This window comes from Tursiops truncatus, chromosome 4, assembly GCF_011762595.2.
Source record: "Tursiops truncatus isolate mTurTru1 chromosome 4, mTurTru1.mat.Y, whole genome shotgun sequence".
Taxonomy (NCBI): Eukaryota; Metazoa; Chordata; class Mammalia; order Artiodactyla; family Delphinidae; genus Tursiops; species Tursiops truncatus.
Genome location: NC_047037.1, coordinates 131,815,385 through 131,959,563, shown reverse-complemented (window position 1 = coordinate 131,959,563; position 144,179 = coordinate 131,815,385). Strand labels below are relative to the sequence as shown.

The 144,179-nt window shown below is 39.7% G+C and overlaps 3 protein-coding genes across 15 annotated transcripts in view; all 3 read left to right on the top strand.

The window, feature by feature from the left end:
- The first annotated feature begins 4,574 nt into the window (after nt 1-4,574).
- On the top strand, nt 4,575-38,528 carry PAXBP1 (PAX3 and PAX7 binding protein 1). 2 transcript variants are annotated; one of them, XM_004311674.4, is made up of 18 exons: nt 4,583-5,232; nt 6,669-6,797; nt 11,548-11,724; nt 13,285-13,506; nt 14,032-14,135; nt 15,046-15,263; nt 15,773-15,962; nt 19,532-19,655; nt 23,061-23,160; nt 23,248-23,363; nt 25,233-25,432; nt 26,900-27,044; nt 27,728-27,849; nt 28,681-28,757; nt 29,119-29,185; nt 32,664-32,810; nt 34,469-34,623; nt 37,338-38,528. In XM_004311674.4, exons 1-18 carry the CDS (start codon nt 4,890-4,892, stop codon nt 37,453-37,455), a joined length of 2,754 nt encoding a protein of 917 aa, XP_004311722.1. In that variant the 5' UTR covers nt 4,583-4,889; the 3' UTR covers nt 37,456-38,528. The 2 variants fall into 2 exon arrangements, with proteins under 2 accessions (XP_073660554.1, XP_004311722.1); XM_073804453.1 differs by lacking the exon at nt 32,664-32,810 and having other exon boundaries at nt 4,575-5,232.
- Nucleotides 38,529-47,193: 8,665 nt separating this feature from the next.
- On the top strand, nt 47,194-136,292 carry SYNJ1 (synaptojanin 1). 10 transcript variants are annotated; one of them, XM_019922931.3, is made up of 32 exons: nt 47,343-47,466; nt 47,967-48,192; nt 48,379-48,524; nt 70,734-70,820; nt 72,669-72,936; nt 75,938-76,163; nt 76,938-77,021; nt 81,814-81,875; nt 83,015-83,111; nt 84,480-84,649; nt 87,010-87,091; nt 89,531-89,683; nt 92,718-92,883; nt 97,662-97,853; nt 99,762-99,846; nt 104,162-104,302; nt 105,779-105,971; nt 106,220-106,378; nt 107,481-107,637; nt 108,243-108,360; nt 108,460-108,675; nt 111,536-111,614; nt 115,894-116,056; nt 119,648-119,857; nt 121,176-121,283; nt 121,834-121,872; nt 123,586-123,633; nt 124,926-124,964; nt 125,095-125,165; nt 126,813-126,921; nt 127,181-127,374; nt 133,250-136,292. In XM_019922931.3, the coding sequence occupies exons 3-32, from the start codon at nt 48,401-48,403 to the stop codon at nt 134,045-134,047; spliced, it is 4,638 nt and encodes a 1,545-aa protein (XP_019778490.1). In that variant the 5' UTR covers nt 47,343-47,466; nt 47,967-48,192; nt 48,379-48,400; the 3' UTR covers nt 134,048-136,292. The 10 variants fall into 10 exon arrangements, with proteins under 10 accessions (XP_073660546.1, XP_073660547.1, XP_073660548.1 ...); XM_073804445.1 differs by lacking the exons at nt 47,343-47,466; nt 47,967-48,192 and adding an exon at nt 47,194-47,318; XM_019922932.3 differs by lacking the exon at nt 47,967-48,192.
- Nucleotides 136,293-141,161: 4,869 nt separating this feature from the next.
- CFAP298 (cilia and flagella associated protein 298) overlaps nt 141,162-144,179 on the top strand; it is a 16,170-nt gene continuing 13,152 nt past the window's right edge. The window contains exons 1-2 of one of the 3 annotated variants that reach the window (XM_033856021.2): nt 141,162-141,571; nt 143,836-144,003. In XM_033856021.2, coding sequence (XP_033711912.1) covers nt 141,433-141,571; nt 143,836-144,003 — 307 coding nt within the window. In that variant the 5' untranslated portion in view covers nt 141,162-141,432. The remainder of the gene's footprint in view (nt 141,572-143,835; nt 144,004-144,179) is intronic. The other 2 variants (XM_033856019.2, XM_033856022.2) reach the window with 2 other exon arrangements.

Sequence of the window (144,179 nt, the reverse complement as noted above, 5' to 3'; positions counted from 1 at the left end):
AAGAAAAATAAAGGAAGAAAGAAAATCTCTCTGAACAAAAGCTATAACTGAAGAGTTATTAAGTTGGATAAAATTACCATTACTACAAAATTAAAATAACTCTTGTTTATTTCGTTAGAACTCTTTGGTCCTAGTGTTCTTAGCTTTTTTTTTTTTTTTTTTTTTTTTTTTTTGCGGTACGCGGGCCTCTGACTGTTGTAGCCTCTCCCGTTGCGGAGCACGGGCTTTGGCCGCGCAGGCTCAGCGGCCATAGCTCACGGGCCCAGCCGCTCCGCGGCATGTGGGATCCTCCCGGACCGGGGCACGAACCCGTATCCCTTAGCACTGGCAGGCGGACTCTCAACCACTGCGCCACCAGGGAAGCCCTGTCTTTTTGTTTTGTTTTGTTTTGTCGTTGATGATGTTTTGTTTGTGTGCATGTTTGCTTAAAGTAGTTCAAGTTTATTTCCATTAATTAAAAGCTAAGGGGTTTCCCTGGTGGCGCAGTGGTTGAGAGTCCGCCTGCCAATGCAAGGGATACGGGTTCGTGTCCCGGTCCGGGAAGATCCCATATGCCGCGGAGCGGCTGGGCCCGTGAGCCATGGCCGCTGAGCCTGCGCGTCTGGAGCCTGTGCTCTGTAACGGGAGAGGCCACAACAGTCAGAGGCCTGCGTACCGCAAAAAACAAAAAACATTTATTCTAAGGATTCTGGGGGTATCTAAGAGAACCCACAGACAGGAGTGCAGTCCTGCTTTAAGAAGAGTTGAGAATAGGAACCGGGAAACGCACAAGAATCCCATATGCTATTCTTTTTGTCCTCTTCTGCTTTCTAGCACATCTGCTTCACCCTTCTCTCCTTCTACACAGACTAGCTTTCTCAGCTCCTGAATTGACATGGTAATTGATGGCTTTCCTACAGCTTCTGAGTTTACTGCAAGTCCAGCCACAAGCAGGGACTCATTGTCTCTGTTTCAAGAGCAAAATCTTGGGAGAACCTGATTGGCCTACCTTGGATCAGGTCCCTATCCTTTGCCTAATCAGTACAATGTAACCAGTCTTCCAGCCTTCACTGGGTGGGGTGCCTTTCTCCCAAAGGAGGCAGTTCCCAAAGGCAGAAGGGGAGGTATCTATAACTACTTTAAGAACTAATCTACCCAGTAACTTATAACGAATGTCTTGTGATCTTGTTTTGAGAATAAAGAGATGTAAACTGTTGAAAATATTGATTTATATCAACATAGGGTAAAACATTTATCACTAATTAAATACACAGATAATGTCTAGTACCATTCCGTCAACAAATATTTATTGCCTACTGTGTGCCAGGCACTATGGTAGGTGCCCTAAAGCTAGCAGTGAACAAAACATAAAATCTCCTCCCCCATGAAACTTACATTTTACTTTAAGTTAATGCACAGCTGTCTGCGCCAAGGCAAGGGCTAACATAATTTAATTAAATAATTAAATGATTTCTTCAGCTTTTTTTTTTTCCAGAACAGAATTAGTGAGTTATAGTTTTAGGAAGAAAAGAAACATCTGTAGATCAGGGATTCATAGACTATTAGATTAGACTATTATTTAGACTACTTATTTGCCTGCCAAATAAAATTTTTAGATAAAATAAACGATTTGGGAGGACTCATAGCTTTCACTACCTTTTAGTTTGCCAAATAAGTGTATAAAAACAAACAAACAGGGCTTCCCTGGTGGCGCAGTGGTTAAGAGTCCGCCTGCCGATGCAGGGTACACGGGTTCATGCCCCGGTCCGGGAAGATCCCACATGCTGCGGAGCGGCTGGGCCCATGAGCCATGGTCGCTGAGCCTGCGCGTCCGAAGCCCGTGCTCCGCGGTGGGAGAGTCCACGGCAGTGAGAGGCCCGCGTACCGCAGAAAAACAAACAAACAAACACACTACCATATACTATCATCATTATTTCATATAAGGAAAGAGATTTCAGTACCTTAACATGGAAAGAGAAAGACAATCTCTGAATAAAGGACCATTTTTTCCCCCCAAGAAAGGACATCTGGCTACTCTACATGAACAGACTGTTCTTACTCTTCTCATCTGGCAGCTGCCTAGGGAAAACGTCACAGGTTCATAGACCTGCATTTGGTAACTATCGTTCCAGACTATAGAGTCTGAGTTGGCAAACAAAACAAACAAAAGTGGTTTGCCTTTTTTGTTTGAATTTATGGGCCAGTTAATCCATGTAAAGTCACAATTTGGTGGGAAAAAAATGAATCAGAATTATTGCTTGGAAAGATAACTTTAAAAAAGTACTGAACTGATTGATTCAAACAAAATGATGGATGTAAGAGTTCTTAGGAAGCAGTCTTTGTCTTCCCAGATACTAAAAGCACTCCAACATTAAATAGTGATGACACACTTGGGACTTCCCTAGAGGTCCAGTGGTTAAGACTCTGAGCTTCCACTGCAGGAGGCTCGGGTTCAACCCCTGGTGCAGGAACTAAGATCCCACGTGCCATGCAGCATGGCCAAAAAAAAAAAAAAAAAAAAGTGATGACATACTGTATTCAATAAACAAATTAGTCAGTTTAATACTCAAAGCACAGAGCATTTTATAAAATAATTAGTTTCAGATAATATACTGGATGACAGGCAATTAAAGCAGCTAGTCAGTTTCAGGAATTTAATTTCCACAGGGTCTATAACCTCTAGAAGGACCTCTGGCTTGCTTTGGCAGCAAGATAACTTCTAAGAGTTTAACTTTGCCCTTCAATTATCTGAATAGGTAGATTGTCAAAGTTATAAATACATGTTGTCTTTTCATTTGTTAGCTTGCTTTAAAACTACCAATGGTCTCCTCTCTACCCATATTCAATCGCCACTTGTACAGTGGAAGATCTTTTTGAGGTTTTAAGCCAAAATATTAACATAGTCCTTAAGTCCTCCGGACCTTGTCTTTGTTGCCTCTACCCTAATCAAGTTACTGCAAATCTGTCTCTTGGCTCTGGAGCTGCTGTCTAGAGGCTGACCAGGCACAATTTGAATCTTCGGTGATAGGAATTGGAGTTCAATTTCACCAATGAAACACTGTTGGAATCAGAACTTAAATCAATGCTGAATAGCCAGAATATAAGAACTTAGAGTAATTTGAGTAGAATGGAAGCTAGATGTTATTAACGTTCCCTATTAACTGGAAGAAAATGTTACAGAGGACGCTCTCAGCCTAGATCATCTTGCCAGTTTCCAAAAGTGAGTGATGGGTGGGCAGATCTCAATCCAATCAAAGAAAACCAGAGGCAGATGTGTATGATATAGAAATTCTTGAGCTTGGGATCTTTTTCAACTTGGAACTTAAATCTCAAGTGAAATTTTGACAGGATGGTGTAGGCAAGTAGGCACTTTGGTAGGAGTACAGACTGGCACAGCTGCTATAAAGAACTTAGAATTAGCCAAATTACAAACGCACATCTTTGGATCTAGCAATTCCACTACTAGTTCATCCTACTAGTGACCATTTTTCGAAGCTTTTCATTGCAGCATTGATTATTACAGCAAGACTGGAAATAACCGTAATACCAATTTTTTAATGGGACTGGTTAAATAGATTATGGTACAGTCTAACCGTGGATCACTATGCAGGTGGGTATTAGAAGAGACAACGTTTTATGAACAGATATGAACTGATCTCCAATTTATGTTAGACTAAAAATGCACTGTTTGCACATTGTGTAAAAAGGGTAATTCATAAAATATACATCTTTTCTTTTATGTTCATAGAATACCTCTGGAGGGTCATAAGAAACTTTTAACATTGCCGGCGAACTGGAAGGCTTCTAGAGATGGGTGGGCTTTTTTCACTATATGAATGAATGCCCCTTGTCACCTTTTGAATTTTGAGACAAGAAAATTCGCATATATGCACATAAGTGAAGGACAAGGCCCTACATTTGGTGGCACAATGAGAAAGCAGGTGAGTTCCACTTCAAAGTCAAATACCCGGTTCCGCCCTTGGCAGTTAAGATTGTTACTATGTGACACAAGTCTGAAATGTGTCACAACCATTTCCAACCCTCAAGTCGATTTTTCCTTCCGTTTGTTTCTGAAATCAGCCAGGTTTCGGAACTGCTAGCAAACCTGGCATTCTTTCGAAAACACCAAAAACACTTTTGCTTTCGTTGTAACAGAGGGAAGGTGGCTAAAATATCAGGCCAAGGAACATTTTATCCTAAATGAGATTCAGTGTTTTTGAAAGTGCTCGATAGCCATAAAGCTGTAGAAATACGAAGTGCTACTCAGTAGAGTTAGTTATAATTATCATACCACACCTCAATGCAGTCTCGAGAGTAACATCCTACCCGCTGGATTGCACTTTCCCTCGCCAAACCTGGCTCCGCCCCTCCTCCCTCCCCTCCTCCCTCCCCTCCTCCCTCCCCTCCTCCCTCCCCTCCTCCCTCCCCTCCTCCCTCCCCTCCTCCCTCCCCTCCTCCCTCCCCTCCTCCCTCCCCTCCTCCCTCCCCTCCTCCTCCTTCTCTATTTGCCCCTCCCTGCGCTTGGCGGGAGGTTTCCTCGCGTGACTACGTAAGTGCAGAAGGCGCACTGCAGCTCCCTGGGCTGAGGGACAGCAGGGTTTACTCTGTCCTCTAATCTCTATGATCCTCTTTGTGACCCGTCGGATAGCACCGAAGTCTCAGAGTTCCATGCCGATAATCCTCCACGCCGACAGAGGACAGTGCAAACAGCTGATGTTCTCGCGAGAGGCGCGGAGTTCTCCCCAAGTACTGAGAGCGGGAGCGCAAGCGCGCTCAGGGGTGCACTGTCGCTGGAGGGAAGACGCGACTCGGCTGAAGCTTGGGGGGAGCGCGCGTGCGCCTTCGCGAGTTCTGCGCTGCCGGGGCCGCGGTGTGAGTGCCGGTGGGAGACAGACGTGCGGGCCGCGGGAATGTTCCGAAAGGCCCGGCGAGTGAACGTGCGTAAGCGGAATGACTCGGAGGAGGAGGAGCGAGAACGCGATGAGGAGCAGGAGCCGCCGCCGTTGCTGCCGCCGCCGGGCACCGGCGAAGAGCCGGGCCCCGGCGGCGGCGACAGGGCCCCCGGGGGGGAGCCGCTGCTGGGCCCGGGGCTGCCTCCGCCTTCCGCGCTGACCTCGGGCCCCGGGATTGAAGCCGGGGGCTGCTTCCCGGGAGGCGCGGAGCCCGGCAACGGGCTGAAGCCGCGCAAGAGGCCACGAGAGAACAAAGAGGTGCCCCGGGCCAGCCTGCTCAGCTTCCAGGATGAGGACGAAGGTAACCTTCGCGCTTCGACCTCCCAGATCCCGACATCCCTACCCCGCGCATCCACCTCGAGTCCCCGCATTCTCTGGGCTCCCAGCCTCAGCCCCCGGCAACGGAGCCCCTTCTCGCCCGACCCGCTGCACACTGTCCCCGCCTCCGGCCTTCTGCTCTGGCTGGGGACGTGTTCCCGCGCCGCCACCAGCCTTTTCTTAACTACCGCCTCCTTCTCATCGTCCTCCCGTGCATCTCCTATTCCTGGATCTCAGATCAGTCATTCTGAGTTTTTCAAGTGGAAATTCAGTGTTCCCTGTCCTGCTTCTTTTAACTGGCGGGTGTGTTTTAGGGAGAACTCGAGTCAGGTCCCCATACTGCTCTTGGCACGTTCTCTGAGCCCTCTGTAGGTCACCGTGCCCACCCCTTTTGCCGTTCTCGTCCTGGTTAGACATCCTTGATCGGGAAGGCCGGGTGTGTAAGGAGTACTCGGTCTGGGAACAGACGCCCGGAGTTGAAGCTCTGGTTCTGAGTCACCTGGGGCCAGTCCCTTGCGATCGCGGAGCCTCAGTTTACCCATAAAAGTAAACAGGGGTACAGATGTGCGGCCTTCCTCGCATTGACATTTGGACAATGAAGAAAGACAGTGTAATGGTATTTCAGGGCAGTTTATCCAGTCTGGTGTGAGGGGCCAGGCTGCAGTGGATATAGATTTCTGATCGTAAATGAGCCTTAAATCTTAAACCGTTTTACCTCCCGAATTGTTGAGTGTGTGTTTATATAACCCAATTAAGTCCATGTTATGAAGCATCTCGGTGCGGGATGCTTTCTTGTTTCCAGTAATAGGCAGTTTCTCTTTGGCTTTCCTGTTGTTTTTTATCTTAAGTTTGAGAGGAGTACAGCCACATTTTTGTTTTTAATGATACAGGGACAATTTGGCAAAGTGCGTTTGACTTTTAAAGTTTTCAAATCAAGGATGATGGATACGTCATCAAAACTTATTTTTGAAAAGTGATTAGCTCTCAGCTTAGTCTTGAAATAACAGTATGTCAGTTTGTGATGAATATAGAGTTACTCGGATTTGACAGCTCTGTAAACTAGCACCTTTTGATTTTGGATGTTTTGTTTCGGATACCTTAATAATATGATAATCAGGTGCTTTTTCAATGACTTCTTCTTCCTCCTGCAATAGATGATTCAAGGAAGACAGTAGGACACAGGACAATTTTTTGCAGTTACATGTGTTTTGCCTTTTAAAAAGTCTCAAATTGGCATTATTCCAGATTAACCTATGAAGTTGACTCAGTTTTTGAGAACCTATTACAGATTTGAAATAATTTCAAGTTATGTAATGATTTGGCGTGTATGAGTATGTATTTGGAAGAATTTGCAAGTTAGAATGGAAAACACTGTCTGAAAATGGTTACTACAGACTTCGTTTAATTTCTTTTTTTAAGAAAGTGAAGAAGTTTTCAAAGTGAAGAAATCAAGTTATAGTAAAAAGATAGTAAAATTGCTTAAGAAAGAATATAAAGAAGATCTTGAAAAATCGAAGATTAAGACAGAAATCAACTCATCAGCTGACAGTAAGTACCAAACGAATATGATTCTTTTGAAATGACAAAATGAAACTGTTTCTCACAGGGTTTGAATGGATTTGGTATATATAGTGAACTTGTTCAGTTGACTTTGTCGTTGTCGGGTACAAATTGAGTAACGATACAGTTCTTTTGTTTAATTATAAGACAATTGCATTGTAAATGCATTTTTTAAAAAGACAGAACTGTTGCCACAGGAATGTTTCTGCTGCAATGACTAAATTGTCTCCCAATTTTCCTACTAGTGTTCCAATTGCTGTTGAACAGAGAAGGGAGGTTTCACACTTAAACCTGAGATACAGGTTTATTCCTATTTGAAGGAGTACTGTGCAAATTCCCGTACTTGTATTTTGTAGAGACAAGCTTTCGATTCCTTTGGTGTTATTTACACAGTTGGTTTAATTCTTAGAGAACTTTTAGGAATGCCCTAAGTCTAATGTTGACAATACTCCCATTCAGCAGCCTCATCAGCGACACAGATGAAGACTCCTCAGTGTGTGGCCCCTGCCTGCGTTGTACAGACATCTCTCATGTCCTCTCACAATCTAAGTTAACATTTTTAAGCAGTTATTTGTCCTTAGGAAAGTGGTTCCATTATCATATGCTAATATGAGTTATTCTCACTGCAAGTGCTTTAGGGAAATATTTTTATTTTATGGAATTAAAGGTAGAATTATTATTTCCCAGTTCTCCGCTATATGCTTAATGTGGAAAAGTATGTCCTTATATCTCAAATTTGCGATCTTATTTTGGAGACAGCATCACTTAAATGTATAACTGGACTCAGTATTTGGCAAAGTGTCCGGTGAAGTTTAACTACATTTTTTTTTAGAGGTGGGTGAAGGAATGCTTCCTAGATAAAGTGGAATTTGAAGCCGGCTTTTTGATAATTTAAATACCAAAGGCTAGGGGAGGTATGGGGATATTAAAGATTAATGAGACCTAGGCTGTTTTGGAAAAGAGCAAGTATGCCTGACAGGCCAAAGTAGACGATTTGTGGAGGAAGCGGAGGTTTAGGGTGAAAGGTACGTTGCTGACAGAATGTGAAGGATGTTTACTATCTAGTAAGGGATTTAGGGTTGCTGTTTCAGCGGCCTGCAAGATGCCGACATGATGAATGCCTTTTGAAATCTTAACCTGGTGTTAGCATGCAGCATGGATTGGCACAGGGAGAGATTGGAGGCTTAAAGCAGTTGAAATGCAAGGGCCAGCTTTAATCCATTAGTAGTGGGTTTAAAAAGGTCTCAGCTGAGCAAGACGGAGGCTTTTCCTGACTCAGTGGGAAATTGTGGATGAGTTAAAAATGTTTGCTGTGGGTGTGGGAAAAGAAATAGTAAAAGATGATTTGAGAAGTATTGCAAGGGAAGAATTGGTAGACCTAAGGTATGAGTCAGCTATTGGATTTGAAAGAAATAGTCAGATTTGAGCTTTTGTGCCAGGTGACTGAGATAATAATTATGTATGATATACAGAAATAGGGAATGCAGGTGGGAGGAGGAGGGTTTTTAGGGGAACTGATTATTTTTGACTCTAGGAAGCTGCTTCATATTTTCCAGATCTCTTGAGAACCAACTGTGTACGATGAAATCGAACAAGGAAGGTCAGGAAAAGTGAGAACTGAGAAAGGACCATTTACTGTTGGGTTAAGAAATTGAAGCAAGTACAAGGTTTTTGAAGCCACCTTCTGTGACCTCTTCTATCTTCTACTTTCATATAACGGATTTCCTACTCACCCAATAACTCAATTAATGTCCTCCCCAAAGGTGGAGCCTCTGTGTTATATAGGTCGTCATCTCTGAAGTGATGGCGCTCTGTAGCTCTTCTCATTCATCAAATCACAATCCCGGGCTTTTCCTACCCCAGCCCTCCCTAGACAGGCAGAGGTGCATTAACTTGAAAACAAGGGTCGTATCAGTCTACTTTTGTGATATTCCTAAAATAATGAGTTTACCTTTAAACTTGAATTTGAGTGGAAATGGCCAGTGAAGATTTGGAGATGTAGGTTTAGGTATGGTGCTCATTGAGGTGATCATTAAAACCAGAGTAAATGGAGTTGATGAGGGAGTAGCATAAAGGAAAAATTCCTGAGGACCAAAGACTTCTACCTGTAATAAGCATACACATAGAGAAGAGGGTTTACTGAAGAGATAAAAAGAATCATAAAGTCCAAAGGAGAAAAGATAGGAAAGTTTCAAGATGATGACTGTCAGTTGTGTGAAATAGTATCAGAAAGGTCAGGAAAAGTAAGGGCTGAGGAAGGGCTATTGGCAGGGTTGCTGTGTTCTTTTCCGGAGGAGGGCATCTGGCAAAAGAGGCTAGTTTACTTGCCAAGCTCTGTGCCTGTTTGGAGGAAGGAACATCTTTTACTAAATTGCTCAGTGATACTGTATGAATTAGCTGTGGCTGCAGCCTTTGGGTTAGTTGGTGAGCTTGGAATGGGAGAAATCAAAGGCTGTTTGCCAGGGTTGAGGCATGGAAATTGGTGAGGAAGGGGTGGGTAGCAGGTCTGCACTGCTGCTTTGGGAAGTTTGGCAGAGGGAGAAGGAAAGGACGGTAGAGAAACAATTGGGATCAAGTAGAAGTTCTTTTGCTAAAGAGAAGCCTGTGTGTCTTTGTAGACAGAAGAAAGGAGAGGGAGAGCCTGACCCCCACCTCCTTTCAGATTATGTTAAACTCTGACTCTGTCCAAATGAGTTCACTTCCATTTTCAAATTTGGAGCAATCATAATTTCAGTTTATATATTCTTAATAATATTATGACCAAGAATTTTATCGCATTAATTTTTCAGTGTAGTTTGTTGTTTAAAATCATGTAATCATCCAAATGATACATAGTTACACTACTATTAACTAGACTTCCATGCATCAGTGTTTATTTCCTTGTGTTAAATGTATACTTATAAATAAAACAGCTGCAAACCTAAAAAAATCAAAGTAGAGAGAATATTTGTGACAGCAAGTTTCTTAAAGTAGCAGTCAAAGAAATTGAGGCACAAGAGGAGCCTAGAAAAGGTTAGTTAGCATCTCTTTTTATAAAGCTGTCTGAAAGGATAATATATGACCAAGTCACAAAAATTCACCTGTCAGCCATGTTTTGGACTTGTATTTGCTCAGTCACAAGCAAATACTTATCAACTTATTGAAACACTGAATCTTTTGAAGTCTGCAGAAATCTTTATCTGGGCATATCTGATCTAGTAAACCTTCTTGTAGTTCTGTTTTGTCTATAAAAGCCATTGATGTAGTGTAGATTGAGAGCAGAAGGAAATGGGTAGTTCTTGACTATATCTATCTTTATACATCTGATTAAACTGAGTTTTAAAATCTCATAGCCTTAGAAGTCACTTCAGAGGGAGTCTGTGGCTAACGAGGTAGCATCCTCGTTAGCCACAATCCTAAATTTAAAAAACTAAAGAGCCTTAAAGCAGAATGACCTAAATCTTCTCAGTAAAGCTGGGGGGTGGGGGGAGTCATTATCCCCAGCACTCTTCTTTAGGGAAGTAGAATATGGTTTGAGAAGAACTAAGAACTTTTGAAGCAGTTTTGGGGAGGGAGGGGAGCATGCTAGGGAAACAACAGAAGTTTATCTTTCATATTTAGAATGAACTTCTGTTTTACTCTTCCATTATATTCATGGTGCCTCTTGTGTGCATTGCCAGGTTCAGTACTTCAAGGTGAAAAACACTGATTTTCTGAGCTTTGCCTGGGAAGGGTGTAATAGGACTATTTAGTTATAAGTAAAGTAAACCGTTTGGTGTGAAGTAAACCACTGTAACAGTCTTGAAACTGGCCTCGGGAATGGCCTGAGAACTAGAGAGCTCTCTCCTCTGTCCACGTGGCCAAGTACAGCTACTCCACAACTCCCTTCCTAGTTTGCATGTGGTTTTTAGTGCCACCTAGTCTCTGACTTGTCTCTGTGTCCCAATTCCAGATTGCCAGAAAAATCAAGTTTAGTCACACATCCACTCTTAAACGTTCATTCATGGGAACGGGGTGAGGGGCTTACACAGTGTAAATGTGACTTTTGGGTCTCGACCCTTCAGATGATGGGTGACAAATGGCTGTGAACTAAGATGATACCCCGTAAAGTGTTCATTACAGAGAGGTTTATCTGGTCTGTAATCTTTGTTCTTGATAGAAAGCTGCCTCAAGTGGGCTTAGAGTTTAACGAAATACTGACATGTAAAGTGAAATAATGCTTCCAAGAGGTTTGAACAGTTACCTATGAGAGTTTAGAGGGAGAAACAGTTAGTTGATAAACTAGTAAAATTTTGATAAAATTAAAGGTAGCGAGCTTCCCTGGTGGCGCAGTGGTTGAGAGTCTGCCTGCCGATACAGGGGACCCGGGTTCGTGCCCCGGTCCGGGAGGATCCCACGTGCCGCGGAGCGGCTGGGCCCGTGAGCCATGGCCGCTGAGCCTGCGCGTCTGGAGCCTGTGCTCCACAACGGGAGAGGCCACAACAGTGAGAGACCCGCGTACCGCAAAAAAAAAAAAAAAAAAAATTAAAGGTAGCGATTGGGCAGGCCTCATGCATCCCTGCGTCCCCTGTATTGTTGTTACCTCCCAATTGTGTTTATTGTGATTATTCATTTTCACACATCAGTGGTTTTAGTTTTTTTATAAACAATTAAAATAGTTCAAGCTTTAATGAATTGAGCCCATAATTGCATTAGAAGTGACTCCTTAATTTATGGATCTTGTTTTAGATATATTTTATTACTTTTTTCAAAAATGTAGGCGAACCTCCTTTGGACAAAACAGGTCATGTTAAGGACACCAGTCAAGAAGATGGAGTTATCATCAGTGAACACGGGGAAGATGAAATGGATATGGAAAGCGAGAAGGAGGAAGAAAAGCCAAAGGCTGCCGGAGCCTTTTCAAATGCTTTATCTTCTTTGAATGTTCTCCGTCCAGGTGTGTACTTGCAAATTCTCCTTAGAACTGAAGTAAGCCCTCAAGAATGAGCTGTCTGTAAAGATGGTCGTTAGGAAGGAGTTAGCAAAGTGGTGTTTCTTATGACATCCCTCTTTGAAGCCAGGTTGTTTCATTTTGCAAATACAGAAAGTAAGAAAACGAGAAACTTCCCAACTTCCCAAGTTCATTCTCAGACAGGCAGTTTTATTATCAAAGCAAATGTAGGGCTTCAAGTAAATGGTACTAAAGTCCTTTTTTTATGTATTTCAGATTAAGATTTTAACATTTTTAAGAACTGCTACCAAAGGCAAAATTGCTGCTAGTTTTATGTTCACACTTTTTTTTTCTTTAACTTTTTTATGGAAATAATTTGTAGATATATTCACTGGCTAATCAGCTTTTGAATAAATAAATTGCTTAGTAGCCAAATTTAAATTATGAAGAGTAACCATTTAATTCATTATAAAATCTAAAAATACTTATTCTGTGGGAATTCCCTAGCGCTTTCACTGCTGTGGGCCGGGGTTCAATCCCTGGTCGGGGAACTAATATCCCACAGGCTGCGCAGGGAGGCCAAAAAATAATAATAAATTAAAAAAAAATAAAATTCTTACTCTGGGTTTGTAAAGTTGTGAAAAGTCATGTATATAGTTCTAGTAGCATTCTAATTGGTACAGTCTATATGGGAAGCAGTTGGACAGTATGAATCAGTAGATTTCAAATGTTCTTAGTCTTTGACCCTGTAATTCCATAGCGAGAAATTTATCCAAGGAAATAATGTTTTTATTGCAACGTTATTTGCAATGAGCAACATTTAGAAAATGTCTAGCAGGAGAGGAATGGCTTAGTAAGTTAAGGTGCATTTACATGATGGGATATTATATAGTTGTTTAAATAACAATTTGAAGAGTAGCAAGGCATTAATTTTTACTGTAGGTGAAAATGTCAATTAATTTGATTATGTAGTAGATTATGCTTTATTGAGTGAATGTTGTAAACCACTAAAAATTATGTTTATGCAAAACAACATGGGAAAAAGCTTATGTTTTAATATGAAGAAAAAATTAGATACAGAATTATATATTCAGTGTGCTTACAGGTCAACTGAAAACTATTTGCAAGAGAAATATACTATAAATCTAATAGTGTTTTTTAGGGTGTAAGATTGTAGATACCTTTTTTGTTTTTATTTGTTTTCTGGTTTAGTAATAAATGTGATTTTATTGCTTTCGTTTACTTCTTAAAAATGAAAAAATATACCATTAAAATACAACTGCTTTGGTGGATTTTCCCTTCCCCCGCTTCCTGTACATATTGCCATTATACATATTTCTTAGTTTCCCTAGCGACTTTTACTTTCATTTACACTAAACTAAAAATGAATCGGTTGTTTTGCAGCCACAGTTTGGGAAGGGGGCCGGGGATGCCAGCAGATAACATTAGAACATCACTGTGACAAGGTTGTCTTGACGAGATTCACTTATCTTTCATATTTTCAAGAAAATAGAAACTTTATTCCCTAATATTGCATAGTTTATAATCCTCACCATTTGTTTCCAGGAGAAATTCCAGATGCAGCTTTTATACACGCTGCAAGGAAAAAGCGTCAGATGGCCCGGGAATTGGGAGATTTCACTCCTCACGATAGTGAGCCTGGTAAAGGCCGCCTTGTTAGAGAAGATGAGAATGATGCCAGTGACGACGAAGACGATGATGAGAAACGCCGTATAGTTTTTTCTGTGAAAGAAAAATCACAAAGGCAGAAAATTGCGGAGGAAATAGGTAACTTGATCTAATGGGACAGTAAGCCTGTTTCATTGCTATTAAATATAATTTGATACTACCATCAGATAAAAAGTACCTATACTTATTTAACTATGTTTAATGGTAGAGAACTGTTCTTGCTTGGGTGTAAGTGTCTTATTGGAAGTTTTTGAAAAGTGTAGCATGATTTTGGTAGCTAGTGTTTGTTGAGCACTGTGTGACCAGTATTGTGCTAAGCACGGAACATACATAAATATATGTAATTGGCTCTTCATTCTTAGGAGGCATTAGGTTTCCAGACGTTAGGAAACCCATCTGAGGCTTTAATTGTTACATTGATACTGCCTTTTGCTTAAGGTATGCTGTGTGTTAAAACAAGCAAAAGCAGAAGTATCAAATGCGGGAGAGATCATAATAGACATTTTAACTTTAGTAAGATTGAGTTAATGCCAATAGTTTTGCTCGATTTTTGTGAAATATCATGGTAGCATCTCTTCCCTCGCTGTTTTTCGGAATTATTTACTTTGCTGCTTATGGCTATAGGTATTGAGGGGAGTGATGATGATGCTTTAGTAACTGGAGAACAAGATGAAGAGCTCAGCCGATGGGAACAGGAGCAGATAAGAAAAGGAATTAATATCCCTCAGGTAAGAACCAAAGAATTAAGCTTCAAAAATTAAAAAAAAAGAAATTAAAAAAAATTTTAGCTTATTTTGTTAAAGTAAAAACATATTGCACATTGAACTGATCCTTTGTCATTCATTCAAGTAACATAATGAGGAAAATTATATAAAGTTATGTATCCAGTAAGCTGTTAGAAGAAACTATATTATATTTTGCCTTTTACCATCCAAATGATGGAAGAATTTCTGGTTTCTTAGGTAACTGTTTCTCTAACTGGTCCTTCAGCCGGCAGCATCAGCATCATATGGAAGCTTGTTAGAAATGCAAATTCTCACCCTCCCGAGTGAGACCTAGTGAATGAGAAACCCTGGGGGTGGGGCCCTGCCATCTTGTTTAACAAGTCCTCTGGGTGATTCTGTTGCTCCCAAAGTTTGGAAACCACTGTATAGAAAAGGTGTTTCTTTCCTATAGAGCTCATTTTTTTCTGACTTTAAAAATTATTTTGTAGAAGATGGATTTCTCAGGAATGCAAAAATCTTATTGTAGATGAAAAATATCTTCCTCGATAGTTGTAACAATTTATTTTATAGAAGTAAGTAGTACAGTGGAAATACCACATAAAATTTTTTTTGTTGCTCGTGTTTTGACACAATTTAATGTCCCTAACTCTAAACTTCTTTGTTATTGTTTTCCCGAAAGTTACTAGAAATGAATCCAGTAATCGCATAGGAATTAGAAATGAATCCAGCCCTACTTTTATCTGATTTTGAGGAGCTCTGCAATTACTTATTTTAGTTACATGCTATTTGGAAAATGGGTATAGTTTTTATTGTTAGTGGTTTTTTTGTTTGTTTGTTTAACACTAAAGGCATGGGATTTTTCTTTTCATAGTTTCAGCAACTAGTTTTAATATACATCCCATTTCTTTTCTAGGTTCAAGCAAGTCAGCCCACTGAAGTGAACATGTACTACCAGAACACTTACCAGACAATGCCTTACGGTTCATCCTATGGCATTCCTTATAGTTACACAGCCTACGGATCATCCGATGCCAAATCTCAAAAAACAGATAATACAGTCCCTTTCAAAACTCCCAGTAATGAGATGACTCCCGTTACTATTGATTTGGTAAAGAAACAGCTTAAAGACAGGTAGGGCAGATCAACTTCTTAAAGACCTGTCCTCTAGCTTTCCGTTCCCTCAGGCAACATGTAGTCTGGGGTAGCAGATGCAGAATATCGGCAAAGAAGATTCACTGGCCTGTCTTCAAAAGCTAAACAGAAGATGACTTCATACTTTGTTCTGCTACCTTCTTGGATTACTTCTGTGGAAGCCTCGAAAAGTTTTTAAAAATACCACTCCGTGATCTTGTTGAAGACAGTTCTGAATTTGCACCTCTTGGACTCTGAAAAAGTGTAGTCAAGATATGGGGGGAAAAACAAAACAGTGAGATTTTGGTTAGCCCACCAAATAACTTTATATGAAGTCTGTAAACTGCCGTTTTTTTGAGGAAAAGAGCAGTACAGATGAAAAGATCCACTCCAAGCATTTTTATATTCTAATAGTGGAACTAAATGCATTATTATAAATATTGCAAGAGTCCTGACAGCATAGACTTTCAGATGTAAATGTGTTATATTTATCCTTTTCTGTTCTTAAGGTTGGACTCCATGAAAGAACTGCACAAAACAAATCGACAGCAGCATGAGAAACATCTGCAAAGCCGAGTGGACTCCACCAGGGCTATTGAAAGATTAGAAGGGTCTTCTGGGGGTATTGGTGAACGGTATAAATTTTTGCAAGAAATGCGAGGGTATGTCCAAGACTTGCTTGAGTGTTTCAGTGAAAAGGTAAGAATGCAAAAATATTAATCTCTTTGAATAAGGCAAAATTAAGGAGGTCTAGATTTCTATATTTCTCAGAAAATATCCACTGAATTCAACTTTAGAAGTGATGAAAAGTCATGCTTCATTTTCTCCACTTCATTAACAACCTTCTATCTTGGGGTAATCTAGTGCCTTGTAGAAAACAAAAAAAGATAATTCAAAGCATATTTAAATAAGACTTTGGCAAATCCTGCCTTAATTTAATGGTAGATTATTGGCCTGTCCTGATTTATTAAAATATAAGGGACTCATGAAATTTTCTTTTTTATGGTTCAAATCTAAACTTGCCTTTAAACTGTTTCTACAAGTAATTCCAAATATGCATAAAGTTGCAATATTTTATTAGCTTTTTTTTACCCTAGATAAAGTTGATTGCCATTGCTGCTAATAGCTTTCATCTAAATAAGCCTGTGCTTTATCCATTTCAGAAACCATTCATTGGCCATAATTTCTGTTAAGGTCTCATTTCTTCCAAGTTCATTTTTTTTAGTATGACAGTCAGTTGGCACAATTCTTTGCATCCTATTGTACCACTTGTTTGCATTTTTTGTTAGCTGCCCGGGAATCCTTTTCTCAAACAGCCTTTTAATTGATTTTTCTTTAAGATAAATGTTACCGTTTGATGCATTGGTTTATAGGCATTTGTGGACTTCACAGCCTTTTCTTTAAGAAAAAGTAAAATCATGGTGCTTTTGAATATCCTGTTTCTATAAACTTGGAAGTGATACAGGATTAGAAGGCACATTTTCTGTTATTCTTGGCCATATGAATTAGCATAGAATCGGTAAGCATACAGTATTTTAACTTTTTATTATCTCCGTTGATTACTTCAGTATCTTAAGGCCAAAGGCTGGCTAAAGAACAGTGCCAAACTGTGTCTTCCAAATGGATCTTAATGGTTCCAGCCAGTCTGGTCAGATCCACCAAGTCTTCTCTGAAGGATTCATGTTCTTGTCCTTATCACCTGATTTCTGGAGAAGCAGCTACATTCTAAGCTGTGATATCCCTTGTGGCAGATCTGGGCCTTAGGGTGACAAATACAGGGGTGAGAAAGAAACATAAGTTTGACTGCAGAGGGGCTGGAGTCAAGAGGAGAAGTGGACATAAATGTCGGACCTGGCAGTTGTGTCCTTCCTACTAATAAAGCCCGTATGAGCCCGGGGGACATGGTGCCGAGAGCAGGTCTAATAACCTTTTGTGACTAGAGAAAGGATCTCTGTCTTAAACCATACTTTGTAAGTGAGATTTGTCCCCGTGGAGCTTTTTCTTGAAGTATCTGGGTCTTTGCTTTGGAACTTACTTGAGTAAACTTACACGCTTGTAATTGCAAACTGAACTCTTAAAAAATATCGACAGTAATATGATCAACTAGATTGTACCATTCTTGAGTTAAAGAGACTAGTAGAATATCTAGTTCATATAGTTGTCAATTGCTTACTATTTTAAAAACACTTAGTGTACTTTATCTCTCCTTGATTACCCTGTTCCTAGGGAAGTATCCCTCAGACTGTGCTGATACGTTTTTACAGAGTCACTTAGATAAATGTTTATGGAGCAGATCTTAAACCGTATCTATTATATAGTGGCTACAGTTTAATTAAAAGAGAAGTAGATAATTCCCTTTTAAAGATGAGTATTTCATTTTGACAGTTTCATATGCATTTGATTTTATTGAGTCTGCTGCTGAGTTAATAATACCATAAGTTGTCATTTTGGAAATACTGAGGAATAATTGGATAGATTTGAATATTCATTCCAGTTATACTATAAAAATATTGTTTCAGGGTAAGACCATCAAAATAGAAACATTCTTTTGTTTTTTTCTCTTTTGTTATAAAAGTTCAAGTGGTTTTGAACTTAGATTTTTAATTATTTTGCAGATTATTTTAACTTTACATTGTTTTGTTTTCCTGCAGTCATCTTCCTTCTGTGTTCTTTGTCTTAAATTTAGCCTTGAAATAATGATAGTCAATAACAATTTCCAGTTTGGAGAGGGTAAAGAAATTGTCACGGTGCACTCTTGAGATAAATTAGTATCGTTAAGAAACATGAATGAGAGCCGAAAATGTGTTTTAGGGCTTTTATTCTCAGTAGAATTTTCTCTGGGCTTTGTTAAAAGGCATTTTAATTACCTAAACAGGAAAAGAACGTTATCGGAATTTTAACTATAAATTGAGTAATTAAGGTTCTGTCTGATGCAACCTCAGGCGTGCAGCTCTTATAGTAGAGGAGTGTTAATAATCTCCAGGACTAAAGGAATGCATAGGTACATTTGTCTTTAGTCCTGCACAGTTTGAAAAAATGAGGGGGTAGGTAAGTGTAAGTCACAATAATATGACAGTAATTGCTTCAAAAATCGATTCTAGTTAATTTTAGAGTCTGTGGGCTCAGCTCATATCACCAAGATAAATCAGTGCAGATTTGGGGACATTGTTGCCCATGGTGTGGCATATTAAAGAATAAAACAACTCCATCAGTTTGACCTTTCTGTGAACATTGGCTGCTTTTGCAATGGGATCATGCAAGTGTATAAAATTGCTTTTATTACAGACATCTTTGTATTCCACCTGCCTTTTTTTATTTTCCATTTACAGTCTGTTCAGTTCAGGACGCTGCTATAACACTTGGTGCCAGTGTTCCCAAACTCTAATGTGTTTTTTCATTTGCACTAACAATCAGGAAACTAGAATTTCTGGTTTCCTCAGGTATGTGTAGTGGTTGTTAGCGTTTGTGAGAGTTTCATAGCATTTGGTTATAGCATAGGTATTTATAAAGAGAACATTTTCTGGTTTTTCCTTTTAAGTTAGGTCTCATTCCATAAGCTTTTTGTATTCCATATGAACCAAGTGAATGCTTAGCTGTGGCTATTAACCTGGAAAAATTTGTTGACTTTGTAAACTGACAATTTATGCAAAGAATTTTGTTATTTTACTTACAAATATGGAGAAATTTAAACATTTGACAGGAAGAGAAGAACTTTCTGAGTTTTAGATAGATTGATTTTAGACAGGTTAGTGGTAGCTAGAAATTTTATTCACCATATTAATTAATGTGAATGAATGCAGTTCACGTTTTAAATGTGTAATAAAGCCTTAAAGGTGCCATTGCATCTTTTGGTATTACACGGCAATAATGGTTTATTTTAAACTACAGAAATTGGCAAGGGAGATCATGCTGCTAGAAAGTTAAAAATGGACTTTTAAAAAGGACTTTCAAGTACTTTATTCTAAAAGAAGCACTAAAATTTCTGACAATTCTTTACTCGCTCTCTTTCCTAATGTTAAAGTGTTTAACCTAACCAAACTTTTGCTCCAATAACTAGGCACTGGACATTATAGCTCCATATACGGAATAAAAGAAGAAGTGGTGTTTCCCAGAAATCATAAAACTGAATTACTATTTGTGTTTCATTGAGAGTTCATGATTATTCTGTCCAGAGGGTACTTTTTCAGAAATCCGGAAATAATATGGAACCCTCAAATATATAAGCAGCTGAGGAGTTTGGTGTTACGGAGTGTGTTGTATTTTTACAGGTGCCACTGATTAATGAACTTGAATCAGCAATACATCAGCTGTACAAACAGCGAGCTTCCCGCCTTGTCCAAAGACGACAAGATGATATTAAAGATGAATCTTCGGAGTTTTCAAGCCATTCAAGTCAGTCCATCTTGAAGGTTTTTATTATTCATTAAACAACCTTGTTTACTTAGTGCATCCTAATTGAAAATTAGACGTCTCAGAGCATTTTTTCTTTTTAAAGAAACAAATTTCCTTGCTCTTGTGTCAGGTAGATCTAAAATTAGCATTGCTTGGATTGTGTTTAAGAAAATATAGCTTTGCGAAGGAACTCAAATCATGTACTAATATTCTATCGATCTTATTCTTCTTTGGGCATTCTTTCATTCTTTATAGTAAAGACATCATCAGTATTTTATCTTAAAACCAGTACCTATTTGGCCCTAACTGATTTTCCCCCCATTTTAACACCAATACAAACGCTGTTGTTGATCACAACAAAGGTTTTGAGTTAGGGGCTGGGAAATTCTGTATGGGAGAGGGGGCTTTATTACATAACAAATGGTACAACTCCAAGATGAGGGGAGTTTTGAGCTTCACCCCTTAGATAAAGCAAAATGTTTTGTATTTAAAATTTTTTTGTATTTTCTAGTTTGCCTCATATAGTGGGGTTTTTTTTTTTAGTAAGTCAGTTGGTGCCTACACTTTTTGAAATTTTAGTGTAAAAATTTGGAGATTTAATTTATATTCCTTTCATTATGATATGTGTTATGGAAAACCAAAATTAATTGGAAACCTCTTATTAAATAGTTGAGCTGAAATTCTTTAACCAGACGTTTTAAACATTTTGATTCTGCTTTTTCATTGCCCTCTTATATTCTTGGGTGCTGTAATAGGAATTTTCCTACGTTGGATTTCTCATGGCTTCTTTTGTCATCTCTTCGGTCCCTATGTCAGCAGTTCTTAAGTGGAAGTGTACATCAGAATTACCCATGATATTAATTTAAAATGCGGATTTCTTGGTCCTGTCCCCAGAGATTCTTGCCAGGTCTTGGATGGTGTCCAGTAATCTGCATATTAAACAACCACCCCAGGTGTTCCAAGTGCAGAGGGCCCTGTTATTCTTTCTGAAAACAATGCTTTGTCATATAGCGTGTCCTCTAAATTAGAGAGACCTTGAATCCCTGAGAAAGCATTCTCCTGTGTGCTGGATGGGTTTTGGAGCATCGTAAAGAGGTGGTAACATGGCCGTCAGATGAGTCAGACTCAGATGTAAGCCACATGAATGGCTTTGACCTTCTGTTTTTGCCGTACACGTTTAAATTGGATTAGTGCCATTTGGGGCACCTAAATAACTAATGCATCCCGCCCAAATCACTTTTGATCCAGACAGAACCAGATTTCTGGGGCAAATTACAGGTAATCATTGTACCTATGACGGGAAGTAATTTCCTTTTAAGTTAAACGGTTGGGTGAGCCATGCATTTCATCAAATGCTTTTTCCTGCCTATAATCTGTTCTTTACAATTTGGAGGTATTTACTTATATGGAATTTGAAGTAAGGGTTGAATGATGGATGTTAATTAGATTGATAGCTGCAAAGAAGTGAAAGGTAATGAGAAAGTGAAAAGTATTTTCCTAGAGGGAGTATTCATTAATTGCCAAACATTTGAGAAAAATTGCATGGGGTACTGAAGTATCGATTCTTTTTCTGATCTTTTTTTAAAGAAACAAAAATACAGCCAGAAATTCATTTGTTTAGATTTGTAAACACTTATCACAGTTACTGCATATAATTCTGACCGAAGTGAGGGAGGCTATCTCTCGAGTCATCTACTCTCTTATATCTCCCTCAATATATATTTTACAAAATCTGTAAATATAATAACATTTTAAGTATTTATTATAGTAGAGAATTTTCTTTAAAATATTTCTTTAATGAAGGGTAGCTCTTAAAGAGACAGGAATCATTTCTGTAGTTTGGGACTTTTTAGCCAATTCATCTATGGTGTGTAGTGGAGTTCCAGTTGAGGTAGAGCTGGGGCATTTTGTTTACTCATCTTTTTTTGTAATTTGAACTCTGGAACATACTTCCTAATATCCAAGCTATTTTGGAATATGAATGAAAAATTCAGTAAAAGAGTCAACTTTTAAAAATAGTAGGATCTAGGATAGTTAGGATACACCGAAGTGGATACCAGCTCATTTTTGGTTTTATTTTTCCTGTTGTTGCTATCAGTGAGACATCTTTGATATCAGGAAAAAAACTATGGAAAAGCCTTAAATTGACGTCTTTCATTTTGCACGTGATCTCCCCCTCCCCCGCCACCACCCTTTGGGTTTTGTGCTTCTCGTTACTATCCCACGTAATACAGAATATCTCCGTAGCATAGAACTTAAATGTAGACATGAGGAAGCGTCACAGACAGGTGTTTGCCCCACTCTTCCTTCTACCCTAGGCAAGAGATTCGAAGATTCTTCTCTGGAGAAAGAGAGTGGGTCCAGAGAAAAGACTATAACATCTGGGGGCCCCAACAGAAAGTTGACTTGTACCCGGGATCTGATGGAGATGCCCCTGCTAGACAGCTCCCACCTACATCCACGAAACTTCCAGTCTCATTCTTACGTAGGAGGTAGTTAGTGATCATGGTGATCAACACAAGCAGTTAGAACCAAAGGGACTGAGGAAACAAAGACAATGCAGGTGACGGGAGAAAATTTAAAACATAATTGCTGTCCTCAGGGAGATGTTGGAAGGGATCCTACGCGTAGCACAAGTAGAGGATGCTATAGAAAAGGAATGTTCTAAGAAGAATAGCTGTATCTCAGAAACTAAACATGTGGTAAGTGAAATATAAATTTAAATAGGAAGGTTGAAAGCTAAAGCTAGAAAATTGCCCTAGAAATTAAAAAAAGAGAGATGGGAAATAGGGGAAAAAAGAAATAAGGGAATTGTGCTTTGAAAGTAGGGTTTGAGAAAGCACAACTTGGTCCTATCAGATATGATTTTCAGTCTATATGTTGATTCTGCCCTTGTTCTTAAAATAGTAATAGAGAATAAATTTCTACAAAGAAAAATTAGAATGAAATAGAATAAATGATTAAACTCCTGCAACAAAGCTGTTTTTTCATCCTTCCTACTTGTGTCTCTGCTGTCATATCATTCAACATGTGATGCCTAAGTTCGTCCTTAAAAAAGTAATGTATTATTTTTCCCTTTACACAAGTAATTTAGATTTTTAATTTATTTGGTCATCATGATAGCATAAACTAGTTCTGTTACTTAGACATAAGAACAGGGATTAAGCCCATTTGCATTTGTGTAGTGTTGTTGAACTCTCCATTTATTTTTCTCTTCCTTTTCGTGGGAACACAGATTAATACTGAGATTTGCTCTAAACTAGAAAACTGTCCAGTTTATCGGTTACTGCAGAATCCTGCTGTTCAGATTAGAAAGCAGTCTATCATTATGGCTTATTCTGTGCAAACTCTTTCCTCAAGATTGCTGAAGGAAGGCTTTTAATTTTAACCATCGTTGTTTTACAGATAAAGCTCTGATGGCGCCAAATCTTGATTCCTTTGGACGAGATCGGGCACTGTATCAAGAGCACGCAAAACGTCGGATTGCAGAACGGGAGGCCAGAAGGTAATTCTACAGACGCTTGCTGTTGGTTTGTTTGTGAAGGGAGGAGTCTCTTTTATCTCGTTTGGGAACTTGATATTTGTTATTTAGGACTCGTCGTAGACAAGCCAGAGAGCAAACCGGTAAGATGGCAGATCACCTTGAAGGCCTGTCCAGTGATGACGAAGAAACATCTACAGATATTACAAATTTCAATCTGGAAAAAGGTTAGACATTTATTTGGAAATGAGATTCACTGTCAATGTGCTTTCTCCTTGGCTGTGGTTTCTACCATGAAATCATTTGAAGTTTTGTGGCCTCTGCTTTAGAACTAGGCACTCTGGTTTAATTATTAAAACTGGCACCCATTTTTATTGAGGAGTTCTCAAAATTAGGGGTAACACTTTGTTGTGGGGTTCATCTAGTACTTGCATTATAAATGATATCACTCTTTGAATCACAGAATTTTAAAAGTGACAAGAAAATGTTTCAGATCCCAGGGGCAGCCCTAATGCAGCCTGTCTGGTCTAGAAAGGTAAAGGTTGGCAGTAGGGCATTCAGCCCTGAAGGGAATTCCTGATTTGGGGAGCCCCGAATAATTCAGTCAAGAGGAATAGTTAGTTCTGTTACATGAAGACCTTTCCAGAAGGATCCCCTAGTAAAAGTCTTTATTTCCCACCACTGGCTGTGATTATTTGGAATTATAGTGACTGCGAGCCCTTTGGAACTTAGTTGGATAAGCTTATTTTTTTCTCCCACTCTTTTTACAGTGAACATTTCCAAACATACGGAAAACTGGAAGGAATAGCACAGTGATCACCCATATACACCTGTCACCCATATTCAGCAATTCTTACTGTCGTTTAGCCAAGTTTCCTTTGGATTTGTGTGTGTTTTGCTGAAACATTTGAAATTAACTTACGGACATCGTGGCACTTCCCTCTAAAAACTTTAACATCTTTAATGTCTTCTTTAAAAAAAAAAAAAAAAAAGGATGCTTTTCTACCTAACTGCCACACTGTTGTCACACCTGCGAAAATTACCTAGAAGTTTTAGTATCATGTCTGCATTCAGTTTTCCTCCGTAACAGCCCCCCGCCACCCCGCCCAGAATTCCTGGGACCGTTTCTGTTACTCTGTATCTTCTAAACCTGGATCCACACAAGGTTCCTGCATCGCACTTGGTTGTTACATCTTTTTATGTAGAATTAGTGAATATCATGATACCTTATACACATACACACACCCCTTTCTTTATTTGTTTAAGGCATTAACTTCCTGAAGAGACCAGGCCACTTATCTTGTAAAACGTCCTACATTCTAAATTTGTCTGTTTCCTCATGGTTTTAACTTGTTCTTCCAGTCGCTATATTTCTTGTAAACTGGAAGTTAAGTCTTGATTAGATTCAGGTTAAAGCTTTTTTGGCAAGAATACGTCACACCAGATGCTGTTACCAGCATGATACCAGACGGCAAGTGTTAGGTTGCCCACTATTAGTGGTGTTAAGATGGGTCTTGAGAAGCAGGTTGTCACGGCTTGGTCTCCTCGTTATAAAGAGTCTGCTGTTCCAAGTCATATGGAGCGTTAAATAACCTTTTACTTAAAGATCCTAGTATCCATTGCTGATTCCTGTCTATGTCAATTATTGCAATCACCAACAGAAGATGAGATGTGATTGGTCACTGATAATGATACTACACATCTGTTATTTACGTGGTGATTTGTGGGCTGAAGAGCTGGATAACAGAGTTTGTGCTTCTGCAGTTACTCACAGTTACTCTTCCATGGTGCTTGAAATTTGAACTGAGTTTTTGGGGACAGGTGTTATTTAGACTGTGGTGACAGATAATAGTACATATTGGAACTATGCAGAACGGAGACTACCTGCACTGTGGTTTGCATGATAGACGTTTGGAACCTAAACTTACCTCTGGTTCTTTTCTTTTAAGTTGCAGTTAACAATTATTCCTTTGCTAATGAGCCTATCTTATTGATACTCAAGCTACAAAGAAAACACTGAAAATATTTGAACTGTGTTTTTTGTACTGCATACTAAGTTTTGATTCTCTGTGGGGTTTTGTTGTTGTTGTTTTTAGATCGCATTTCAAAAGAGTCCAGCAAGGTATTTGAAGATGTCCTTGAAAGTTTCTGTTCAATCGATTGTATTAAATCCCAGTTTGAAGCATGGCGTTCAAAATACTACACATCCTACAAGGATGCTTACATCGGCCTTTGCTTGCCAAAGTTGTTCAACCCCCTCATAAGGCTGCAGCTTCTCACTTGGACTCCTCTTGAGGTGAGTGGCTTCTATCACTGTTGAAAAGCAATATACTGGACTTCCCTGGTGGCGCAGTGGTTAAGAATCCATCTGCCAATGCGGAGGACATGGGTTCAAGCCCTGGTCCGGGAAGATCCCACATGCCAGGGAGCTACTAAGCCCATGTGCCACAACTGCTGAGCCTGAGCTCTAGAGCTCGCAAGCCACAACTACTGAAGCCCGCGCACCTAGAGCTCATGCTTCGCTACAAGAGAAGCCACCACAATGAGAAACCCATGCACCACAATGAAGAGTAGCCCGCACTTGCTGCAACTAGAGAAAGCCCGCACACAGCAAGACCCAGTGCAGCCATAAATTTAATTAATTAATTTTAAAAAAACAAAAGCAACACTTTCTTCTAAAAGAAAAAAAAAAGCAATATACCATGATGCCTTGGGCAGTTGTAACCTCAAAGCTAGAGATGTAAGCCTCAGCAAAGTGTTTTTCAGGGGAGATAGGTCACCCACAGGGCTATAATTGACACATTATCACTGGGCATAATCTTACGATCTTTCCTTTTATGTTCTGTCCCTTCTCAAGAGAACTGCCTCTTGCTTTTCGATTTTTATACAGTGTCTTTCTCAGTCAACTAAAATTACATGTAGTGACTCTGAGATATGAACATGAATGAATAAGAACTTGGTTCTTTGATTCCAGAAAAACAGAACATCATGGGAAAGCTCAATGAGGAAGATGTGAAATGGGACCCTGAACTAAGTCAGTGGTGATGGAAATCAGGAGGATGAGATGAACTGATAGATTTAAGAGGTGGAATCAATAGGACCTCTTTGCCTGTTACATAAGGGAGGAAACTCAAATTGTCTGTTTACATGTAGTGGTCATGCTTATGATACGGTTTTGGAAGTTACCAACATATGGATGGAGCCGTGGGCATGAATGAGATGGGCTGGGTTGAATATGTGAACTGTAACGAAAAGAAGACTGAGGTTGAAGCCCTGAAAACAAAAGGAAAGAAATCTAAGCTCTGGGAACCATTCAGCTCCCAGCTCCTGATTGCTCTTTGCCAGACCTTGTGGAGTCCCACCCTGTGCATGTGTTTCTCAGTGTCCAGCAGAGACTCGGGGACACTCGTGTGCATCTGGGAGCTCTCCTTCTGTGTAGCTCCTTCCTCTGCCCCACAGCTTCTAGCGTTCCAGCCTTCCTGAGCTTAGATTGTCTACTAACTCAGCAGGACTGCTCTGCTTGCAGTTGCCTACCCTGATCTCCTCTTCTGACCAGGAGCTCACCTCATTTGATTCCGTTCTTTCAGGGGTCATAGTCCTATACTGCCTGTGGTCCATTGTCTGAAAATAGATGTTTCATATATTTGTCCAGTTTTTAGTTTATGACTGAAGGCTAAATCCAGTTCCTGTTACTCTTTTCATGACTGGAAGCAGAAATAGCCACTATTTTAAATGTTTGGGTAACCTTTTAACTATTTTCTAGGCAAAATGTCGTGACTTTGAGAATATGCTGTGGTTTGAATCTTTGCTGTTTTATGGTTGTGAAGAGCGAGAGCAAGAAAAAGATGATGTAGATGTTGCACTGTTACCTACCATTGTGGAAAAGGTGATTCTCCCTAAACTAACAGGTAGAGATTACTGAATTGAACATTCAAACACATTGGGTTTTTCAAATCTATTTTTAGGAGTTTTTAATCAGAACATATTTTCTCATAGAAATTATATTATTAATAATAAAGTTACCACCAGACCCAGAGATGGCTAAAGGGTACCTATCTTTTAACTTGGGACTTAAAGACCATCTTGAGGAGGGCCTGGAATTGGGGGCAGTAATTGATCCACAGGCAAATTTCAGGCTCTTAAGAACTGCCTGAAGCAGAACTGAGTACATAGTTTCAGGGGGGATATGCCTTTTTCTGGGGAGCAGTTTGATTACTTTCATCCATTTCTCACCAACAAATTAGGAATTGTTGACCTATTTAAAATATTGATATTAAAAATAAAGCTCAAGTTCAGGTGGAAATTCTTGTTGCTGGCACAGCATCTCCTAGGATACAGAAATCCTGCTTTCCCGAATCTTTATTTTCACCAAGAAGCAGAAAATCATAGGAATCTGTCCCCTCGCCACATGCGCCTAATCTTCAACATTCCCGCGGTTAAGAGGACAAAGAAGACTGAAGCTTACACTCTAGAGGAAGAAAAACGTCATGATTGGCGTTTCTAAGTTGGGGACTGCTTGACGTCAGATTCAAGTCAGCAGCAGTTTACTTCTGTATCTCAGTACATTCTGCTTTTTTTTTTCCCTTAATAGTGATAGCTGAAAATATGTGGGACCCCTTTTCTACAACACAGACTTCAAGAATGGTTGGAATTACTCTAAAATTAATAAATGGGTATCCTTCAGTAGTGAATGCAGAAAACAAAAATACACAGGTAATTTAATTATTATCTATGAAAGGTTTTTTAAATTTTTTTTAATTTATTATTTTGTCTTCTCCTTTCCCTTTGAAAATGAGCAAGAGTTGAGAGAATGAGTGGTTATATTCTGAGCCAGCAAGAAAATCTGATTCTCCCACTTAAGGCATCTGTCCTTTATAGCCTGAAATATACAAAATTTGAGATAGTAGTTTTTAGTTTCAGAATATCGATTGGGAAAGATGATGTAATTAGTCTAGATAGCCTCTCGTTTGTACTGTTTTCACCCTCCTCACCACCCCACCCCCATTCTCAATCGGACTAATCACACATCCCTTGAAGACCTGTATTTTTTTCGGGAAAAGAAAAACTACTGGAATGGGTAACAATTGATAATTTAAATGCTGAAACATTTAGATAGCATGTAAAATAATGAGGTATTGTTTTATAAAGTTTCAGAACTTCAGATTGCCACTGCCTGCACTGAACATTCTTATGAGCTATTTAGATATGAAAAAGTACTCCTTATCATTGTTTTATTTTCACTGACCTCATTTTGAGAGGAACCAGATTATAGGTCTGGTCTTAAATCTTTATATAGTAGATTAAGAGGTTGGAAGATTTCTAAATGGCTTCATTGCTTGGTAATTCATGAGGGCTGAACGAAGAGTAAGTAGTAAATATTAAAGACCTTAGAACCGTCAGTGGGGAAAGTTAAAAAATTTGAGATGCTGTTCACTCAAAATTGAATACTCTGTATGATTTGGAATATTGCTTATTTTTATTTACTAAAATTTAACTTTTATCATAACCCTTATTAAAATGCATGATCTGTTTTTAACTCCTTAGGTGTACCTAAAAGCACTTCTATTGAGAATGAGAAGAACTTTAGATGATGATGTATTCATGCCCTTGTATCCCAAAAAGTAAGTAACTCCTAAGAACATTAAAGATGATAATATTCTCCATTATTTTTCAGAGAAGACTTCTTAAACTCCGGAAAACTAAGCATAGCTTGAAATACAAGCTTTACCTACATAGTATAAACGTGTAGCCCAAAGAGAGTGGCTCAGTGGGGAAATTGCTCCCTTATGCAGCATAACCCTTAGTGTCTCACAGTAAATTGCCGTTACCTTTTAAAATTACCTTCTGGAATACAGTTGTTTGAAAATTTGAAGAATTAGTTAACTTCTTATGTTCACCCCTTTTACTTACAGAAATCTTCTAGGAATCAGATGGCATTTATCACACAACTTTGATCATGATGTGTTTCTCTTTTTTTCTTAGTGTCTTGGAAAATAAAAATTCTGGGCCTTACTTGTTTTTTCAACGACAGTTTTGGTCTTCAGTTAAGGTACGTGTCTGTAGGCTATCTAAAAGACTTCAGATTTTGTTTGACTTCATACAAACTAATTTTATTCCAAAAGTTTATTCAGGTTTGATGTTTGCAGAGGTGAAAATGTATTCTGAGTTCCAGTAAGGTCCAAACTAGCCAACAAGATGCCTTACTAAACCACAGCAAGGAGAGTACCAGATACTCTCTAAGTTGCGGAAATATAGCACTGAATTAAGATAGAAGTAGAGCCTTCATGGCGTTTATAACCACGCTCAATTGGCAGTAGCAAATAAGTAATCTCAGGTGTGATGAGTTTTGAAAAAAAATTCAAAGTTGTATGGGAGCATATGACAAGGGTCACAAATACCTTGACAGATGAGTCACAGAAGATTCCCTGCCACCCTGAGGAAGTGATATTTAGGTTATTAGTTGGCCCTGAGGTAAGGGAGAGCAGGGTATACTAGAACTGAGAAAAGGCCAGGATGACTAGAGTTAGGGAAGAGATGAGCAGTTCAGATGATAGGGGAGCTCTAATTTACATGTAGACATGTAACCACTCCCTAAATCAAGATGTATAATGCTTCCATCATCTCCCCCAGATTCCCCATGCCCTTTTGTAGTCAAGCCCACCCCTACAGCCTGGCCACCCCTTCTTATTGTCCTGTAGTTTTCTTTATAAGAATGTCTTAGGAATAGAATTACGTACTAACTAGCCTTTTGAGTCTGGCTTCATTCACTTAACAGAATGCATTCGTGATCTATCAGTGTTGTCTTGTGTTCACTCCTTTTTATTGCCAAGTAGTATTCCATCGTATGGTGGATATCCCACAGGTTTTTTTTGTTTTGTTTTTTATCCATTCCCCAATTGAGGGACACTGGATTGTTTCCAGTTTGGAGTAAGTATGAATAAACCTGTTTGCACACAGGTTTTTCTGGGTATATAAGTTTTCATCACTTGGATAAATACCTAGGCAAAGCTGTTTTCTAAACCAACAATATATTAGCGTTCTAGTTATTCTTCTTTCTCACCACTCACCACACTTGGTATCTTCAGGGTTTTTATTTTTTTTAAGTCATTCTCCTAGATGTATAGTTATGTCTTGTTATTATTTTAATTTGCATTTTCCTAACAACTGATGATGTTGAGCATGTTTCCTTTTTTTTCCTCTTTTTTATAAATAAATTTATTTATTTTATTTATTTATTTTTGGCTGTGTTAGGTCTTCGTTGCTGCTTGCGGCTAGCGGGGGCTACTCTTCATTGCAGTGCGCGGGCTTCTCATTGCAGTGGCTTCTCTTGTTGCAGAGCATGGGCTCTAGGCACGCGGGCTTCAGTAGTTGTGGCGCATGGGCTTAGTTGCTCCGCGGCATGTGAGATCTTCCCGGACCAGGGCTTGAACTCATGTCCCCTGCATTGACGGGCGGATTCTTAGCCACTGTGCCACCAGGGAAGCCCAGGCATGTTTTCATGTGCTTACTTGCCATTTGTATATGTTCTTCGATGAAGTATCTGTTCAAATCTTTTGCCCATTTTTAAAAATTGGTTCTTCTTATTATTGAGCTTTGAGTTTTGTATTCTTGAAACAAGTACTTTATCAGATATGTGATCTGCAAAGAGTTTTTCCCCCCCGTCTGTGTCTTAACAGTGCTTCAGAGTGCAGAAGTTCTTCATTTTGATGAAGTCCAACTTATTATCTTTTCCTGTTATGAGTTGTGCTTTAGGTGTTGCATCTAAGAAATCTTTGCCTAATACAAGGCCACAGAGTTTTCTTCCTATCCTTTCTCCTAGACATTTCATAGTTTTAGGTTTTACATTTAAGTCTGTGATCCATTTTGAGTTAATTTTTATATAGGGCATGAGGCCTTGACGTTCCTTTGTCCCAGCACAGTTTGTTGAAAAGACTATCCTTTTTAAAATTAAATTGCTTTTGTTCCTTTGCTGAGAATCATTTGCTCTTATATGGGTTGTGGAAGGGTTTTTGTAGGGAAGTGACATGAAAATATTGCCCTTTTTAACATATTCTGGCTTCTGTGTGGGGATAATGAAATGAAGTAGGTGAGGATAGTAATGATGACAATGGAAATTAGTACTTATTACGTATTTACTGTGTGCCAAGCACTGCAGCACACATTATCTCATTGAATCCTCACAGCAGCCCTATGAGCTTGACTCTGCTGATGGGACGGTGAGGCACAGAATAACCTGCCCAGGCTCATGCCTTTGTTAAGTGGCAGAGATGGGAGTCTAACTCAGGCCAGTCAAACTCTTGAGCAGCTCTTCTCAGCTGGGTTTCTGTGGAAGAATTAATACCTGATGCCCTAAGGCCTCCATTGCGTATGCAGCTAGAATGGTACTAGCTTGTACCATCCTTGGGAAAATTATGTAAGGAGTCACTCAGATCATTTTCTGTAGGTTTTAGTTCTCTCACAGAGCCCTGCTGGAGGAGAACTAGACCAGCGCTGTTGCTCGTTGTCAGTTGAATAACTGCAGGGCCCACAAAGAGATGACGGCAGCTTCGATCAGGGGCATGGCGGCAAGGACTGAGAGAGAGGCACAGAATGGGGAGAGGTGGGGTTCGACAGCTTGAGGGCGAGGTCGAGAATGATGAGGCTCATGTAGGCTCTGGCTCGATTGAATTGTTGGATAGCGTTGCCATTTCCTAAGATGAGAAATACTGGGAACTTAGAATTTTATGGTGGAATGGGCGGGGGCTTCCATTTTATATGTATTGAGCTTAAGTAGTTCCGATATCCAGGTTCATGAAGTCTGGTAAGCATGCAATGTGGTAGTCGAAAAAAGAATTTCCATCTTTTTGCAGGGTCACAGGACTGGTTTAGGCATGATTTTCAAGGGAGGACATTTATCTAAGAATCATCATTTGCCCACCAGTACTTTCTGTTATGATGGGAAATGGTCTGTATCTGCATTGTCCACTATAGTAAACGCTAGCTCCATGTGGCTATTTAAATTTTAGTTAACCTCAGTCATTATCAGAAATATTCAGACCCTTCAAAACTGCTTATTAGTGCTTTGGCAAGACATGGTCCAGGGTATTTCATAAGGTGTTTTATTGTGTAAGTAATTTACTTTGTACTTAACTGCTTTACATTGCCTCTCAATTTTTTTTTCTTCTCAAAAAACCAAACTTTTAGTAATAGAAATCAGATTTGTGGTTGCCACAGGTGGGGAGTTGTGGGGAGATTGGATAAAGGGGGATCAGAAGGTACAGACTTCCAGTTGTAAGATAAGATAAGTTCTGGGGATGTAATGTACAACATGGTGACTGTAATTAACAATAGTGTATTGTATATTTGAAAGTTGCTAAGAGAATAGAAAAAAGATTTGTAACTGCGTGAGGGGAAGGATGTTAACTTCTGGTGATTATTTCACAATATATATTTAAATCATTTTGTTGTATGCCTTAAACTTACACAATGTTACATGTCAATTATATCTCAATAAAACTGGGGGAAAATAATTTTCTTCTTCTTTCTAGCTCTTAGGGAATTTTCTTCAATGGTATGGCATTTTCTCAAACAAAACTCTTCAGGAATTATCAATAGACGGTTTATTAAATAGATACATTCTCATGGCTTTTCAGAATTCAGAATATGGCGATGACAGCATCAAAAAAGCCCAAAATGTGAGTTAAATGACACATATTGTAGTTTTTAAAGCATACGAGTTAAGATGGATTAAGTTTTCCTTGTTTGAAGAGATTTGAGAATTTCATGAAAACCCCTTTGATTATCGAAGTTGGTATAATGTTGACAATCTCCCCTTAGCATTTTTTACATAAAAAGTTGTACTGTTATATATGTGTATATTTGTCCTTCTATCCATCTATCTGTATCAATATTTTTATAGGTATTAATAAAAGTTTTAATTTGGGGATAATTTTTTAACAGTTGAATGAATGCTATTTTAAGTGTTACTAAAGAAATGGTCTCTTCTCTCATTTAAGAAATAATTTTAGTTAATTTTTTTTTACTTCATATACGTGAGTTATACAGTTTTGATAATTTTTTAAACTATTTTTTAAACAATCATATGATTAAAGAAAATGTGCAAGTACAGTACAGTTTTTCGACCTAACAATATCAGAGTAATTCTCTGACATGATACTCCCTCACCCTCAAATAGTTTTGTGTCTGTTTCCTATAAACATGGATTTTCTTGTACACGATTACAATATGACCATCAACATCAGGAAATTAACATTTATATATTACTGTCACCTAATCCTTAGGCCCCTTTTCACGTTTTATCAGCTATCTCAATAATATCCAAAGGAACTGGCAAAAGAAATTCCCAGATCATCCTTTGCATTTAATTGTCACGTCTCTTTAGTCTCCTTTAATCTGGAAGAGTGCTTGATTCCTTGACCTTCATACCTTCTGAAGATGATAAGCCAGTTATTTTGTAGAATGTCCCTCGATTTGGGTTTGTCTGATATTCTCTCATGAATAGATTCAGATTTTGCATCTTTGTCAGGAATTGTCCTAGACTTCATTAGTGTGAGTCCCTTCAAGTTGACCTCTGTGACCTTGTGGCATGTCCTCTAATTTGGGGGGAGCACTTTCTTGCTTTCTGGCACACGATGTTCCAGGCTTATCTTGCACCTGCTTGGCCCAGCTCTGGAATCCGTTGTTTCTCCAAGCATCCCTGGGTTCTTTGGTGGGGAGCTGTCTCTACCCACTGGCTGCTTTCTCCCGGGTGGGAAACAGCCTCCCCTTGCTCGGGTTTTGGTACCCCATGCCAGGTTGCCACCATGCCCTGTTCGCGTCCTGCTTGGGCTCTTGCCCTAGGCTGCCCCTCCGGTGTGATGCTCTCTTCACTTCTCTGGGCCAGCACGGCTCCTACTGCCAGCAAGGATGCCTGCTTACTGAACTGTTTGGCACGGGGAGAGGCTGCAGTTTGGTACTTATGCTATACATGTTTTTACATTAAAAGCTGCTGATCGAAGGACAGTTCAGTTCATTTAGGGCTTTCTGGAAGACTGGAAAATGAAGCAATTGGTTATCAATTTTATGTCCCTAATTTACTTAAATATTGGAGAAATTATTTATCTTTTACTTTGAGTGTCTATATATTGAAGTTTAAAATTAGGGTATATCTAGGTGTATTTGTATAGTTTATGTAGAAAATCAGTTTTAAAAGAATATCCCTTCTAAGTAATTAGCTATATGTTGCTCAATAGCAAGTCTTCTAGTTAAGTACATTATACGCATTATCTAGACTCAGCTTTTAGATGCTTTAATTTATTTTTGTTTTAACTGTTTACATCTTTCTTCTTCATAGGTGATCAGTTGTTTCCCCAAGCAGTGGTTCATGAATCTGAAAGGAGAAAGAACTATTTCTCAGTTAGAAAACTTCTGTCGATACCTTGTACACTTAGCAGATACAATTTACAGAAACAGTATCGGGTGCTCTGATGTGGAAAAAAGAAATGCAAGGTAATTATTTGTAATTATAGAATGAAACAGTGATCTAGAGTCTTTAGTTGTTAGGTTTAGTATTATTAAAATGTTTTCAGTAGAGACATGGTTATCTTTTACTTTAATTTTTATTTTATCTTGATTCTTTCCTTTCTTTTTTTTTAAATTAATTAATTTATTTAGTTTTGGCTGCTCTGGGTCTTTGTTGCTGCGCGCGGCCTTTCTCTAGTTGCAGAGAGCAGCAGCTACTCTTCGTTGCGGTGCGCAGGCTTCTCATTGTGGTGGCTTCCCTTGTTGCAGAGCACAGGCTCGAGGCACGTGGGCTTCAGTAGTTGTGGCGCGCAGGCTCAGTAGTTGCGGCGCACGCACAGCCTTAGTTGCTCTGCGGCCTGTGGGATCTTCCCGGACCAGGGCTTGAACCCATGTCCCCTGCGTTGGCAGGCAGACTCTTAATCACTGTGCCACCAGGGAAGCCCTATATTTTACTTTAAATTGTAAACATTGACTTAGTATTGATAAACCTACCAAAAATACACATTATTTTTTTCATTTTTGCAACTTTTACCTAATCTTTTTTCAATATTTTATTTATGAAAATATTAAGGGAAGATTTCTGGTAAGTGAATCATTGCTTTTTCTGTCTCCTCCCTTGAATAATTGGGGAAATCTCAGGCTCTTAGAATGTCATGGATCTTGGTCTTTGGAGGTTCGTTTTACAGATATAAACCCTAGAAAAGATAGCTACTGAAACCCAAAGTATATTGAAGGTTATATCTCAATTTTGAGATGTTTCTGCTCTATGTTGAGTTTTTCTATATCCGTATCATAGACTAAGTCATCACTCATGATTTATGGGGAGCAGCTTATACATATTTTTTATCAAGGTTTCAAGGAAGGAATGAACAAACCATTACCCCTTTTCCAGTACATTGTCTTGGGTGTTCATGGAATTTGGGGGTAGATCTCTAGCATAAAAAGTAAGTAGTAGTAATAATAACAACTAGTACCACCATTTGGAAGAATTTTTATTTTTGTTTTGTTTTTCGTGTTTTTTTTGGTTTTTTCTTTTGGCCACACTGCATGGCTTGTGGGATCTTAGTTCCCAGACCAGGGATTGAACCCAGGCCCACCACAGTGAAAGCGCCGAGTCCTAACCACTGGACCACCAAGGAATTCCCAAAGACGAATTTTATTTTTTAAAGTTTCATTTCATATATTCTTCCTAATGTCAGAGTTTCATTTTCATTTTGATCACACCATTAGTCATACCCCCTAACAAAATCCTTTTCTTTTCCCCTGTTCCCCTTCCAGGAAAAAGAACCTTATTTTCTTGAGAGAAAATTTGCTATCTTTTATAATAAAATTAAAGGCAAAGTAGATAGTAAATACTTCAGTGGTTAAAAAAAAATCTTTGCCAGGTGATTTTGGGGTTTTTTTTTTGGCCACACTGTGTGGCTTGTGGGGTTTTAGCTCCCCGACCAGTGATCGAACCCAGGCCCTTGGCAGTGAGAGCTTGGAGTGCTAACCTCTGGACCACCAGGAAATTCCCTGGTTTATATTTTTATTTCATCCTTACCATGTCATTTTGCTGTTGGTTGTTATTTATTGGCACTAATATTTCTTCTCAATGTGTTGTTTTTTACTAGATAAATCCTATTCACTTCACTTTTTTTTTAACTTTGATTTATATATGTAACTGTTTTTGTTTGGGAGTAAGTATCGACAAACACTATTTACTTTTTTATGGAAAAGAATTTCAGCAGCTGTTTAAGCACCTGCTGTGTGCAGTGCACATAAAGTAGGTTCTACTTTATGAGTGTGAGTCACAAAATCTTAAAAATTATAATCCTTCCCTAAAAGGTGCTTACTACAATTTTGTAGAGAAGAGACAGCCAATAATGTCACATTGTGTGTTGTTTCTCACAAGTGGTTCAAACTATTGTGAATGTTAAAAGTAGTTCCTGGCAGCATCACCTGGGAGCTTTGTTAGAAATGCAAATTCTCAGGCCCCGCTCCAGACCTACTGAACAGAAATCTGAAGGTGGGGCCTGGTGATCTGTGTTTTAGCACTCTTCTAGGTAATCCTGATGTATGCTAAAATTTGAGGATTACTGAGAATGACTTCTAGCTGGGTGATAAAAGAAGCCAGGTTGGGCTTCCCTGGTGGCGCAGTGGTTGAAAGTCCGCCTGCCGATGCAGGGAACACGGGTTCGTGCCCCGGTCCGGGAGGATCCCACATGCCACGGAGCGGCCGGGCCCGTGAGCCATGGCCGCTGAGCCTGAGCGTCCGGAGCCTGTGCTCCACAGCGGGAGAGGCCACAACAGTGAGAGGCCCGCGTACCGCAAAAAAAAAAAAAAGAAGCCAGGTTATACTTTATTAGTGAACTTTGGAGGAGTGGAAATTACTCTGGCTCTTGATGGGTTGGTCATGAATACCCACGAATATAATTTGTGTTCCAGGTGTACTCTAGGAGAGCTAGGACTCTGGTTTGGAAAGGAATGGAAGGCAGAGCTCTGAAGTAGTTAAGTTAGGCAATAGAGTGCTTTCTCTCCTTTCTCGGTGTTAATGAAAATCATGGATCTGAATGAGATTTTGGGGTGTTTTTAGTTTTGAAAATGGGTCCTCTGTTTCTGGGTATTTAAACATGGGCAGGTTTTTTTTTTTAATATGGACAATTTTTTTTTCCACATGCTGTAACCTGCTGATCCGTGTTTCCTTTTTTCTCCTTTAGGGAAAACATAAAGCAGATAGTAAAACTCCTTGCAAGTGTTCGAGCTCTGGATCACGCTATGTCTGTTGCAAGTGACCACAATGTGAAAGAATTTAAGTCTTTGATCGAAGGAAAATAGATCTATGAGACTGAAAAGAAGCCTATTTGTTCTAATACCATTCCCAATGTAAAAATTTTGTATATATGTAAAGTTTCTTAAACTGTAAAATATTGACTCTTGTTTTAATACAAATAACATTATTAATATTCAATACTGTGTCTTTAAATGCGATTTCTTCAGAATGAAATGAATTCAGATTATTTCTAGGAAGTCTGTGAATGGTTTCCTTAACTGCCTGTCATACTTTGTTTACAGAAGTATTTTATATGGTCATTTAAATTAACTCTCTCAGCTAATTGTTCTCTGTAAACAATGTGTGCAGTGTATATTGTATAATTATGCATATATATATATATTTATACCACCATGGAGTTACTTTCACACTGGAAATTTGTGGTGTTTTTCTACAGAGTAAGCCTTTTAACAGCAGAAAATCATTCAGTAGCAAATTGTCTTAGGGAAATTACTACACTGTTGCAACAAAAGGGCTGGCAAGTGACTAAGTATTCGTCACCTTTTGGTTAGCAGTTGCTATCACCGTAGCTGTGCTGCCTTAAAATTGAGAGTTGAGTGTGGACTTAGTCATTGGTGAATGGTGAACTTTTCTTCCTTGAATTAGCATTACAGTCAACTGTACGTTTAATGTGAGCTCTAAATAAATATATGCAACGTAGGTTTTTGAAAAGAACATAGAAGTTTCATTTTTGGAAATAATAGATCCACAACCTAATGCATGGTTTGGGGCTGACTCTCCTGTCTCATTCATGATTTTACTCCCTGACCAGCTTAAAAAAATACATGCATTTGGATTTTAGTAATCTAGCATTATATTTTAAATCTCACATATGTGAGTTATGATATGCAATAAAGAACACGCCTTGCTGATGAGCTACACCCAAGCAGTTTAATATCCATGGTCTTCTGTAATGTTTATACCATGTTGTAAATACTCAGAGAACTTGTTTTAAAGTTTATGCTTTCTGATTCTGTGATTTTCAAAAGAGGAACTTTTTGGAAATTAAGGACTATTGTTTGATAATTATATATGTAATTAAGCTTTAGCCAAGCATTAAATTAATTTTTAAATAGAACCTTTGTTATATTTGGCTGGCGACTAATTTTAGTTGGAGCATTTCAAATGACTAATATAGTGAGACTATTAGCATGTGTACCCTTGGTCAAGTCAAATAATATTTAGAACAGTGTCATGCACTCTAATTGCTCTGTCAATTTTATCTTTATTGTAGGATCATTGCTTATCCCTACAGATTCATTCTGGATGAATCATTCTGGAGAAAGTGGCCTACTAAATAGAATTAAAATAGAACACTTATTCTCAACTTAAATGGACTAAAACATATAAACTCGCATATATATATGACATGCACATCATTTGTTTCTTAAATTTGTGTTTCCAAATGCACTGAACCGATTACTTTTCCTATGTCTGCATTTAAGGACTCTTAAAGTAAACTCAGATTTTTCATCATGTGACATCCATCAGGCTGTTTTAGGAATGAGTTTGAACACCACGCTAGGACCTTGATGTCAGGTGAATTTAGCATAGACCTGTGCATAAAACAAGTGGTTTTCGTTTCACAACCCAAAGTTTTTTATTCCTGAAATAGCTAAAGGACATTCTTTCTTAGGAAGGAAATTGTCAAAAGATAAATTCAGAGAGTGACATTTTAATAAAGCTGAGGTTTTGTCTTTGCAGTTTTTTCTTTTGGCGCAGTCTTCCAAAATACTTCCAAAATAGATGAGGAAGATTTTTGAAAAGGAAAGTTACTTTATTGAGACAACGTAAACCATAGGCATAAGGAACTGTAACTGCTCTTCTACCAGGTGAGGATGGTGACCCATATCCTTATTGATGCCATGGTGTCCTGCATAGACCTGCAGCTCTGCCTGAGGGCTTTCTCTTGGCCTGTGCTACAGGCTGGAGTGTCCACTGCCTAATGTCCCTGGGAGCAACCCTCAGCCAAAGTAAGGAGGGGGGACGATAAATCCCCCAGTGCGTTAGTTCAGGTCATCTGGGGAGCAGTCTCTGAGATGGCGTTAGGTATATTGATACAAGAGATTTGGGGCAGGGAATAACAATGAGGGGCAAAGGAGAGGAGGCGGGAGGAGGCTGGGAGAGCCTTAGTGCTGAGAGGTCGTGAGGCAGGGAAGGAATTAAAGAAGGTGTCAGACATCAGTGCAGTTCGAAGAAAGTTCCAGCAAGGCTGACAGGGCCTTGCAGAATCGTACAAAGTTACGATTCTAAGGAGTTTCATGTCTCCAGGAGCTGGCCTGCCTTTGGACCCCACCATGCTCAGTAATTGGTGGAGAGCAGTTCTTGGGGAGCATGGCCTGTACAACCAGATTCTTGTAGAAAATCTAAGGCACAATTTCACGTCTACCACACCAGCTTCCTAATCTCATAGGAAAACAGTTAGGTTTCACATCATCTCCCAGAGGGCTTCATTTGATTTGAACCATGGTTGTCTGCAGTGATAACCTCATCACCCAGAACTGGCCAAGAATTTCACAAGTCTTCAAGCAAGTACCTTCCTCATGAGAATATACTAAAATGTAGAGTTCCCTAATTGTTTTAAAGACAGGTTTATTGAGGTATGAGTTATAAACTGTAAAGTTTACCCTCTGTAAACATGTATAGTTCAGTGAGTGTGGACGAATGCCTAATTCTGTTTTAAATGCTAATTTCCCTTGAAATCATGAAATCCTCCTAAAAATGGTCAAATGTTTTAGAGCTGCAAAATACAATATGAAAAGGTCAGTTGCTACATTGTAGTGGTTCTTTACGGTTACGGTAACTCTTCTCATTTCTAACATTGTAATATCCATATAGTAAAGGGAGTGTTGCCATTCCCTGACTATGGCAAAGAACACTTTGGTCTGTGGTGTCAAGTAAATGAAAATGAGAACAATTAAACTTATCTATGGGTGTTAGGTTCACAGCTGCTGAGTGTGACTACAGATTTCCCAGCAAAGGCAGACAGGCTAAAAATTGTTATATGGAATTGGTATTGATAGGCAGTGTTGACTGGCCCATGGTCTGCTTCTGGACCTCCGGGCCCCGGTAATTTGTACTGGCTTCCTCCCAGCCCTGTCGGTGCTAACTCTAGCAGAGGCTCAGAGGTTAGAGTCATCCTGTACAATGAGAATGCCAAGCACAGAGTCTCAGAATGTATATTGTGGTCCACCAGTTCACGGGCTCTTACTTTAAAAGATCTTTAGGAAAATGAGACTTAGATATAAGACATGACACCATCAAACTCCTAAAAGAGAACATAGACAAAACATTCTCTGACATAAATCATACAAATGTTTTCTTAGGTTCATCTCCCAAGGCAATAGAAATAAAAGCAAAAATAAACAAATGAAACCTAATCAAACTTACAAGTTTTTGTACAGCAAAGGAAGCCATAAAATGAAAAGACAACCTACGAACTGGGAGAAAATATTTGCAAATGATGCGACTGACAAGGGCTTAATTTCCAAAATATACAAACAGCTCATACAACTCAACAAAAATAACAACCCAATTGAAAAATGGGCAGAAGGCCTAAATAGACATTTCTCCTAAGAAGACATACAAATGGCCAACGGGCACATGAATAGATGCTTAACATCGCTAATTATTAGAGAAATGCAAATCAAAGCTACAATGAGGTACTACCTTAAACTGGTCAGAATGGCCATCATTAAAAAAAATCAACACATAACAAGAGCTGGAGAAAGTGTAGAGGGAAGGGAACCCATCTACACTGTTGGTGGGAATGTAAATTGGTGCAGCCATTATGGAAAACAGTATGGAGGTTCCTCAAAAAACTAAAAATAGTGTTGCCGTGTGATCCAGCAATCCCACTCCTGGGCATAGATCTGGACAAAACTCTAATTGAAAAAGATATATGCACCCCAATGTTCATAGCAGTGAAGTAAGTCAGAAAGAGAAAGACAAATGCCATATGATATCACATAGGTGGAGTCTAAAATACAACACAAATGAACTTATCTATGAAACAGAAACAGACTCACAGACATGGAGAACATAGACTTGTAGTTGCCAAGTTCGGGGGGATGGGGTGGATTGGAAGTTAGTGTTTAGCAGATGTAAACCTTTATTTATAGAGAAAGGATAAACAACAAGGTCCTACTATATAGCACAGGGAACTATACCCAATATCCTGTGATAAACCATAATGGAAAAAATACGAAAAAGAATGTATATATGTGTATAACTGAATCACTTTGCTGTACAGCAGAAATTAATACAACATTGTAAATAAACTATACTTCAATAAAATAAATTTTAAGAAGAAAGATCTTTAGGAAAATGTACCTTATACCCCATGCTTGATGATTCAAAATACATGGTAAATGATAAAAAGTTTGACAAATCCTGTAGAAACCATTTTAAGCTACTTTACAAAAGCACTTTGACCATGAAAGCTTACCTTTTACATGTACCTTTAGATGTTGAAATTCCAGAGGTGCCTGCTGCTTAGGGACCAAGAGCCATGTTGAAGAGTGAACATCCTGCAGCCCTGATCTCAGGAAGGCCAAGCCCTGTTATGGCTCTGGTCCTTTGATTTCCACAAGAATCCTTGTGTGTCACTAAAACCATCCTAGCTCTCTTGACTTGGTTTCTTTTTCCAAATGAAAACCATTTTTGTCACATACAAGTTCCTTGTTTGCTCCAGTTGCAATTTTCTTCACTCTGGTATGTGTGAGCAATTTTTCAGTCTTTGAAGTTTTTGTTTGTTTTATTCTCACAACGATTCTGCTCTCAAACTTACTATATTTTTGACTGACAAAATTTCTGTTTTTCCAGTTTAAAATCTTGTCCTTTACTATGAACTTATTCAAAGCAAACAGCTAACGCTATTTGTAACCTACTGTTGTGTTGCCTCTCAAGACCACCATTTTCTCTTTAACAAGGAGTCATCCCTGCCTGTATAATAGGTCTCTGCACATCCTGATATGAAGGTTAGCTCTAGGCTGTGTAACCTGAAAAAAAGCTATTAAAGATAACTGAATCAGGGCTTCCCTGGTGGCGCAGTGGTTGAGAGTCTGCCTGCCGATGCAGGGGACACGGGTTCGTGCCCCGGTCCGGGAGGATCCCACATGCCGCGGAGCGGCTGGGCCCGTGAGCCATGGCCGCTGAGCCTGTGTGTCCGGAGCCTGTGCTCTGCAACGGGAGAGACCACAACAGTGAGAGGCCCGCGTAACGCAAAAAAAAAAAAAAAAAGATAACTGAATCAGGCTGTAAACATTCCCCAAATTTGCCAAATGCTTTCTAGTATTTTTGATAAGGAAATCCAGGAAAAGTAGGCCCTATTACTAATTTACATGGTGAATCTGTCAAAATTCATAGCCTTGTAACATATGGTATATTTTTTGTCATTGGGATATTCATTTCTAAATTAATAAATCCCATCATTTACCGGTGACATAAGTGTTTTTGACCTAAAGAAACGGCAAATACATGTTTCAACCTGATACAGGGAATTGTCCGTAGGAGAAATAATTTGGTCAAAACCCAACATTTAAAAATCATGTTTTTGTTTCTTTGTTTTTTTGCAGCATGCGGGTTCTCAGTTTCCCCACTAGTGAGCAAACCCATGCCCCGTGCAGTGGAAGCACAGAGTCTTAACCACTGGGCCACCAGGGAAGTCCCTAAAAATCATGTTTGCCTTCAATTCATCGAAGCTATTGGAGCTGTTATCTGAAACACCTATTGGGCTGTTTTACTGATTGTCTGTGGATGCTGTAACAAATTACCACAAACTGGGTAGTTTAAAACAGCAGAAATTCATTCCTCACAGTTCTGGAGTCCAGAGATTCGAAATGAAGTTATTGGCAGCGCTATGCTCCCTTCTAAGGCTCTAGGGAAGAATCCTTCCTGCCCTCTTCCAGCTTTTGGTAGCTGCTGACATCACTTGGCTAGTGGCCACGTTGCTGCAGTCTCTACCTCTGTCTTCACACTGCCTCTGTGTGTGTGTGTGTGTGTGTGTGTGTGTAATCTCCCTCTGCTGTCTCATAAGTACATTTGTGATTGCATTTAGGGCCTACCCAGATAATCCAAAATGATTTCAAAATTCTTAACTCAATCGTATCTATAGACTTGTTTTCCCTGTAAATTAATATTCACATGTTCTAGGGATTAGGATGTGGATATCTTTTGGAGGTGGTATTTTTCATCCCACCACAGGCCTCATTGCTCATTTTTTTTTTTTTTTTTTTTTTTTTTTTTTTTGCGGTACGCGGGCCTCTCACTGCTGTGGCCTCTCCCGTTGCGGAGCACAGGCTCCGGACGCGCAGGCCCAGCGGCCACGGCTCACGGGCCCAGCTGCTCCGCGGCACGTGGGATCTTCCTGGACCGGGGCACGAACCCGCGTCCCCTTCATCGGCAGGCGGACTCCCAACCACTGCGCCACCAGGGAAGCCCCTCATGCTCATTTTCAAGGTTCAAGATGGTGTCAGCCCATCTCTGTAGGCCCTTAGGACCTCACTAAGAAGTTTGTGTATACCACTTAACTTGTATTTTAAGTCAGCCAAGCCCAAAGACACTCTTCAAATTTGGTGACAATTTGTCCAGCTATTTTCATGTGCTGTAATAAAGAAGTATAAATAAGAAAGAGAGACAAGAAAAAGAAGAAATAAAGTTTTTAAAAGTCACTAATAAAATGGCCCTTATGTTTTTAAACCCTGATCATGTGCTTATTTCATGACTACAGTGGTCTATTTTGAAAGGGTTTGGCCAGAGAAAACCATAATTCAAAAAGACACATGCACCCCAATGTTCATTGCAGCACTATTTACAATAGCCAGGTAATGGAAGCAGCCTAAGTGTCCATTGACAGATGAATGGATAAAGAAGATGTACATATATACAACGGAATATTACTCAGCCATAAAAAGGAATGAAATTGGATCATTTGCAGAAATGTGGATGGACCTAAAGACTGTCATACAGAAGTAAGTCAGAAAGAGAAAAACAAACATCGTATATTAACGCATATATGTGTAATCTTGAAAAATGGTACAGATGAACCGGTCTGCAAGGCAGAAATAGAGACACAGATGTAGAGAACAAACGTATGGACACCAAGGAGGGAAAGCGGGGGTGGGTGATGGTGGTGGTATGAATTGGGAGATTAGGATTGATACATACACACTAATATGTATAAAATAGATAACTAATAAGAACCTGCTGTATAAAATAAAATAAAATCCAACCATTACCAAAAAAAAAAAAAAAAAAAACAAAGAAAGGGTTTGGTAAAGCTGTGGCCTTCTACTGACAGCTCTACTAATGAGTCCAGTTTAACTTAAAGAAAAGCAGCAATTCAGACCAAGAACCAAGAAACATTGACCTAAATTGCCTTAGTTCAAAATCGAAAGAAACCAGGAGTAGGCAGAACATCTACTTCTAAAAGGGCCTAGCACAGATATTTCCCACTCTGAGAAAGGAGCGGTTCCTAGAGCAGCCGCACGCAGACACAGTTGCACTGGAAGTTTTGCTGTGGGCAAGTTTGTTTGTGGTCCCAACTTCACTTCAAACTGAGTAATTTTTAACAAGTTAACTTTTCTGTGTCTCAGTTGTCATAAGAAGCAACTTCCAAGCAACATACTCAATAACATCAACACATCTTCTGGAGCCATAACCTTACATGTCTTTTTCTGGTGCATATCTGTCTGGTATTCCTTCGGGGCTATACAAGTATTATACCTGAAAAGGCAAATAAGAAAAAATCCATTCTCACCCACTCCCATTTCATTTTTCTCTGTCCAGTGCAACCTCCAATTGAAGTGGGTTCTTCTGGCGGGGGGTGGGGGGGAGCAAGCAAGGACCAGTAGAGTATCTTAATGAGTTTAATTCTGAGGCTGTTGTTAGTAACCACTACCAAGAGCAAAACAGTTTTTCTAAGGAGATAGTACATATTAAATGAGAGAAATACCCTCCAGTTCTCAGAACTAAACCTGTGTTTCTGCATATCTCCTTCTATAAAGGAAGTGGTTTCTTTTCTAATGAACTATAGCTACTTTAGTATCCTGAAACCAGGGTGGGTCCAGCTTCTCTAAAATGGATGAAGAAATGTTAAATCAAGCCAGATGACAGGGCCTGGAGGGGGAAATGATCTTGTGCAACACGCTAGATTTAAATTCTGCTTTTGCTGTTAATAAAAGCAAGAAGGGGAAGAAGCAAAGAAAGAGCAAAGGCAAGAGGAAACAGTTTCCCGGGGTGCTGAGTTCTTCAGGTTTTCAATTCCTTTTGACCCTCCGGGTTTTGACTTCATTCCCGCATTTACGTCTATTAAGTGGAAATGGAATGAGAAGTCCGTGGGACACACTGATATTAACCAGGAAAAATGATTTGTTGAAAAATGAGGATAGGATGAAAGGATAAGATGTCTTTAGTTACGAGATAACACGGATGGCAGGAGCTACTCACCATTCAGTGCTGACCATAGCTGCCTCGGCCTGCGTACAGCCGTGTTGGAGTCTGGAGATCCTGACTTGGAACTTTCCACTCCACTGTACATACAGCTGAGCACTCTTATTTTTTTTTTCACACACACACACACACACACACTGTATTTTATTTTTACAAGAGATAAATAAACTGACACCAAGCATTGTAAATGGATGACCACAACAAAAGCAACAATGTTGCAGTTACCAAACACGAAACACACTCATACTATGTCATAATATTGACATTCAGTCCAGGAATCCTCCACTGTAACAGCTCCTTTACTTTGCAGTGAAAATTGATTTGTATATTTTTTGCCTCTGAGTCCTTGTGGGATTTTTTTTTTTAATTCAAACAGAAAGTCACGAGAATTATAATCATCCTCATCAGTTCATTCAGTCCCATGTAATTATTTTTTCATCTTGATCTTTTGTTAAAACTTTTATGAATTCATCAGTTTTCCATTAGAGTTCTGAAAATGCTTATTCATTCAGTTCAGCAGTATAGTCAGTTACCAGAAACCTGTACTTGTCAGAGTCTTTTCCATGAATTCCTTGAAGATGAAACCCTTTTATAGGAACATATTTGCAAAAGCATCAGAGTAAACCCAGAACTGTCTGTAAATGACAAAAGACTTAAAAATGACCACGGTTAAAAATTTGATGAAAGTTCATAATAATGCAATTGACAAGGAAATTTAGTTATTTCTGAGATATACATTTTACGAGCACTCTTTTTTAATAGTGCTCCTGAGGGCTCCAGAGCACACCAGAAGAAAAGGCAGCGAACAGAGTTGTTCCAAAGCAGCCATTAGTTTTTCTTCCTGCTACCTACCCAGACGCTCAGAATAACTCTGCGCTGTTCGCAGTGAGACACCATGGACAGCTCTTCAGGCGCTGCCCTGCTGCCCAGCGTGCTGTCCCGAAGCCTCCCCCCAGCCAGTTAGGCGGGGGAGGCAGGGGGTGGTCCTGATACCCTTCTTGGTCACCTATCAATACCCAGCCCCCAAAGCTTTTCCCCTGAGTCCCTCCCCGTGGTTGGTAAGCTCTGAAAAGCCCACGCGAGGGGCCCGGGGAGGCCGCATCCTCCCTCTCCCAGCATCCTCAGCGGTGGGACCTGCAGCTGCAGCTTGGGGAACACGCCGCCCGAGGAGAAGGTCGCTGCCCGTGGAGGCGGCTGGCAGCTCACGGTTACCTGGCCAGCCGGGAAGCCCAGAAGGGGCGGGACCTCCCCCCGACGTCCCGCCCTTCCCCGCGAGGGGCGGGCCTTCCTCCCCCGGCCGCTGCGCCATGCGGAAGAGATGGGCCTGCTGGAGCGGAAGTGACGCTTCGGGCGGCTGTGGCGGCGGCGGCGGCGGCGGCGGCTGCGGAAGAAGGGGGAGGAGGAGCCGGAGGAAGAGGTGAGCCGGCCGGCTGGTGGGGGGGGGGGGCGGGGAGCGGCAGCGGCCAGACGCACCGGCTGCGGGGCGCGCGGGCCGGCGCTTCCTGAAGCAGTCTCCACCTCCGCAGCCTGGGCGGGAGCGGTGAGCGGCGACCGCGGGCAGCCAGGTACTGGAGGGCAGGCGGGGTGGTTGGGAGACCACCGGTTGTGCGGGGCGCCGCGTCGGGCGGGGAGCAGAGGTGACAGCGGCTGTCAGCCTGCCCGCGGGGAAGGCACCGAGTCAGTTTGGGCGCCTGGTCATCTCTTCTGGCGTATAATGGAGGGATCGGGCTGCTCCGCACTCATGTCCCCCTGGGAAGGAGCCGCTCTCCGGGCGGTCGACTGTCGGGAAACCCCGAGGAGCCTCGGTCCGGTCCGTGTCCCGACTCGTGACTCTTCCCGGGTGGCCATTCATATCCACTGGCTGCTGCCTGCGGACCCCTCAGCCGGCGGTGCCCTGGCGCTGGGCTGGAGGCGGCGGTAGCCCGTACCGCTGCTCTTGCCCTTCACCGCCGCCCCCGGGAGAGCCCGTTGTGTCGGATAATCCTTTCCTCTTATCTCGCCCCCTAAGGCGCTTTGAATCAGCCTTGTTAACCTTCCTTCGCACCTACCTCTTCTTGCCCCGCAGAGGATCGGCTTGAAGTTTCCGAATCGTTTCCCTTTCAACGTAGTTGACAAATTCTGAAGCAGGAAGCTGATAAACAACTCCGAGCGAAATACGCTCAAAATGTTTCCTTTTGGTAAACATTAAGTAAAGGGGAAACTCATCTTCACCAAACCGTTCATGGACTTGGAGTGATAAAACCCTGCCTTGCCTTGCTGTGAGAATTGGCAGCTTTTCCTCTTGCTTTTCGGTAAAATTAAGTGACGACTTATCTTTTGGAATCAACCATTCTCTCCCCAAGCTCCCCCCCCTTTTTTTTTTACCACCCCACCCCCCCATCAGAACCTGGCAGGGAGGGACTTCTGGATGCCTTGCAGTCCTTTGCTGCAGAAGGAAACATTAGCTTCATTTGCTTTGCTTTGCTTGGTTTTCACAGGGCTGCCTCGGAAGAAAGGAGAATGGCGTTCAGCAAAGGATTTCGGATCTATCACAAATTGGATCCTCCACCTTTCAGCCTCATAGTGGAAACTAGGCATAAGGAAGAATGTCTCATGTTCGAGTCTGGGGCTGTAGCTGTGCTCTGTAAGTCATCTCTCACAGCCCAGCTGATCAGGGTCTGTTTTGCTTGAAATAATTCAGCTTCAACCATTTTTTAAAGAAGACTCTGATATGCTTTTATTTCCTTTTAACCAGACCTTATTTTCTTTAAAACTTTTATTTTCTTTTCTTCCCCCACTGCAGGTTTTTGTTGGGGCTGGGGAAGATGCAGGTTTGGGTACAGATTTTTGCTTTCTTGGGTTCTTCTGCTGCTTCTCAAAGTAAATCTTTCTTTCCAAAAAATTATCGTTGCAGTGTATAGCATATCACATAAACCTGTAAGATGGCTTGCTTGACATTTTGGCTGTAATGAACAGCATTTCTTATATGTCAGTTGTAGTAATGGACTATAAGTATTTATTTAATATTGTTGGAGGATTTTATGGTGAGGTGCTTACATTTTCATTAAGAGGATTGTAAACAACCTTCAAAATTTCATGTAAGGTAGGTGATTGATTTCATATTGTTTAAGAAACTACTTTGATAGTTTATTTTAAAGAAAAGGACTACTGCACCACAAGAAAAATAGTAGATTAGTAAGGCTTGGGTTATTTTGTGGGCCGATGGATGAAATTAAAACGAAAAAGATTAATTTGAACATTACACTTGGTAATATAAGATTTTGTCTGGTAACCTCAATTTAGGATTATTTCAAATGTGACTGTGTTGTCAGAGGCTCTCTAGTGGTAACGACTTGTTCTATATTATGCTTTTGCTATGTAGGATCAGTTTAGTTATTGGTCATATTTTTAAAAATTAAAAATACCATTTGAAAGGCATACTTACAACTGTAAGCCCCTAAATATTTTGAACTGTTAAACTTTCTCCATATTCAGTAGTGAAGGGCAGGAGACCCTAATCTCTGCATACAGAATACTAACGTACAGAATATTAATATCAGTTAAACCTGATTGATCTTAATTCTCTGAAATAGCAAAATTTTATGCTGATTGGGGAAAAGGATAGTGACATAATGAAAAATCTTAAGCAGAGAACAATGTATAAGAAATATGTATTTTTTGGTACATGTGGTAACATGGTTTGAGTGAACAGGAAGAGACTATATGTGTTCTAAGAAACAAGTGTTAGTAATATGGGTTATATTCAGTCAGACTTAATTCATTTACTGATACATTGTTATTTATGCTTAAATCAACTAAAATATTACTTGCTACAATATTAATTTTGCAAAGCATGTTTCTTCATACTACAAATATTATTCTTATACTGATGAATTCTATCTAGATAAAACTATCTGTGGGGGAAAAAGGTTTGTTTCAGCATGTGAAACCCTTTTCAGCTGCTTGTGTGTTTTGGTGATTTCCTAATTTGTCTAAATTCTAAATGTTTCTCTAATTGTGATTACTGGTAATAATGGGAAGTCAAATTTTCAGCTACAAAGTTTGTATTACCTATAGTTATTAGGGTTATTGCTATACTTTACTCCAAGGTCAGGAAGCTTAAGGATAATCCTACTTCCAAACCTCCAGCAGTCCTCTCTTTTATGCCAAATAATGGTTTAAAAAAACAAAACAAAACAAAACAACTTCCCAAACCATTCTTTTGGCATTAACATTCATTTTAAGGAAAAGAATCTTAAAAACATTGTCTTAACTATTTATTAACTCTTTTTATTTTCATTAGATTTAGACTATATAAGTAATTCTTTTCAGGAGAAAAAAACTGTGAATGTTGCCTCTCTCCGTAAAGCTAGCATAAATGGATATATAATCTCTTGGGTATGTCATTAGCTTTTCTACTAATTAGCTTTTCTATGTCAGTAGCTTTTCTACTGTAAACTTTCATATTTAAAACATTAATATTTAAGAGCTAACAGACCTTTTTATAACTTATTTGACGTGTAAAATTAATTTGACATTCAGGTCAGAATGATACCAAGGTGTGTATTGTGCTGTAGAATGTTCATTTTTAAAACCTTCACATTTTGTCAGTGCCTGTTGTATTCAGGGGGCTGTGCTTGTAAAATACTGAGATGTTCTGTTTATCTTCACCAATCTCAGACCTTTGAATTTCGATGCATCTTGCATATTAATCTACCAGAAGAATCTCCTAAAATCATTTTTGATATTAAACCCAAATGTAACCCTATTTTTCAATAAGATTCAGTTCAGACTCCTCAGCCTGTCAATCAAGGCCTGCCATCATTTGGTGCCACCCTGTTGGTTCAGTGTTGATCTCCTTTAAGGGAGACTGGTGTTTCCTCAGTGCTCTCCCAAAGTAGCGTGCTTTTTCCAACCATCATCATGCTGTCCCTCTTCCTCCAAGACTGCTAGAATGCTTTTTTCTGCCTTTCCAGTCGAAGCCTGTCAGTTCCAGCTTGAGTCTTCTTCCTTAATGAGAATCTGCCCCTCCAGCTCACTCTTGTCTCTTCCTTCCCTTCATTTTGTGGAACTTAGTCTGTATCACAAGATGAATGCTTTTTATATGCTGCTTTTGTTGTTCTCTACATGCTTGTATGCAGGTGTTTTTCTTGAACGTACATGGTGAGAGTGACCCTAGCAGGACTCAGTTTCACGTACCCAAAGTTTGTGACTTCTACAGGCTTCAGTTGCCTGGGTTTAACGTTCAAACAATTAGACAGCTTAGGCAATACATATCGTTAAGGACTGACAGTCACTTAATTTTCTTGGCTTAGGCCAGAAGTGTCATGAGATAACCAATATGAAATGTCATTTTTCCTATTAGCACATATTAAAAAATAGGGTGCGAGTGAAAATAAACTCAGCTCATGGGTCCTCTTAGGACCCAAGTATCCACTAATTAATCAAGCCTTAGAATTCTGTCTTAATGTTGATAAAGATGTTAAATCAGTCATGATGCTATGACTTAATCAATCAATGAATCAGTGATTTTCAGCCCTGTGTGCACATTATAATTCCCTGGGAAGGTTTTTACAAATACTGATGCCTGGCTCCAGCCCCCCAGAGATTCTGGTATAATTAGATTGGGATGACCATTTCTGAGCATGGTTTATATAGGCCTTTCTATGATAGATTATGGCATAACTTTTTTGGCTCGCAGACGCTATCCAAAATAACCATGTTTCCAGAATTTCAGTGCTGTTACTGTCTACTGTGGGGTCCGTAATGAGTTTCCTTGAAACCCTCAGCCTGAACCAAGTGCTGATGCTCCCATAGCGCTTTTAGTCTAGTGCTTTTCACAGAACCTGGAACTGTGTTCAGGTTTCTGCATCTGGATGCTTCACTCCTTGAGGAAAAGGCCCGGGGTCTCAGTAATCTTTGTATCCCTAGTGCTTAGTTCAGTGTCTTACTCATATTGCAGAATAAATGATTATTAAATAAATGGCATGGGGGGAAGACTAACCTAATGTAGATTATAGTATTCTATGTTTGTAGTGCAGTATTCTGTGTTTGAAAGTGTGGTACCTTTTCATATAAAATTTATTTTCTGTCTTCTAAAGAATTGCTGTTTGACCGAACTGCTGATGTGAAACACATATGTTACACATTGTTTGGATTTGTTACTGAAAAATTCTCTTGGAAATAACTATTAACCACATCATTAAGGTTTTTCTGAAATGCCAATTAAAATGTGTGTGATGAATGTTCTTCATAACTACCATAAGTACTGTTAACAGTTTGTTTTAAAATTACTTTTCTTGAGATGGAAAATAATTTTATTGATTTCTTTCATTGCATTTATTTATTTAAAGAAACCTTTGGACTTCCCTGGCAGTCCAGTGGTTAAGACTCCACACTTCCACTGCATGGGGCATGGGTTTGATCCCTGGTTGGGGAACTAAGATCCCATATGCCTCAAGGCACGGCCAAAAGTGAAAAAAATAATAATAACAAAATAAAAATTAAAAAAACCTTCTGAAACGTTCTTAGATAATAGTTAATATTATTTTTAGTCACATGCCCATTTTCAGTGTTACTCATTTTTGAAAATTACTAGTCCAGAAAAATGTTCAGTTGAACCAAAAATTTGATGTCTGTGGAGCAGTGACTCAGTGTAGCAAGTGGACTCTCTGTGACTGGTATACTGCGTCTGAACCAGCATAAGCACAAGAGTGATGGTCAGCAAGTTGTAACACTACACCCTTCTTCTTGGAAACTAATTTTTTTAAAAAATTTATTTATTTTTGGCTGCGTTGGGTCTTCGTTTCTGCGCGAGGGCTTTCTCCAGTTGTGGCAAGCAGGGGCCACTCTTCATCGCGGTGCACGGGCCTCTCACTATCGTGGCCTCTCTTGTTGCGGAGCACAGGCTCCAGACGCGCAGGCTCAGTAGTTGTGGCTCACGGGCCTAGTTGCTCCGCAGCATGTGGGATCTTCCCAGACCAGGGCTCGAACCCGTGTCCCCTGCATTGGCAGGCGGATTCTCAACCACTGCGCCACCAGGGAAGCCCGAAACTAATTTTTTAAGAGATAAAGGAAGACATCTGTCAGTTTTGTGTTGAGTTCAGTTTTCCTCCACTTTGTACAGTTAGACACATGAAAAGACCATCACAGGGGACGGACAAGTAGCCAGTCAGACAGATACATGCTTTAAATTCACAGGCTATCTCATTATTTTACAACCCATCTCATGCTTTAGTAAAGGTAAATAATTTGCTTTATAATTGTATTCTAAATAGAAGATGGAGTAAAGGGAAGGTCAGCACATCGGAAATGGAGGATGATGTGCGGGTCACATAGATAGTGAGCGTAACATCTGTATTAAACGTAAGAGAGAAGTTTATAAAGGGCATTGGCAATAAACTCTTTGTTGCAGCCGTTTTCCAAGTAATGTAAATACTTTTTCCTGTGATTATGTATAGCCTTGGAATGGCGCCTTTTAACTAACCCATATGTGTTTGATTTTCAATGGTTTTTTAATATTCAAATGTATATATGGTGCTCACTTTTAGGATCCGCAGTGTTGCCCATTTATGCTGCATGGCTGTATCATAGCCTTCCTAGTTGTGTGTGGTTGGTTGACCCTCTGGGTATACAAATGTTAGTCTGAGTGGCGTCTTACTCATTTGTTCATAAGTGAATGATTGTGCATGTGTTGTATGTCATAGTATGTCGTCACATAAAAGGGAGGGAGCAAATAACCATTACATTAAAATAATGTTGGACCAAATGACTTACTTGCTCTAAACAGTTTCCTGTACCCCTTAACCTGTCTTCAGAAGTTGCATAGAGTTACCATAGTGTGTAAATTAAATATTGTGAAGTTATGGATCACCTGTTTAAAAGACGGGGATGTACGGTGTTGATGTAAACTCCTAACTCTTAAAATGAGAGCTTTCGTTCTTTTGGGTGTCACATACTGGTACGGTAGAAAGGATTAATTGCGTTTATCTGTCTAGTGGTAAGATTATCTTCAGGCTTTAACTCTGGACCTGGTTTTACCCCACATTGTCCGTCTAAGTGTCTTTGTCTACCTAATTTGTTTTCTTTTATCATGGAAACCTGAGCTGTAAAACAGAGGGATAAAATTCTGGAGCTCTTTGTCACAGAATGTGAAGTGTCTTGCCTTTTCTATGAAACTGCACACGGTAAAGGAGTCATACTTGCTATTCACTGGAAGTTACTCTGCTAGTCACAGCATTAAGCCAGAGGGGCCTAAGCTTTCTCGTTTTATGGCATCCTTGGGATCTTATTAAGTTTTTAACAGCACCGGTAAGCCACCGTTCTGTTCATTAAATAGCTAGGTCCAAACAATAAATATTTATGTCCTAACAACCTTTAGTAGCTGTTTGGAAAAAATATTGCAAAGAAATTGAAAATAATTTACTTCCTTCATAAATAGCCACAGTTCCTTATTTACGGTATGGGAATGCCTGTTGAGCACTGAACAGACCTTGGCACCAGATTGAAAAGCACCACCCTCATTGCCTGTTCCACGTTGATTTTGGAGCAGTACTTGTTTTTTTTTTTAATCGCAGCAACCACTGAAAACCCAGCTTCGCTAAGATCTGATGTCTGATGTCATAAAGGAACATACTGCTATCAAATGTTAAAACTCTGAACTACCCCAAGCTAATAGTTTGGGCAGTGTCCAGCATGTGTTGAATATCTCCGTGTTTCTTTCCATTTAAAATATCCCTCGTCTCTCCTGAGAGTTTGCTGAAGTGTCCCAGAGCATCTCAGCATACAGTTTAGACTGGCATTAGACGTGCTTTATTTCATTTAATCCTGTGGGTTGTACTTTTATCCACACTTCGCAGATGTGGAAACTGAGGCTTGGAGAGATTAAATAACTTCTCTAATGACATAGTCTTACCATTTGCTTTTTCGCTCTAATTATTATTTATACTTTTGTTAGGGTGGTGGTTATTATTTGGGGGGGGTTGAGGAATGAAGAGCAAAAAGAAAAGAATGCCAGTAGACTTTAGAGTGAAATGGTAAGCATTTTCTAATGAGGGAAGTGTTAAACTTGCTGTGTTTTTACCTACAAACTGTTAATATCTAAGAGGGAAACATGGTTTGATTTAGCATTAGGTAATTAGAAACTTTATGTTTTAACTTTGCCAGGCCAAGTTAAATGTCAGGTTTTAGAATTTTGGATGAATGTAGTAGGTGGTGATGACAAGCAGTGTGCATAGTTTTTTGTTTGTTTTTTTTAATTGCCAAATGCTACTAGTCAGCACAATTGCCCTTTACATAAGTTGCAGTATCTTATGTCTTTTTAAGAAAAAATTTCGAGTTGAGGAAGGAAGTGCCTTTTATTTTTTTAAGAATTTTTTTTTTTTTTCTTTTTTTTTTGCGGTACGTGGGCCTCTCACTGTTGTGGCCTCTCCTGTTGCGGAGCACAGGCTCCGGACGCGCAGGCTCAGCAGCCATGGCTCACGGGCCCAGCCGCTCCGCGGCACGTGGGATCTTCCCGGACCGGGGCACGAACCCATGTCCCCTGCATCGGCAGGCGGACTCTCAACCACTGCGCCACCAGGGAAGCCCAGAAGTGCCTTTTTTATAGTTGACTTTTTCTGTGCAGAAAAATGAAATTTAGACTTGTTATATATCACTTTATGTTAGGGTTGCAAAAATTCATTTTCTTTTTGTAAATAATTTTTGGAATGTTCATATTTAATAGAAAAGAAAATAAATAGCAACTTAAATATCAACACTTAAAAAAAATCAACCTTACTTCTCTATCCTGGGCAGCAGGATTAGCCTGCTAACATAGGGCCAGTAGTCGTTCCTAAGTGCCTTCATTTCTTTACCACTTAAGTGTGCTATGAGGAAATAAAAATGAAGGCAAAAAATTTCTCTCTCACTGAACAGTAAAGCCTTGTTACGTGACTTCTTATTATATGATTTCAGGTCTCTCAGATGTTCTAAAATGTCCTTAAAATATAACTAGGCCAGGAATGTAGCAGGATACTTGCTTCTGAGCATGATGGTGTAACAGGATCTGTATTTGCCCTCCCACCTTAAATAACAACAACAACAAAAGAACAAAAAAATGTGAAACAATTTTCAGCTCTTGAACAATAGGCAGCACAAGACACTGATCCCTAAGAGAAGGGAAACAAATGAGGGGAGCCTTGCAGTCGCTGCCTTGAGAGCTTCCAGGCTACAGCAGCAGCAGGGTGAACCCAGACAAAGCCTGGCAGTCTCCCTGAGTTGAGGAGATAGAGTAGGGGCTTCGGCGAAACGCGAGCATCTAGAATTCTCAGGACTAAGTACCAGGAAAGGAATAACTGCACAGAGCTCCTGAGATGTGTAGCGGATTACACTTGAGACATCAGCTGAGTTCTGATTGGTGCCAGTGTATGAGGAAGCTATCAAGGCAGGAAAGAACCACCGAAGAGGAGCAGGCAGAAAAATTCCTGGAGCTCAGGGCTGGGAATAGTTCATGCTCCAAACAGCCAGAATGGAGAAAACTGGTAATTCTTGGGGGATTGGGTTGAGCACTCAGAGAAGGGTATATTACTTCAGTAGTGGAGCCAAGTAGCTCTAGACCACATGCTGCTCTGGTCCTGCCTGACAGAGCTTCAAAGCAAGACCCAAAGGGGTCAAACTGTTTCCAGATAATTTCCAAATAACTCAACTGTATCCCAGAATAAAGATTAAGACTGTTTATAGGAATACAAAATGTATATACATGTATCCAGCATTCAACCCTGTCAATTTCACAATGTCTGGCATTCAATTAAAAATTACCATGCATGAAAAGAAGCAGGAAGATATACCCTGTAATGAGGAGAAAAGTCAATCTGTAAAACAGATGCTCAAATTAATAAGAACATTAAAACAGCTATTATAAATATAGTCCATATGTTCAGGAACACAGGAAAGAATGAGCATGTTAAGAAGAGACATGAAAAATGTAAAGGCCCAAATCAAACTTCCAGAATTGAAAAAAAACAATGTCTGAAATGAAAAAAATACACTGATGGGGATTAATAGATTAGACTCTGCAGGATAAATGAGTGGCAAATTTGAAGACAAAATAATAGAAACAACCCAAAATGAAGCACAGAAAAGCAGACTAAAATAGATAAACAGAGCATCAGAGGGCTGTGGGACAACTTCAAGTGGCCCCATATGTATGTGCAGTTGGAATCCTAGAAGGAAGGGGGTGGAGCAGGAAAATATTTGAAGAAATAATGGCTGACAAGTTTCCAGAATTGATGAAAACTATAAATCCATGGATCCAAGAAGCTAAATGAACCCCAAGCAGAAGAACCATGAAGAGAAAGAACTACACCCAAATATGTGATCAAATTGCTTAAAACAGTGACGCAGAGAAAAATCCTAAAAACAGCCCAGGAAAGAAAAAAAAAAAAGATATACATGTAGAAGAAGGAAGATACAAATCATGATGGACTTCTTCAGAAACAGTCCAAGCCAGATGAGAAAGAGCTAGATCTTTATTTTTTTATTTTTATTTTACATAGAGCTAGATCTTTAATGTACTGAAATGGAAAAACAAACAAACAAACAAAAAAAACAGCCCTGAAACTGTCCACCTAGAATTCTGTACCCAGTCACAAACAAAGATGATGTAAAGACTTTCAGATGTTCCGAAGCTAAAAAAAATGAGCCAGTTATATGAGTAGCAATTTAAATAGTATCGCTTTTCTTTGCATCTAGCGCCAGTACATTCAGAAATTTTGAGGTTGTAAAGTCTGAATCAGTGACATTTTGTTACTTAGTTATGTTTTAACTCTAAGCTTGAAAGAGGTAGAAAGAGTGGAATAGATTAGTGCAATTGGGGTTAGTCTTGTAAGCAGAGTGCCAAAAGGAGGTATATATTTAAAAATTGCATATCATGTTTTTACTGGTGACAGTTTAAATTTGCTTGAGTTTTTTAATGGTTGTTAATAAGAATTTGTGTTTATCTTTTTCCACTAAAATAGATTTTGCAAGTGAAAGCCATCATTATTCCTCTGTAATGTTACACAATATAAGCAATGCATTCACATTGGAGTACATTTCATAGCTGATGAACTAATCAAATTACTGTGAGTACATTTGGCATTTGGAGATATGCATTAACTCTTCGTGGTCAACTGGACACCTATTTAATTACTCCCTCAGTTCAGGCTGAAAGAATTTATGCGCTCTTTATACTCCTGGATGATTTTAAGATAACTTAGTTAAAAGAAAAAATAAAAAACAAAATACTTCTTATTAAATTATTAACTAAAACATATTGAATGTTATTAAAATACTCTCTTCTTCCCTTTTATTATAGTCTTCTTACGTAACTTTAGAAAGTTTCTTTGCTTATATAAACTAGGTCTTCGCAATAAATATTTATTATGGGTTATGTTTCATTTTGTTCACTAGTCGACCGTAGGATTGCTGTTGTCTGTTGAATACCTTACTGAAAGGTAGATAAACAGCCTTTTAATATCCTGTGGACCATGTTGGAAGTATAGGCAGGATGAATCTTATTATTTGTTATTTATTTTATTTTTTAAATTAAAAAAATATATTTTATTCATTTATTTGGCTGTGCTGGGCCTTAGTTGCGGCACACGGGCTCTTCTTTGCGGCATGCGGCTCTTTCAGTTGTGGCATGCATGTGGGATCTAGTTCCCTGACCAGGGATTGAACCCAGGACCCCTGCATTGGGAGCACGGAGTCTTAACCACTGGACCATCAGGGAAGTCCTGAATCTTATTGTTAAGTAAATTCCTAGCTGGTTGTACATTAGTGCTCGTTAGTGGTCTGTCTTGGTCAACGTTGGGGATGTGACTTTGGCCTATCTTGTTTCACAATTTGATTATTTTCTTGGAGAGTGGAGTAGAAAGGTCGTTATCAGATTTGTAGATGTTGCAAAGCTGTGTGGGACCGATACAGAGCTGGGTAGAATAATTATTTATTTTGGATGGCACAGCTGAGATCCAATTTTTTTTCAAACTGAGAAAATGGATTAGAACCTACAAAATGAAAATGCCCTCCCCCTTGTTTGAGTTTTATGTCCATTCCTGAACCAACTACTGTGGCTACAGGGATATCAGGTGCTACTTGGGTTGGGCAGATGATTGGCAAAAGAAGGTAGAAATTTCTATGATTGTTTGAGTTCCCATAAAATCCCACCTGTACCGTGGCTACATAGTAAGGGAGGGTGGGCACAGGTACTGGGTCGATGGTCACCTTGACCACTGCATTCCTTCAAATCTGCTCGCCTTCAGTCTTCCTTATCTCAGGGGATTGCTTTCCATCCACCTAGCTGCTTAAACCAGAACTTAAGAATCACCCTCTACACCTCCTTCTCTCTCATTTCACACATTCACTCCATTACCAAGTACAGTCAACTCAACCTCCTAATTTCATTGAGAATCCACGCAGTTCACCATTTCAGCTGGTTCTACACCAGTCAAGCCACTGCAGTCTCTTTCATGGACCATTATAATAGCCTCCTTAAATGGTCTCGCTGCTTCCACTCCCCCTACCCACTCTTCAGTGTTCTTAAATATACAGTTTAGATCTTATTATTCCCCTGCTTAATACCCTTCAGGGGTTGGTCACTGAACTTAAAATCCAAACTCTTTAAAATGACCTGCAGTAAAATCGAGTCCATCTCCCTCTTCAGTCTTACACTGTACTGTCTGTTGGTTTCTGTGTTCCAGCCACATTGGCCCTTTTTTTTAGTTCTGAATGTATCAAATTCTCTCTGGTCTCAGGGTCTTCACAAAAGCTGTTCCTTCTGCTCAGGATTTTATTTTTAAAGATAAACTTGTTTGCACACGTGGAAAAGTATATAAACGATAAATGTTCGACTTGACTTATCACAGAGTGAACATATTCATGTTACCACTACCAGGTCGAGAATAGAACATTATTGCTGGCTCTCCAGAAGATTCTCTCATGTTCCTTTCCAATTATCTCCATCATGATCTGCAAAGATAATCACTGTCCTGACTTCTTACCTCATAGATTAGTTTTATCTGGTTTTCAACTTAACATAAATGGAATCATTCAATATGTATCCTGTTGTGCCCAGCTTCTTTCATTCAGTGTTAAATATGGGAGATCATGCATGTTGTAGCGTATAGCAGTAGTTTATTCATTTTCATTGCTATGTAGTATTCCACTGTATGAATATTCCACTATTCTGTTGACATTTGCTTTCTTTACAATTTTTCCTATTATAAATGACACTAGTATGAACATCCTTTTACATGTCTTTTGGTGCACACACATACATATTTCTGTTGGATATTTTCTTAGGAATGGAATTTCTGGTCGTAGGGCATGTGGATGTTGTCTGGAACACTTTTACCTGCACTCTTAATTTGGCTAACTTCCTGTTTATTCTTCAGGTTTCAACTTACAGGTCACTTCTGCAGGCAGGCAGGCCTATTCTAACCACCGCAGTCCCCCACAAACAATTTTAGATTAGGTCCTCCTGTTGCAGTCTGTTGGAACTCCATCACTGTACTTAGTATAATTCATAATTTTGCAGGTGTATGATTATATAATGCCTGTCTTCCCAGTGGAAGGTATTGGGGCACCGACTTTTTTTTATTCCTAGAACTTTGCCAGGATCCTGGTATATGGTAGGCATTCAGTAAATACTTGTTGCACAAATGAGTGAAAGGTTATTTTTATTTTGAAATGTTGCCAAGATTGGGATGTGCAGTTTATATAGAACACTAATTTGGATAGCTGAGTATCTTTCAGCTGGAATTTTAGTTATTTACTGATACAAAGAAAACCTTTTTCCTTTAAAATAATTTTCTCTTTATGTGTGATGAAATGGAAGGAGTCTTTACCACCAGCTGGTTATATGATCTTGGACGAATCACCTAACCTCTAGTCTTTTTCTTCTGAAAATGAGTAGCTTGGACTGCACGATCTCAAGGATCCTCTGACTAGAGGCTCTCTGCTTCTACACCAGAGCGGTACCTGCATGCAAATAAGTCAGCCACAAACTGCGGTGCATGCAACCACAGGCAAATTGTGTTTCTAGGAAGGTTGTGCTAACTTGTAATCATATTCTTACTGGCTTTCTTCAGCTAACTTGTTTTCATATTCTTACTGGCTTTCTTCAGCTTGGTCTTCTGTATCATCAGCTAAGGAAAGACAGTCTGTTCCCACCTGGAAGGTTTGAGCCACAGCAGAATGTTGACCTTGGATGGCAGGACCTTCAGTGGGTAGCGTAATTATTTAGTTTGAAATATTGTTAATTCATCAGAAGTTAGAGAAATCTACATTTAAATTTAATCTTCAAAATACCATTTAGGTTTTTAGAGAAATGACTTTTTATTTATCTGAATGTCTGAGATAATAAGTTAATTTTATTTCTTTCCATTCAGATGGTAGAGTTAGCAAGGCAGATGTGACCATCGTGTTGCAATTATCCTATGTTTAATAAGCCTGTATTTTAGAGACACAACTCATGAAAATCAAGACATAGGTATATGATTATGTTTTCATCTGAATTTCTGTAGCCTGATCTTATGTTTCTTAATTGCCTTAACTTCTCATTTGAGAAGGGCGGGTGTAACACCAACAATGCTGAGTAATGCCAGCTGTGTCATATGACAGAGTGCTATAAAACAAGCCAGTCCAGCAAAAAAAGGTGTTGAGTAATGTGATAGAGAACAATAGGTGTGTTAAATTTTGATAGAGAACAATTGATATATTTATACTCTGAGTGTTTTCTGTAGTCTATAAACAGATAATCTCCATACCTTCTATTTTCATTACTTTCCTGTAGTTTAAATAGGAGACGTAGATTAGGCCTGCCTTCAGTCATCAATTTGTTCAGTTAAACAACTCTGAAACAGGCACAGAGCTAAAATAATGAATAAGTTGTCTGTATTAAGTTGTGGGATATCACTAGCTTGTGGCTTTACGTAGTTTTAAAGACTTCTTAACTACTTCTGTGATGACAGGTAAAGGTAAGCTTATGATTTTCCAGCTACAAGTTTGACAGGAGGATATGAAAGCTAATTTATTTAGGATGAATGTAAGGAAAACATTTGTGACAGAGTATTAGCAATATTTACCCTTCCTGGGCTCCCCATTCTATAATTGCCGAGTCTGCTTCTTTCCCAATTTGTTATATATCTGTTATTTGATGAATATATGATAGACTTGGGAAGAGCAGGCCATGGGGCCATTCTCAAGGCTGTAGAACTTATTGCTCCCTTTCAAGTTTATAAAAGTCCTAGTGCCCATTGAACTTTTGCCTACTTGGAGGAAAATACCTCTCGGATCACTTAGAATCCCAGTAGCCTGTCCTCTTCCACTGACTGGCCAGGTTATCTTGTATTCTCTCCTCTCTGAATTTATCCAGGATACCAAAGGATGTTGTCAGAATAAATTTTATCTGGGGAAATATCAAACAGACATCAAAAAAGAGAGAATAGTGTCATTGATTCCCATGTATCTGCCAGCCAGCCTCAGCGATTATCACAGACACTTTTAAAAATATATTTGTTTATTTATGTCTGTGTTGGGTCTTCATTGCTGCGCACAGGCTTTCTCTAGTTGCGGTGAGCAGGGGCTACCCTTCGTTGCGGTGCGTGGGCTTCTCATTGCGGTGGCTTCTCTTGCTGAAGAGCACGGGCTCTAGGTGCGCAGGCTTCAGTAGTTGTGGCGTGCGGGCTCAGTAGTTGTGGCTTGCAGGCTCTAGAGCGCAGACTCAGTAGTTGTGGCACGCGGGCTTAGTTGCTCCTCGGCCTGTGGGATCTTCCTGGACCAGGGCTCGAACCCGTGTCCGGGTTCGGATTCTTAACATTGCATTGACAGGCGGATTCTTAACCACTGCGCCACCAGGGAAGTCCAATCACAGACACTTGTGTTTATCTATATCCCTTATCTGCTATTGCCCCCCCACCCCCGCCACCACTGTTTATTTTGAAGTAAACCCTGGACATCATTTAATTTCATCCATAAATATTTTTTGAGAATAAATGTTTATGGCACATATTTTATTTTGCTTTAAATTCTTTTCTGTGACCTGATTCATATTCATATATTCACTAGGAGTAGATTCAGAGGCCCTTCAGATGATCAGTTCTAATGATGTGAGAATATGTTAAAAATATAGCTATAATTATAAATTTATGCTTAAGATAGCTCTGTGTTCTCAGGAAATGCACATTTGCACTAGATTGATGACTAAGATTTAAAGCACGAATGAAAGATAGTGTTGAATGTGACATGAGAAGAAAAGTTTTTCCAGTTAAAATAAGGAAAATAAGGAGGTGGTTAGTTACTGTTGTTGCCTGAGGTGTCACAGCAGTAACTTCAGAAGCCAGGCTCTGTCTTACCTTCCGGGCTTAACAAATGAGCTGAAGACATGTGGCCCTCCTTACCTCAGCTGAACTGCACAAGATCTTGATCGGCTCAGAATGACTCCTAAAACAATGGGCTTCTTGGCTATTCCTACCTACCCGTGGTTAGAAATCAGTCACTTGTAAAAAGAAAGGTTTGTTTTTCCTAGCGTTTCGTTTGTTTAATAACAACATGAAAAGGAGGAAAAAAACCCACTTCTCTTTCAAAAAGCAGTCTGTTGCCCTCATGGAAAGCGTAGTAGATAACATTGAAAGACAGCACTAACAAGAGAGTGAGTAGCCTGAACTTCCGTATCACCACGTTTCCTGAACTTTCATTTCTGCTCGTTGTTTCCTCTGAGCTCTCCACACCCCCTGCCATTTTATACACTCCACAGCTTACACCCTCGTTAGCAGTCATTTAACAGTGCCCATTTTCCCATCCTCACCTTCACACCCCAGGACAGACATGACGTCACTGTGAGGAGCTGTTAAACTTCAATAATGAAGGCATTCAAATGCTGTCAATAGTAAGATAAAATGTTTATCTTTTTATGCATTATTTATTTATTTATTTTTAAGGTTTTTTAAAATTTTTAATTTTTTAAAAAATTTTTTATTTATTTTTTTTTCGGTACGCGGGCCTCTCACTGTTGTGGCCTCTTCCGTTGCGGAGCACAGGCTCCGGACACGCAGGCCCAGCGGCCATGGCTCACGGGCCCAGCCACTCCGCGGCACGTGGGATCCTCCCGGACCGGGGCATGCACCCGCGTCCCCTGCATCGGCAGGCGGACTCCCAACCACTGCGCCACCAGGGAAGCCCCAATTTTTTTTATTAAAAAAAAAAATTATTATTACTACTATTTTTGGCTGTGCTGCGCGGCTTGTGAGATCTTAGTTCCTGAACCAGGGATTGAACCCAGGCCCCCTGCAGTGAAAGCACAGAGTCCTAACCACTGGATTGCCAGGGAATTCCCCTTATGTATTATTTTAAAACTTACGAAACATTCCCTTTTGTGCCAAAATCTCTCAATTTATTTTTGTCTGTTAGATGAATACTTAATCAATAGCTGCAGTGTTTAGAGTCACTGTGTTAGGTGGGCATCGTGTTGAGATATAAAGAAATAAGACTTAGTTTCTATTGCTACTAGTAGACGAGTGTCTGTGGCATAAAGTAAAGAGAAGAAAGATTTCCTTCCAGCCAGAGTAATCAGAGGAAACTTCAGGAAGAAAGCGGCATTTTTTGTTAGGTATTGAAAGATGGGTAATATTTGGAAACACAAAGATGGCTAACAAGTGTTCGGGATGGAAAGAACGTGGTGAACAGCGAAAGAGGGAAGGGAGGGGAAAGAACATGGAGCCTGTAGGAGGGGCACAGGTCACTCATTTTGGCTAAGGCCTGGGATGCAAGGGGAGAGTGTTAAGGGAAGAAGAAAGATGGGGATGGATTGAGTAAAGTCGTTACAAATGCTGTGTTTTATCTAAAGGTTATACACATTATTTTAAAGTGTTATGGCTTTCTTTCTTTTTTTAAATTATTTATTTTTGGCTGCCTTGGGTCTTGGTTACTGCACGCAGGCTTTCTCTAGTTGCGGTGAGCCGGGGGGGGGGGGGGGGGGGGGGGGGGGCGGGGCTTCTCTTCATTGCGGTGCCTTGGCTTCTCATTGTGGTGGCTTGTCTTTGTTGTGGAGCACAGGCTCTAGGCGCCTGGGCTTCAGTAGTTGTGGCTCGCGGGCTCTAGAGCGCAGGCTCAGTCGTGGCGCACGGGCTTAGTTGCTCCACGGCATGTGGGATCATCCCAGACCAGGACTCGAACCTGTGTCCCTGCATTGGCAGGTGGATTCTTAACCACTGTGCCACCAGGGAAGTCCCATGGCTCTCTTTTTTTTTTTTTTTCCCCCCATGGCTTTCTTATTTTAAGTAATCTTTTTACAGTGGAGGAATCTCAAATTATTTTCTAGAATTAAGTTACCAGAGAAATGGGATAATAATTTAATTAGATCCCTCCTAATCATATATTTCTCTGGATTTCATGGAGTTTCATAAAAGAAGGGAATCTTTTTCCCCCAATTAAAAAAATACATATGGGGAGGGAATAAAATGGTATTATAAGAGTTTATCTTCATGCCATTTAGAGAAAAAAGCTTCATAACTTAGGCATATGCACATGTATTTTCAAAGTTATTTTTTACTGGCTACATTAAGAAAAATTTTTTTAATTTTTAAATAATTTCAAATATATGGAAAAGTTGAAGTTCAGTACAAAAGAACTTTTTTTTTCTGAACTATTTAAGACTACTAAGTTGCCAACAAGTTACCCTGTCACCCCCAAGTACTTTATTACATATTTCCTAGAAAGGTATTCACCTACATAACTACAATATAATCATCAAAAAATTAACATTGGTACCTTACTGCTGTCTAATCCTCAGACTCCATTTAAGTTCATCAATTGTCCCAACAATGTCTTTCGTAGCAAAAAAGATCCAGTTGAATTTTGTGCATTTTATTTAGTTATCATGTCTCTTTAGTCTCCTTAAATGCGGAAAAGTTTCTCAGTCTTTGACCTTTATGACCATAAAACTTTTGAAGATGAAGGCCATCTTCATTGTTTTGTAGAATGTCCCTCACTCTGGGTTTGTCTTATGGTTCCTCGTGCTCAGATTGAGGTTGTCTTGGCAGGAATATTACAGAAGTGCTGCTGCGTTCTTTTCATTGTATCCTGTTAGTTGACACAATCTTGACTTGTCCCATTACTGTTGGTGTTCACTTGGATTACTTGGGTTAAGGTGGTGTCTGCCAGGTGTCTCTGGCTGGCTCTTTTTTCCTTTCTAATTAATAAGTGTTTGGAGGTTAGGTACTTTGAGATTATGTATGGTCCCATTGCTCTTCAAACTTTCAGTTTATGGGTTTATTCAGTGGGTTGTAATCTGTTACTCTTATAATTTATTTTGATGCTCAAATTGTCCCAGATTTCACCAGTAAAAGAAGCCCCTTTAAGCCAGCTTCCGCATTTTTGTAACATGCCACCATCATTCTTTGAACACTCCCTTACTTTCTGGTGCAAAAACATGTTATAGGCTCATCTTGTCCCTGCCCTTCCCCTGGAATTAGCTGTCCGAGGAGTCCTAGTTCCTTTTAGTGGAGAATGGTATTGGAAGGCAAGGTCTGGGTGCTAGGTGTGCTGTTTGTTATTGGAGTATTGCTGGTTGTGGTCCTGTCAATGGCTAGAGCTAAGGAGAACATGTAAGTGTATATGATATGCATACATAGTTATACCCACCCATTTATATCTGTGTCAGTCTGTCTCACTAGAAAACTGTGAGTTCATACTGGTAACTCCAATTCTGATCAGCACTGCAGTGTCCTTTCTAGTTTTCTCTCTTTCCATGTTTGCAATTCCCTTCTCTGACAGTGAGAAGCCTACTCCTGTGGTCTTTGATCATTCCCCTGTGCATAACCACTCTCCTGTTGCCGCTGCAGCCTCCTCCACCGTGTGGCTGCCTTCTTCACCCCAGTGGGGCTCCAGCACCCTGCCTGGGGCTCCCTCCAGTGCACCCTGCCTTCTCATCCCGTGCCAGGCCACTCCTACTGTCTCTGGATGGACACCACCCTCCTCACTCAGACTTCATCTCCTGCCCGGCTGCTCCTCCCCCCAAGTGGATGCTTTCTTTCCCCACCTCTGGCTTCAACTCCATGAACAGGGCCACCCTTCTTACTCTACCTAGACTCTCACAGCCTGCAAAGGACCTCCTTCCATCCACCCCAAACCTTTGAAGCGTAAATGGAAAAATAGGTAATCATCTGCAGTCCTTAAATAAAAATATTTAAGAAGAAAACACTTGGTTTTCTTTTATGAAATTGGAAGTGTCTAGAGATAAACGTTCATATGGCTCTGAAATTGCATTCACCAGTTCATTGAACATAAATTACTGAACCCCTCCTGGGTGCCAGGCACTGAGCTAGGTCACCGGGGATAGGACGGCGAGCTAGACAAAGCCCCTTCCCTCATGAAGCTGCATTCTCTGACTCTGTTTAAGCTTAAACAGGTTAGTAGCAACTTAGTAATCTCTCTAAGCCTGTTTCCTCATGTCAAGTGGAAGTAGTCACAATTCTGCTCATGGGGTGCTTGTGGAAATTGAATAACACATGAAAAATACCTAGCCCAGTAACTAGTTAGCTACTGTCGTGATCATCACAGAAACAATATACAAGTACCTCAGCTAAAATAATATTCGTCACTCTAAAAAAATCATTTAAATTTTTCATTTAATATTTTGAGGGGAAACCAAAAAAATTCCTGGCAGGGAAGATGAAATCTCATCTATTCTTTGAATCTTTTTTTTTTCTTTTAGCATACTTTTATCTAAGAGTATGCACTTTAGTTTAAATTGTGTGTTTAAATGTGTCCTGTTTCTTGAGCCTCAGAATATAATACAAGAGCACAAATAACCAGGCAACATGACATTTGTCTGCATGTTTGTATCAGGTGACAGTCTAATAGATGGGTCTTCTTTGGGCCTGAAAGACATGGTAGATTCATATGTTTGGAGCACAGTTAATGAAAAGGTAATTATTATGCATTATTAGAGAGAGAACATTTTGTTGCAGGATAATTTGTTATAAAATGACTTTCTCTTTTCTAAGGGAAGGTGATGACTTAATATTAAAAATATATTTTCTTTTTAACCCTTACTAGCTGCTGGTATTGGAACCCAACTGGTTGCTGCTAAACTGATAGATACATCTAGTAATGTCTATATTATTCTACCAGTGATAGTATTTGAAATGCATGTAACATGTAACCTGTAAAACTCTGGAATAGTATTTGCCCTGGAAGCCATGCCTTCTGTCATCAGAGATAGCAAGCCTCTCTAAGGTTTGCTTTTGTACATGTGGTACTCTTAACAAGGCAGTATTTAGGGGAAGAAGTTCCTGTTTTTCTTTATAAAATATTAAAATTTATGTTGTGATGTTTTCTAGCTGTGTTCCTTGTCACTGAATGTTAGGAGTAACTGTTCCTAAATATATAGTGCAGTAATAATCATAGGAACTCTAGGAATGCAGAATGAAGTTCAAATCCCCGTAACTTCAGTGGCTTGGTGAAATCTTCCTCACTCCTTAACTTCATACTGGGTGGTTTGATAAAGATAAAGACCTACCCCTAATAATGAACATACTAGAAAATTGTGACAGTATCAGCTAATTGAGTGACTGAGTCCTTCAGTCTTGTAAGGCCTGTGCTGCCAGCTAGCAGAGCACAGCTCATTCGAAGGCAGAAATGGGATAACTAGGAAGAAGCATAAGAGTAGATGGTCTGAAAAGAGGTGAGGCAGGCAGAGAAAGTGAGCTGGTCTGTAGAACCCTGGAGAAGAGCTTCAAAACAAAGGAAAAGAGCTCTAATGCAGAGTACTATGGGATATTAGGAAAGCAGTAGACTGAGAAGATAGCCATTTTGTTGGCAATAAATGTCGACAGAGAGGGACTTCCTTGGTGGTGCAGTGGTTAAGAATCTGCCTGCCAATGCAGGACACACGGGTTCAAGTCCTGGTCTGGGAAGATCCCACATGCCGCAGAGCAACTAAGCCCATGTGCCACAACTACTGAGCCTGTACTCTAGAGCCCGCGAGCCACAACTGCTGAGGCTGCAGACCACAACTACTGAAGCCCGTGTGCCTAGAGCCCATGCTTCGCAACAAGAGAAGCCACCGCAATGAGAAGCCCATGCACTGCAATGAAGAGTAGACCCCGCGGGCTTCCCTGGTGGCACAGTGGTTGAGAGTCCGCCTGCCGTTGCAGGGGACACAGGTTCGTGCCCCGGTCCGGGAAGATCCCACATGCCGCGGAGTGGCTGGGCCTGTGAGCCATGGCAGCTGAGCCTGCGTGTCCGGAGACTGTGCTCTGCAACGGGAGAGGCCACAGCAGTGAGAGGCCTGCGTACCGCAAAAAAAATAAAAGAGTAGACCCCGCTTGCCTCAACTAGAGAAAAGCCCGCGTGCAGCAATGAAGACCCAACGCAGCCATAAATAAATAAATAAATTTTAAAAATGTACTATAATTCTGTATCAGAATGTAATTCATTAGAATTTATAACATACTATCGTTCATGTACAGATCATAGAGGAATGGGGAAAGGGAAAAGGGGTAAGTGCAAGAGATAAGAGGTAAATGAGGAGTAAACCAGTCAGCTAAGAGGTGAGTTGGTGGGTTGTGGGTAGGGAGTGGATAAGGGAAGGCAGTAAAGAAGAAAAGAACTGGAAGGGAAAGGATAGAATGAGAAAGAGGCTCATACCTTTCCAGATTTGTAGACCTTAGAATGTAGTATTTGTACTCGTCCATTGAGTTACTAGCTGTGGTTTATGTTTCTTTGGTTCTGTGTTCAATTTTTAATAAGTGTATTTGCTAGGAACTAGGCATTTTCCTTTAAAGCTTCAGGATTTGTTTTTTTGTTTGTTTTGTTTTTTCTGAATAGAATAACCACAACAGCCTGTTCTAGGGAAATTATTCTGTGCGTTATATTCATTAGCAGATAACATTAACTTCATAGCAGGAGAAATAAATCCAGACAAAGGCCAGAATGACGATTTCCCCCCTGCTAGTCTCTGTGGTCAAGTATTGCCATTAGCTTTCATTATTTAAACGTTAGTAGCCTTTTGTGCGTCAAGCACTGTTCTAAGTGTTAGGGATGAAAGGATGAATAGGACAGAATTCCTGCCTTCAAGGAGCAGGCTGGCTAATGAGAAGGACAAGCAATGAGTATATTTTAAATGTTTGGGCAACGTGAAGAGGGAGCTCTGTGAAAGACCTGTGCCTGGAGGAGTAAAGAAAGGTTTCCAGAAAGTGATTTTGTGCCTGTGTTTTTATAGGGTGAATAGAATTTTGCCAAGAGGCAAAGGTTGGGTATAGAGTCTTTCAGGCAGAAAGCCAGATCGCTGTGCAAAGGTGCAGAAATGTAAAAGACCATGCTTGGGCCATAGTGATAGTTTAATATGATTGGAGCCTAAGATGCAGGCGGTGGGAAGGAGAGGAGAGTTATGAAGAATGAAGCAGAAAGGGTATGTTGAGGCCAGATTCTGGAAGACTCTTTGTTAAGGAGTTGGGTGTTGTCCTATAGGGGATATCATAACAGAGAGTGTTCCTGGTATTAGAGTAGGTGAACAGATCAGTGGAACAGAGAAGAAAATTCAAAAGCAACCTCCAAAACATACGAATATTGTTAAAGGTAGTACTTCAGATCTTTAGGAGAGGATGGATTAGGGAATAGATGGGGCTGGAGTAACTTGTTAATTCTTTGGGAAAAACTGTTAATTTACTGGTTTGAAAAAATCTTTTATGCGATGCATTTATGTTAAGAATATCAGGTTTAGATTTGGACATTTTTGCTTGAAACTCTGGCTTTATAGCTAAATAGAATCTGATGTTTCAGGTCCTTTTTCTTACCCTAAAACTTTTATTTATTGATTGATTGATTTTTATAGCATCAGCAGAAAAAGAAGCAATCAAGAGTACATACTCCAAAGTTCTCGATGCCTATGGACTTTTAGGTGTTTTACGATTAAATCTTGGTAAGTAGTCGATATAATTGATCTATTTTTTTCATTTCTGTTTTTGTAATTCTAAGGATTTGAGAGAGACATCTATTTCAGACTCTATATCTGAGCTATAAGTGTGGTAACAGCTTTTAAACCTTAATTAAGCTAATCTTGAGATAATGCTTCTTGCCCGAAAAGGCATGCTACATGCTGGTGCTCTTGTGATTTTAAGTTCCAGAGACAGCGTCCTATTTGAACACTTTAAGAGACTGGTATCAGTTGTCAAAAGAGAAAATCAGGGCATTGCCCTTTTTCCTTGTTTCAGTGCATTTAGGAAAAGATGTCTTAGTGGGAACCACACACTGATTTCCCTGGTTTATAGTGGAAAAGACATCTGCTTTGTATTCAAAAGGTCTCAGTCGAGCCTGTGTCTGCTACCTAGTGTCACCATGGGCTGCAAAGTAACCTTTATGATTCTATAACGGTGTGACTCGGAGCGTGGCCCAAGGACTGGTTACGTTCCATAAACTGTTTTGTTATTGGTCTGGATGAGAAGAGAAGCCAGCACCATCGTGCAAATCAACACATGGCTTCCTTCATTGATAAAGTCTTACTATGGAGAAAAAAAGAAGTCAGCGAAACCAAATGGTAAACTTAATGATACCATTTTCTGTTCTAGGAGAAGCACCTTTTCTCACCATGAACTGGTACCTGTGAACTGGTTCATGGGGCATACTTTGAGGAGCTCTGGTCTATCAAATGGAGATTTGCCATATGTTTTGAATCTATCACGTGTAAAGTACTGTGCCTAGCTCTTAGCTAATACTGTCTTGGGTCATCCTTGCAGTCCAGTGAGATTTGTTTTAATCTTATTTTCTAAGGGTGGATATCTCAGGTTGGTTATGTTAACACAGTGAAGTTGGTCTGGATAATAAGTAGTGGAGGAGCCAAGGCGCAGGGTGCTTCTGCCTACGTTAAAGCCCACGTTCAAAGTACACCACTGCTGGTGGTTAAGAATCCGCCTGCCAATGCAGGGGACACGGGTTTGAGCCCTGGTCCGGGAATATCCCACATGCCGCGGAGCAACTAAGCCCGTGTGCCACAACTACTGAGCCTGCAAGCCGCAACTACTGAAGCCTGCGTGCCTAGAGCCCGTGCTCTGCAACAAGAGAAGGCACCGCAGTGAGAAGCCCGCACGCTGCAATGAAGAGTAGCCCCTGCTCACCGCAACTAGAGAAAGCCCGTGCAGAGCAACAAAGACCCAACACAGCCAAAAATAAGATTAATTAATGAATTAAAACAAACAAAAAAACCAAAGTACACCACTGCTGAATTCCACCTTCATACCCATTGCACAGAATTTTTGTCAAAACTAGATGAAAAAATCCCTGAGTTTTTTATAAGCCAAATTGCTTTATAAATTGTTTCCAAGGACTTTTTGTCCACATAGCAGCAGCAGCAGCTCACATTTATGTGCCATTTTTTCAACCTTACCATTTACACAGAACTCTCACATTCATTGTCTTGTCTGAACTTCCTAACAGTCTTAAAGGAAAGGTAGGGAAGATAACGCATATATATTTTTTTAATTTGATAAACCTTGCATACCCTTCAATTAAGTAGAGGAACAGTTTCATAAATGTGAGATTATTCTGTTAATGTTTAAATGCTTCATTATACTGAATGTATCTAAACAAGGATTTTTTCCCCTAACTTTTGCCAAAATCTAGTTGTGAACTTAAACATGTCTATGATAAACTTAAAATAACCACAAGGCCAGATTTTCAAACATGGAGACACAAGAAGGAAGGCGGAAGAAACTTTGAATAGCTTAAAAAACATTGGGACTTTTCATCCAATTAAAGTCTTTGGTTTTTGCAGGTGATATTATGTTACATTATCTGGTCCTTGTCACTGGATGTATGTCTGTTGGAAAAATTCAAGAATCTGAAGTTTTCCGAGTTACTTCCACTGAATTTATATCACTACGAATCGATTCTTCAGATGAGGATCGCGTTTCAGAAGTGCGAAAAGTGTTGAATTCAGGAAACTTCTATTTCGCATGGTCTGCATCTGGAGTCAGTTTGGATCTGAGTCTTAATGCCCATCGTAGCATGCAAGAACATACAACCGATAATAGATTTTTCTGGTGAGTTCATATTACATTTTTCCCTTTGTAATCACGTGCTGTGCAACATAGAAGGTTGAACAGTTATTTCCAGAGATAGCAGCAGTGGGCATTGCCCATTGAGCACACCGCTCTTTCCTGCTGCGGTATCCTCAGCAGAGCATAGCAGGCATCCACTGTCATTTTTTAAAAGTTGTCATGTGATGTGAAACCCATTTACTCTCCCTGATCTAGACTGACCTTCCATTTCAGACATATATTTAAAATATTTATTTTAAAATTAGGAACGAATTAATTGTAATACAATTGCGTTACTCACATCCACTGTTCTTAGTTTTGAGGTCTTGTGTCTGGCAGCATTGCCTTTCTAAGCCCACATTCCCTTATTATTTTTAATTTTAAGGTTGTAAGTAGATGATCTTGATTCAAGAGCAACCGACTACGAGGAAGTAGTACGCTGGGATAAAGTTTAGTACTGTAATAAAATAAGACTTAATAAAACTTACCATAATAAAATATGTAACTGTGCCATGTTTCACGATTATGCGTAAGTGTGCTGTATTGTAAGTAAGCACTAATGGGGGCAGGGCCCACATGACTGTAATTAGTACCACTTTACTGGAGCAGACCAGATTTCTAGTATAGCTGTTCTCTTGTCCACAGTCAGCATCGATGTTGACTTTTTTCCTTAACACAACGGACAAATTTTATTTCATTTGTTTACTTATGTTATAAGGCCAAAGTCCGGGCCTCTCTGCTCTCGGTCTCCCTCAGTAGTTCAGATTCAGGGTGTTTCCTCCTGTATACTTTCCCTCCCACTTTCGCTATCTGCCATTATGGTCCTGGAGAAGGCCCTGGGTGTTAGAGGGCTTAAAGTCAACAACCTTAGGACAGGAAGCTAACTTCAGAGCAATAGTTTGGTCACCTTGTAGATCACATGGAAGTATCTTGGCCCAGAGGAGTGGCATGGGGGAGCAGAGAGGGCAGAGTGAAAAGGGCTTTGGAGCACTGTAGTCAGGGGGTGGGGTGTGGTGGGGAGGTCAGTGGGACAGATGAGTGGACGGAGTCCTGTCTGCTTGTGTCAGCCCTACACTTTTCTGATGGAAGAGACATTGAAGATTCTGCAAAAGGTAACGGTGTTGCAGCTGGACTTAGGGCAGCTATCCTTACCTTTTCCCCCCCTGCTCATTCTTACCCAAAATTTCCTTGATTGAGAGAGAAAAGTTTTCCTGCCATAATTAGAAGTCCAGGCAGGTGCAGATGCATTGGCTGGATGGTCAGCAGTCCAGAACATCACTAAGTTTAATCAGTGGGAATAATTCATGTATCCTTTCATTCAATTATGGCTAGAGTTGGGGCAAATTTAGATAACAGATTGAAGGGTTTATCCAGCAGGAGACAGGCTGAGCGAAGGGGACGCTGAAATGCCAAAGGTGAGTTTTGCTCGTTTTACAGTTTCTACAGTTTTGCTAAGGATTGGATACTGGAGCTTCACTTAGTATAGAAAAACGAAAGCTCTTAGAACTCATTGTGCTACCCTTGCAGCTTATTAGTAGGAGTATTTTCCAGGATACAGCCAAGTAAGTTTTGTAGCCAGAGAGTAGCAACTTCCTCCATTGGAGATTTGAGGCTGCTGCCAGTCGAGAGTCAGGTGTAAATTTAAACAATCAAAACAGCAAGGCATTGACTGCAAAGAAAAATGAAGACTGACAGCAGAGGGAGAAACTCTACCTGAACAAATGTATGGATCCCGCTCCTATTTAAATGGGGGACCTCTGCTAGGACAGGGGCCTCAGCTGTGGTGTCTGGACAGACTGGGTCACAGTTTGAGCTTTGCCTCAGATCAATGTAGATAATAATAAGCGTGGAAGCTTACGTCCTCTTTTGAAATTAATGGCGGTCATTGGATTTAATGTTATCCTCCGAGTAATCCTACTACTCATCGCCATTCCAGTATGCTTTCCTGAGCGGGTGAGAAGGGCTGGGGTTGTAGCTGGTTTTCCAGGGCTGCACGTGGCCACCACCTGTTTTCTCTCTCCTACAGCTGTCACTTGAGGAGGGGGTTGGGGACAACTGCTCCAGCCGCGTTGCTGTGTATTCTTGGTATTAATGGCCCTAAGGCGTCAAGAAAATGCTGTGACATTGTTTTTATACCTCTTAAGACAACAAGATAGTGCAAAGCACTTAAGAAAGATTTCCGCTTAGATTGGTAGTTTTAAAACTCAGAGAACTAAGCTTCAGTATTCTAGAAACTTCACTTTTGTAAGGCACCTTTTTATCTGAAAGTACCAGATAGAAAGTTTTTCTTCACAACAGTATATTTGCTTTGGTGGTAGGTTGGTGAGGAGCTTCACGTGTTTGCTGTTGGAGGAATAAGGTTTGGACAGAGCCCCTGAGGCGGTCAGCAGGATGAGAAGATGGCCGGCGTGGCAGGACCCCAGCCCCTCAGCCCTGCTTTAGCCGTAGCAACTCTGCTTTTATGTTTCCTGATCACCAGGCTTCTGCGTGTTCGTTTGAACAAAACTCTTTGCCCCAAAAAAGTTTGGCAACCAGGCCCCATCCGTTATCTAGAATGTAAAAGTATTTGGAGCAGTGGAAAACTCTAGACATGCATTAATACGGTAACCACTAGCCCTTCTGGCTGTTTAAACTTAAATTAATTAAAATGGAGCCTCATAAAAGTCAAGCCTTAAGTAGAGCCTTCTAAAGTAGGGTGGGGATGTGTGTATGAAACCCTTTTTTGGAACAAGTGATAAATACATTATGAATAAAGACATAACAGAAATGGGGCCCAGATTCTAAAACCATAGAATGTATGCTGCTTTTCTATGGACCATAGATCACATGTCCAAGGATCTCATTTTATAGCCCTATCTTCCAATCCCTGCCATAGTAAATGTAAATGAATTGATTTATTTTTGGTGCCTTTTAATGTGCATGTTCCAGGAGCAACATTTTGAAATGTACGCTGTGAGTCGTCCAGTGCTCATTACGCTAATGCAATTACTTCTTTTTCTGTTAGGAATCAGTCTTTGCACTTGCATCTCAAGCACTATGGTGTGAATTGCGATGACTGGTTATTACGCCTCATGTGTGGCGGAGTAGAAGTCAGAACAATTTATGCTGCTCATAAACAGGCAAAGGCTTGCCTCGTTTCCAGGCTAAGCTGTGAACGAGCTGGGACCAGGTTCAATGTCCGGGGAACAAATGATGATGGTCACGTCGCCAATTTTGTAGAAACAGAACAGGTATATGTTTATATTGCTTAATTCATGTATTAGGGGAGGGGCACAGAGAATAGTACGATAACAGATTTTTATTGATTCAGAACTCATTTCGACATCTGTAATGTCGTTTTATGGTTGTTCTTGGCTACTTATTAGCCTTAAGAGAGGATTCCCAAAAACAAACTTATTCAGCCATGGCTCTTCAAGTAAGTAACAAAACTTTTTGCTAATCAGCATGGCATTGCCAGTGTCATACGTTTTAGTATTGAATTTAAAATCCTCAATTATAGAGCCAGACAGCTTAAGAAAAGTGTTTTGATGAAATTAAGTCAAACCCAACTCTTAAAGCTAGGTATGTAGTACCATTAAAATGAAAAGTTATAATATTTTTGACTATGAAACTATGTAATTGTAAATTCAGGCGATGCCCCCGGTCCATTTCAGATCTTCAAATTAGTTTTTGAAAAATAGAAAAAGCTAAAGAAAAAAAATGAACTCTGAAGGTGTATGTATAAAATATTGAAATTCAAAAGGAATTCCTTTTTAAAATTTGTAATTCTTATGCTTCTGTAGTCACGATTTTCTTGGTTAATGTATATAGAAGAACTATCACTAGTTGAAAAAAGAATCCAACTTATTTAGTGGCCTATTGGATATTTTGTTAGGATCGTTTGTATATGAGAGATTGGTCATGAGATATAACTGGCGTGCACTAGAAGTTAGGAAACTTGTCGTTTGCTGTAGAGGTAACAGCTTCGTCTGTGGAAACATTTTACCCATTATTTTTCTCTGTAGGTTGTGTACTTAGATGACTGTGTTTCTTCCTTCATACAAATCCGAGGGTCTGTCCCATTGTTCTGGGAGCAACCAGGGTTGCAGGTATGCGTTTTGACATTCAGGTTTTTTTTCTCTTGAGAACTTTCCATATTTTCTAAAGTTTCAGGATAGTTTATCAGTTCATTTGATAGTTCTACTACTCCGTCTAATAATATTAGCTAGATCCATAAATGAGGATCCAAGTACAGAGGTCCTGGAATTGTTCTAGTTATTTTTTCCTTTAATGTTCTTTTAAATATCCATGGAAATTCAGCTCCCATATTTAATATTAAAATTTTGATGTTTTCATGGCACACTGATTTTCAAAGTGTTTCTGTGCTTACTATCTCAGTATCTTAGTGTATAACAATTTAGTCTCTGTAGGTAGAAAAATGTAGTAGTTAAAACAAAGCTTCTGAAACCAGACTTCTCAGTTTGAGCCCTTACTTACCACTACTAGTTTTGTGATCTTGGACAAGTGATTTAACCCCTTTGTGTCTCAGGTTTCTTATCTGTAACATGGGAATAATATTAGTAGTTCCTACTTCTTAGGTCTTAGGGTTCTTATGAGGATGAAATGGAAAGTGCTTAAATAGTAACTGGCACACACAGTCAGCACTAGGTAAGGGTTAGCTATTGTTGTTAATAAGAATATATCTGCTACTGAAATTTTACTTTGTAATTTGTAGTGACTTGTCATCTTGAATATGTTCTCTGTTTTGCTTTCTGATCTTTTTTTCCTAAACTTTCCTTTGTCGATTAAATGTAAGATTTTTTTTCACCTAAGATCATAATACTGGATTGCCCATAGTAGTGTGATTTTGCATTTTATTTTTACTCAAACATGTTTAGTTCTGAAAGTGTTAAATTATATTCATTTTAGGCTTCTGGTATATAATGTGTAGTAAATTTTGTGCCTCAGTCTATACAGTATTGAGAAAACAGAAAAAAAAAAAATCTTGCCTCCATTTAGTTCACAGTTGTATCTCTCTTATTCTAGGATGGTTATTGTGGAGGAAAATTGCAGACCACTTGAACCTTTTCAGTAAGGCAGTTTATTCAAGACAGGCTAAGAATTAACAAGGATTAATACTTGTGCTGCTTTGCTAAAATTCCTGAGTTCTCGTTAAGACCAGTTTAACTCATGTGGGTTTTATCTTTGGCATATAGGCGTAACTTAAATAGATACATTGCTCCCCAAGTCTCTCTTGGGAAAGAATACCCGCCCTACCCCACTTCTCCAAACTTTTTGTGACCAGAGGAGGGTGTTTGGAATATTTGCTTTAAGAAATTTCTAAAACCCTGTTTTGATGCAAGGTAAATGCTTTTGCTCTAGAGACAGGCTAGTATAAGAGATTGTAATAGCCTATTTATAAGCCCTCTGTTTTACCTGCTTTCTGTGTTACTAGGAAGTTCAGAATTACAGTGTTTGGTTATTCAGTAAGGTTGGATCCTGAGTAGTTACACTGAGGGATCCTCCTGGGGTGGGACTTCCTTCCGACTTCCTTCTGTGTTCTGTGGCCTGTCCACACAAGTAGTCTGGCTGGATAATGTCATTTGATTATGGGCTGAAAACTACAGATTTTTAAATCGTGCCTTTCTTGATAGAGATAGTAATTTTTGAGACATCAAGGCAGTCCAGCAATTCTGCCAAATCATCACTGAGCTGGCCTGTTGTCTCAGGTTGGGTTGAGGATTGGGTCAGTAGTTCCCAGTTATTTAGCTTAGTAGTTTTTAAAGCCAGCCTTTCTTTGAACAGGGATGGATCCGTTTCATGAGTATTTTTTATCATTTCCCCACCATTCTAAAAGAGTAGGAATAGAGGAATGAAAATAATAGATATTGATTTAAAAAAAATAAAAATATCAAGACCCCAAGTTCATTTTCTCATAGAAGACAAATAAGGACTTTTGACTTAGGGTGGCTGTAAATGGTCGTTAGGTGTCCTGTGTGTTCTCAGGACTGGAATTTATTATTGGGAATCCTTGAAGTTAGTGTTGCCTAGTGAGATGTCGCACTTCTCAAGTCACAGACAGAGAATCCTCAGGCAGTTGTCCCTTGTTCTACCTCTTTTCGTCCATGAATAATTCCTCTCAGGTTCTTAAAATATTTTAAAGGAATCTTTGGAAGTGATTTTAAAATGCAGATTCATGGCCTCAACTTCACTTGAATCTTTTTGAAAGATTCAACTTGAATCAACTTGAATCTTTTTGAAAAGATTCAAAAAAAGAATCTTTTGGAATGGGGCCAGGAATCTGCATTTTAATTTGAGTGGTTAAGTTAACCACTCAAATTAGAGAACTTGTGCTGTACTGGATCCTTCCCTGCTGCCCTTGCGGTGTATCCAGCCCTGCCTGCTCCAGCGGCCAGTCCTGAGCCAGCAAGGCGGCCCTGTGACGCTTAGCCCCAGCTTTCTCCTAGGTCTTGGGACTTTCTCTTTCTTTTCATCCCCACTCCTGTCATCTCAGTTAAGGTTTTCATAATTCCTTCTTGCCTGGAAGATTCTCACAGTTTTCTAACTGGTCTCCTCCCTGCTTTCTGGCCATTCTTACCACTTTTGATCTATTTCACTCATCAGATCTGTGCACCCGTTGCTTCGTGTTCTGGCTTCCTCTACTTATCTGGCTTCATGCCTGGCTGTTTCTAGCAAGAATCCTCTGCTCCCCAAACGAAGGTTTGTTGTCCTTCAGTAGCCGACTCAGATCTCGTGGAATGGATTCCGGTCACTCCTCCACACTGATCTCTTCATGAAATCCTTAAGTTCTTCTAAACGTGTATTATTCTGTACACATTAGGTGTATATAGTCTTGTATCCTATGAGAAATTCAAAGACTGTAGTGATGCTTCAGAGAGAGCTTGCAATCTGTTTGGGGAGACGGGCCTTTTATGGAAAAGAAACATCAGTATCAATTAGTTCGAGGCATCATAAGAGTTGTCATAAGGTGCTGCCCAGGTAAGAGTGATATTTCAAGTGCTGGCAACTCGCTCATTTTACTTATGATTTCCTTTTTTTGAAGGTATTTAGCATTTATAATTTGTAGTGTTCCTCTGATACTATATCATTACATTATATTATAGCCTATATTAGTCTTAAAAATGGTAAGCATCATGAGATTTATGCCTGGCGTGGTGTGGCACATTGAATATTTGGTTGAATTGAAGTTTCAGAAATATGTGAACACGAAGCAATACTATTGTCAGAAGATGATGTTCCATACCACCCAATGAAATGGTTTTCTAAAAATACCTTTGATGTAACTTTTTTTTAATGGGGTAAATTTATGGTTATTTAAAGCCTTAAAACTTTTATCACCATTGACATAACTTTTTTATTATAGAATTTTTTTTTAACATTGGGTAATAAAACCTAGTCTAGTCTAACCAACAGATTGCTGTAAGTGTTATGATGTGTAGCTAATTGTGTATATGCGTTGGGGAGCAGACAGTAGGGAACCAGCACAGCCGTTACCTAAAAAACATGAGAAAACTTGTATTTTTTTCACCTTCTTAACAGTTGAGAGTACTGTGCAAGATAAATGTTAATGAATAAACAAAATGCTAAGTCTTGAACTTTTATAGTATAGGCAATTACCTGAGAGGACTCCAAAGAGAAAGTTTTCTGCCGCCTAAAATGCTTAAAGTCCTGGAGCACACATCTTTCAAAATTTAAGATTTTATGCAGTCTGTTAAGCACTAGAAAATGAAATGGAATATAGATGTGACATTTGGCTAATCAATTTCTTACTAAGAATAAAAAGCACTAAAGAGAGAATCCACTGATTTCTCAGGACAGTCATTCAGTTGTCTCATCAGATCAGGAGGGGTAATGCTGAGTGGATGATAATACTGTTAATTCAGTTTTGAACTGAATTGGATGGGCATATTAGTGCTTATTTTCTAGTTTTATTTGTCCAACTGCATGACTGATTTGGCAGCCCTCCTCCCACGCTGCCTTTAAAGTCACTTTGTTCACAGATTAGCAAGAACGAATTCTGGGGAACTTTGATCCCAAAGTCTCAGGGAAATGTTTAAAAGTGAAATTCAGGGAAGGAATCTGGTCTCACTGCTGTACATCTTCTTGGCATCTGTTATACCTTTCTCAATTCTGCCTCATCTCTCTGTTGCTTTCCTATAGGAGAAAAGAAAAACTGTAACAAAACACAATCGCTAGTTATTTTCCATCTTGTTTAATTCTCTTAACCCAGATTTTCTGATTCTGCAAAATGTGCTGTAACTGTAGTTGTGTGCCTGAGAGATTGACTTGGAAAGTCTGTTTTTCCAGGAACAATGTTTTTAATTTGTAGGATCTTTGGGTGAGGGAGGAGTGAACAGAGTATTCAGCATAACAGAGAAAAAAAGAATATGTAGACATTGCACTTGTCGGCTGCCCGGAAGAGTAGGAATTTTTGTCAGGAGGCCTGAATTGTCATGCGAATCTTTTTTGAAATGAATGCTGTTGCCCTGAGAGGACAAGTTTATTCACTTGGCTGTATTTGGTTTTTTATTGCCCAAATGGCAATATCGGTTGACATATGAAGGGCACGTAATTTGAGCTTAAAACAAGGTAATGTATGTGAAAGCACTCTTAAAAATATCTTGCATAAATAAAAATCCTTGTTAGTTTACAAGTGTTTCATAATGGTCTAACTTCTAGTTCTTTTTTTGTGAGGTTGTGTTTTAAAAAATAAAAGGGATGAGAACCTCCTAGAACTTGTTTTTTAAAGAATATCATGAATGGCAATCACTCAGCTCGCTACTGGGTGTTTAGCAAATGCATTGTTACATACTGTAAACAATATTTCTTTTGTCTACGTGTTGGCTTTTGGTATGGTTACACATATTTTTCTTATCTTAGGTGGGATCTCATCGTGTTCGTATGTCAAGGGGGTTTGAAGCCAATGCACCTGCTTTTGACAGGTAAGACTGATTATTTTTACATAGTGCTGTAGGTTTTGATATTGCTAAGCAGTGAGACTAGTTCTAATTGTATTTACTGATTCATTTCAGCTTTTTTGGCTCTAAGGAAAATTTCTTCTTGACTCCTAATTTAACTGGAGGACAGTGACACTTACTGTTATGAATTCTAGGGGTGGTAGCACTAGGTGTGTGGGTCTTGTCGTCTGGGCCTTAAAACTACCTCTCACCGGTGCGCTGTCCAGTACGGTAGTTACTAGCCGCCTGTAACTCTTGAGCATTTGAAATCGACTAGGCCGGATTGAGATGTGCTGTAGGTATATAATATATACTGGATTTGAGACTTAGTGCAAAAAAAATGCAAAATACTTTATTGATATTTGTTTTATATATCAATTATATGTAGAAATGATATTTTAGCTGTATTGGGTTAAATAAAATATATGTAAATTAATTTCCTCCTTTGATGTTTACTTTTTTAATATGCCTTCTAGAAAATTTTAAATTTTGTCTGTGGCTCATATTACATTTCCTTTGGACAGCATTGCTCTCTAGCTTCTGGAATGGTTAGAAGCTAGAGAAAATAAAGGCTTCTATTTGGGGTCTCTTTTCCTTAAGGCTAGAGCTGTTAAGGAGGTCTCTGAGTACTCACGGAGCGTGTGATGTCCTCATGTGTGAGGTGCAGCCCTACGCCCTCTGCCCTTGCTGCCTTCCCACCAAAGCTGGGTGGCTCGTGTTTTCCGTGGCTGTCTAGCTTCAGCCTCAGGGTGGAGAGGGATCTAGATGATTCCAACAGCTCGAGCATAGGTGGGAGTTTGTCAGAGAGGAAATTGCATTGAGTTTTTATAAATTCAGAGTTTTGAGACTGTGTGGAATGGATTTGTATCCAGTTTTGCCAATTGTATGAGTTGAGGGGCTTCCCTGGTGGTCCAGTGGTTAGGACTCCGCACTTCCACTGCAGGGGGCTTGGATTCGATCCCTGGTAGGGGAACTAAGATCCCACATGCCACAAGGCACAGCCAAAAAAAAAGAAAGAATAAAATACTGCCACGTGGGTCCTGTTTAATAATGGGTTCCTGTTTATTGAAAAAGTTTTTGGCTTGTCATTTGACATACGTTTATTTCCTTTCTTTCTTTAATAGGCATTTTAGAACACTTAAGAATTTATATGGTAAACAAATAATAGTAAATTTGCTCGGATCTAAGGAAGGGGAACATATGCTAAGTAAGGCTTTCCAGGTAAGTGTGATCATTTTTTTCTTCTGTTCTGGCCCATGGACACCTAGAATGGTATTTTTAAATAATACAATAATCAGATTCTTCCAGGAAGTAAATTACTTCCTAGAAAAAGATTGGGTACTTGTTGGAACCATTCATTCTTTGGGGCAATTAGGTAACAGTTTAGGATAATCTTGCTGAAATTGGGATTATGGAAAGCTTTCAAGGCAATTGACCCTGTTTTCTAATCTGCTTATTTATGTTGTAGAGAAGCAGAAGGATACCCTCCCCCTAAAAAATGCTCGTCTGTCACTGGCATAAAGATACCAGGCAGGGCTTCCCTGGTGGCGCAGTGGTTGAGAGTCCACCTGCCGATGCAGGGGACACGGGTTCGTGCCCTGGTCCGGGAAGATCCCACATGCCGCGGAGCGGCTGTGCCCGTGAGCCATGGCCGCTGAGCCTGTGCGTCTGGAGCCTGTGCTCCGCAACGGGAGAGGCCACAACAGTGAGAGGCCTGCATACTGCAAAAAAAAAAAAAAAAAAAAAAAGATACCAGGCAGTTTCCTCCTTCATCTGTTCATCGTCTTGCCTATTTCCTAGAAACCATAGTCACTGTTTTAAACCTATGAAATGTTGAATAATGCATTTGTATACACACAAGACTTCTTGTACTGATGAGAGAAAATTTGAGAATTTTCATTAAATAAGAACCTAAAGAAATGTCTGACTTCTAAGGAAAAATATTTTTCATAAATGTTTATTGAGTCTGAATTGATATAAATTATAGTGTTACATAAGATTATAAACTTAAACAAAATGGTTAGAAAACATTTTCTAAAGTTTAAGCTAATGAAGTCCAAAATTAATTATTTGGCTAGTTTGTTTTAATATTGTTAATAAACAACTTATACTTCAGAGAATGTGGTAAACTTTTTATGGTAAACTTTTGAAACGTTTGTATATATTGAAGGTATAGAAAAATGAATTTTTCAATGGGCTTTGTCTTAAAAAATAAGCTATTTTATTTTGAGATTCTGTAATAGATATAGTGTCATTATATTTTTATGGTAAAAAATGAAATGCTGGTGGCTGGAAATCATTTTTCATTTTCTAAACCAGATGGGAATGTTATTTAAGTTCCCTGATATTAATCATGCCATACCCAATCTTTCCGGGATAGTATATGAGGTTTTAGGAAAAAGATGCCATAAGATATCAGCAAGTAATTTTCCATTTTACTGCCAGTGGCGATGAAAGCTTTGTGAGATTAGTAAGATTTCAAGGACCTGCTGAGATTTTCATTTAAAATGTAAAGTTCCATTTATAACAGTATATTGATAAGATCATATTTAGTTAACATTTAAATGAATATTTACCTTTTATTTTCAGAGTCATTTGAAAGCTTCTGAACATGCAACTGACATCCAGATGGTGAATTTTGACTATCATCAAATGGTTAAAGGAGGAAAGGCAGAAAAATTACATAGTGTTCTTAAACCTCAAGTCCAGAAGTTTCTGGATTATGGATTTTTTTATTTCAATGGAAGTGAAGTTCAAAGGTTTGACTGCTCTGTTTCTCTTTTCTTTAAATTGGGACTTTGCTATAATTTTATTTAATTAAATAAAATACCTTCCTTTATTATACTTGATTTTAAGCTTGTTTTCCTTTCTTTCTAGTAATAGCTTACATTACTGGGTACATACCATGGGTCAAGCAGTACACTTAGTCTTTACAAGTATAATAACAATCGTAGAGATCAGTTCTTTTATTATCTCCATTCACATTTGAGGAAGCGGAGGCACAAAGCTATCATCTGCCCCAGGTCATATAACTAGGAAACGGTAGAGCTTGATTTATCTGGCTCCAGATCTCATGCTGCTATCTCTGAGGCTATTACATTTCTCTCTTAAAATTAATGTCTTAGGGGCTTCCCTGGTGGCGCAGTGGTTGGGAGTCCGCCTGCCGATGCAGGGGATGCAGATTCGTGCCCCGGTCCGGGAGGATCCCACATGCCGCGGAGCGGCTGGGCCCGTGAGCCATGGCCGCTGAGCCTGTGCTTCCGGAGCCTGTGCTTCGCAGTGGGAGAGGCCACAGCAGTGAGAGGCCCACGTACTGCAAAAAAAAAAAAAAAAAAAAAAAAATTAATAATATTTCTTGGCTTCAGTAAGGATTATTATTATTATTTGGCTGTGTTGGGTCTTTGTTGCTGCATGCGGGCTGTCTCTAGTTGCGGTGAGCGGAGGCTACTGTTCGTTGTGGTGCGCGGGCTTCTCACTGCGGTGGTTTCTCTTGTTGCAGAGCACGGGCTCTAGGTACACGAGCTTCAGTGGTTATGCAAGCAGGCTCAGTAGTTGTGGCTCACGGGCTCTAGAGCTCAGGCTCAGTAGTTGTGGCGCACAGGCTTAGTTGCTCCGTGGCATGTGGGAGCCTCCTGGACCAGGGCTTGAACCCGTGTCCCCTGCATTGGCAGGTGAATTCTTAGCCACTGCGCCACTAGGGAAGACCCCAGTAAGGATTATTAAATGCAAAAAAAAAAAAAGAAGACATTGGTTATTGTCTGCTCTGATACAGAACTATGGGGTTATAAATCTGAGTGTGTGTCTGGCTCCTGACTACTGGCCTAATTAAAAATACGTGGTAATCGCCATCGTTCTATGAAGGCCTCTGCACATTCAAAAATGGAGGTGCTTAGCATGGTCTGAGCGTGGAGTTTTTGGCCCTCTGACATCAAAAGGTCACTGACTCAACATTCACACATGCCCAGTTGGAGGGTTGGTGGTCCTAACCAGTGTTAACCAGTTCAGCTTGGTCCTATCCAGTCTTAACCAGCTCATCTCCAGCTATACACAGCTGACTCCAAGTCCCTGGAAAATAACTTGGACAAACATCTTATTGCTTAGCCTGCCTGCTGCTTGGAGGATGTGCAAGTCTTAAAATGACCTTGATTAGTGAAGGCAGGTAAAATGGATTTGACTAATAATTACCCATGGTTTAATTATAATCTACATAAATCATTTATTTGGAAACAAAAAAAATAAGTGGATGTGGTTGAGTAGAGAGATATGTAATAAAGAATATATGGCACATTTCAATTAGGATGTGGTCACAAATCCCCCCTGAACAGTGCCATGGAGGGGGTGAGTATAGAGGACTTACAATTAGGTGACTTGAGTTCAAATTCTAGTTTGTTCCCCTTCTGATTTTGTGAGCCTGGATAAGTCACTTAGCTATTAGGAGTCTATTTCTTATGCTACAAATGACCCAGATTCCGTTAATAGTTAATGAATGCCTGCTAGGAGCTAGAGGCTGTGCTAGGAGGGAGAGGTCCAAGAAAGACAAGATGCGTTTCCTGCCTTAAAGGAGCTCATGGATTAGTGAAGAAGATACAGTCTATAATAGACATTTTCCCCCTCATAGGTTATTGAGGGTGTTCAATGATGTGTATGAAGGGACTTGAAAGCCTAAAATACTCAATAAATGTAAGCTGATGCTACAGCTCTTGAAGATAATGATTTTACAAATAATTAGGGGCATCTGAATAGAGTACTCAACTTTTCCCTTTCTCTATGTTCCCAAAAGTCAGGTAACAAGAAAACAATTCAATGTAATTCCTTGTGACTTTCTAAAGTCTTTTGTGTTTTCAACAAATTGAATGGAGATAATAAAATCTATCTTGCAAATCTAAAAAAAAAATGTGTGGCAGAATGTTAACAGTTGTAGAATCTGGATGGTGGGTATATGGGTGTTCACTGTAAAACTCTTTCACCTTTTTTGTGTGTTTGAGAACTGTTAGACCAGAAAGTTGGGGGGGGGAGAAAGTAGATGCTACACTTTAATCAGCTTAATTTTTCTCAGTTTGTTTTAGGTTTGTTATTTTTGTTTTAAACTGTCTGTTTAATTTCACTGAATTTGTTACAGATGCCAGAGTGGTACAGTTCGAACAAACTGCTTGGATTGTCTTGATAGAACAAATAGTGTGCAGGCATTCCTTGGCTTAGAGGTAAAAAGAATAAAATATGTCTGTGCAACTTGTATCAAATGCCTTCTTCAGTGCTTTTGTAATATTTATGTTTCTCATTAATGACTTTTCACAAAATGAAGTTATGCTAAAGGCATTCTTTACTTCTAGTCTTTTTCTTTGGGGGAGGGGGCAACATCCCTTTTCGTTTAAATGTTTCCTTTATCTGTTCTAAATACTTTCTTTAGATAGCATCTGTTTCCCTCTATTGTTCCTTAACTTTCCCTTAAAAAAAACCCCTGCTATTTATACTATTCCAGTAATTGCCTCTTTCTGCCTGTCTTTTGGATAAAGAAAAGAAATACGTGTATAGTGTGTGTGAAGAAAAAACAAACAAACGTGTATATATTTGGCCTTCATTCTCTGTGTTGTCTTTTAAAAGTCTTTTTGGAATGGGGGAGGATCTGTTTTCACATGTACAACCCTATAGGATTATATTTTCGACAGAGTCTGATCCAGTGCCATTTACATGGCATTTTCAAATCAGTAGCTACAAAAAACAGGACCAGATGAAAATGTCATTGTTAGAAGGAGAGCGAATGAGAGCCAACTTCTGTAACGAAGTCTCTGTTTAAAAGTTTTTTCCTTTACTATTTATATATCAAATTCAGTCTAATTTAGGCATAATCTCAACTATTTGACAAACTGTGTAGCAATGCTGAGATTTCTAAGTCTTGCCTATTACGCAGCAGTTAGGTTCATAAGGCTATTGTGGGTCTTCATTTAGTTCCATAGGAACTTAGCATAGTTCTCAAATACTATGAAAAACAGGAATAGGAAGTAACAGGTTCTTATTTCCTCTAACAGAGGATCTTAAATTTGGCCAGAATATTGGTTAATTAGTTACTCTGCAACTGAGGGTCTTTCTTTCTCGAAATGCAAGTACAATGTATAGAATTGTCTACTACAAAAATGTAGTTTTCATGTAACTAAGTAAATTTTACTGCTTTGCCTTTTTTGAAATCTGTCCTTGAGGTTTACTTAGAAAATACAACAGAAATAAAAGTAAAAGCAGGAATTTGGTCCTAGGGATGGAGTTTATCACACGGCTCAGGTTTGTTTTGAGTTCTGTTCTGAAGTGGCTAAAAACATTTAGTTAGATTCTGAGAGTAAGCTTAGTGAAGTACTTGAACATCTTCATTAAAAGTAGAACAAGTGTTAGAATCTGACTTAGCTGACTACCCACTGTCTGTTGTTAGGTGTGAGAATACTCCCTAGTATAGCAGTTGGTTGACTGGTTACAAAATATACTGCTAGTGTAGGCAAAACCAAACTACTTGTAGTGAAGGCCACTTTTGCCCAGTTCCTTGAAGAAGGAGGTATAAATGATAAAGGAGATGCCGGAGGCTGATTTTGTTAATACTCCATGCCAGCAAAGAGTAGCCCTGGTGTAGGTCTCTAGGCAATCAGATAAACCCAGTATAGGGTTTTTAATATTATTTTAATGTTTGATCCCTCTATAATTATGGATAATGTCCACTTATAGACAAGATAAAAGGAAACACAAATGGGAGGGAGTTAAGTAAAAATGCAAGACATCGACTAGATTCCAAATAAGAGAAAGAGACTGGATAAGGATTATACGTTGCTTTGCCTTTGCCAGACTTCAAGGCTAAGAGTCATTCATAGTAAAGACCAATAACTTTTCTGAACACTTCTACTGTGATGAAGGAACTGTGGGAGCCCAAAGATCCTTGCATTCCTTGCATGCTGTGTCCCCCCTAGTTCTCCCTTATATGCTTTACTGATACGAATTTTATACATTAGAAGCTGTCGTGACTTTATTCAGAGATATGACTCACTTTTAAAATTTTGATAACAATTCAAGAGCAGCTCTACTTTTCTCACAATCTCCTGACCTTAATTACCCAAATGTGTAGACCCAAATCCAGAAATTAAAGAAACTTAGTTATTTCTACATATATTTAAATAAACGAGGTAAATATCGATATATTTCTCTGCTCCAATGCGTGCTGTTGTGTATTGTTCTTTTAGGTGAACAAGATAAACTAGTCTGATTTATAGGGACCTTTTTTTCCTACTTTTTGGCTGCGCGGCTTGTGGGAACTTAGTTCCCCAACCAGGGATTGAACCTGGGCCCTCGGCAGTGAAAGAGGGGAGTCCTAACCACTGGACCGCCAGGGAATTCCCCATAGGGCCATTTTGATAAGCTTAATATCATTTAACCAGAAAGAAGTTCTTATTACTGCAAGGGAATACTGAGTTACTTGTAGGTTTCATTGATGTGATATTTACTTTAGAAATTGACATGGTGGAAAATAGTAAACTTGTGTTTTCAGAATCCAGACCCACAAAGTCCTGTAACTGTAAATTCTTGGTTTGATTCTGGTAGTTCTTAAAAAGTCACATCATAGTGAATGTATTCATATACTTACAAAAGTTTCTCTTTTGCTGTTTTAGATGCTAACTAAACAATTGGAAGCTCTCGGCTTAGCTGAAAAGCCTCAGCTGGTGACTCGCTTCCAAGAAGTTTTTCGGTCAATGTGGTCTGTGAATGGTGATTCAATCAGTAAGATTTATGCAGGAACTGGAGCTCTTGAAGGAAAGGCTAAGGTAGATCTAGATCTATCATAACATTATAAAAGATCCTTTTTCCTTCTTTAATAAAGCTTTAAATGGACTCTTTTAAATTAATAGTTTGGTTTTTATAAGGTATCTGTTTTAGAATTCTGCTTTATCATGCTTTTATGTCCTCTTTAACACTTCCTTCTATAGTGGATACTAATGATTGAACAGATAGTTATTTCCCTAGGTTTGAGGGACACGTATACATGACATATTCAGTTGTTTAGTGATAATCCACTAGGCTTAGATATGTGTTCCTCACATTTTTTAAAATGATTTTTCACCTGCATAATATCTGTTTTACTTTTCATATTATTTTGATTAAAAATATGTTTCTTTTAAACCTTTGGTTTTGTGTGTGTGTGTGTGTGTGTGTATGTGGCCGCACAGCACGACATGCAGGATCTTGGTTTCCTGGTCTAGGGATCGAACCCAGGCCCCCTGCAGTAGAAGCACAGAGTCCTAACCACTGGACTGCTAGGGAATTCCCCCAAATATGTTTTTCTTTAAAAAAAAAAAATCAGAGACTTCCCTGGTGGTTCAGTGGTTAAGATTCCACACTTCCAGTGCAGGGGGCATGGGTTTGATCTCTGGTTGGGGAACTAAGATTCCACATGCTTGCTGTGTGGCACGGCCAAAAAAAAATTTTTTTTTAATTAAAAAAGTAGAACAACAAAACAAAACCTCCCCTCCCTCCCAAATCATAGTCTTCCCAATAAAGAGTCTTGTCTTATTTGACTTTGTTTACCCAGCACTTGACGCAGTGCATTCTGTTGGATAGATGTGTGATAAATGCTGGATGGACCAATAAATCAATGGGCAATTTATGCCATACCCACTGTGAACCAAATGCTATTAGGGCTTAAGTTTGTTTTTTGTTTTTGTTTTTGCTTTTGTTTTTTTTTGCGGGGTACGTGGGCCTCTCACTGTTGTGGCCTCTCCCGTTGCAGAGCACAGGCTCCGAACGCGCAGGCTCAGCGGCCATGGCTCATGGGCCCAGCCGCTCCGCGGCATGTGGGATCTTCCCAGACCAGGGCATGAACCCGTGTCCCCTGCGTCAGCAGGCGGACTCTCAACCACTGCACCACCAGGGAAGCCCAGGGCTTAGGTTTTTATTCTTTTTCTTTTCTTACCTTGAAAAGGAGGCTATCAAAATGTGCAAAGGAAGTGTGAAATATGGACATAATTATAAGTCTGTGCCTCGTCATTACTTTTATCTACAGACTACTTTCTCCTTTAGTGTTTGGCCCTTACTGAGGGACTTTGGGTGCATACTTGAGGTATTTTTCATTATTTTATATACTTAAATATTGACCTTTTATGTCTCCTGGCCTCCATTGAATTTAATATTCTAAATCCCTATCCCCAGAAATAGAAACAGGGACATTTACCACTTTTATAGTTTCTTATTTAGCCGCTTCAATATAGCAGCTGAAGTTCATCATCACAAAGTCTTCTTTTAATTTCCAAATCTTCCTCCTCTTCTGTGTCTCATAAAGTGTCATGCCTCTGTTCAGAGGCATTGGCCTTACCTGCAAAAGTTCCTTTTGTTCAACTCACAGAAATAATTTGTACTGACATTTACAAATATTTACATCTCAAATGGTCCTTTTTTTCTTTTTTTTTTTTTTTTGGCGGTACGCGGGCCTCTCACTGTTGTGGCCTCTCCCATTGCGGAGCACAGGCTCTGGACACGCAGGCTCAGCGGCCATCGCTCACGGGCCCAGCCGCTCCGTGGCATATAGGATCTTCCCTGTCCGGGACATGAACCCGTGTCCCCTGCATTGGCAGGCGGACTCTCAACTACTGCGCCACCAGGGAAGCCCCCTTAAATGGTCCCTATTTTTGAAAACCCGAGATTGTTAAACTTTCATGTATTCCTTTTGAATAAAGAACATAATTCTTGCTTTTAAACCTGATTCTCTACAACTATTGCTTAAAATATTCTTTTATGTTCTGCCTTTTTGTTTCTGCAGTTGACTATCTATGTACAGAGGTTACATATATTTTCAGCGGTCTTTTATCTCTAACAAAATAGATATGAACTTTTATGTATTAAATATTCTAGTCTGAATTGAACTAAAATCTAACATCTGAACTGCTCTTTCTTTTCCTTTCTCTGGGTTCCTTTTGATTAATTGCCTGATAATGTGAATGGTGAGTCTCTTTTCAAATAATGTCATTTGCATATGTTTTATGGAAGGAAATAACATTTTAAGCCTCAAATTCCTGTTATTTCTTTAAGGAATAAAAATTACATATTGCAAACTAAAGTTCTTTTTCTAAAAGGCAAGAGTTTGTTGTTGTTTTTTTAAAACAATCATCAAAATCTGTAAGATTAAAATATCTTTATGATAGCTAACACACCTGAGTAAAATATATGTTCATTAGAAGTTGTAATCGGCTCTCTCACTGTAGGAATTGGCATATATTTATTTTTATTACTTATATTTACATAGGCAAAGTGACCTAAAATATACAAACTGTAGTTTACATGTTACAGACTAGACCTTCGTTCTCATATTCAATTTTAGTTTTAACTAATGTAAGTTATTGGGAGCAATTTCAATTTTATTTTTCTACTATTAGAGTACTTTGAAGTTTTCCTGAGAACATGCAAGTGCAGTGTATCCTCCTTTATCTCCCCTGCTTCTCCCCACCTATCCCATCCATCCCCAGGTCTAAAAGTTACTATGTAAGAAGTAATTTCCTTGTCTTGAATAAGTATATTTCAGTTTATTTCCTTTATAGTAAACAATTTTAAACTTTTAAGGCTCTAGATATCATTAGTGGATGCAGTTGTGGCGCTGAGCTTCTTCTGTCTCTGTGCAGAGCTGTTATCCAAAAGAGGAAAAGAAACAGTGACATCTTGAGACATTTTAATGTGATGGTTTGATATTCAAAATAGAATAATTAGGTCCTTTTTATTACAGTAAAGTCATATAAAACTTATTTAAAGTTTCAGAATACCTATTGAATAAAAACAATTTAGAATGAAAGTCCATGCTTTTTTCCCCAACAGGCTGGAAAGTTAAAAGATGGTGCTCGTTCTGTTAGTAGAACAATTCAGAATAACTTCTTTGACAGCTCCAAGCAAGAGGCCATTGATGTTTTGCTACTGGGAAATACTTTAAATAGTGATTTAGCTGACAAAGCTCGAGCCCTTTTAACTACTGGAAGTTTGCGTGGTATGCGTCCTTACTTTATATTTTACTTTATATTGTTTATATTCCTTCTAAAAGTCCAAGAGGTAAATGTAAACTTACTTACGTGAATACTTTTTAGATTGAGTTGATTAAAATAGTTTTGGAAGGAATTTCTGTCGGTGTAATTTTCTAAAATTGCATTCTCCAAAGGAAGTTTATCTCTCCTAAAACGTCTATATCATTAGTGGAATTATTAAGCTAAAACCGAGGCCCATGCATGTTTTCTTTTATAGATTATGATTGAGGAGGGAAATGGTTTAAGTATTGCTAACTTTATATAAGGCAGGAATTCATAAAATATTCAGCTAGTACTTTCAGTAGAGTATTTAATAATTATGTAGAAAACATTGCTTTATTGAAAAAAACAATACCTTTGTTGGTTATTTAGCTAATCACCACCCCAAAAGTTTCTATAACTTGGTCCTACCTTTTAAATGCTGTTGTTTGAATAAGCATTAAATCATATTAATAATTTTAAAATGCTTATTATTGGACACCATCATTCCCAATTTTAATATTTGACATAAATATATGGCTTTCAGAATGGCTGTTTATCTTTCACTGTGTCTTTCATTAAAATCAAAAGAATTTGAGCTCATATCAGTGAGCGTATATTAAGCAGTATCGTGGGAAAACTCAATATACATTGTAAAACTTAAGAGACTTCCTTAATTTCATATTTTTTTCTATTTTAACACTGTAGCACTCTGAACATTTTCATTTCTTCTGTTACCCCCCCAAACCAAACCTTTCAATTTTCCCTGTTCAAGTAGGAGAAATTGTTCTTCATCGAATTATGTACTCTTGGGTCATTACTTAGTCAAATACGTTATCATGGATTCTTTCAGAATTCTGCATGGTGCTGAAGGTAGTTAATTACAGTCAGCTCCTCAGGGGTCTGTGAGTAGGCTGGGGACTGAAGTCTACTAAAGCTCTGAAAACCAGAATCTGATCTTAGCTACTCCTTTTAACATCAAGCTTTCTTCCTGGCTTCCAGCAGTAGACGCTGACTGATTTGCATCTTATCACCTCTTTCCACCTGTGCCTACTTTGTTATGGAGGCATTTATCAGCAACAACTGAAAGTAAGCCATTGAAGGAAAGAGAAGAAGTGAGGGACCTGAGTAATTCCCAGACTTGATCATCAGTTTTTTTGGTTTCCTGCACATTTTACTATATGAAAAATATACCCTTAAAAAAAGTACAGTCAGTTCTGCTCTAATGCTTATTCTGAGAATGGGAATTTTGTTCCAACATGGATGCTATATCAGGGAACATTTTGAGTATAATGCCAGTTCTGCAGTAGTTTATGCGTGATTTCACTGGTAGTAATGCTGGGGAAATGCGGAAAGCTGCACCCAGCAGAACTGCGTTGGGTGGAAATATACACAACACACATACACATGTGCGTGCACCTGAGACATCGCTCCCTCCGCTCACCAGATCCATCCGTAACTGGTGTTACAACTTACCGTCCAATTGCAGAGACCTCTTCTCCCAGGATTCACAATTACTTACAAGCACAGGCCTCCTGCTGCCCATTTCTATGAGCAAACCTTAGGTCTTTGTCAAAATGAAGTGCCGTATTTTAGACGTATTCGTACATTCCTTAACCATCTAACATGCGTAAAATTCTGCTACTGTTTTTATATTAGGTTCCTATCTTTCTTGGCACGTCATTGCCGACGTGTTTGACTGTTGTGCCCGAACCCCATTTTTGCCATAAGCCCTGTGCCTGTGGGAATTGGCACCATTTTGCCTAGCATGGTGATTTTGCTGGAATGTATATGTTTTGTTATAACTGAACTGATAGTACTTATCAGCTGGTGAGTCCCAGAAAGAATGCTACAAGGTGTAAGGGCAGTAACTTCAGTATTTCAAAGTCCTCCAGCCTCTTAGGTTTTCAGGTTCATATTCTCCCTCACAAGTATATGCACGTGCACACACACAGACTTACATACGGGAGTAGCCTGGAAAGCAGGCCTAGACCCTTCTGATTGTGAAACTCTGGACATCACTGAGTCCCCATAGGATTTTTCTTAGATGCAGAAGGTTTGCATCAGTCATCATCATTTATTTTTATCTTTGGTGTCCTACAGCCATCAGAAAAAAATTAACTCCTCAAACTAAATCAAAAGAAAAAAATGAGGCTGTCTGAGAATGTTTTGTCATAACATTCTAGACTTCAGCTGTAACTTGCTGTTTTACTAATGATTCTTTGTTTTCTTCTTGATGCATCCATAGTTTCTGAACAGACATTACAGTCAGGTACAGTATAGAAAATCAATCTGTAAATAAAAGCAACTTTTTCTCTATTTTTTTAAAAAGTTGATGTTGTATATAAATAAAGCCGCAAATAAATGGAAACTTTATTTTGCCCTCCGAATCTAACATGATAAATTGATAACCTTGTTTTAATCTGAGAAAAATATTTTGAGTTTGAGAAAACTAAGTATTTCATTTAGAAGGAAATATGCAATGCTCTTTGTATTCCTGTAGCAAATGCTTAATTCCAATTAAATGTAGGTCATCTAGTTTTCATTTTACTTTCATATTTCATTGAACAAACATTATTAGTGTTATATCTTACTCTTTATAGGCTACTGGAAGAAACCCAGGTGTGACTCTTTCGGATGAATGCCCGAGTACTGTGATATTTATGACTACTCAGTGGTGCTTCTCACACATAATATTTTAAAAGGCATTTAGTGTACTAAAATATGATCTGAAATCTTTTAAAAAGCATTAAGATTGCTAACAAACTTAGAAGAGTTAAGTGTGTAAGACCTAAAGGCCATTATTTTTCTTGCCTTTCCTGTTCTTAGGAATCTCACGCCTTCATTCTCTGGACAAGATCTTCATTTATGATCTTGTCTTTAAACTTGAATCTGTGGTGAAATGAGCAAAAGCTAAACTCTTGCCAGAAATTTAGCTGAAAAAGACTTTCACTTAAGATTTGGTATCCCTTAAGATTTGTTTCACTTAGTTATTGTTCTGAGTGTTTTGAGAAACTATTGGCAATTTTTTTGAGAAGGATGGAGGAAGAGAGCCCTTGGATATATTTTTGAGTTACGTCATGGAATCCATTTTCTGAAATGGTATGGTATTTAGGGATGGACATCTGTTTGAACATAGACTCATGTCTTTCTGCACGTTAAGGTGCCAACCAGTTAAGAATAAACTAGGAATTTTTTGTAAACTTTCTATTCCATTTGTAAACAGACTTTAGTAGCTCACCCAACGTGGCAACATGTTTTTGTTCACACAATTCATTATTTGTCTTGCTGGATATTTTAAGCTGTTAAATCATTATGGAACTTGTGTTTTGATGTAGAAAAGATTGTAGAAGCTGTTTTCTAGCAGTAACAATGGCAATGACTTCAATTAGAAAGACCACTGATAATCTGTAGTAATAGAGAATTATTCTTTATCCAGGTTCAGCAGGCTTTCCGTTAACCATACCAACAGGCCAGAACAAATAATCTGCTTTCATTACCACTGGACACCTCTATATGAGTAATCAAATCAAATAGCAAGAGGGCTAGAAATGTGCACGTTTGCCCCTGGGAACAGTGGGGACGTGCTTGTCATGTAAATCAGCAGTCCTTTCATGGGATTCACAGGTCAAACTATTTTCACTCTAATCCGAAAAAGTTATTTGCCTCTTTCACTCGTTCTCTCACAAGACTGCTTGCTGTATGTACCTTGGTATCCAACAATAATAATTAATATCGTAATAAAATAAGATCCTGTGGTGAAAGGTGAGCACCATTGTGATTTCCCTTTCCTCTTGCCAGTTAACCGCCCGTTAAGGGCATATTCTCTGTCTTTAGATTGAAGTCCTGTTAAGGCTCTGTTAATTTAAGTGCCAAGGATTTGACTTAACCTAAATGAAGCATGGTTTAGGAAGAAGAAGGATAGGTGGAAGTCAAAAAAATAGGTGGGGAAAGGATTGAGGATTCAAAATGTATTGAACATTTATTCATTTAACCATTACTTGCTGAGCACTTACTATGTACCAGGCGCTCTTCTAGTCACTAGGGATATTAGACCATTTCTGCCCTCATGGAGCTTCCATTCTTGTGAGGGTCCAGTGGCTGAGCAGTGAGAGAACAGGGATGGGGTGGCAGGTGAGGGCAGAAAGGTGGGGCAGGTTGTTTGGGGCCTTGCAGAACGTTTGTAAGGACTTGGTGTCTCCTCTGAGCTGGGAGGCATTTAGTCATGGCTTCATCTCCATCCTCTCATTATTGTCCATAATTTGTGTTTTTGTCAGGGGGCCATTATTCATTAAACCACCTGTCAGTAGCTAGAATCCTAAATGTAATGGTTCTTGAATGTTTTTGTTTGGGGAGAAGTAACATATTTTTACTAGCCTCCGAATGAAAGCTGTATGAAAGTCAGTTGCTATATTCCTAAAAATGTGCCGTCTGTGCTTTTGTATTTCATAAAATAGTGTACCATTTCAGTGAAACAGAACTGTTTGTTCTGCATGTTTTTTTGTTGCTGCATTAATTTTGTAATAGTTTTTTTACTTGGGCTATTGTACTTAATGTATGATTTTTTAAAAGTTGTGTTGATTAATTGCATTGTGCTGGGCTCTGTGTTCAAGGCTGTCTTTTTTGTGCTTATGCATGTATCTGATGCTTCTTTGTGCTGATGATGGTAATTGTACTTTCCAGCCATCATTTCTCAGTCATGAAAATCAATTTTTGTAAATGGTTAAATGCAGCCAAAATTCTGTTGTGTTTTGTTCTCGATTAGCATCTTCTAAAGTTCTAAAGAGCCTGTGTGAGAATTTCTACAAGTATTCAAAGCCCAAGAAAATTCGAGTATGTGTGGGCACCTGGAATGTGAATGGCGGGAAGCAGTTTCGCAGCATAGCTTTTAAGAATCAGACCCTCACTGACTGGCTTCTCGATGCACCCAAGTTAGCTGGCATCCAGGAGTTTCAAGGTTGGCTTTTTATAATACGGATTTAATTAATTAACCCTGACTGTGATTTATTAATCTAGAAAAGAAATGTGGCACTTCACAGTATACATTACCTTATAAAAGAAACTGGGATTTATACATTTGAAGACCAACATTCTTGTAGGTAAATCTGTTCAAATCTTAGGTCTTTTGTATTCCTAGACCTTTATCTACTACTTCATAAGAAAACATGGTAAAATAAAAAATCCTTTTCTTTGTTATTTGATTCTCAGGAAATTGGATCCGTACATAAATTGATATCTTTAAGGTAACTACACGTATAAGAAAAACTAGTTCTGTTTTTATTCTTTAGACTGATACAAAGGAAGCTTATTTTATGATTGATAATTTTTCAAATTTAATATGTTCTATTTTTCAAATACAGTCCTTTATTTGCTAAGATAAGAAATAGGGTGATCATGAGCAGTTTTACAAAACTTGTTTTGACGTTTGTTGGCCCTTTATAGCAAACGGTACTGACTCACCCTTGTAAAGACTTGTCATTCAGTTTGGGTGCTCTGCCACCAAGCTCTTACTAGCCAGAACCAAACGCTGAGCTGAGGATGCTTGTATTCAGATTCTAATTAGAGTCAAGGATTTGAGGCCTTCGTCGTTTAAGTCAACTTTAATTCCTTTTTCAAATGGTACACATTTACCAAGTGTTATTTATGAAGGTGATGTACATAGGAAATACTGTGAGATGCAGATTTTCCTTTTTTAGTTGTCTTTAATCAGTCACACCTTAAACCCTGGGAATTTCCCTAAACTTTTATTAAAATGCCCTTTTTCATTTACACTGAACCTAACTTGAAACTGTTGTTGTAGTAGTAATAATAACAATAATAAAATAACAGCTAATACTACAATTCTAACTACTTTACATCTATTCATTTAATCCTTATAACAGACCTAATATACCATCACTATTATTATTCCAGTTTCACAGATGAGAAACTGAGACACAGTAAGAGAAGTGACCTGCCCAAGGTCATTCAGCTAGTAGTGACACAGCCAGGGTTTGAACTCAGGCAGTTTCCTTCCAGAGTTGGGCCACTGCATTTTATTTGTGAACTCGGGCAAGTTGCTTAGGTTCTCCAAAGCCTCAGTTTCCTGTCTGTAAATAAAAGGCAAATATAATCTTGTCTCCTAAGGTGTTTGTGTAGTAAATGAGAAGATTTGTATATAAGCCTTGCACATAATAGCAGTCAATAAATTTTTTTTTCTCAGTATTTGTTCATAGTATTTATAAGTTCTTTCTCTAGCTATTTATCCTCATTTCTGAATGCTTGGGCCACCCAAAGTACCCTGGGGTTGCTTATCTAAAGCAGCTCTGTTCTCTTTTGGTCTTGTCAGCTATGAGAGAGCTAATGGCTAGAACAGAGGGGTTAGTCTGAGCCCCTGACTCTTCTCATTTTCCTAGATTGCTTCCACTTAGGAATCTTCAAATTTAAGTGTAAAAAATCCCTCTCAACTGTTTCCTCTAATTTGAGACTGTTACTCAACCACTTTATTATTTGTACCCTTTCTGAAAAATTTCTTTCCCTCTCCATTTTGAGTCACTTTAGCCTTTGAGCAGTGGCTTGTTTCTCTGCTGTCCATGGTACAAACTTTAGCAAGAATTCTTTCAAAATGATTTCTGAAAGGACTTAAGGATCTTCAAGAATAACAGTCCTAGATAGGCAAACTTAGGTCACCTAAATAGAAACTAAATGGAAAGTAATTTTGTCCCCCTCAGGGGGTTTCGCCTTTAATTTGAATTTGGTTAAACTTGAAACGCAAAAGTGGACTTTCATGAGATCTGATGTTGATCTTAGTTGGGTTGGGGGGTAGGGGGGTTGCCATTTAACTAAGGCCATCTCTTAAAAGTCTCTCCTGGATGCTTCATTGTAGATAAAAGAAGTAAACCAACTGATATATTTGCCATTGGTTTTGAGGAAATGGTAGAGTTGAATGCTGGAAACATTGTGAGTGCAAGGTAAGCCAGCCAGGTAACACACAGGGAAACTTTCTAGTTGACGGGCATGGGGAGCAGATAACTAAGTACTTGTTACAAGGATAGATTGAGAGAATATATGTGAAGATGCTTTTTAAACTATAAAATAGCAGTTCTCAAACTTTTTGGTTTCAGGTCTTTCTAAACTCTTAAACATATTGAAAATCTTAAAGAACTTTTATTTATGTGAGTTTTATCTCTTGATATGTATCACATTAGAAATTGAAAATGAAAAATTTAAAACATTTAATTCATTTAAAAATAACAATGATAATAAACTCATACATGTTAACATAAATAACACATTTTCTTCCTGAAAAGTAGCTGTTTTCCAAAACAAAAATTTACTGAGAAGGATGGCATTGATTTGATAGTTTTGCAAATGTCTTTAGAATCTGGCTTAAGATGGCTGTATTCTCACATCTACTTCTGCATTAGTCTGTTGCAATATGTTGTTTTGGTTGAATTATATGAAGAAAATCACATAAATATGTAGCTGGAAACCGAAATATCTTAATAGCCTTTTCAGACCATTTCTTCTCTGATACCACTTAACAAATAGTTTCCCAAAGGTTAGTTGCAGTGTGGAATCTGAAACCATAGCGATGACCTTTTTGTGCTCAGTTATATTAAAACATTGGTCTATCTTTTACCCTTGCATGATTTTGAAACATCATGTGTTGGTCATTTGGAACATATTAGTTCACTGAGTTATGTAGATCTTCCAAATTTTGACACATTTCATTATACAATATTAAACATTATATTGGTTAATTTCATCACTCATCTCATCAGCAAATTCTTCAAGTATGTGGAAGCTGTCAAGATCAGAGTAGCAGATACAGGTTTATCAAGATTCTCATTTTGCTTGAAAACATAAATTTTATCTTTGGGAATAGATGCTATTTTTTTTCCCCTTGAAAACACAGACTTGGCTGAAAAGCTGTTTGCCAAATAATCTAAATCTGAATAACCATAGTCTGTCACTCGTTCTTTCTTATATTCTATGAAAAAAGGGGCATTTCAGCTCTGAACTCAAAGTATCAGGTGCTTTTCTCTGAAACAACCATGGTGTATGCATTCAGTATGCAGCAGAAGTGCTTGATGTGTATTGTCCATTCATCACACAGAATACTATAAAGATGGGACTCAAGGATTGAGCTTTGACAGAATTAATAATGTTTACTGCTTCATCAGGATTTTCTTAGGTGAAATGGCATTTTTTTAAACTGTGAGCGCATGGGGGTAAAGATTATAAGGAATACTAACTAATACAGTTTGGTGCCTGGATTCCTGCTAAGACATCAGCACTTTTACTTGTTGTTTTTGCACCATCATGCAAATGTCAATACAGTGAAAAAGGCAATCTCTTAGCGATATTAGGGAGACAGTTTTGACCTCATGGGTTTTAGGGATCCCCAGGGATGTTCCCCGACCACAGCAGAGAACTGATGTTCTGAAGTGTTATTACAAATACAGATTATTTTAGTGAAATTGAAAGCTTAAGTGTTTTATTTTAAGAAATGATGCTTGCTTTAAAAGTTGAGTAGTTGCCCATCTTTTGTGACTTTTTTTAAAGAATCTTTTTCTTTTTTTAATTTAATTAATTTATTTATTTATTTTTGGCTGCGTTGGGTCTTTGTTGCTGAGCGCGGGCTTTTCTCTAGTTGCGGCGAGCGGGGGCTACTATTTGTTCCGGTGCACGGACTTCTCATTGCGGTGGCTTCTCTTGTTGCGGAGCACGGGCTCTAGGCGTGCAGGCTTCAGTAATTGTGGCTCGCGGGCTCTAGAGCGCAGACTCAGTAGTTGTGGTGCACAGGCTTAGTTGCTCCACGGCATTGGCAGGCGGATTCTTTTTTTTTTTTTTTTTTTGCGTTATGCGGGCCCCTCACTGTTGTGGCCCCTCCCGTTGCGGAGCACAGGCTCCGGATGCGCAGGCTCAGCGGCCATGGCTCACGGCATGTGGGATCTTCCCCGACCGGGGCACAAACCCGCGCCCCCTGCATCGGCAGGCGGATTCTCAACCACTGCGCCACCAGGGAAGCCCGGCAGGCGGATTCTTAACCACTGTGCCACCAGGGAAGTCCTCTTTTGTGACTTTTTAAAAAAGATTTTCAGAATAAAATTATGGACTGAAATAGTATGGTATTATAGTCATCAGTCTTGAAAATGACAACTTTCTTCTTAGCTAAAGTGAATAACAATTTATACAGGGAAGTAGAAAAGAATTCCGACTTCATTCATTTTGCTGTTTGACTCTTTCCTGAAAGTACAGATTCAGGTCTTAGAACATATTCTGAGGGCTCCCAGTACCAAACACATTGTTCAGTTGTTGGTCTAAGTAGAGATTAATCAAATTATTCTTTAATGAAAATGGTGATTATTCATTCATATATTTAACCAATATCTACAGAGCACCTGCCCTAAGTGCTAAAGATACATCAATGAATAAAACAGACAAGTATCCCTACCTGTGTGCACCTTCTTTTCTAGTGGAGGAGACAGACAATAAATAACTCGAGTAAGTAAGTTATATAGCATGTTAGAAGACGGTAGGTGCAACCAAAAGTAGATAGATAGAGGTCAGGGGATTGGGCATGTGGAGGTGGGGAGGTGTGTGTGGTTTGGAATGGAGTGATCAGGGTTCATTGAGAGAGCTGAAGAAAGGGATGAAAGCTGTCGTTCTGTTTTCAGAATCCAAGTCTTGGTGGTGGGGTTGGTAGGGAATCCGTGCTCTGAATTGGTATTTTGGAGGCAGTGTGGCATGGTGTTAGATAGATTAGATGGGTGGATGTGAGGTCGTATTCTGGCTTACCGTTTATCGTTTGTATGACCTGGAACTACAGGAAGATTGTTTTTGCTCGCCATTGGAGGTTCTTGGGCACAAACTTAATACTCTGAAAATGTATAAAGAGAAAGACTCAAGCATTTTTGCTACCTTCTTTATACGAACTGTGTTTCAGAATAACTGAGTAGTTGATAAGAGAGAAGTTGTTTATAGAAGAATTCCAACTTATTACAAATGCCCATGGAATGCTGAAATTATGAAGTCAACAGGTTGTAACCCCTAATGAAATAATGGATCTAGGCAATGATCATCAGTCGATGTTAAAATCTTAGAAGAAGGATCAGTGGAGTAACTTTTTATTACAACGAGTCAATTGTCACGGTCCTAACAGCCTATCGGGTGTAATATCACAGAGATTAGTTCCCACTATCATGCAAGGGTGACTATACCACCTGTGAGGTTATTTTTGCCAAAACAAATCAATAAAATTGAATGTTTCTTAATCAAGCTTCTAGAGTAACCAGTTTAAAACAAACCTGACAGAGGAACAAGGTACCATGAAGACACATCAGACAAATCCAGACTGTTAAACATTTTACAGACAAATAGCCCAGCTTCTTAAAAAATAAATAGCATTAAAAAGAGGGTTGGGTGAGCTGAGAGACTGCTAAAGATTAAGAGAGATTAAGAGACAAGCAAATGCAATGTGTGGACCTTATTTGGACCCTGTTTTAAAGAAACCAACTGTAAGAAGAGGTTTTTTTAGATAATCAGGGAAATTTAAATACGAACTGAGTATTAGATTATACTAAAGAATCGTTAATATTTGAGTGTGATAATGGCATTGTGACTATGCAAAAATGAAGATGTCCTGTTGCATTTACAGGTGCATACCAAAGTGTTTCTGGGTGAAATGGCCTATGTCTCAGATTTGGGTTAAAATATTTCAGGTTTAAAAAAAGGGGGGGGGTATGGAAGAAGAATGATTGGCAAAATGTTGATAAATGTTGAAGCTGGATAATGGGTGTATGGTGGTTTATTTTATGAGTATCTCTTTTTTGTGGCTGTTTAAATTTTTCCATTATAAGGTTTTTTTTAAGGTATTATAACCCATAAAAATAAGAAAAGGCGGGGGAATGTATCTGGAAGCATGTTCTTCTCTGTTATCCCAATGAATACTAAAGAAAAAATAAAGTATACAAGCTTGAGATTACTCACATGGTGAGCACTCATTTAATCAGTAAGCTCATATTTTCTTTGTAAGGGAGTAATAGGATAGACTTTGAAGTGTGGGTGTTCTTTTGGCTAAATTTTGGGTTTTCCTTTTTAAAGGAAACAAACAAAAAAGCCCAGCCCGCGTAAAGACTTCACTGTTGGTGTGGATTTCGTGACGTCAGTAGTTTTATTAAATGTGGGCATATAAAGGTATAATTGACAACTGTCTTATAAAACAGGCTATATTACTGTCACCATCTTTTTGAAGATTCCCTCTTTAATATTTTCTGTTAGCACAACAAATCAGAAGCTCTGGGCCGTGGAACTTCAGAAGACCATCTCCAGAGACAACAAGTATGTGCTGCTAGCCTCCGAGCAGTTAGTGGGCGTCTGTCTGTTTGTTTTTATCAGACCACAGCATGCTCCGTTCATCAGGTCAGTAAACAGATCGCTCTCCTAAGGCTGCTTCCTAACATCAGATAATAAAAAGGGCTGTCGTGTTTGTGGCTTCAGAGAAACACTTGTTCATGGTTCTTGTTTTTAAATGTGCTTTTTTTTTAATTGAAATATAGTTGACTTACAATGTTGTGTTAGTTTCAGGAATACAGCAAAGTGATTCAGTTATACATTTGTATATATATCTATTCTTTTACAGATTCTTTTCCCTAATAGGTTGTTACAAAATATTGAGTATAGTTTCCTGTGCTATAAAGTAGGTCCTTGTTGGTTATGTTTGATTTTATTTTATTATTTAAAAAAATTTTATTGGGGTATAATTTGCAATGTTGTGTTAGTTTCAGGTATACAGAAAAGTGAATCAGTTATACATATACATATATCCACTCTTTTTTAGCTTCTTTTCCTATATAGGCCATTACAGAGTATTGAGTAGAGTTCCCTGTGCTATACGCTAGGCCCTTATTAGTTATCTATTTTATATATAGTAGTGTGTATATGTTAATCCCAAACTCTTAATTTATCCCTCCCACCAGCCCCCTTCTCCTTTGGTAACCATAAATTCGTGTTCTGTGTCTGTGGGTCTACTTCTGTTTTGTAAATAAGTTCATTTGCTTGTAAGTGATATGGTATTTGTCTTTCTCTGACTTCTTTCACTTAGTATGACAATCTCTAGGTCTATTCATGTTGCCACAAATGGCATTATTTCATTCTTTTTTGTGGCTGAGTAGTATTCCATTGTATATATATACCACATCTTCTTTTCTTTTCTTTTCTTTTTTTGTTTATAAAGTAGTACTTACTCTTTTTTTTAAACTTTTCTGAAGATTTAAATTTATTTATTTAAAAATTATTTATTTATTTATGGCTGCGTTGGGTCTTTGTTGCGGTGCACGGGCTTCTCATTGTGGTGGCTTCTCTTGTTGCAGAGCACAGGCTCTAGGTGCGTGAGCCTCAGTAGTTGTGGCACGTGGGCTCAGTAGTTGTGGTGTACAGGCTTAGTTGCTCTGCGGCATGTGGGATCTTCCCAGACCAGGTCTTGAACCCGTGTCCCCTGCTTTGGCAGGTGGATTCTTAACCACTGAGCCACCAGGGAAGTCCCTGTACCACATCTTCTTTATCCATTCATCTGTGGATGGACATTTAGGTTGCTTCCATATCTTGGCTATTGTAAATAGTGCTGCAATGAACATTGGGGTGCATGTGTCTTTTAGAATTATAGTTTTCTCCCAATGTATGCCCAGGAGTGGGATCCCTGGATCATATGGTAACTCTATTTAAATGTGTTCTTGAGTAAAGAATCACTAATAGTTTCACTGTACTCTTTCACAGGCCTGCCCTCAAAGTGCCCCACAGTGTGTAACGTTATAATTATGTAACAGACATTCCTATTTTCTTATGCACACGGAACTATTGGAATTTCTGATCTTTGATTTAGAATTCTTCCTTTTAAAGGGATGTTGCAGTTGATACTGTGAAGACGGGAATGGGAGGTGCAACTGGAAATAAGGGAGCAGTCGCAATACGAATGCTGTTCCACACCACAAGCCTCTGCTTTGTCTGCAGCCACTTTGCTGCAGGACAATCGCAGGTCAAAGAACGAAATGAAGATTTTGTGGAAATAGCGCGGAAGTTGAGTTTTCCAATGGTAAACTCTTGTGGCTTGTTTTTGAAGAGGAAGCTTTGAAATGTGTTTCAATTTACCCCAAATTCTATATCAGTTTTTGAAAATTTAAGGTAGTTCCTAGAAATGTCAGCATTGTTCACCTAAATATTAGGTACTTCATGTGTAATTACTGTGGGGTTAAATAAATCGGGCATGGCAGGGGTGAGGCAAAGAAGAAGTTGTAAAACATTTTTTTAATTGATTGTTTAAAATTCTCTCTTTGCTTCCAGGGGAGGATGCTGTTCTCCCATGACTACGTATTTTGGTGTGGTGACTTCAACTACCGAATCGATCTTCCTAATGAAGAAGTGAAAGAGCTCATAAGACAGCAAAATTGGGATTCTCTTATAGCAGGAGATCAGCTTATCAACCAGAAAAATGCTGGACAGGTAGATACATACTTAAGATACTTGCATTGGGAAGAAGGGGACCTTTGATTATGAAAACATACTTTTCTTAAAGTGTTGCTTTTTTTTTTTTTTAACCTCTTGGAGTCTCTTTATACTTAGTAGATATATATCTATAGTTTAACAGGTAGAAAATTGCCTTCTCTCTTTTTTTTTTTTTTTTTTTTTTTTGGCGGTACATGGGCCTCTCACTGTTGTGGCCTCTCCCGTTGCGGAGCACAGGCTCCGGACGCGCAGGGTCAGCGGCCATGGCTCACGGGCCCAGCTGCTCCGCGGCATGTGGGATCTTCCCGGACTGGGGCACAAACCCGTGTCCCCTGCATCGTCAGGCAGACTCTCAACCACTGTGCCACCAGGGAAGCCCTGCCTTCTCTTTTAAAAAAAGAAAAGGAAAGGAAAACTCATAATAATTTCCAGGAGGAAAAATATATTGTGTCTCCATAAGATTCACTTTCAAGTAGAAGAATATACATTTTTTCTTTCAGTAATAGCGAATTTAGAATCTTACTTGTCAGGGCTAGAGCTTTTTGGCTTTAAGATCCTATGGTAATTTGCTTTATTTTGATGTTGTTGTTTCTCATATCATCTGCCTTTTTGAGACTTAGTTCTAAAAACTTGTGACCACAAAAGTTGGAAGAATTTATTTTAAAAAAAAGTTTTTTAAGAAGGGGTGATTGAAGCCACTTGATATGGTATCTTTCTGGTCATCAGACTTAAATTCTGATGGATACCATGTAACCTCCTTAGGCCCCAATTCCTCATTTGAGAATAAGACATCAAACTATTTGATTTCCAAAATCCCATACAGTTTTAAATGTGTCATGTAGCTCAAAAGTCTGGTGGAATTCCATTGTTCACGTTTTTGTACTTTGCTTAATCAAATGTCAGACAAGTGGCATGATAAAGCCCACGTCTTGGGTTATTTTTTCTTAAGCTCTGTTCCATTCAGTTAGAAGTGTTCATCAGAGGCACATAAATTTCATGAGTCTCCAGCGCATAATAGACATTTAATGCATGGCTGCCTGAATGAAAACAGAACGTTTTTGCCTTTTCGAATAACTTACTTTATGTATGTTTATTTTAGATTTTCAGAGGATTTTTAGAAGGAAAAGTAACCTTTGCTCCAACATATAAATATGATTTGTTTTCTGATGACTACGACACCAGTGAAAAGTGCCGCACCCCTGCATGGACAGACCGTGTCCTCTGGAGAAGAAGGAAATGGCCTTTTGATAGATCAGGTTGGGAAAGTTGGAAATGGACTTCTTCATTTAAGTGAACTAGTGCAAATTTTACAAGGAAGAAGGGAATGATACAAATAAGGCGAGGAGGACTACTTTTTTTTTTCAACACAGGTTATCTAGAATAAAATAAATTCAATTTAAATATAAAACTTAAAAAAAATTCTCAGACTTGCTTGTAATACTTTAATTTTTCAATTTGTTTTCTTTCAGTGGTGTAGTGTCATACAAAGAGAAGCAGGGAAACATTTTTACGGAATTGTCAACTGAATGCTAATTAAGATTTCTAATTTGAATAACTCAAGTGGTTTGCAGATATTTTGAACTGCTACCTGTCTGTTCAGTTATTTTTGAAACACTCTCTGGTCACAGGCCTTTAAGTAGCCTCAGAGTAAAGGCTCATCTTAATTTTAACTAAGTAAAGCATAACATGATAACCTCACCAAGAAACCTTTTTAACTTAAGGGTGTCTAGACTTCTTGCCTGTTAGCAAGTGTGTCTGGCTTCCCAGCCTCAGGCAACTGAAGCCAGTGAAATGAACGAGCTCCACATGATTGGTCATGCTCAGGTGGCTTCTCCTATGTTTTGTTTTATTCTGACTGCAGCTGAAGATTTAGATCTCCTAAATGCTAGTTTTCAAGATGGAAGCAAAATCCTCTACACGTGGACTCCTGGCACTTTGCTGCACTACGGAAGGGCTGAGCTGAAGACTTCTGACCATAGGTTTAAACAGTCTCTGTATTCCTAATTGTGCTTGAAATTTATTTGAAATACATCCTTCCTTAAATGTTCCTAACACATCTTCCTTCCTTTATGCCTAAGGCCTGTCGTTGCCCTGATTGACATCGATATATTTGAAGTGGAAGCTGAAGAGAGGCAAAACATTTATAAAGAAGTAATTGCCGTTCAGGGTCCACCAGATGGTACGGTGTTGGTCTCCATCAAAAGTTCTCTACCAGAAAATAATTTTTTCGATGATGCTTTGATTGATGAACTTCTGCAACAGTTTACAAATTTTGGTGAAGTTATACTCATAAGGTAAGTAAAATATGTGTTGTCCAAAAGCAGCTCATGATCTGTAAATAATATTTTCTGTGTTAGAAATCACTTTATTTAGTATTTGAATAGCATATGAGTATTTGTATTTCCGAACTGAAGGCGAATCATACTATAGAACTATTATTCAAAGAGCTCATAGGTTTTGAAACTGGACTTGCTACTTAGAAAGTTTGAAGTTGAGTAGCAACACTTGATGTGAACAACTGATGACAAGAATAGGTGCACATTTAGATGTGTTCTCTCAGGATTCCTATACGCTGTAACATGTGAGCCCTACAGAAGAATGAACATGTGATTGCTATTTCATTTTTTTAAGGAGTGACAGGAGTAAAGCGGAGTGACTTTTCTGCCCTCGGTTTAAGAAATTTGATGTTTTCTGTAATTTTAAGTCGTTTAATTTCCATCTGATGGAGGAGCAGCCCTGCCAGGTGAATAGTCAGGAGTCATTCTTTCCCGTCTTGGTTTCCATCACTGACTTAACCATCTGCCTTTTGCAGAACCAGATGCCTCTTGTGTGGTTTAAAAAAACGGCCTATTCCAAATGCCCAGCAATCTTGAGAGACTGAATAACATGTATTGAATTCCATAGGGAAGAGGTACTATCCAATTCCTTTCTGTGCTGTTCCTCTGTTTATTTAGGGATGTTTTATAGCTATTTAGTGGGCAAATCTCTATATTAGGTGCTGTGGCAGAGCAGAGGACAAATGGAAGACCCAATTCCTGTTTGGAATCTAGGGAATATCAGCATGTGTGTAGTGGCTTTCCTAGATGCTACACAGAATACTCCACAGAATGAAGATGGGGTAGTTTCTTCTGGAGTGAGAAGCATGCCTGGGAAACCTTACTCTCCTTTCTGAGAGTACATGGGCGAATAGAGAGGAAATTGTATTTAGACTTAACCTGAAGTCATTTGACAAAGGTCTACCCCAAAGGTTTAAAATGAAACAAAAAATGGCTAGAGATCTTAAGACTCTAGCAAGTACGTGGTGAAATCTCCAGATGACAGTAAGCTTTGCCAAGTACAGAAATGCCAAACCACCGGAGCATCACATGGACTGTGTGAGTGGGCAGCACAGTAGCAGATAAATGCCCTTTTGAGCAAGTTAAAATATTGCACTGGGCCAGAGAGAACCCAGAGTGTGCATAACGGATGAAAGACTGATGCAGGAAGAGGACCTGTCTGCCTTTATCCTAGGCTCTAAAGAACTTGGTGTTAAATTGGAGCTGAAAACTTTCCCCAAAATGCTTGTTATCATTGGAAAAAGAATTGGTAACGAAACAAGGCATTATCCTAGCATTATAAAACCATGCTGTGCCTCCTCACCTGGAATATTCTGGTTGTTACACCTTAGACAACCAAGTTAGAATAGAAAAAGCAGACGATGAAAGTAAACAAGGACAGGACTACTGTCACTGGTAGGCTAAACTGATCATCACTTTTTGCTCTGGAATAAGGCAACCATTAGGGAATGAGTGAAGTCTTTATATGTAAGTAAGAGATCCCCTGGAAATGTAGATGGGGCAAATTTAGATACTTGTATTAATTGGGGGAAAAGTCTAGAAGCTTTTATCCTCGTGAGTGAAAAAAAGGAAGAAAATACAGCTTCTAAAAGGTCCTACATAAATCCATGGATATCAGAACCAGAATCTCTTGTTAAAGTTCAAAATGTATAGGGGGCACATTGCCACGTAAGGATAGGACCAAGAAATTAGCCCTGCCACGTGGCCACAAACGCTTTGGTACCAGTATCAGAGAACAAATAGGGTTTGGCGTGGGGGAGACTGGTGCAGCGTAAATGCAGCCTTTTGATAGTGATTATAACCTTTGGAGGATGGATCTGGTCCATTGCCAACGATTTGAAAAAGATCCCCTTCATGGTCTTTAGGTAGGAATGATGTCCCTGTGTCTTTCAAATGCAGCATCCTGCAATTTAGGAACTTTATGCGAAAGAAATTGTCTCTTACCTGTGTTTTGTGGGGGGGGGGTATGTACGCATGTACATGTTTTACTGTCTCTCATCTGAAAAATCTGCAAGGATTTCTGAACCTGATTTATACAGTTGGGAGTAGTTCAACTAGTAAAATTGTTTCTGTAAATAAGACTGATAATGTTGTAATTTGTTTTCTTTTTTCATGATACCATTATTATGTATCAGTGACCATCTCAAGCTCCTTCAGAGCTTGTTCCAGTGTCCTTTTTATTTTTCCTTTTGGGGGTTTCTTATTTCTTATTTCAAAACTATAAACTTAGAATGATAGCACAGGCCTTTGAAGTCATTTAAATGCCTGTCATTGAATAAAAACAAAGACCATAATCTAAGGCTCCTTGGGGCCAGTCTGATTGACTGATATCAATTGTTTTTTTGTTTTTGTGACAACTCCCTGTCTTCTTTCTTGGTCAAAGGAAATTTGCTTCAGGAAAATCACTGAGACAGTGAAAATACATAATACTGGACTACAGGGTCAGGAGAATTGGGTCCTAGCCCTGTATTTTATTCTCATAGGGTCACTTTGAACAAGCCACTTCACCTCTGGCCCTTTTTCTCCTTGTCCATGAAATGAAGGATTGGATTAGCAGGGATCATAATTGGAGGTCCACCGGTCCATTTCTTCTGGCAGGCTGTTTTATTAACAAAGTATTTGAAAGAAATTTGAATTTGAATGCTTTTAGGGAAAGAGTGCCCTCTCCAGGTCACCGCTGGCCCTGTTGCTCTCGCTCTTACTTTCTGACCTCTATAAGCCCTTGTTAATCGATAATCATTGGACTAGTCATTGGGCTAGTTATACCTTAGGTATTAATTATGATTTTTTTTTATGTTTCTTTTCCCCTTCCTTAAAGATTTGTAGAAGATAAAATGTGGGTTACATTTTTGGAGGGAAGCTCTGCCTTGAGTGTTCTGAGCCTGAATGGTAAAGAGGTAAGGTAGCATTTGTTGAGTCTAAACCATTCTGTAATTAAGTGTCTGAAGATTGTATTTTTAGAGACATGCAGCAAATTATCTAAATGTGTTTCCAGTTCAGGAGGATAAAAGACCTAGTATTGCGCTTTAATATTTATTATTTAGACTAGATTTCAGACTAATTTAGGATTATTTTGGTCCTGCCCTAGAGATGTTAATCATTGATACAGACTAAGAAGAAAACATGTTTACTACCAAATTTTATTTTATTATATTTTCTTATATAAAACTTTAAAATGTTTAATTGGAATAGATATTCTGGCTCATCTATATAGTAGAAAAGATTTCTAGCAAATGGAAGAAAATGCTTCACTTACAAGGAAACAAAGGAGGAATGTGCTCATTATTCCAAGGAACTTGTTTTATTGGCTTGGATTGTGGTACCCAGGTCCCTTTTTCAAGCGTAGGTGAAATAATTCCCGTAGATAACAAATCCATCCCATTGAGGCATTTTAGAAAGTTGTAATTAGTGGAGATATTCCTAACCTACGATTTGAAATGGCATTGGTTGTGGGAAACTTACATCAATGTCCTGGAATAGTTTTACTGCTGTAAAGTGCTATGTCTATTAGTTTTTTCTGAATGCTTTTAGACAAATCCTATATATCTAAGTATATGGTCACTAGATAGGATGGACTAAAATCCAGGCCTGATTTCTCCAACAGCAGGCAACTCGGTAAAGATTTACCTGAGCTTCCTCTTCTGTTACATAACTTCCACTTCCTTGGAGAAAAAGATTTCCATGTGTATATTGCTTTTGAAATAGATTTTGTAGGGTTTTGCTTGTTTTTCCCAAATGCATTAGTAATACGCTCATGCAAAAGTAAATTAAGAAACACAGAAAAGTATGAAGAAATAATAAAGACCACTTGTGGTCCTACCATTATAAAATAATTTTTCTAAACCTTCATATAGGCATATATATATATTAAAACAAATGGGATTACATATACATGTACATATATGTTAACAAAAATGAGATATACATATCATGGACATCTTTCTATATGAACAAATATGTCATTTTTAATGACTGCATTTTAATTAAAAATTAATTAAAAATTAATTTTATTATGTGGATAAATATATAAATTTATTTAACCAAACTCCTATTAATAGACATCTAGGTTGTTTCCAACTTTTTTTTAAATTTATTTTAATTTTAAATTTTTGGCTGTGTCAGGTCTTCATTTCTCTGCGAGGGCTTTCTCTAGTTGCGGCAAGCGAGGGCCACTCTTCATTGCGGTGCGCGGGCCTCTCACTATCGCGGCCTCTCCTGTTGCGGAGCACAGGCTCCAGACGCGCAGGCTCAGTAGTTGTGGCTCACGGGCCCAGCTGCTCTGTGGCATGTGGGATCCTCCCAGACCAGGGCTCGAACCCGTGTCCCCTGCATTGGCAGGCAGATTCTCAACTACTGCGCCACCAGATAAGCCCCCTGGCAGGAGTTCTTTAGACCCAACCAAGTTGTCAGTTACTTGCCGCGCAGTCTTAATTTGGATGTTTGGTGGTCGTCTGGGTGGATCTTTTCAAGTCCAGAGAGATAGAGCAATAGGAGAATGAGAAAGACTGAGGGGGAAAAGCCTTGGCCTCAGTGCGCTTCTTCACGGCCAGAGCACTGGTCTCTGCCAGATCCTGCAGGCGACGTCAGCTGCCACTTAACGGGCTACTTGAATCTACGTGGCTCAGGGTAAGTCCCAGCCGCCCTTCAGAGGGGAGCCATAGCCCAACAGGCGGATCGAGATTATGGCCTTGGAGGCCCCGCATTGGGTGCCAGGAAAGATGTTGCAGGAGAGAGAGTGGGGTGCGAGAGGATGGTCACATCCCAAGTCATGTCTGCGTCCCTGGGATGGCCGCCCAGTGTGGGTTCTTGGCTTTGTGCAGGCAAGAATTCAAGAGCAAGACACAGTAAAGTGAAAGAAGGTTTATTCAGGGAGATACACACTCCATAGACAGAGTGTGGGCCATCTTGGAAGGCAAGAGGCTGTTTCCAACTTTTAATTACTAAAACCAGCATTCCAGGGAACCCCTGTGTACGCTCTAACTTTGCATGCTTAACTATTATTCCTTAAGATAAATTCTTAAATGTAAATTTGCTACGACAAAGATATTAACATATTAAATGTTGATACTTGTTGGCTAACTGCTCTTCAGGAGGAATGTATCTAGTTGTATTATGCCTCGGATTACCTAACATCCAACATTCTAATCAGTATTGGATGTTTTCTAACTTTGACCGTCTGAAAAGCTAGAAGTAGTATGTCACTTCTGTGTTAAGATTTTGATTGCTAGCTCTTTTAATTCATTGGTCATTTTGTACTTCTCTGACGAGCTGTTTGTGACCTTAGCTCATTTTTCCCCTGGGGTATTATTCATCTTTTGAAGCTCCCTTGATGTTAATCCCTTTTCATAACATGCTGCAGATATTCTTCCCAGTTTGCTTTATGACTTTGTTGTGTCTTCACCATATGGAAATAACTGATCTTTAAATTTAGTTCTACCTTTGATATCTTAAAAAGCCCTTCCTTCTCCCATGGTGCTGTAAATATTTAAGAGCGGCTCTCAGTTTGGCATTCTTTGTCAGCTCTTATTCCCTTTCTGAATATTTCTTTTGTCTTTCCCCTGATAATTTTCCTTGTTTGGTTTTTTCCTCCCTTCTTTTCAGCTCTGTTCCTCACCCTCAAGTCTAGTCATGTATGTTATGCTCTTAGAAAGGACCCACCCTTAGCTCCCTTAAAAGATTTTCAAAATTCTGAAAAAATAATGTTTTGGGAAAGTGCATAATAATGTTTGATTTATCCTTTTGAAAGTTAGACATTTCCAAACCTCTAGTCTATCTTTGTTAGTACCACTGTTTCAGCCCGAAATCTTCTAGATGCAAGACTAATAGGAACACTTCCAATCCAGGGGAGAGTCTGGAAAAAGTATATAGCGTAAGCAGGACAAACCTGAAGGATGACCTTCTTGAGCATTTTCTTTTCTGTCGTCTAAATTTCTTTCTTTTCATTTGGCTCTTATCTCTGCCAAGTGGATATTCTTGATGAAGTGCCTCTTAAATGGCCATTATTTTAGTTATTATTAGTCAGCCCGTTATTAGTGACTGAGGCTTAAGAATACTTGTTAGTATTCTTTGGTGAATATATAAAGAATGCTGTTGACTTTAAAAAGTAACAAATGGCATATGAAGCCTGTTGCCAAGTTCTGAAATTTAATTGATTTGGTCTAATAAGTGAGTAAAGAATTATTAGTTCTTAGGACTCTGACTTCAAAGCTCAGGATGGACACTAAATTCCTATTAAACACGGCTGTGCTGTTCAGGCCAGCAGCTTTCAACCTCTCCAGCCTATGCCTTCAAAGAATTCTAATGTCAATAGCACGTAAGGAAAGTATTTTTTTTAATACATCCACAGGACAGTGTAACTTGATTATAATATGTTGGTTGTTTTAGATTATACTTTTGTCTAAAAGCTTCTCACATTTATAGGAAAGGCAGGGTGCCAGTTTCACAGATACCAGTCTTTCTGTTTTCAGAATGATTAACTTTTGTTGAAGATTTAAAATGGTCTTAAATTCTCTCAATATTCTTCTGACGTTTGAAATGCTGAAACTACTTTGACAGTATAGCACCTTTCAAGACCATTACACCAAGTTAGGAAGGCCCAAATGAACAGGGCAATTATTTTAAGGATTTTCTACTGTCCTTTCTTTAGTTGTCTCATGTAGGAACAATTATTTAATCTGTGAATCAAAATCATAGGAAGTATAAAATTATGTAGTAGAGTTGTCAGTGAATTTATATCTGGCCAGGGAAAGATACTTACTGCAACAAAGGAAACTTAAATCTGTGTGCATCCTAAGAAAGACCTGAGATTTAGCAACACAGGCTTTTAAAGGGAGGACTGGGGACATTTGAAACTAGTTAAGGGAATTCCCAGGTTAGGACTACGCGCTTCCGCTGCAGAGGGGGGGGTCCGGGTTTGATCCCTGGTCGGGGAACTAAGATTCTGCCAGCCACGTGGAGCGGCCAAAAAAAAAAAAAAAACCCCAAAACCAAAACCCAACCAAAACAAAACAAAAAATTAGTTAAAAATACAGTATATGTGAAATGGTTATGTTGAATTGAGTCTAGCTGAATGAAGCCTATACTGTTGTCGTAGTATGACTGAGGCAGGCACTTTATTCCAAGATAGTGAATTTTCATGCAATGAATTTTTATTTTGTATCTCTTTTACTCAACTAGTTATTGGGTCGGACTATAACTATTACTTTAAAGAGTCCAGACTGGATCAAAACTTTGGAAGAAGAAATGAGTTTAGAGAAAATCAGCGTCCCCTTGCCGTCCTCAACAAGCTCCACCCTGCTGGGTGAAGACGCGGAGGTTGCGGCCGACTTCGATATGGAAGGTCTGCTTGTTGAACACATTTACTGCTGTCCTTCAAGATGTTTCCTTCCCATCAGTAACGTCTCAGTCTCCAAGTTTATCCTTCTCTTCCTTCTTGTAACACTGAGAGCAATATTAACGAGATTTTGTTTTGCATCGTATTGTGTGTCTTTTGCTTGTACCCAGACTTAAATGTATTTGCCATTCTGCCATGCAAAGGTCAAGACCTTTCCAAATGTTAGTTTATGTCCTTGTGTCGTAAGAGCACAAAGTGGTATTTTTGGTGTGTGGTTTTGTCCCCCTAATTGTAGTTAAGGTAGAAAAGTAGAAGCTCAATGTGCTGAAATGCGTTCAAAATAATTACTACAAAAGAATAATTACTACAAAAGAAGATATATTGCTTTCTTTTTTAAAAAATTTATAAAGTATAGTTGACTTTACAGTGTTGTATTAATTTCTGCTGTACAGCAGTGATTCAGTTATACATACACACACACACACACATACATACATACATTCTTTTTCATATTCTTTTGCATTATGGTTTATCACGATATTGAATATAGTTCCCTGTGCTTTACAGTAGGACCTTGTTGTTTATCCATTCTACATATAATAGTTTGCATCTGCTAGTCCCAAATTCCCAATCCATCCCTCCCCCACCCCCCGCCCCCTTGGCAACCACAAGTCTGTTCAAAAGAGGATATATTTCAAAGTAATTTTAAAAGATTCTCAAAGTGGCTAGGAACACATGCATTTGAAACTGAACCCAGCCATATAAATGTAATCATTTCAAGTTTGGAGTTCGGGACAGATTATCTCGATATAGTAATTTCCTTAAATGTGATTAAGAAATGCATTTGCTTTTTAATGCTATATATGTGCTATATTATTTTAGCATATTTTCCCTTAAGATGCATACCTTAGTTTATAAAATGACAATGCATCATATTGTGATACCCTGTATGTCTAGATAACGCATTTAAGAGTTGAACACCTCAGAAAATCATCTCACTTTCACATTTCACTGTTCATTTGTTTACTTGGTCCACACATTTATGTAGTACCTTTCATGTGCCAGGTCCATGCTAGGTGCTGTAAATTCAACAGATGTCATCCTTGCTCTCCCCAAGCTCACAGCTCAGTTGGTGTTACAAACAAGTAAGCAGGCAATTGTAATCATGTGACATCAATGCACTGGTGAACGATGCTGCAGTAGTTCATGGGGCAGCTGCCTGACCTAGAGTTGGAAGTCGGGAGAGTTCTACCAGAGAAACTGAAATTGAGAGTCTGTAGACTGAGTGAGAATTAGATTAAAGAGGATAGAAAGGCGTGAACCAGGAAGAAGGAATGTGCAGAGACCTCAGGGGACAAAAAGGATCTAAGTAGACGATGCAAGTATGCTTGTGCAGGGGGAGTGGGTGTGGATGGGAGGTGGATTTGGTTTTGAATATGTTGAGTCTGAGGTGTCTGTAGGGTCCATCAGGCCCAGATGTAGGCTGTGGTATGTGGGCCTGGCACTCAGCAGAGAGCTCTGGGCCCACCAGGCAGCTCTGATGACAGTTTAAGGCCATGCGTTTTTATTAGCTTGGCCAGGAGGATGAGATAGAGATGGGAGAGGACTGGTCCTGGGATCAAACAGAAATGCAGACTTCAAGGACAGGCAGAAGAAGGCTGCCCATAAAAGGAAAATGAGAAGAAAGAACCAGAAATGTCAAAGAGCCAGGAGAATATAGCAGCTTAAAAATCAAGGAAAGAAAAGATAACAAGGGAGAGTGGTCTGTGGCAAGAAGGAGAAGTGAGCACCGCAGCCTGCCCTTTGGGTTTAGTCCCGGGGAGGAGGCTGTTGGTGACATTCAGGAGAGTGATTTCAGTGGAGTGAAGAAGGCAGATGGTGGTAAATCGGGGTGTGGATGCAAGGCGAAGACGTGCAGAGAGTGTCTGTAGGCAACTCTTCACAGAAGTTTGGCTAAGGCGGGGGAAAGGGAGAGGAAGGCAGCTGCTCCAGGGAGTGTTATTTTGAAATGGGGACGCTTGAGAACGCTTAGTGCTGATGGAAAGGGCTGACGCCATTGGGGAGGGGCAGGGCAGAATGAGTGGCAGAACACGGTCCCTGGGAAAACGGGGGTGGGCAGAACCCCACTGTTTCCATCCACAAATACCTGAGTGCCAACCACGTGGTTAGGCTCCAGTTGGGGGCCAGATTGTTGAAGAGAGGGGGTCCCATCTTAAGACTACCCTTTTCTCTGTGAAGTTTAAGGAGTGGGGCAACTCATGGTTTCAGGAGAATTGAGAAGGTTCAAGATAAAGCTCCTGAGAAGGGGTCAGAGGGAGAGCCAGCCAGGAAATTGTGGAATTACCAGGCAGCCCTGGGAGCCCAGATGAGGCTGAAAACCACAGAGTTAACATGGCTTCAGTCATCGGGGCCACGTGGTTGTCTCTGGCCGCAGCACCCAGCAGCCCAGGTGCGCAGTTATGGAGAGGTTAGACAGTGGAGTTGATGCAGGCGCGATGGAAGAATAGTGCAGGAGGGGAACGGCCGAGCTGAGGAACCAGAGGACGTGAAGACAGATGCAGAGACACAAAATCAAAGGCCTGGATCCTGGTGAAGTCAAAAGAGGAAAGAGTAACTGAGGGCGAGAGTGGAAGTCTGGGAAGTGGTGGTCAGAGGGCAGTGTTCTGAGTTCACCGTTTCAGAGGCACTGCAGTTCCAAGGGGCATATGTGCCAGGAGTGGAGGAGAGCATCAGCAGGGAAAAGACATCAGGTTGTTGATGGGCTGACCACATGGACTTCGATGTCGCCCAGAAAGATGGCAGGACCCAGCTTACCAGCTTGCTCTCTCCTTAGTCCTCAGTGAATGGGTGCAAGAGACCAGAAGGCTGGAGGTTGGAGATTATGGCGGCAAGCGGGGGTTGAGGGAGCTACATAAATTCGTGATGGCGCAGCCTCAAGGAAATAGGCCTTTTCGTTCAGGCTTGGAAGATTGAGTTCTGCAGTTGGAATTGGGTTGCAAGGGGCACCCTGACCCCACTTTCCAACCCTAAGGAAAGAGGAGGTGAGGAGATCTCAGGGGAGAACCAACTCCCCCCTGTTGTGTATATGTCAGGTTGGGGGAGTCCAGGGGACAGGGTAGCGAGGAGACTTCTGGGGAAAGTGTGTGACCGCGTGAGAGCCTGTCTACTGCGAGGGCAGGACCTGAGTTGAGGGCACTGGGGAGCGGGCAATTCCATGGGCGAGAAGGAAGGTTTGGAGGGAGAGCATTAAGCTTCCAAGTCAGCCAGCACTGAGACAGCTGCTCAGTGGAATATTGAAAGCTCTGGAGCCAACCCAGCTCCAGCTGTTAGTCACCACCGGCCTCCTGTTGCTCTGAAACAGAAGACTATCTTCAGTTACATTTCCTATAAGAGCGTTTGCACTAATTCTACTTTTATATGTATAAAATTTTTATATATGCCCACATGCTTAACCTATATATGTTTGCAGTGTCATAATGTTAAATGTGTTTATCTTATGTATATAACCCCTTAAAGCCTAGATTGGTGAAAAAAATCTCTGAGAAAGTTAACATGGTGGTAACTTGGCTGACCTTGGCTGACCTTGCACTTTCTCAGGTGATGTTGATGACTACAGTGCTGAGGTAGAGGAAATCCTTCCTCAGCATCTCCAGCCATCTTCCAGTTCTGGCCTTGGCACTTCCCCAAGTTCTTCACCCCGGACCAGTCCCTGCCAGTCACCTACCATATCAGAGGGGCCTGTGCCTTCCCTTCCCGTGAGACCAAGTCGAGCTCCATCAAGAACACCCGGGCACCCAGCTTCACAAAGTGTGTATTTTACTTAAAGTTTTGTATGACTTTCCCTGGCTAATGCATTTGATTTTAGACGGTTAAACCTCTGATGCCTTTGCCTCTCCTTTGGAGACCCATTTTTGTTTTAACTTTCATATCCATAGGCTGAAGTGTAGCATGTTTTCTGTGTATACGAAAGAGGAAACTTCGCAGATGGTAAGCCCTAAATGGAAAGGATACTCATCACTGCCACTAGATGAGAATTTTTCTTAGTTCTTTTTCTATGTGGCCAGGCTTGTCCGTGTCTTATCGTTGATGATTTTCTATCGTTACAGTCAGGACCCATAACTATTCGGGCTTAACTGTCTATCTGTACATTACCTAAATTATAATATGAAGCAGAAAGAGACAAGATATATTTTTTGAATTCAACTTGATAGTCATGACTTCTCCAGAGTTGGAAGATTTATCTCTGGAGGTTGTTACGTTACATGGTTTAGTCACTGTTCCATGCTAACCAATGTCTTCAGAAAATACCTTCCATTTCATAAACTTCTCTAGCTCGCCCATGCTACTCTTAGAGGACTGGCTTCATTCAATAAATTCAAGATAAGCCAGGGTATAGAGAGAAGAGACACCCTTTTCTTTTTCTTCTCTCTATTGGCCAGTACACTGCAAATGACTTAACTCACACAGTACTTCATGCCATCTTTTTTTTTTTAATAATATAACCACTGTCTCTTTTTTTTTTTTCGGGTGCATTGGATCTTTGTTGTTGTGCATGGGCTTTCTCTAGTTGCAGCGAGCAGGGGCTATTCTTCTTTGTGGTGCGCGGGCTTCTCATTGCAGTGGCTTCTTTTGTTTTGGAGCACAAGCTCTAGACACGCGGGCTTCAGTAGTTGTGGCATGCAGGCTCGGTAGTTGCGGCTCGTGGGCTCTGGAGCGCAGGCTTAGTAGTTGTGGTGCACGGGCTTAGTTGCTCCGCGGCACATGGGATCTTCCTAGACCAGGGCCCGAACCCGTGTCCGCTGCATTGGCATGCATATTCTTAACCACTGCACCACCAGGGAAGCCCCCTTTGTGCTGTCTTAATAGGGCCGCTCGATAAATCCCCTTCAGCACCTGGGGCCTGGGTAAGAAGTCCACAGAGAGCTAGCCTGATTGCTCTCATGGTACCAAAGGGTAATGTAGTAGCAGAACTGCTTATGTTATTGATACCAGAAATGTGTGACATTACACTGTAGTACAAATTTAGAAAATTAGCAAAATAATTTATCATACGCGTATAGAAAGTACCTTTGTGCTCACATCCACTTGGAACGTGATCCTCTTACCTCAGGTACTTTTTCGGTAGGTTCTCCTGTTGACACTCAGCCCCTGGAGCCCAAGCGGCCCCCCCCTCCCCGCCCGGCTGCTCCTCCTGCGCGTCCAGCCCCCCCACAAAGACCGCCTCCGCCTGCAGGTAACAAACCATTTATTTCCATTTTTGCTCGGTTTAAAATCTCCCTCCACTCTGTTTAAAAATGTTTTGCATGTTTCAAACTTCTAGCTTCTAGATTTTACTATTTTTCTATCACTGGTGCTACTTCCTCAGTTTTTCTCTAAAAAACGTGGTGGGTGTGACAGAAGAGGGAAAAATATTGTTTCTCAACTAGATTCCTGTAACATGTTTTCAGAGCTGACCTTTTACAAGTGTGAAAGAAGTGTTTGTTTTGTTTTTGCTAATGGGGTTGTACTGATTTCTATAAAATGCATGATTAGAACTGAAGAACATACATATACTTATTTACTATAAAGTTTATATATTTGTTTAAATGTTCTTTTAAAATAAGTATAATGTTTCTATTTAGAAGCATTTGCATTACATAATAGCTTTTTTATAGCACCAAGACATGAATATGTGGTTTCTACATGATACTTGACATCATGAATACTATAGTAAATCTTTGACATTTCAGTTCTTTATTTAATGTCGTTTCCTTTCTGCTGCACATTCTCTTATGAACCATAAGGGGCTAGGAGTCCTGCACCTGCTAGAAAAGAATTTGGAGGTAACCATTTATATTTGTTGTAATGTATGGATCTTGGTTCATTAATTTTTTTGGAGTTTGATTCCTATAACTGAAAGACATTTTAGGTTTGTTTGATAAAAGTCAAAATGAATGACATTTATATGCCAAGTTAAAAATAGCTCCAAACTTCCATTATATTCCTGTTAAGTAAAAGATTAGAGCTTGGTTTTATTAGTGAATAGAATTAACAAGAGCTTCCACTTCCCAGATAGAGGTGAATTACTCATCAAGGCCTGATATACTTTTTCTTAACAAATACAGTCAATTTGGTTACAAAGATTTAATTCCCCCAAATCATACTACTTTCAAAAGTGATTCAGGCACAATGAGTATAGAATGTTTCCCAAGTATTTGATTATATTAGATTGTATTAGAGCTCTAGTACATTCCCTTGCCAGTAGCCTGTGGATTAGCAAAGTGTCCTAGAAATGCAATTTAAAATAATTATCTGAAATATAGCTTTCATTTTGCATGGCTCTATCATAACTTGTCATAGCATTCATGCCTCATTTTTAAAATGTAAGAACAATTTTCTTTTATATATTTCAATAAGGAAATTCTTACTAGCACATGGGTCACTTTTTGTTAAAAGTGTAGTTTACTTGGTTTACATGAAAACTTTCACAGAGCGTAGTTGGAGGTATACATTTGACAAGTTTATTTAATCTAATTCTCAGGAAAGGCTGAGGCAAGATATTTCAGAAGAGCTTTTACAAATCCAGTTTTAATGTCATTAAGGCTCACTATACACATGCAGTTGGTCTTTCTACTCTAGCTGCCTAAGGACATTGCGGACCGGCTCGTGTGTTGTTACAGATTGACTTTGCTGTGTGTAGATTTTAATGACTTTGTATAATAAAGGTAGCAAAGTTATTTCAGCACTGTGGCCTCTGCAAGATACTGCTGGAGTATAACTTTTCCATTGACTTACAGAAAACATTAATTTTTCCCGTTTCAAACTTGTGTTTTTATTTATAGTTATAATAGACTTTTATTTATTTTCTCCTTTAATTAGGAAAACAATCTATAGAAATAAGTTGCTAAATAAATTTGTGAAAAGTTATACATGATAGCAATTCAGTGGCTTACTTAGAAATCTGATTTAATTTTAAAAATCACTTCTCTTCACAATTCTTTTGTAGGCAGTGTTCGCAGTGTATTTTTTTAACCCTATAAACCAATAACTGCTTGAAGGCAATAAGCTGAGAGAAAGTAATTACAGTACTTTTAGTTTTTTTTTTTAAATTATGTATCGAAAACTAACTTCTAAGAGACTAATATAGTCTCAGAGATTTCATATGAAATTGGAACTTTAAGATTTTTGTTCCTTTTTGACTGGCAAATATTGGAGCTTTTATTAGTGATTTAACTCTGAATATAAAGAATGAGATGATCATAAAGCAAAGGCTTTCATTACACATATTTTTCAATTCCTTACTGCTAGTAATGTCAGATATAAAACGCAAACTGTCCTTCTCTTGCATTCTAACTGTGGAAAGGGCCAGACTCAGGTTTGGGCCAGGCACCTAAAGTCACTTTGGTTTGTACTGATATCTTTGAAGAAATTTAAACCAGTGAAAGAACTTTTTTGCAAAAGTAAGCTTAACTCAGAAATTGTTTTGTGTGCCTGCCTTTCATTCTGTGTGCTGTGGGCCCTGAACAATATACAGCTTCTGTTCTTTCTCTAAAAAGGTATTGGAGGCCCTCCCAGTCCTGGGGTAGCTAGGCGAGAGATGGAAGGTAACAAGACTTTTGCATCATAGAAATGGATCTCTCGTTTTATTTCTAAATGTCAGCCCCTCCAGTGTTTAAAGGCATACCAAATCTTTTCTTGGTCCAACTGTAAATTCCCCCTCCCATCCTTATGTATACCTTGTAACTTGGTATTTTTTTCTCTTTCCATTCTGTGTTGTATATAGTTTCTAATGGATGTCCATTTAATTTCCGCACAGTTCTCATGTTGTTTTGCACTCTGTGTTGTGTATATTTCATATATCCTTTGGATGTGAAATTATTGTACAATGTTATTTTAAGAAGAATGCCTTCAAAATTCTTTTCAGAATAAGTCAAATGTTTAGAAATGTACTATACTAACTCTGGAGTTTTAAAAATTAATAATTGTAATTAAACCTTATTAATTTAATTGTAATTAAACCTTATTAATTGAGGTCCAAGAATATAGTGTTTTTCGGATGATTTCAGATAACAGAAATGTTTTAATGACGCTGAACTAAATTTGCTTAAAAGGCTATAAAAACTAGAAGCCATTCATTAAGATTATAGTTCTTAAAAAGCTGATGGATTTCATACAACAATCACACTTGAATTTCCTTTCAAAAAGAGTAAATATGAGATGCAGGCCTCAATAGTGTCCCCTAACTCCTTTTGGCCCCAAAAGTAGTTTATTTCATTTCATCCTTTTACTACCTTTCTAATGAGTTTGAACCGTAGTTTAACATTGTCTTGCATAAGGCAGATATTTGGTAATAAGATGTGCCTTCATCATAGGATTTTGCTATAGAAATCCCAAAGATCTCATCGTGAGATTCCTTTATCCATAATGACATCTACAGCGTGAAGCCCTGAAACAGTGCCATTAGGTGCCTCTTGTGTGACTCGGAAAATGTAGTGCCGTCTGTTTGCTCCGGAGCTGTTTGTCCACCAAGCTCTGGGAAACAGCGGGGCTGCATCTTGTGACCATCCCCCTAAGCTGACCATGTGTTTTCAAGGTTCACAGGAGAGAGCTCTGTTGGGAAAGTCACCTTAAAAGTGACCTTCTGAATGAGGTATCAGACCAAGTGCTAAGCTGGCTCCCATGAATGTCACTCTCAGTATCCTAATTTTTCTCTTTTTGGGGGTATTTCCTTCAGAGCTGATAATACGCTTCCTTCATCATTATCTAAAGCAAAGTACTTTTGTTTCCATCTCACGCCCCAAATTTCTGCTGGTAATGAAACAACAGCAGGCAGTGTTATGCAGTATGGCTTGATTGTTTACTTATGACTAATTTTTTTTTCCTTCCTGCTTCAAAGCACCCAAAAGCCCTGGAACGACACGGAAAGATAATATAGGTAAAAACACTTGAATTCAGCTTAACCTTAAAACTGGACCGTGAATAGACACTTGGGATATAAGTAATGGTTTCTTGTTTCTTTCTTTTTTAAAAAAAATGAAATACACGGTGCGATGTCTTTGTTCCAGGACGCAATCAGCCTTCACCTCAAACAGGACTCACAGGCCCAGGACCTGCTGGATACAGTACAGCCAGACCGGTAGGCAGCATCTCGCCTGGGAGCCAGGAGGTCTAGGTTCTAGGTCCCAATTTGCTGCTAATGAAATGTGTTATCTTGAAGAAATCATGGGGCCCATTAAGGCCCCAGTTTCCTCAACTCTAAAATGGGGAATTGCACTTGACGCTCTCCAAGGTACCTTTCAACACTAGGTATTTTAACATCCTCTTCAAAAGTAACTAAACATACTTTCTTATTTGAATAAAAGTGATGCAATTAAGTAGTTGCAGTCGCTACATAAATATCTTAGAATCTCTATATGAGGAAGTGATGTTTTGGGGCAACTTTTTATATTATCTGAGTAATTCTTCAATCAGAAGGATTTGAAAACTAGATTTCAGAAAACCCATTTATGATAGTCGGTCAACTAAAGCTGGTTCTAAAGGTATTAAAAGCAGGAGAGCAGGTGGCATTGCAGTGCCTTTCCCTGTGTTGTGAATCTGTGGTTTTCTGCGTGTTTATCAGTGTTCTCTTATACACAGAATTATCCTCTTATTCACCCAAGTGAAAATTTTCTCTGGGATAGAGCAAGTAACTTAAGGGGAAAAAAAGAAAGAAAGAAAACAGAAACCAGGATCAGTCTAGTGGGTCCTGGGACTGCTGGGAGGCCTCCAGCTGAAGAGTAAGAAGTGGGAACTGTGACTGTAACTGGAAATTAAGAAACTTCTGTTAATGAAACTACTTCTAATTTCTAAGGAATCCTCATAAGATTTATAAGATAGAAATACTTCGTTCTTTCTCTTGTAGCTTTCTATTTAACATCCAACCTAAAGGCCTTTTTCTATATATAACATCACACTCCAAAGTAAAATGTCTGTGGAGTATACCTAAAGATAGCCGTTACCCACTCTCCTTTTTTCCAAAGAAGGGGAAATTGCTATCCGTCGATTCTACCACTTCCCACAAAGTACTTTCTTTATTTAATACTGTATGAATAGGGAAGGTAAGTCAGAATTTTGTGAGATAACATTCATAACTTTTGCTTAAAATAAGGAGTATTGGGAGCTTAAAGTCTTCAGCAAATGTGTGAAAATAGAAAAGACGTTTTTCACCAGTGTGTCTTCCAGTGTATTTATTTTAGCATATCGAGTAAGGCACTCAAGAGGTTTTACATCTGTGTTTAAAAAAAAAGACCTCGGCATGGTTTTTCATAAGCCACTTAGTTACACAGTGTATGTCAGGTCACGTCCTCGTGACCTGTAATACCATCCCCGTCGCCCATTAAGGCAGCATCGCACAGGATGAAGAGCACGGCCCTGCAGCGGGTCAGACCTGAGTCTGGCTCCTGGCTCTACTTTCTAGCTCTGTGGCTTTGGGAAAGTTGTATACATTTCTTCATCTTCATTTATAATAGAGATGATAAAAGAATACCTACCTCTGAGGGCCATTTGGACAATGAAATGGAAATGCCTCCACAGTGCTTAATTAACACAGCGCCTGGCACATAGTAAACGGTGGAAAATAAAAAGGAAGATTTTTAAAACTTGTGACGATGTGGCTATAAATAAAGAGCCATTAAAATGACAAGAGGCTGAGGAAATGAGATGAGATGCAAAAGCAAATATTTTCACCAAATCTTATCTGTTGAAAATAAGTAAATATCTCAACGGTTACGTTTTCCATTTTTAGATTATTCCACCCCGTGCCGGGGTGATCAGCGCCCCCCAGAGCCATGCTCGGGTGTCTGCTGGAAGACTGACTCCTGAAAGCCAAAGCAAACCATCAGAAGTACTGAAAGGTAGGCCCTGTATTAGAAACAGCAGTGCCGTTCTGTATTCTTTCCCTTTTTCTTTTTCTTTTCCTTTCTGCAGTGTCTCGCTTTTTACAACTTACTTGAATTGGGATAGCCTTGTGTCTTTCTTTATGCCACAAGAAATGAGGCTGCTTGGGGCCAGGGGTGGGCGGGACAGGGACTAGGATCCCTTACATTTCACTAAAGGAAGGATAGAAAGTGGTTTTCTAGAAAACATCTAACATCTGGAAATGACTTTTTTTAGGGCCGGCTGTTCTTCCTGAACCACTGAAGCCTCAGGCCGCCCCTCCTGTGCAGCCTTCTCTGGCCCCGCCGGTTCAGCAGATGCGGGAGCCTCTTGTCCCAGTGGCCACACCTATGCCTCAGTCTGCCCCGCAGCCGCCCCCTCGGAGCAGGTCGTCCCACAGCTTGCCTTCTGAGCCTTCAGTGCAGCCGCAGGTAAGTCCTGCCAGCCGGCAGAAGATCATCTGGACGCTTCTGTGAGGGTTTGGGCTTATTTTTTGTTTTGTTTTGTTTTTCTGTTTTTCTTTTTTTACTGAGGTATATTTGATGCCTTTGGTATAGTCTTTGAACATACTTATTTTAATTATTAGCTTAAGAAATAAACAAATATGAGATTCACTTTTAACAAATGTTTGTCTTTTGGTAGACAAACATTTAATCGCATGTTCAGATATGACTTCAACAGGCGAATGTCATTGGACATCTCAAACCAGTCACACAACAGATGCATGGTTTGGCTGTTTGAGGTTTGGGGTTTCTGTCTGTCTGTCTAACCTGTGGCCTGGATCAAGGGTTCTCAGAGAGTGACCCTAGATTAGGGATCTTTAAGGAATTCCAGGCAGCTCCCAGGCTGTTTTATCTTGTTAATGTTTAAAGTGTTGGTGACTTTCTGGGTTTTTTATGCATAATTTACTTTGGATAGTTAATGAATTAGGATGGACAATAATAATTTATTTTCTTATTGCTCACAGTTAATAAGTTTTGGCTTTTACATCCTGGAGAGAGAGGCAGTCAGATCACTCCTGACCACTGGCAGTCAAGTTAATTTCCAGTAACGCTCTTATTCCTCCTGATGCCACACAGCTAGCTCTTTTCCGTGGTGGAGCCAGCACTGGGCTTCCTCAGGGATCTCTAGCAGTTTCAGACACTATTGGATCAGTTTAGAAGTTTTGGGCGTGCAGCAGCAGGCTTATTCACCAAAGTGAAAACCATCAAAATAATGTTATCTCATGAGTGTCACACAGAAAACAGTGCCATTGCACTGTTGAGGATGCTGAAGATGTATAATAATTGTAGAAATCCTTCCAACAATAAATATCTATTATTTTCTCTCTGCCAATCGGCTTTTAGTGTATCATGAATTTTTCTTCTCATTTTCTTGTGAGGTGTACTATTGTATTTTTTTTTTAATGTAATTGGAGGGCAAGAAACTTTCAAAGTAGCCGTATCTTAGAGCTTTGTATTGCTGTTTTAGGACAGAAAGTGATCATGAGTTTCATAGTAAAAGTGAACCCTGATTCCTAAAACTCTATAAATGTTTTCCGTATTGAAAGTAGGTATGGTACTCTGAACAACTTCAGAAAGGACACACTTCAGGTAAGGTTGCAATTCTCAGTAGAAAGTCATCTGTGACACAGAAGTACTACAGGATGAGTATTCCAATGACTGCCATGTGTCATTTTCTTAGGTCATTTTTCAGCTTGTTTTGCTTTCTGATTTTCATTGGAGTGGGTGCAGTAATCTGGTGACAGGCAGCAAGCCCATGCTTTGTGTGTGGCTCAGTAGATTGTGTTCTTGACTCTTGTATTCTGTTCATCAAAACTATGAAAGATGTTTGTTTTAAACCTTCTTTTTGCCTCAATCACCGATACCAAATTCCTCTGCACATTATATACACAGACTTTTCTTTTGGGGGAGTGGGATCTTGTTCATGTCTTTGTGACGGTCTTTGTGAAGGATCACAAAGTGGTTAGTTTCCTCCTTGGAGCTTACAACGCTGAGGGGCCGGAAGGAAAGGGAAGTATTTTACCTTTTGTGCCTTTTGAACTTTGAACCATAAGAATAATACCTATTCAAAAAATAATAGACATTTAAAATTTTTAAAATCTTCTGTAGTGGCTATAAGTTGAAAAGGATGGGATAGTAAAATATGACATTTGTTATTTTGGTAATAATATGAAATAGTCTTAGAATTGAACACTTAGTAATTTTTACAAGTCTTTATCAATTCTGCCAAAAATCTACAAGGTATTTAAAACATAAAAACACACATGACCCAGCTTTACTTTTTATAACTATTTAAGTGTCCTTTGATTCGATAATTCTATATAGAAAAGATTCTTCTAATTCATATGATTATACCACGTTATATATGCTTTACAAAATGTGAAAATGCCTCACCTATCTGACTTCCAACATCTTAGTCATCTGATTATCAGCTAAAAAGCAGAAGTCAGGAATCCAATGAGAAGTAAAATATTAGCATCGTGGCTATACTGTCAGCGTGATTGCTGCCAGTGAGGGAAGAGGGCAAGTGGAACACCTCAGCATTCCGGATCAACTGAATTCCATCCCTGTGTATCTTAGTATAGACCCATTCCTGTGTCCTGTCCTGTGCCAAAGCTGATACATCAGGACCATCAGGAAAGCTTAAATTCAGGAGTCTCATGTTTCGTAGGCAGGAAACTCTAGTAATACTTAATACTTAAGTAATACTTAATACTTAAGTAATTACTTAAGTAATACTTAAATTGTCAAAGAGAGTTTTGGTATTTTAAGATAAGGTGAGCTTTAAATATTGGGGAAGATTTGCTCAAACTGTTCCTTGAGAATACTGTAAGTTTTAAAAGTACTGCTATATTATGAAAAGATTATGATTTCATTTTTAAACAACAAAAAGAGGATCCAGTTTCTTACCTTGTTGTACCTTCCAGCTCATAAATTATGAAGTGAATTAATGATAGTATCACCCTTCAGAAAACCTGAGTAATATAGAACAAGCCTGGATCCTGACCATTTGTTAAATACCATTTTTCACTTTTTTGCAAAGTGATGCCATTTTGTACATTTTCTCTAATGGTGATAAACCCACAGACTATCTTAAGGCTGTGTCCTACTCTTCTTGGGCTGCCATAACAAAATACCATAAACTGGGTGGCTCAAACAGTAGAAATTTGTTTTCTCACAGTTCTGGAGGCTGGAAGTCTGAGATCAAGATGCCACCGTGGTTGGGTTCTGGGCTGTTTTCCTGGCTTGCAGACAGCTGCCTTCTTGCTGTGTGCTCACATGGCCTTTCCTCAGTGCTTGCACGAGGAGAAAAAGAGCAAGCCCTCTGGTGTGTCTCCGCCTAAGGGTGCTAATTCCATCGTGAGGGCCCCACTCCCATGACCTCATCTAACCCCAGTTACCTCCCAAAGGCCCCATCTCCAAAGACCATCACTTTGCGGGTTAGGGCTTTCAACATATGAATTTGGGGTGGGGGGAGACACAAACATTTCATCCATAACAGGCTGCTTCAAATATTTTAGAGCTTCCAAACCCTATTCGGAATATTATTTTTGGAAAAATCACTTTGAACTAGTTAGTAATCAACCTCAGACAAAATTAAGTTTGAACACTAATTCAACAATACATTTTTCATTCTAAATGACAGAAGAAATTGGAATTGTCTCTTGGTCTTATGCTATGACCTGCAAATATCACTGCTCTTGGATTTTGTATATAATATAGAAATAAAAGTATTTTGAAGGCTGAATTGTTAGGGTTGTTGGTTGGTCTCCGATTGTCCTCCTAACTCTTTCCTTTGATGTCTGTGTTCCTTTTCTCAAAGCAGGAGCAACCATCAGGGTAACAGGTATTGGATTATTTCTCAATCTTATATGTGCTTTTCATCTGTCTTAGCACATTAGATGTATGAGTCTTTCGCTTCATACATCTAAATTTTCACTCATTTTAAAAACCACCTGTCCACATTAATAAATTCTATTATCATACCATAAAACCTTTTTTTCTTAGTATTTTGAATTTTTAGGAACCATTTTAGTTCTTGCTAATGCTTTCCCATTTTTTTTTGCTTTGTTTTTTACAAAAATTAACAAGACTAAGAAGTTTAACTTCAAGAAGGTAAGCTTTAGGTATATAGAAGTGTATTTGGCAAAACCAAAAAGGTTCTTGGTTTTAACAATGGCATAATTACATAAATACAAAATTCAATTTTTTTTCTTAGATTTCTTTTGGGAAATTAAAAAAAATAATTTTAGTAGCACAATTCTTTTTCGTAAGGAAGAATTGATGATTTACAAAGATGAAAGTTAACGTAGCAGGATTGTTTAAGGGCCTTTCCAACACCCTTCTCTGTAAAAATACCATCGTCATTAATGTCAAGTCATCACAAATCCTGCTTAGATATATATAAATTAATTCCAATGTAATGAATGATGGTGTGGCTCTCATTATAATTTCAAGTCTGATTGGGCAAAATGATCCTGTTCCTATCAAATTACCCTTTAAATTATTTTGAAAGAAAATATTTTAATATATGAAAATAAAGATATTTGAATGTCTAGCGTTTATTTGGCAAGGGCCTACTATTCTAAGCTGTGCAAGCATAAACGTCTTACCTGTAATGTCTGTGTCGTGGACTCTTGTATCTACCATGGGAGAACTGGGGCCCAGGCCCAGTCAAGTACTTCTGTTTTGTTATATGAACCATAAATAATCCAGACATTATTGGTAATGTAGAGCTAATTGTAATTTTATGACGTCTGTAATAAATTTGTCTCTCAAGTACTTTAATACACTTAGAATACAGTTTAGAATCCGTGACATGTTTACTCTTCAATTTTGTACAAATTTATTGCCACATTAAGTTTAAAGAAAAACATATTTGTTTATTCAATTATAAAGTATGTTCTAGATCAGTTGAATAAAACAGATAGAGAGAGTGATTCACTTACGAAGTTATCCACACTGTTTCCTTTTGCAAATGAACAGCCTTCCCTATTCTTAAGCACCAAGTTACTGTTTCATAAGATGCAGTTACATTTTATTGGGACTGCTGCTCTTTTTTTCAACATATTTCATGAATGTTTAGTTATTTGTTTAACAACGATCTAAATTCATTTTGGGTCATGCTCTGTTTTGTTACGTTGCAAGTCTTGAGCTAAAATTCTCCCTCCCCTGTCCTTTTCAACCCAAAGGTTTGTTTCCTTACCTTTAATTTGGCATAAATATCCAAGTCATCTACCTAGTTTTAATAATTATGTAGGGTTTTGAAAATTATTAAAATGAAGTTCCTGATGAGCCAGTTTTCTTATAAGGCCAGGTCCCCAGTTCTGTTACCCGTAGGGAAAGTTGGCCGTGCTCAGTCCCACAGCCATGCTCCACTCCAGCCAGCTTCTTTGTGAAGTAGGCACACAGGGCAGATTTTTCATGACTGTGAAGTAATTCCGACCCCTCCTCCTGCCAGTAACAGTGCACAGCCAACTCTGTCACGTAGAGAGGACTGTGCACCCTCTGGGCACAGCTTCATTTTGGTTTAAGAATTAATATACCAAATAGAAAATGGGACTTCCCCCACCACCCCGTTTTAAACAGTCATTGCATTTGATTGTTAACAAACGTATCCGTTTTGGAACATTTTTACAAGATGAAGGAAGGTCAATTAAGGAGTACCGTTATGTTACTCACAGCGTTTATCCTGCAAAGGAGAACCTACATTAAAAAGCAAAGAATGCTTTGGAAATTCATTTATCCAAGTAGAAAAGGAAAAGATGTATTGTTTTCAGCTGGTGAATACAAATATACTAATAAAATTAATTTTCATCCATAAAGTTGAATTTCCATATTTAAATCTCAATGAAAATATATTTAAAAGAACAGTGAAACCACATCATCATCATAGATGGGTGCTGGAAGTTTATTTATAGAGATTTCGCGTAAGTTCTAAAGATGGATTTCTTCAGTTTGTGTGAACATCTGATAGTACTGGGCATGAGCAAGACTCGTCTGCTAATTCTGTGCAGTTCCCCATTTTACTGTCTCAATACTTGCATGGATAAAATAAGCTCAGTTTAATAGAAGGACTTATTTATTCAGTAGCGAGTTTTTACAAAATAATACTTTAGCTGTTATCTTACTTAAACCACCAGAGTAACAAGCCACGCAAAGCTGCTTTTTATTTCCTAAATTTGTATACTTCCCCACCCCCACCCCCGAAAATGAGGAATAACTGAGACAGGAAGAATAGGGGGTATTCAAAGTAAGTATATTGCTTTTTGGTTGATTATTCAGTGCTCGCTCTCTTCTCCAGGTAAAAACAAACGGGGTCTCCGCCATCAGACTGGACTCGCCATTAAAGACCGACCCATTTGAAGACCTGTCTTTGAACCTGCTTGCTGTATCAAAGGCTCAGCCATCTGTTCAAACCCCAAACCCGAAGGGGTTGATTCCATTGCCTTCTGCACCCCCAAGTAACATGAATACTTTGAGTTCTGTAAGCTGCATGCCGACAATACCTCCAATTCCAGCCCGGAGTAAATCCCAGGAAAACACACGATGTTCTCCAAACCCATTCACTGAGAGCTCGAGCAGCACAAATCCTTTCACCGACAGGACTGCCGCTCCCAGAAACCCCTTTAGAGCTGAATCTCAAGAATCAGAGGCCACTTCGTGGTTCTCCAGAGAAGAGCCCCTTGCTCAGAGTCCTTTCCCTTCTCTGCAGCCTCTCAGACAGAACAGTAGCAAGCCTTCATCTTCACTGGATGGCTTTGAGGACAGTTTTGGTCCGCAGGGCCCACCCACACTAAAAAGCAGCAACCCAAAAGGATGGGTAACCTTCGAGGAAGAAGAGGACTTCGGTGTGACAGGAAAGTCAAGGCCCACTTGTCCAGACCTACTGGGTCATCAGCCGAGTTCGTCTTCTGGCTCCAAGGTGACCCTTAGTGATGACTGGAATAAAGGTACCAGTGTCTCTTTCTGTGTGTTGCCAGCAAGAAGACCACCTCCGCCTCCTGTCCCTCTGCTCCCACCTGGCACCACCCCTCCAGCAGACCCTTTCACAGCCTTGGCCTCTAAGGCATCACCCACGCTAGACTTTACAGAAAGATAATGTTATACAGTAGAAAGCAGTTGTTTTTATAGTTTTGGCAGGGTAGAGCCAAAAGAATTGGGCATTCGTTATTCATTATGTGCAATAAGTAATTGTTAAGTGCACTGATGTTGTCATGAAATACCACTATTTAATGTGTACAAAGTTGGAATATGTGTATATTGGAAATAAGGAAAAATCTTTCTCATTATTAACTGGAATTTTGGTGTGTTTCTGTTTGGATAAATACGAGAGAGTAGAAGCCATAAAAAGTGCTTGAAACTACTTTAGAAAATAGTCCTTATTCAGAAATTCTTTGTCAGTCACCTTTACAGAATCTCAAAAAGCCCAAACAACTTCTAGCTGACATTACTGCCAGCCCCTTTCTTACTTGTTAAAAATTGGTATTTATAAGTATTTATCAAAGAGCTGTCAAACTTATACTGAAACAGAATTTAAAAGGATATATATATATATACACACTGTGTGTATATATATATATATATACAGTAATTGTATGTGTATATATATACAGTAATATGTATATATATATATACACACTTATATATTTGTAAAACGCATAATTTAAATTCTAAATCAGACCAAATTTTTACCTAAAAATTCGAACATAGTTCTTCTTTCAATATTTCATTATCTAAAGGATGGCTGAAAATGAAATTTGGATATTTCATTCCTTTTCTTTCTAAAACTAGAATGATCTCACTAGGGAACCAGAATCGACCACCGTTCCACACCCACCCCCGTCTGACACGCACACCGCGCACACCCTTGTTACCTGCCACTGCAGCACGTGTGCCGGCTTTTCCGGGGGAGGAGCTTCTTGCAGCCGGAAGCGGCGTAGTGTGTGGTTACAGTCGGTCACGTGGACCGACACCCTGGCCCTTTCAAAAAAGCACGCTGGCCCAGAAAGTCGGGAAAGCACGTGCCACCAAGCTCAGTGAAAAGCGTTAGAGCTCAACGTACGCGAAGGCATCCGCTGCCCACGGCACTTGCGCGCTTCTCTTGCCGCCTCCGCTCTGGAAGTGGTGAGCGGGCCACAGGCGCCGCCCGGGGCGGAACTGGGATCTACTCCTTGTGTGTTCTCTCCCTCTCACGAACTACACGACACATCTGTGATGCTGCTTTACGTTTGTAGAGGCTACACCTCAAATTAGCTGTGGATTTTGTCTCCTGCACTGCCAATATGCAGCTGATCCTGCTTTAATTTTATGAAGACGTACACAGAATGTATACAGAATGTAGTATTTTGATACCATTGAGTAATCCTAATCAGAAAACTCCTTGAGCAATAGTTGTTTTGTTGTCAGTTTAAGATTACCTTTACCCATTATATTAACGTTCCTTTTATACAAAGAGTTGTATATGTCGACCTAAATTCTGTTGTCTGCATTTAACCTTTAAAGATGTGCATTAGCGGAATATCAGAAAAAAGAGTTCCTGGCTAAGAATACGTAAAATGTAAAAGCACAGCAAACTGCATCGCACTTAACCGCATAAAGCAAATCTGTTAGGAAAAAAGCACTTTTCTAAATACTCAAATGTTATCAGAATACTATGTTTATAAAAGTAACCCTCTCTCTATTAACAGCCAGGATTTGCTGTTAGAAATAACTCGTGAGTTTTATATTGTGCTTTTTGGGGGGGTTCTAATCATTTCAGCAGTAGTATATTTTAAACAGCAGTATTACTATAGGCAGTGTGCTTCAAAATGTGAATTAACTTGTTGAAACTGTGGCTTTAACAAATCTATGTGATTAGTATATATGGTATTCAATATTTGCTCTCTATTAGCAAAATAATTCATTATAAACTTCACTAGTGCAGACTGCAGTTCTGTGAGCAATGTTTCCTATTGAATATAAACTACTGTCTAAAATATACATATCATGTAGCAGCTCAGCCTTTATCAGCAAATTCTACTTGGCAAGTTGCTGAAAAAGTACACAAAGTTATGAAAGTTAAAGGTCTGCTGCAAATAACTAGCCACTATTCTGTGTATTATTAAAATATTTACCAGTTCTGTTAAAAGCAGAGCAGAAGCTAGACACAGGATCTCTTTGTGAATTCTTCATTCTCTATAGTAGATTGCTGTTTATATGTAAGAATTTTATTGCTTATGTGGCATACAGTATTTATAACTATATACTTTATAGAAGTACAGTATTAAAGTCAGTGGTATGTAAACACTCTGTACATATCCTGTGAAATGTGCTCTCATATGAAATAAATATACCTGTCTTTACCACATTGACTCCTTTGCTCAAAAGGGAGGAATTTTTCTCAGCCGTTTTCCTTGAAGTTTCTATATACAGGTTTGGTGACATTTGGGGATTAATTCTTGTTGTATAATTGGGTATTTTAATTCAAGGTCTTATTTTCATCCATTTCACTTCTCTATGTAATATTTCGGCTAAAAGTAAGAAGAAAGCTATTCTGAGATTACTAATCACCGTTAAGAAGCCATGCACTTACTCTGCAAGAGAGGCCCTGATGCAAAATCTTGTTGGCTCGAAAATAACACGTGAAGCATGAATGATGATCTTCTAACCCAGAGCAAGAGAAACAGCCTGGGGGGGGTCAAGGGGAGGCGCAGAAGGGAGACAGGTGCACGAGGAGTCAGGCGAAAGAAGAGACTGCCTTAAAAGACCCAAAGTTGGGGGCTTCCCTGGTGGCGCAGTGGTTGAGAGTCTGCCTGCTGATGCAGGGAACATGGGTTCGTGCCCCGGTCCGGGAAGATCCCACATGCCGCGGAGCGGCTGGGCCCGTGAGCCATGGCCGCTGGGCCTGCGCGTCCGGAGCCTGTGCTCCACAACGGGAGAGGCCACAACAGTGAGAGGCCCGCGTACCACAAAAAAAAAAAAGACCCAAAGTAAGAGACCGAGGCCAGTTGTTCCTGTGAGTATTGCCTTTTTTCAGATTGCCATTTAAAACAATAACCTTGATTCTTACATAGTTCAGTTATGTTCATTAACCTCTGATTAAGAAGTTACAGATACAGAATAATAGGCTTTGTAAAACCTTTTTATTTTAAGGTAAATTTGTATGCAGTTATAAGAAATAATACAGAGAGATCCCAGTTTCCCCAAACTGGGAAACTACCTTTTACCCAGTTTCCTTCAGTGGCAACATTTTGCAAAACTATAGTACACTACTACAACCAGGACATTCACATTGACACAAGACCTTCCCATCACCACAAAGATCCTTCATGTTTCCCCTTTCCTGCTTCCCTCCCATCCCATGCCCCTCTCCTGTGTCCTTAACTTCTGGCAACCACTAACCTACTCTCCATTTCTACAATTTTGCCACTTCAAGAGTGTTCCGTAAATGGAGTCATGTGTAACCGTTCGGGATTGACCTTTTTTACTCAGCATAATTCCCTGGAGATTCATCTGGATTGCGTGTATCAATAGTTTGTTCCTTTTTATTGCTGTGTGTATCAATAGTATTCCATGGTATGGATGTACCACAACTGGGTTAACCATTAGCCCACCCACTGAAGGACATCTGGGTTGTTCCAGTTTGGGGCTGTTATAAATGAAGCTGCTATGAACATTCATCTCAGGTTTTTATGTGCACATAAGTTTTCTCTGGGATAAATGCCCAGGAGTGCAATTGCTGGGTCGTAGGGTGGTTGCATGCTTGGATTTTTTAGAACGGCCAGATTGTCTTCCAGAATGACTGTACCATTTAACATTCCCATTGGCAATTTACGAGTGATCCAGTTTCTCCTCATCCTTGCCTGCATTTGCTGCTGTTACTATTTTTTACTTTAGCCATTTTGGTAGTAAATATTTCATTGTGGCTTTGTGTTTCCCTAATAGCTAATGGTAGTGAACATATTTTCATGTGATATTTGCTATCTAACATCTTCTTTAGTGAAATATCTATTTGTGTCTTTTGTGCATTTCCTAAATTGCTTTTTTACTATAGTGTTTTGAGGGTCCTTTTTGTATGCTAGATGCTCTACCTCTGTTGGATATGTGGTTTGCACATATATCTCTCTGTCTGTAGCTTATCTTTTCAGCCTCTCCACATGATCTATAGCCAAGATCCTGAGCCCCGCAGGTCCACATTTACAGCATGGTGACCGACACAGGAAAACCAAACTCACAAACTCATGTATAAATCAAAATGCCAATTTATTAATGTTAGAAAAGTAAGTCTGACCACATGAAGATTTCGCGAACATGTGGAAATATGGGAACTCATACACTGTTGGCGAGAGGGCAAACTGGCACATCAGCTCTGGAGAGCAATTCAGCAACATCCAGTAAAGTTCCTGCATTCTATCACAACCAATTACACTTGGAGAGAAACTCTAGGACATGTGGAGCGGGATGTGCATTGTTTGTAATGGTGAAAACTAGAAAGAAACTAACCATCAAGAGGGGAATACAGTGACATATTCATAGTGGAATACTATACAGCGGTGAAGTGAATGAAATATTAGTAAATCTCATTATGGAGCCATAAAGCAAGGTACAAAATAATACAGTATGACATTAGTTACATAAAATTTAAAACATGCAAAACAATATTCTCTATTCTTTACGGATACATATGTGTGTTAATGGTATATATATATATATATATATATATATATATATATATATATATATTGCGGTATGCAGGCCTCTTACTGTTGTGGCCTCTCCCGTTGCAGAGCACAGTCTCCGGACACGCAGGCTCAGCGGCCATGGCTCATGGGCCCGGCCGCTCTGCGGCACGTGGGATCTTCCCGGACCGGGGCACGAACCCGTGTCCCCTGCATCGGCAGGCGGACTCTCAACCACTGCGCCACCAGGGAAGCCCAATGGTATTTAAAAAAAAATTTTTTTTTAAATACAGTAAAAATGTGCTCTTTTCCTCCCTGGCTACCTGTTATCTAGCAGCCATCATGAATGGCCCATTAGTTATTTGTACCAGAGTGTTCATCACTAATGCAGTGCTTCAGCAGATACAAATGGTCATAAGATGCCCTTTACCCTAGAAAGGCAACAGTACCTAAAATATTGAGACAATAAGCTAAAGTACACAAGACCACCCAGATGTCATCTTTGTCTTCAGATTCAGAACCCACTTGGGTGGTGACAAGACAACAGGCTTTGGCATGATTTATGATCACTTAAACCACACTGAGAGGGCTTCCCTGGTGGCACGGTGGTTAAGAATCCGCCTGCCAATGCAGGGGACACGGGTTCAAGCCCTGACCCGGGAAGATCCCACATGCCGCGGAACAACAAAGCCCGTGCACCAAAACTACTGAGCCTGCGCTCTGTAGCCCGCAAGCCACAACTACTGAGCCCATGTGCCACACCTACCAAAGCCCACGCACCTAGAGCCCGTGCTCCACAGCAAGAGAAGCCACTGCAATGAGAAGCCCGCGCCCCGCAATGAAGAGTAGCCCCCGCTCACCGCAACTGGAGAAAAGCCCGCGCGCAGCAATGAAGACCCAACGCAGCCAAAAATAAGTAAATAAATTTATAAAACAAAATAGCTACGCACAGAATTTGTAAGACATGGACTGTATGAGAAGAAAAAGACCTAAAGAGAACACTGAAAGGAATGCAACGGAAGAGTAAAGTTAAGAGGACTACAAAGGCAAATATCAGTGCTGACAAAGGTTAAAGATGGTGCAAGGGCTCGACCTGTGACAGTCTGGCAGATTTTCCACCAGATATGTAGTTGATAACTACGTATTTAAATAAAACTGAGTGGCCAGTACAAACATGGGTTTTCTATACTTTTCATTCATTTTATATAATTAAAAAGTATACCCAGAGACCCTGTAGTACATGAGTGTGTGGATAAATGGTTCTCTCTACCTAGAAGGCTATACTATAAACCAAGTTTTTAAGCAGGAGTTGGCTTGATGGATATGCAGTTGGATTCAGGAGAAATAGGGGGATGATCTTACAGCCAGCAGTCAGGAGCTAAGTGACCACAGTAGGCCACTTTCTTCCTCTGGGGAAGAGAGACATTTGCCAATCTGACCAGTACTGCATGTTCCAGGGTCTGGGTGAACCCTGCCGCAACACTACTAGAGATGAAAACACATCTCTCCCTGGGCGCCATCCCGCTTCTATCCAGCGTCAGTCTAACGGTCTTCACATGAGGCTCTGGATTGGCTTTGGGCATTTCCAAGGCCTACAGTCACACACTTTCTCCACTCTGCCCCGGAACTTAAGGGTTTCAATGGAGGGAGGCAAAGTTTCAGGTACACAAAGTGGCAGGTGCTTGTAATATTCAATTTGCATTTGGCAATGGCCCTTCCAGGGAGATAACCAGGGATCGGGGCCTTGCACTATTTTAGCTTTGCTAGCGCCTCGTTATCAAGGCCTCAGTACAAATGTCACCCAAGGAATGCCTGAAGGCTTAAGGCATTCCCTGACCATCCAATCTAAAAAGCCAGTCACCCTGTTCTGTTTTTATATCTATTTGAATTTGCCGTATCCGTTTTTGTTTTCTCTTTGTCACTTACACTGAATATAAGCTCCATGAAAGCAGTGACCCTCAATCTGCCTCCCTGTCACCGGCGCCCGGAAGGAAGCACCGAACCCGATTGCCTTTAATAAGAATTTGTTGGGCAGTGAGTTGCTGGATAGTTTGGGGAGGGTCGCTACGGCAGCAGCCGCTCGAGCCACTCTAGAGATACGAATTCGAATCAGCCCCACGAAGGAGTACGGACACTTTCCCTGACCCTTCAGTGCTGAAAACCGGAGCAGAGGCAGCAGACACCGGGGATCCGCGATCTGAGACAGCCTCTTCTGTGCGTTCCAGACCCGAAACAGCGGGAGGCATTCCCGGAAGTGGAGACTGGGGGCGGCGGAAATGCTACCGAGGCTCGGAGCTGCGGTGGGGAGACTGCTGTGGGGCTGGGCACCTGTGGGTTCCCACCACCCCACCCATCCCCGGCCTAGCAACCTCTTTCCCACCCACCCACCTCCCTGAGTGGAATCTTGGGCCCCAGGCGAGACGACTGGGCGGCCAGCGCTCCACTCAGCCGGCTGGTCTGTTTGAGGGTTGCCCTGACGACACCCACTTCCGGGAGCAGGGCTCGGCGAATCCGGCTCGCCGGGTGCGGGCGGGCCCCGGAGGCCTTCCCGGACTGTGTGGATCGTTGCTCGCCAGCACCTGCTCCCGGGAGTGGAGGGCGAGGTCTCCGCCCCCGCCTCGGGGTGTGACCTTGAGCGGCGGCCCTCAGACTGTTTCTTTGTTGCTCCTGGCAACAGCCACTTCCGGGAGCGAGTGCAGTTCCCCCAGCAACGCGAGCCCCGGAGCCCCGGGTTCCCGCCTCCCAGCGGCAGTTAGTCGGTCGGTCGTCGCTGTTCGCCGCTCATCCTGGGCCTTCTCGCCTCCTCGGCGGGACCTCCGGAGCCACCATGGTTCTGCTGCACGTGAAGCGGGGCGACGAGAGCCAGTTCCTGCTGCAGGCGCCGGGGAGCACGGAGCTGGAGGAGCTCACGGTGCAGGTGGCCCGGGTCTACAACGGGCGGCTCAAGGTGCAGCGCGTCTGCTCAGGTGCGGCCCGGCGGCGCGGCGAGTTTGCCGGCTGGGTTGGGGTGGGGGCCCGCACCGCGAGGGCCCCGGAAGGGAAGAAGAAACTGGGCCATCTGGGACGAAGTTGGGCGGGACCAGCGAGGCTTTTTCGGGCAGGCTGGGGCCGAGGGTCAAGTTTGTGAAGATTTGCAAAGATATGCGGCAGCCGGGCTTGAAATGGGACAGCGGGGTTCGCCAGAGATGCTTCAAGAGCTGGTGGACCGCGAGGAGAGGCTCCCGGAGCCGGCGGGGAGGGCGCACCCCAGGGTCTGGGGGCCGGGATTGGGGCGCTGTGAGCAAACCGAAATAAACCCTGTACAGAGGAGGCAAGAGGCACAGGAGGGAGCCGGAAGCTTGGGCCCAAGAGCCGGTGTAGTGGATTTCAACAAGTGTGAGAGGTGGCACGACCACTGGGCCGTTTTTTACAAGTGAATTTCCTATTTTGAGACTTTGGAGGTAGAGCAGTTTCCGGTGGTGAGCCCCCCACCTTTGGGATGGCCTTCAGAGGTGAGAAACAGTGAGAGCGCCTCGGTGTTCTTGCCTCTCTTGGTGTCCCCTTCTCCAGGAAGCAAAGCCTGATTCTCCTGTTACAGTGTTTTGGTCACTGTCCTCTCGACACTCTGGAGCAGTGCCGTCCAAGGGAGCTTTCCACCGCGATGGAAAATGTTCCCAGGTTGTGCTGTCCAGTAAGGTATCCACTAAGCACAGGGGGCCGTTGAGCACCACGAAGAAACTGCGTTTTTTATTTCATTGCATTTCAACTTAAATCCAAGTAGCCACGTGCAGCTAATAACTGCCACATTAGGCAGCGCAGTACTTGACAGGATGCTACTCCAGGTGTGCTCTAGGGTGTGATTGTGTCTATAGTTACACCACGTGATTTTTGTACCATGGAGAACTCCTTAAGCGTCATGGTTTCTACCTTTATGGGTCATATGTATAGTTTCTTAGTAGAATTTACTGACTCCAAAACAAGCTCGATTAAGTGTTATTTTAAAATGAAAGCATCTGGGGAGAAAAGGGCCTCAACTTCTTTTTCTATGAAATTATCCATTGAAATGTGGTGCTGATTGTTCAAGCATGTTAGTGAACTTAAAACCCATTCATTTGGGACTTCCATGGTGGTCCAGTGGTTAAGACTCTGCGCTTCCACTGCAGGCGGTGCGGGTTCGATCCCTGGTGGGGGAACTAAGATCCTGCATGCCATGCGACGTGACCAAAAAAAAAACCCAACCCATTCATTTAGTCTACAGTCCTTGTTATCAGCCGTGATTCAGGCAGGCCCCAGTGCTATGCCCACTGAAGACAGGGATGAATGAGACCAGCTCCTTGACCCCCAGATACTTACAGTCTGGTGGGGAGAGAGATAATATGTATCGCATAAATAGCCCATTAAGTTCCACCATTTGTTCCATAGTACTGTATTATTACATGCCATCTAGTGTCTTCACACAGTGCTATGGGAAGACTTAGCTCCACCTACCTCCTTCATGTGAAAGAAAGAAGGGAGAGAGAGAGAGAAGGAAAGAGAAGAAAGAAAGAAAGACAGTTTTGCAAGGTTGAAATGTGGATTCGTTTTGGGGTGAATATATACGGAACAGGAAAAATATAAAGCATGCATCTGAATAGTGAACATGATACTAGAAAATCAAGATCTTGTCTCTGCCACTGTGGAAGGGCATGAGCTGCCTTATATCCTCCCCAATGATCAGATGTACATAAATCCTTTATAAAGTATTTATATAAAGTTTTATATACAGTAGTTGAAGTGTGACCAGAGCAAGCCTCAGGTGATACAGCTGCAAATTAGGGAAGATGAGGATGTTGATAACGGTCTGGCCTACCTCTCAAGGTTAAATTAAATGAGATAAGCTATGTGAACGCACTTGGAAAACCATAACTCCCTATGTGGATGTGTATTCAGACTGTCAATGAATTTGAATTTGTGCTTCCTGAGTGCCGGGAAGTATAACATAGCACAGTGGGTTAGAGCACAGAACCTGTAGCCTGTGAACGGTGGGTAAACACCCAGACTCTCTGCATCGGTTGACCTAGGACAAATTGGTGAGCATTTGTCAGAGGGCAAGGACAGATCTGGCACATAGCAAGTGGCATCAGAGTGTTTGTTAAATAAAATAGCCAATGGGCAAGACCCCCGACCACTAGGGAGCTTACATTCCAATGAGGTGTAAGGTTTTATGATGATGACTACCATACATATTGTCTAACTTTCTCTTGTTTTTAAGAAATGGAAGAATTAGCAGAACATGGCGTATTTCTCCCTCCCAATATGCAAGGACTGACTGATGACCAGATTGAAGATTTGAAATTAAAGGATGAATGGGGTGAAAAGTGTGTCCCCAGTGCGGGTTCAGTATTTAAAAAGGATGATATTGGACGAAGGAATGGACAAGGTAATTCAGCATTTTTCTTCTCTCTGTATGCCTGAGTATAGCGATAAGTACGAAAGCAGTTCTTTAAGTTAAAAAATCATAAAATACTTATAAATACAAACTAATAAAATACTTATAAATACAAACTTATAAAATACTGCACCATATAACTACTTGTAAAACACTAATCCAGAATG

Excerpts from the sequence above, each read along its gene's own strand:
- PAXBP1 (XM_004311674.4), top strand. The coding sequence starts at position 4,890 with ATGTTCCGAAAGGCCCGGCGAGTGAACGTGCGTAAGCGGAATGACTCG. Across the intron at positions 15,264-15,772 it reads AAGAAACAGCTTAAAGACAG|GTTGGACTCCATGAAAGAAC; the intron begins GTAGGGCAGATC and ends TCTGTTCTTAAG. Across the intron at positions 15,963-19,531 it reads TTGAGTGTTTCAGTGAAAAG|GTGCCACTGATTAATGAACT; the intron begins GTAAGAATGCAA and ends GTATTTTTACAG.
- SYNJ1 (XM_073804445.1), top strand. The coding sequence starts at position 47,209 with ATGCGGAAGAGATGGGCCTGCTGGAGCGGAAGTGACGCTTCGGGCGGC. Across the intron at positions 81,876-83,014 it reads AATGCACCTGCTTTTGACAG|GCATTTTAGAACACTTAAGA; the intron begins GTAAGACTGATT and ends TTTCTTTAATAG. Across the intron at positions 126,922-127,180 it reads ACCATCAGAAGTACTGAAAG|GGCCGGCTGTTCTTCCTGAA; the intron begins GTAGGCCCTGTA and ends GACTTTTTTTAG.